This window comes from Lissotriton vulgaris, chromosome 5 (assembly GCF_964263255.1).
Source record: "Lissotriton vulgaris chromosome 5, aLisVul1.2, whole genome shotgun sequence".
Taxonomy (NCBI): domain Eukaryota; kingdom Metazoa; phylum Chordata; class Amphibia; order Caudata; family Salamandridae; genus Lissotriton; species Lissotriton vulgaris.
Window position 1 is genome coordinate 1,808,830,415 of NC_141693.1, and position 144,179 is coordinate 1,808,974,593.

General features: G+C 46.2%; 1 protein-coding gene across 1 annotated transcript; it reads left to right on the plus strand.

Moving 5' to 3' along the window:
- The first annotated feature begins 37,966 nt into the window (after nt 1-37,966).
- LOC147717253 (keratin, type I cytoskeletal 12-like) lies at nt 37,967-111,306 on the plus strand. The gene is given in 8 exon segments (XM_086920500.1): nt 37,967-38,381; nt 81,643-81,725; nt 83,284-83,440; nt 85,735-85,896; nt 87,541-87,666; nt 89,174-89,391; nt 103,379-103,437; nt 111,155-111,306. Coding segments are annotated over 8 exon segments (1,089 nt in total). The 5' UTR covers nt 37,967-38,195; the 3' UTR covers nt 111,253-111,306.
- The last annotated feature ends 32,873 nt before the right edge of the window (nt 111,307-144,179 follow it).

A 144,179-nucleotide genomic window follows, 5' to 3' on the forward strand; every position in this document is an offset into this window, starting at 1 on the left:
CCGGAATCCAAGGAGCGGCCCTGAAGTGGATCATCTCGTTCCTCGCCGGAAGAATCCAGGCAGTCCGCCTCCCCCCGTTCTGATCCACGGCCACGGAAGTCATCTTTGGCGTGCCGCAAGGATCCTCACTCAGCCCCACCCTCTTCAACATCTACATGAGCCCTCTCACAGCCATCGCACGCCAACACAACCTTAACATCATCTCCTACGCCGACGACACCCAGCTGATCCTCTCCCTCACCAACGACCCAGCCACCGCCAGAGCCAGCCTCCAGGAAGGAATGAAAGACATTGCGGAATGGATGAAGCGCAGTCGTCTGAAACTGAACTCAGACAAGACGGAAGTCCTCATCCTGGGACCATCCCCTTCTGCCTGGGACGACTCCTGGTGGCCCCCTGCCCTGGGCACCGCACCCAAATCAACGGACCATGCACGTAACCTGGGCTTCATCCTGGACTCCCCTCTCATGATGACCAAGCAAGTCAACGCTGTCTCGTTATCCTGCTTCAACACCCTGCGCATGCTCCAAAAGATCTTCCGATGGATCCCCACCGAAACCAGGAAGACGGTCACCCAGGCCCTCGTCACCAGCCGACTGGACTACGGGAACACCCTCTAAGCTGGAACCACAGCCAAACTCCAGAAAAGACTCCAGCGCGTACAGAACGCTACTGCACGACTCATCCTGGAAATCCCTCGTCGCAGCCACATCTCTGCCCATCTGAAAGACCTGCACTGGCTCCCCGTCAGCAAGAGGATCCCGTTCAGACTCCTCACCCACGCACACAAGGCTCTCCACGACATGGGCCCGAAATACCTCAACAGCCGCCTCGCCTTCTACACACCCACCCCCCAGCTCCGATCCGCCAGCCTCGCCCTCGCCTCCGTCCCACGAATTCGCAAATCCCCCGCCTGAGGAAGATCCTTCTTCTACCTGGCGGCCAAGACATGGAACTCCCTCCCCACCCACCTACGGCTGACCCAGGACCATCTCTCCTTCAGGAAACAACTCAAGACCTGGCTGTTCGAGCAGTAGCGGATCCCCTCCCCCCCCCCTCCCACCCCCCCAGCGCCTTGAGACCCTAGCGGGTGAGTAGCGCACCTTAGAAATTTCTTTGATTGATTGATTGAAAGGAATCGGTGGCCATAAATGAGAAATGGTAAGCATGAGCTTGAAAGTAGGTGTAGAGAAGGACTTATGCTCAAGGCATGACAGAATGCGAGTTGAAGATAGAAAGTGGGGAGACAATAGAGGTTAAGAAGATGACATGCATAACAGAAGGGCTCTTGGAGCGGAGTCTTAATGTTCAAGGTCGGCTTAGTATATGGTGCACACATATTCCACTAATCCAGACAACCCTTATGGTGATTTTAATGGTCTTTAATAACAATAGAAAGCTCAAAAAGTAGTAGCTGCGGAGCACAGCCTTCAGGCTTATCTTGAAGGAGTGTAAAGCAGTTTGTTTTACCAAATTTAATATAAGTTAAATGAAAAAGAACCACACAGTGTTTATATAAAAATAAGCCTATTTATTACACAACACAATCACTAACACATTGGTATATTTCTGACCAGGAGATATCAATTGCACACACAAGAATACTTGGAAACAGTCAGATAGATAGCACAGAATACAGTGGTCTCCAGCGGGAGACCAAACCAGATACTAATAAAGTGGAATGCAAACTGCAAAGGAGAGTGAGACTTGGAATAGAAGATTTAGAGGAGCTAGGGGCACAAGGAACCAGCCAAGATAAGTACCCAGGAACCGCATGCAGACTGTGTGCAGAGTGGAAACACAGCCTTGTGTCCAAGTAAGGTCAATGGGGACATTGTGGTTGCAGTTTTAAAGAAGAAGACACTTCCCAGAAGACCCCAATGGAAGCCTTTGGAGGACCAAAGATAGGAGAGGCACCCCACCCGTGGATGCCCCAGGAACCAGGTAACCTACACCTGGGAAGCTGGGTGCATAGAGGGTGAAGAGATGTTGGCACCTGCCACTGATGACAATAGGAGACGTAGAGAGAAATGCTTCTGGAGGAGTCCTTGAAGGAGTCCCGTGGAATCCAAGGATGGATTCTGGAAGTGAAGAACCTGCAAGCAGAGGTGACAGAGTCTACGCTATCCAAAGGTGACCGGGAGACACAGATTTACAATGCCCACCAATGTCGGGAGGTTTAGAAGCGTGGACGATGGCCATGTTGCTAGAGCTGTGAGGACCAGGCGATGCAAAGGAAGATCAGGTGCTGTGCACAAGCTGTCCCACCTTGGATGTCAGTGTCTAAGTGGTCGGTGTCCGGCGGGATCACCAACAAGCCTTGGTAGCCACAATTGGCGTGGAGAACAAAAAGAAGCAAGGTCCAAAGGACTCCCCAAGGGCAGGAGTCAGAGCAGGCCCGAGCAAGCAGTGGAGCCCATTGAAGCACAGGAAGACCTTTAAGAGGACCCACAAGCCGTAGGCACAGGAGTCGCAAGAGGACCTCAACCAGTTCACCAAAGTCGAAGGCCCACAATGCAGGGAGGACTCTTTTCTTCAGGAAGTGAGGTGCTGGAGGCTGGAGCTTCTTGTAGCCCGAAGATCTTTGGAGTGCAGAGCCAACAAGTCTTGGCAACGACAAGTTGATGCGGTGCACAGGGGTTCAGTCCCAGCAGCCCGACGAGGAATACTGTTCTCCAAATCGCAGGGAAGACAGGTCAGACCTCCACTCTCTTAGACGTATGGAGATATGTGGCACACCCCGCATCAAGCGGAAGAACACAACTGAGTCTTAATTACCTCCCGTTTCTGAGAACACCATGTAACATAGGGACACGTCCAATTAAGTTTCACAGCAGAACTTGCATCCCCAGGAGGCATGCACCACATCCTAGATGATGCAAAGCCTGTGAGTAAATGACAACACAGCAGGGATTGTGGGCACTCAACATCAGTTTGTTACTTGCCCCTAATAATCACAAATGCCTGGAAAACAATCTACACTTTCCATTTTTGCAACACTTTAAAAGTACTGCTCCACGCACATATGATTAGCAGGACCTACAATCCTGCTCCTTGCAATGTCAATGCTATATAGAACTCCCATATTGGGCAACGCTTTAGATACTGATACATGTTTGTTAACCCAGTATCTTTTATCATACACAGTTATAGGCCAAGTTGGCGAATATAACACTTTGTCAGCCCAGTAACCAATAAATTTGCTGACAAAGATAGGTGAGTGACTCTTCTTACCGGCATTCTAACCTATATGCTCACACAGCCTCCTCATAATATTAACGACTTTCCTTTGGTCCTGATGAAAGCCAATGATCTGTAAGAGCAAAACTAGTCTGAAACATGTCAAACTTTCACTAGGTGCAATGGACCAATAAAGCATTCATAAAAGTACCTACCTTTCAAGTTTTCAATCTAATTCCTCTCCTGCAACAATAAAGATACAACGAACAGGAGATAGATCATTTTATTCCACTAATTCATTCACAACTGTCGCAAACCAGATGGTGGATAACAAAGCACCTGGAGAACTGGATACTCAGGTGTTAAGACCCAATGATGATTCAATCCACCTAACCACACCAGCGGAGAATCAAGATATTCTGCCATTTTGCTAGTAGGGTTGAGGGTCTCTATCACAATTTTCTTTGAGACTCTCGAAAAACGACTTATGTGATTCATTCACTTTCATTATTTACAGGCCTCTAGGTAGCCACAGAACCACCATCTGTGTTGTTGAGCCTCGAGATGTCTGTGGGACATCAGGAGCAGCAGACTGGTCAGTTTTGCTGCGGTGCCTGCTCATGCAAGGGAGTGACTCTTTCACTCTAAGGGAGATTTCTTTGGGTGTCCTTGATGCCCACAGGTCTTTTGGAGAATCTGGATGAAGCACAGACACAGACGACGCAGAAGACTTGAAGAACAGAGACACCAGGAGCAGCAGGAGTCTTCATTGGTGCAGTCTCGGTTCCAGTCATAGTCCCACAAAGTCTATGGGCCTCATTTATGAGGTTTTGCCGTAGGGAAGCGCAGCAGGCCTTCCTGCTGCGCTTCCCTACGGCAAAAGAAAAGGGCAGGAATGCGCCATATCTATAAGATATGGCGCATTCCTGTCCTATTTCCCTGTGCTGGTGCACAATGGGCTGCGTGCGCCAACGCAAACACCTTTGCACAATGGTGCAAGGGTACCTGCGTTGCGGGGATGATTATTGTTGAACATGAAGGGAAACCCTTCTTTACAAAAATATTCACAAGAGGCGTTTCCTCTTTCTATGTGTGCTGCAGAATGCAACACACATAGAAAAAGGAAAAACAAGGAGAAATAAGGATATTTCTCCCCGTTGCGCCTCCCTTACGCCTCCTATGGGGAGGGTTAAGCATTTGGCACTGCCTCAGATTTACGATTTCTCATAAATCTGGGGCAGTGTCAAAAGGCAATGGATGTTGCTGGGAACGCCCCCAGCAACACCCATTGCACACCCCTTTAACGCAGAACACTGCGTTAAAGGAACTGTGATTTATCAGGAAGCATTAAGCTAAAAAAAGTGGCTTAGTGCTGCCTGATAATTATCACGCATGCTTCTGCGCCACGGAATGTCACAAAAAGTGCTGTTCCGATGGTGCAACGGGCCTCATAAATGAGGCCCTCTGTGTCCAGACGTTTGAAGAGCGACGTAGTTTCAGGGTTGAGTCTGGTCCCATGACGAATTTGAAAAGCCACCCACAGAGGAGCCCTTAAATATGCTAAGGTAAGGATGGGTGGGTCCCTCACAGAGGAAGGGCTGAACAGATGAGAGGATACTACCCTGTCCTTTCTCCAGTTTTGCACCAGAGTGGGACACAACGCTTCCTGAACTGGCTCAAACTGGAGAATGCAAGAAGGGCACCATCTATACCCTTCAAAACAGTCTGATGACGCAGGTATGCGCACTCACCACAGCCCAAAACACCAAGTCCTGTCTGGGAGGGGGTTACACCCTGTGACAGGAAATCTATCATGCAGCTATTATATCGTTAGACATCTCGTAATGACCAATGTTCACTATATGTCTTAAAATGACTGACTGCACCAACAAAGCCTGGAGAATCAACTGAGGGGTCTGTAGGAGTGTCCTGCTCTTACAGGGGAACCCTCACACGTATAACCAAGCACCCATGTGACTTATTGGTGACTTATAGGTTTTAAGTGCAGTCACCTCAGATAGAAGGAAACGTATATCTGCCATAAGAGGTGCATGCAGCAACTCACACAGGGTGCAATCGCCGGCCCGTAGTCACAGGTTAAGTGGACTCCCATGGGTGGTACAATACATGCTGCAACCCATGGGGGACCCCTGGTGTACCTATGCCCTGTAGACCTCAGTACCACATACTAGGGACTTACAAGGGTGCACCAGTAGCTAATTGTGGAGGTATAAAAGTATGTATCAGAACCAATCTAGGGGAGAGAGCACAGTTTCTGGTGTCCTGATTAGTAGGATCCCAGCTGACTAGGTAAAAAATACATTGACACGAGGTAAAAAGTGTGGGTGATCATGGAAGCAGATCCTACTTTCCTAAACATCAGGATTACGCTTGGGTGAAATTTAAGTAATTTGCATACATGCCCATACAATTATGTGAAATTACGCGTTATTACACAAAAAGCTATTCTGGCATTACACACTATTTTAAGAGCAAATGCATTCTCCTGCTTTTGGTGCAAGGATGCATTCCATGCAAAAAAGCTCAATAAGTGTAAAAGCTCAAATAATACATCAGTAGCTGGCCTTCAGTTTGATTAAAAAAAGGGAAGGATGGATGTAGGATGCTGGCTAGGTATATGGTCCACACTTATCTAAGTAAAGCACCTTGCACTAGTCCAGACAACCCTTACCGTAATTTTAGTGGTCTTAGGTAGCCATAGAAAGATCTCAGAGTGGTAGCAGGGTAGAGAAGCCTTCTGGCTTATCTTGAAGGAGTGTTGTTAAGCAGCTCGTTTTACTAGATCTAAGTTGTAGTGTAGGTTAAGTGATAAAGAACCACAAAGTGCATTTATAAAAATAGTTATATTTATTACACAACACTCACTAACACATTGGTATATCTCCTACCCGTAGATTTAGACACAAATACACAATAATACTTCGATTGCAATGGATAAGCAAGAACAAAATACATTGATCTCCAGTGGAGACCAAACCATATACTAAACAAGCATTGGCATAGCCAATAGGCCTCGCATTTGGGACTTTATAAGTGTTTAGTTATCCAACACAAAATTCTAGGTGCAACATCAACTGTTGCATGGCTAAACCCTTATAAGGTCCCAAAAGCGAAAACTATTGGCTATGTGTTAGACCTGTCTGGCTTTTTGCGTAGTCCCTCCAATTTATTATTTATTTTGCCCCCTTTTTGCCCCTCATACCCTTAATCATTTTTGTGTCCACTAACTTTTTCTAGGTGTTGGTTAAGGGGATAGGTGTTCTTTCCCCCCTCATAATTTTTCACCTCAGGCCTAGAGGCCTGTTCTGACAGGAAAATAGTTGGAACCACAAAATGGTGGCTACCAACTGCCCTAACTGCCAAACCCAGGACTTGCCCCATAGAGTAGTATAGGGCGTTCCAGAACCTTCTGGACTCCTGAGGGTCAGCCTATAAAAGGCGGAATGCTGGACAGCCATTTTGTCTTGCCAGAGAGAGTCAGCTGGAGGACAGGCTATCTTGGAAGGTGGGGGGAGGCTAGTGAAAGGGTTGACCTCCTGGACTGGGAAGCAGCCTAATTAATACACTTCTCAACCCCTCCTTTGGGATCCTTGTCTTGTCCCCGTTGTGTATGGTTAAGGGAGACCCTGGGCGCCTGACTAATCCCTAGACTGGAAGAATAGGGAGGCGAACAGGAGAAGGAGACTACAGCACTGTGGGGTGCAGTCCTCTGCCCAGTGAAAAGACTATTGCTGAGAATCCCTCAAACTGAGGAGGGCTAATCCTTGTGGCCCCCCCTTTTATTCAGTCATCAGTGAAATCCTGCCCTGGTTACAGCGACTGTCCCCTAGTTTCATAATCCTACAGAGTGTCATCTCTCACCTGCTGTGGAGTGAAGCCACCGCCTGGTGAGCTGCGCCGGATCAGTGGTTGAGCGCCACTGAGGAGAGCAGCGGGCGCTGAGGGAGCAGAGGCCAGGAGAAATCGGGCTGTTCCGCCCCTGTACCAGCGTGGGGATCGGCGCCGAGTTGTAGCTGAGGAAGCGAGTTCGAGGTGAGGAGCGGACCTAGAGGAATCGCTACGGACTTCCTGGAGTGGGCGGAGTACTGGAGAGAGCACCGGTAGGCGAGCGCGGGCTTCAGCGGGGAGACGCTTCCCCTTCGCGCATGCCCTGTTGTGCGCTCGGCTCTCTGAGGCGGAGCCAACTGAGAGGAGCAGTGTTCCCCTTCGATCGGTGCAAGGGAGAGTTGGAGAGTAACGCCGGGAGTCCCACGGCGGCTGAGGAGAGTGGCAACTTCTCTCCCCTGCTCGAGCGCCGCTCGGTGTGGCTGGCGTGAGCGGGAGGGGAGGACTGTGAATCCCAAAAGCGGCTTGGGGAATACGGGAGACTGCTTCCTTCAAGTTGACGCCATGCAGAGGAGTAGGCTCAAGGGGGGAAGGAGCGCTGAGGGGCCCCAAGGGCTGATTAACCTTGTCAGCGCTTGGCTCTTGTGTCCAGCCGAGTGATTTCCCCCCGCCCTTTGGTGTAGCCAGACTTCAACCGCCAGATCTCCTACAAGTAAAGAGGTGTTCTGCAGGGGGAAAGTGGCGCTAGAGCCTACAACGGAATAACTCAGACACTGGTCATTTTCTTTCCACAGCTGTGTAGTGCAAAGTGGGTAGTAGTTGAGGAAACCAAGTGGAAAGGGGGAGTGCTGAAGGTGCCTGCTGGCTAAGTAAAGGCATAAGGTTCCTCATATAGATGGCTAGTGTCTAAGTAAACTTCGGGTTTAACTGAAAACCCTCCTTGCATGTGTACCTGGTTGGTGAGGTAGTGGTGTTGATGAGAAGAGTTTAGGGCGCCTCATTGAAGTCAAATCTGGTCAATGTTGGTGTCTGATTAAATGTGTTATTGATGATAATTACTGAAAAGAGTTAGCATCTCTGAAAGTAGAACTACTGATTTCATGACATCTGAATGTAATGAGCTGTAATTTTTCCACAGACAGAAAAGTGACATTATTGGTCCTGATCGAATGTATAACTTTCAATTGTGAATACTAAGAGCTAAAGCAAAGAGAATATTATTTTTATAAATCAGCTCATATTTTTCCATACTTTGGTGTAGCGTCATTTTTGTGTGTTATTGCGTGGATTTACTGCTGGGTGGTTTGCAACCTTCACACTTATGCCTCTAGGTTTGTGACTTGCCCCTAGGCCAGGCTACCCTAGGTGACCTGACATCCCAGGTTCCAACACTATGCCAATGCTTGTTTAATCTCAGTGTGTGCACTGATGGAAAGACCAAATTAGCAGAATAACAAAGATTGTGTATTAGACTCTGGAGAGCTGTAAAAGAGATTTTATAGTGTAACCTATATTATCCTACATTTTCAATGCAACTTTCAAGCTTGAGGTTTGTTTGGAACTTATATGGTATCTAACTGCACCATGGTTTTCCATGTTAATGTTGTATTGGTTTTCAGTGGCATTTGTTAACAGTGTGGGTTTTTATAGGGAGTATGTGTTTGATACCTGGAAGAGAGGCGTTATTTGCAAAAGCGGGCTAATGCAGTAAGAGTTAGTTCACAACGTATATGGATCTCTGTGTCCTGGGAAAGGTCTCTTGATACCGGTCTTAAACCTGCTGCTGGACAAGGCATTGACGAGCTAGGTAGCCAGTGAGATCCTGTCCTTAATCAATGAATCGACCATAGCATTTACATAGCACCCTGAGGAACCCAGCTGCTTGCTTATCGAAAAGTCAGGTTCATATCAAAACAGGTGCATTTGTATCTCCTTTTGAGGTTTGAGTTGTTTTCTTTAAATTGATGGTGGGACATCGGAGCAGTGTTTCAGAAGAATTGTGACTGATCATGGTAAGGATGATCAGTGCTGGATATGGAAAACTTTTACTCTGGAGCCCCTTATATTAGGATTCAAGGTATGACAACAGAAAGGGGTGGAGTCATGAGGGGCATAGTCATGCAACGCGAAGTCCGACAGCTTATTCATTTGTTTTGTAAAAACTCTGCCACAAAGACATTGACAGCAAGGACAAATGTAAAAGTAAAACTGTTCTGGCTTACTAATTGACCACAAACTGTTTTATTGTAATATGTCTTTAGGTGTCAGGGCACATGTTGCAGAGATGTTTGGGTGCCAAGCAATTTTTAGGGGATAATAACGGTAAGATAACTCTGATGGTTTTGTACTGGAGAGATCTGTGTTTTGTCTAGTTAGTTTGAATCCTAAATTAGCCTGAAGTGTTAATGTACATGCTGTAAAACATTCCTGCATGTTGTAAACCTAATTGTCTTATGTAACGTTTTCTGTCTCTTGATCTTTGCACTTGCATGATGCCTTGTGTCTGTATTGTATCTGTGTGATGGGAAATACTCAGACATCCTACGTTGGGATGACTAGTGCTGTAAAAGACATTAAATAAAAAAATAGTGCTATTTAAAACTGTTATTTGTTTAGTTATTCATACTGATAGATGCAGCTTACATCCCTACAGTGCATGCATATCGGTTAAGTACATGGGGTATAACGAAGTCAAAAACTTGCCACCAAAGCCGTTTCTTCTAAGCATTTGTGAAGGGATAACAAGTACCTTTCTTTCCCTCCATTGCATTAGCATCTAAGTGCTCAGGCTCCAGACAGCTCCCATCCAGGATGAGACTACAACAAAAGGTGGCCCTTTGAGTGAGGCATTTGTGTTGCTTACAACCTCTACTGCCGTTTCCTATACTGCTGACAAATCGTTGTTTGATATGTAGTGCTTTCAATAGCAGTTTAGTATTTTTTTTGTTGCAAAGACAACGCTGCGATTCCCTAAATAAATACTAGCTCATTTATCAACTGTTGAAGGATAGAAGACTGAGCCTGCCTTATGGTGATTAAAACTGCAACTGCGAACTGCGCGCAGTGTTTCTCTCTGATCACGTGGGTTGAGAGAAAGACGTACGGCTTAAGGTTAATTTTGTTGTGCATGACAGCAGTAAATGCAGCACAGACAGAACGCAACCTTATCAGCGAGAAGTCTGTGTCGCCACGCCTCAGCTGGGGGCAAGGCCCGTTTCTTTCCACCTTGCATTTGTCTCTTTTCACCAACGAGACAAATAGAAGTACAGAAACAAAGAAATACATCCGGAAACAAAGAGGAGCGGAAAGAACAATTGTTACTTACCTGTAAACAGGTGGTTCTCCAGTATTGGTGTCTTTCATAGATTCACATGCTTGAATATTCCCCGTCGTCGGAGTGGGAGTCCCACGGTAAATAAAATAGCAATAAGTACTAAATATATAATAATATATAATAAATAGTGTGGCTCACTGGTTAGAGGCGGCAGACCCGAGAGCAGAGGACGGCCCGGGACCAGGGTTCGATTCCCGGTGCGGCAGGTTTCTGGACCAGGGTCAGCGGACTCGATAATTCTCTCGCCTCGGTGCCCACTCTGATCAGTGATCACACTCGGCAACTCTGGGCATTAGCTTGCCTCATCTTCACTAACGGCCCCACCAGACCGCCGGGGATGCCTGGTCTCACCCTGGAGATACCCATTAAGGGACCATCTCTCAGGGAAGCCAGGAAGGGTTTCGCAGCGGTCGAAGCGCCTTGGGACCCTACGGGTAAGTAGTGCGCTATATAAATGCCAATACATTTACATTTACAAATATATATATACATAATAAGGAAAAACCCAAAAAATGCATACAAGAAGCATAGGGTACCTAACTAAAAAGTCCTCCATAGGAATGCATGGGAATAAAACAGTTCCAATGCAGCCTATCCTTGTCATTATGTTAGTCCAAACTGCAGCCAATCAGGCGCCAGCAGCCCTCTAGAACCTTCTCCTCAGAGCTCAAGCCCTCAGATTTTCGTAGCACAAGAGTGACCACAGAGTCTATGAGGAGAAGTGAGCCTCTGAGGGGAGGATGGGAGGGTCGCATGTGAATCTATGAAAGACACCAATACTGGAGAACCACCTGTTTACAGGTAAGTAACAATTGTTCTTCTCCAGCATTGGGGTGTCTTTCATAGATTCACATGCTTGAATATAGAATAGTTAGCAGTCCGTATTCCAACACAAAGTTTCCAGAATGCAATGTATAAACAAAAGGCTGGAATTAACAGGTATAAAAACCCATGCCATAGAAGTTATACAATCATATGTATACATAGAGAAGACATGCATTAGACTGGAAACTATTAGGAGGAGGGTAGAACAGAGGCTCACCTTATTGAAAGAGATTACGGAGCACAGCTTGTCCCACTGCGGTATCTCCTTCAGCCATGGCACCCAGATTGTAGTGCTTTGTGAACGTGTGCCTGCTGGACCACGTGGCTGCTCTGCAAATCTGAAGCAAAGGAACTCCGGCAAAGAGTGCAGTCGAAGAGGCCATAGACCTGGTGGAGTGGGCCCGTACTGCAGTCTGTAAAGGCTTTCCCGCTTTCTGATGGCAGAAAGCAATCGCCGAAGCCACCCAGCGAGCTACTGTAGGTTTGGTGACTTGCCGCCCTTTTTGAAAGCGGCCATAGGCTACAAAGAGTTGATCTGATTTTCGGAACTGGGCTGTTCTGCTGATGTAAAATTTTAAACATCTTTTAATGTCCAAGGAGTGCAATCGTTGCTCTGCAGGAGTTTGCGGGTTAGCAAAGAAAGACTTCAATATAACAGGCTCATTAATATGGAAGTCTGAAGGCACTTTTGGAAGGAAAGTAGGGTTAGTGCGTAAAAGCACAGAATCCGGTTTAAACTGTAGAAATGGTGGTTTGATCGTGAATGCGTGCAAATCACTCACTCGACGTGAAGACGTCAAGGCAAGTAAAAGCGCGACCTTCCAGGTGACATACTTGAGGTCTGCTTTATGGATTGGTTCAAAAGGTGCAGTCATTAATTGTGATAGGACAATGTTGAGGCGCCACTCGGGAGGGGGACGCCGAACTGGAGGAAAAGTCCGAAGAAGTCCCTTGAAAAATTGGCGTATCAATCTGGATGAGCATAGGGAGGCGGAGCCATCATGGCGGAAGCGTGATATTGCCGCCAGAAAAACCCTTAAAGTAGCATGTGACAAACCCGACTGAGCCAGATGGAGAAAGAAAGGGAGGAGCTCAGCGGGCGTGGCATGCAAAGGATGTACTCCGGCGTCTGCACACCAGTGGCAAAAACGTTTCCATTTTAACTTGTAGGTTTTTATAGTTGATGGAGCCCTGGCCTGTGCAAGGATGTTACGACACTCCTGAGGGATGGTCAGATGTGCAAATTCACAGTGCTCAGGTTCCAGGCTGACAAGCTCAGGGAAGAGGGGTCCGGATGGTAGATTTGACCCCTGTTCATGGAGAGAAGATCCATTCGAGGATGAAGAAGAATGGGTTTGCATTGAGACAGGAGTAGCAGCTCCGAGAACCACACCTGCCGTGGCCACCTGGGAGCAATCAGAAGGATGTGGCAGGGTTCTCTCCGCATCTTCCAAAGTACTCGAGGCACTAGAGGGATCGGAGGAAAAGCGTAGGCGAAGAGATTCGACCAATCCATCAAAAGGGCATTGCCTTGGGATCCTTTGTGGGGATGCCAGCTTGCGTAAGCGGGGCATTTGCGGTTCTCTGGAGTCGCAAATAGGTCGATTTCCGGAAATCCCCAACGGTGGAAGACCATATCGAGTGTTGGCTGGTGGAGTTCCCACTCGTGGTTGGATGATCGGGACCTGCTTAGGGAATCCGCCAGAAGGTTGGACAACCCCGGAAGATGAACTGCGGTGATTTGGATTTGATGATTGATGGACCAGTCCCAAATCGCCTCTGCCAGACGGGATAACACCGGAGACTTTGTTCCGCCCTGTTTGTTTATATAATGCATGCAGGTCGTGTTGTCCGTCTGTATGAGAACTGACTCTCCCTGCAGCACTGGTTGAAATGATTTCAGGGCCAAAAAGATAGCCATAAGCTCCAACTTGTTTATGTGCCAAGTCTTTTGATGCAAAGTCCATTTCCCTTTGACGGAGAGGTCTTGGAGGTGAGCTCCCCAGCCCTCCAGGGAGGCATCCGTCGTTAGAGTCAGATCTGGGGTGTTGAACAGAAAGGACGTGCCTGCCGCTAGCTGGTGTGGTTGTGCCCACCATTTGAGCGCTTTCTTCATGGGAATGGTGATGGAAACCTGATCGTTGAAGGAACCGGTGACTTGACGCCACTGTTTGTCCAGAGCCTGTTGGATAGGTCGTGCTCGTAGTCGGCAATGAGGGACAAGAGCGATGCACGACGAAGCCATCCCTAGAAAGGACTTCAACAATCGGACTGAAACGCACTTCTTTGACAGAAGAAGCGAAACTAGTCGGAGAATCCTTTGCTGACGTTCCCGGGAGTCAAATGCGTTGGCTAGTTTGGTGTCCAGCGTTGCTCCTATGAAATCCTTGCAAGTTGTTGGCTGCAATTGAGATTTCTCCAGATTGATGGACAGACCCAAGGAACGGAATACTGTCTGACAAACTGCAGTATGGTGTTGAAGTTGTGAGCGGGATTGTGATTTCAGGAGGCAGTCGTTGAGATATGGGAATATCTGTATGCCTTGGAGACGAAGAAAAGCCATGACCGGAGCCAACATTTTTGTAAAGACTTTGGGGGCCGACCGGAGGCCAAATGGAAGGACCTTGAATTGGAAATGAAGGTGCCCCACCTTGAAACGCAGGAACTTGCGATGACCCGCGAGAATAGGGACATGGAAGTAAGCGTCTCGGATATCGATGGTTGTCATGAAATCTCCGACTGAGAGCAAACGCAAGATCTCTGTAAGCGTTAACATACGGAAGGTCTGATCCTTGAGATAGTGATTGAGTGCTCTCAAGTCCAGTATGGGTCTCCATTCTCCGTTCTTTTTGACGTCAAGGAAAAAACGGGAATAAAACCCCTTCCCTCTCTGAGACTTTGGTACTACTTCCACCGCACCCTTTTGAATGAGAAGGCGAACTTGATGAAACAGTTCTTTGAGGTGCGGAGGTGGCGGTCCGGAAGGTGGTGTTGGAGGAGGTACCTCGACAAATTCCAATGCATGGCCTCTTTTCACAATGTCGAGTGCCCAACGGTCCGTAGTAATGGAGGACCATTGAGAACCAAACAGAGAGATTTGACCTCCAATTCTCCGTTCGACAGACAAGTCCTAGGATTCCCTGGTCCGATCATTCATTATTACTTTTCTCCCTGACCCCTGAGAAACAGCAGGAACCGGCTAGTGTTTCCAAACGGACAACTCGAGTCTGGTCCAAACTTCCAATAGACAGCTGGAACAAGAGTTTGAAAGAAACATTACCCGCTATAACGAATGATCCATTGGAGGCCGATGCTCGGTTTAACCAATGGCTGGAGGCATCTTTAGACCGCACCCATCCCAAAAGCAATTTATCCCACAGAAGTGGTGGAAATAAAAAATCTTGGTACACCCCAGAGCTAAAAGCCCTTAAAGTACTGTGTAAACAACAAGAAAGAAGCTGGAGGAAAGATTATACGGCAACCAGCAAGGAGAGCTATAGATTAGCTCTAAGGAAGTATAAACAGGAAATAAAAAATACACAATCTAACTACTACCAGACAAAAATCAGTGCTGCAGCTAATGCGCCCAGAGAAATTTTTACAATTTTTAACTCTCTTGTTGCTTCTCCTGTTCCCACAGCTGACCCTGGCCAAGCAACTACACGCTGCAATGAACTTGCTAACTTCTTTTCTACAAAGGTGGCCAATATATTCTCTTCTTTTCAACACCCTCCCACTGAATCCACTGGCCCCTCTCACGCAGGTTTAAATGAACTTGAGCATTTTGATTTGTTGGATTGCTCGACTACCAAAACGCTTCTAAAAAATCTTAAATCTGGTTCTCCTCTAGACCCCGCACCTCCAACTATATTGAATCTGGTGTCTGATACTGTGACCCCAGTGATCAAGGAGGTGATTAACTCTTCTCTTATAGCAGGCGTAGTACCCCCTTCCTGGAAACAGGTAAGAGTGAAGGCCTTGTTAAAAAAACCTAACCTTAATCCGGATGATTGGGCAAACTACCGCCCAATATCCCTTTTACCAACTGTTAGTAAGCTTGCTGAGAAGCATGTAAATTCCGTGCTCTCCTCCTTTTTGGAGAACAGTAACTCTCTGCACCCTACACAGACAGGCTTTAGAAGCAATTTGGGTACAGAAATAGCCTTGGTTACAGTGGTGGAGGAAACAAGGAAGATCATGGACAGTGGAAGTTGTGCGGCTATACTACTTCTAGATCTGAGCGCGGCCTTTGACACCATGAATCATTCTATTCTGATTCAGAGGTTAAGAGAAGTAGGTGTCACGGGCCAGGCGCTCAATTGGCTGTGCTCCTTCCTGTCCGATAGATCGTTTGCTGTGGTCGAGGATAATGTATCCTCCCCCCAAATGGGTCTACAGTGTGGTGTTCCCCAGGGCTCCTCCCTCAGCCCTACCTTATTTAATATATACATGAGGCCATTGGCTGAGGTGGTACTGCCCTGGGGGGTTCAACTGGTGACATACGCAGACGATACCCAGCTCATCATCTCCCTGACCACCCAAGCCGCCCCGTTTGCAAATCTTACCACCTGTCTGGATAAGATCTATGACTGGATGGACAAATCCTTCCTAAAGCTAAATGGCGCAAAAACGGAGGTGATGATGCTGGGATACAACCCACCCACCACTGTGGAAAGTTGGTGGCCTTCTAGACTTGGCCAGCCTCCTCTACCAAAAGAAAAAATTAAAAGCTTGGGGGTCTGGCTAGACCCTGCTCTTAACTTTGCGGTACAGGCACGGAGGGTTGCAGGTGCCTGCCTTGCCTACATCAGGCTACTGAGGAAAATTATTAGGCTTCTTCCTTTCGAAGCTAGGAAGATCCTGGTGCAAGCGTTGATCCTGACACGATTGGATTATGCTAACGCACTATATCTCGGTGCCCCACTAGGGACAATCAAAACTTTACAGACAGTACAAAACTGTGCAGCACGATTGTTGCTGAATGTCCCGCGCAGATCATCCGCTAAGCCTGGTCTGCGCCAGCTTCACTGGTTACCAGTGAAACAGAGAGTGGAATTTAAAGCTCTGACTATGGTACATAAGGCAGTTAATAAAACTGGACCTGTGCTTATCCAATCCATGCTCTGCCCATATGCTCCCAAGCGGACCCTGAGATCCACCAACAAAAATCTGTTAGCGGTCCCCAAGACAAGGAGAGTGCGTACTGGAGGGAGACGTTTTTCCCTACATGCCACAAATCTTTGGAATTCGCTTCCCGAAGCAATCAGAATGGAAACAAATCATTTAAGATTCAGAAAATTGTTAAAGACCTTTCTGTTTGTCTGAATCTCGGAGTCTGGAAGAGTTGGAAGCGCTGGGATGCCCTCGGGTAGCCATGCGCTATACAAGTGCGTAATTCATTCATTCATTCAAGTCATTGACGTTTGGTAGATTGTCCTCTGAAATTAGACTTTCCTCTGTAAGTTCTGGCAGGTTGCTGGCGGGAAGACTGTTGGCGGTTACCAGTGAAGCGTTGGTTACCTTGGTTGAAGGACCGATATTGACTGCTTCCTCCACGAAAAGTGGACGTAGTGCCACGTCCTCGAGCACCCCGAAAGGGCTGCTTCTTAAACTGAAGGGTACCCAAAGCACGTGCAGTGTCCGTGTCCTTTTTTTATGGATTGTAGCGCTTCATCAATATGCGCTCCAAATAATGACTCGCCGTCGTATGGCATATCCAGGATTCTTGCCTGAACTTCCTGTCTAAATGAAGTTGAGCGTAGCCAACCCTGTCGTCGCAGGACGGCCGCTCCCGCGAGTTGGCGAAAACCAGTGCAGGCCACATCCACTGCACAATCAATAAGTTCTTCTGCCGTCCTTTCTCCTTCTTGCAGAATTTTCTGTGCTTCTGCCTTGGAAGCATCCGGGAGTAATGCCACATAGGCGGACATGTCAGCCCAAGCCTGACGGTCATAACGACCTAATATAGCCATAGCGTTAGCTACTCGAACCGTTGTAGAGGACATGGAGGAAAATTTACGCCCAATAGCATCTAGGCGACGGCCCTCACGGTCTGGAGGAGCGGTGATTGTAGACGCCGGATTCTTTGAACCTCTCTGAGCTGCCTGCGTGACGACAGAGTCGGGCTTAGGTTGACCTGTAAGGCATGCTGGAGAGCCCACAGGAGCCTTGTATTTCTTTTCCAACCTCGGCAGTTGTGCCGGTAGAGAGTTAGGCGTCTTCATTATCTTTTCCCCTTCAGACCAGATGAAGTCTATAATCGGGACTGTGTGTATCTGTTTCAAGGGCTGGTTCTTGAAATCGTATAGGAAGCAATCTTCCTCTCTGTGTGCTCGTGGCAATTTGAATCGTTGCGCCGCCCTGTCCATTAACTGGTGGAATCCTGCTATATCTACTGGAGGAGAATCCCCCGTTGGCACCTGAGAAGGGGATGGTGTTTGAGCACGATAGTCATCCCACTCCGCTAAATGTTCCTCACCATCCTCATCTACTTCAGAAACTTCTCCATCCTCACGTTCTGGAGGATTCTCGTCATCATCATCCTCTGGATAAATTGTTGTGTGCACCCGAACTGATGTAGTTCTGTGGACAGTAACAGGCGACGCTGGTTGAGGAGGATCTAGGGCCGGCTCCGAAACTGGATTCAACACCGATGGAACAGCCGTAACCTGTGGAGTTGGTGGGAAACGTCGATTGTAATCCTCCAACATACTTTGGAGGTTCGAAATCATTGATATAGGCAACATCGCAGTTGGAACTTGAGGGTGAGTTGCTTGATGTTGGCCATAGAGATCTTCTTCATCGTTACTGAATTCTTGGCACTTAATGTTCAAATCTGAAAGACTTTGAGCTTGGTTATCAGACTCTTGCTCAGAATCAGTAGCAAACAGCGGAGATGGAGGATTCATCATCTCTCTTTCTGTAAAAGTCTCGAACTGAGGCTTGCTGGACTTTAAAGGCAATAAAGGCATTGATGCAAAAGAAGAGGCTGGCGTGGAACCTGTGCCTTGCGTACGCGTCGACGGTATGACATCAGTTGTCTTCTGCGATGGAATTGTCTTGGATGCCATCGCCGACGAGGAGACCGTCGACGGAGCAATCTTCATTGGTATCGTCGTCGGAGCCATTGTCGACGGAACCTTTACTTTTAATGTCTTCGTCGACGGAGCCGTCGTCGTCGACGGGGTGGTCGTCGACGGGGCGGTCGTCGACGGAGCGGTCGTCGACGGAGCGGTCGTCGACGGAGCAGATAGAAGAGGCCCTCTCGTCGACGGGACAGACGTCGGCGGTGCGCTCACCGTCGAGGGCGTCGACGAATCCAGAGTCTTTGAACTTCTAGTCGACGACGACCGGGTCGTCGACGAGTGAACTTTCTTCGTCGACGAAGATGAAATTGGAATCAAAGAAGACACGGTCTTAAAACTGAGAACCACTCTCATCGACGACGATGACGTCGACGCCAAAGCTGACGACGATCCAGAGGCCAGCGTCGTCGTGACCGTCGTCGTCGATTTTGAACCAGAGACAGCCATTCTCGTCGACGGAGCTGAAACTACCGTCGTCGACGACAAATCCGTTTTCTTCACAGAAAAACTGGAAATTGAAGCAGAAGGAGCCTGAGAGCTTTGTCTCGTGGGCCCAGACGTGGCAGGTAATGGTGAAGACACCGCAGGGGCCAAAGTGAGGGCAAGTTTCCTCTTTTTAGGAAATGGTGAAGGCACCTCCTGCACACTACCACGTTTAGAAGCTGCTTTAGAACGGCCTGACACAAGACTTTCAGCATCAGAAAGTGTATTGTCCTTGTCCTTTAGCCTTTGAAGCCAAACAAGTAAACGGCCTTCTCTGTCCTTCAGAGTTTTCTCTGAGAATTTTCTACAGAGCTTACAGGTGCCTACCTCATGGTCCGGGTAAAGGCAGTAAATACACTTACTGTGTGGGTCATCATGAAATAATCTTAGCTTTCCACAGGAGGAACAAGCTCTGAAGAGAGACTTCTTACTTGAAGACATTGTGGAGAGACTGGAAACACTTGAAGAGAAGAAAAAACTGAGCAGAGCTCAGGGAGACTCCCTTACACACGACGTGCGGTAGGAAATCTGAGGGCTTGAGCTCTGAGGAGAAGGTTCTAGAGGGCTGCTGGCGCCTGATTGGCTGCAGTTTGGACTAACATAATGACAAGGATAGGCTGCATTGGAACTGTTTTATTCCCATGCATTCCTATGGAGGACTTTTTAGTTAGGTACCCTATGCTTCTTGTATGCATTTTTTGGGTTTTTCCTTATTATGTATATATATATTTATTATATATTATTATATATTTAGTACTTATTGCTATTTTATTTACCGTGGGACTCCCACTCCGACGACGGGGAATATTCAAGCATGTGAATCTATGAAAGACACCCCAATACTGGAGAAAGAGGCTTTGACGAGCCCGCCGGAATGTTTACATTCTTCAGAGAGAAGCACAGTAGTATACTGTGACGGAGCTTGAGCCACACTTTCCCAGGTGCCACTATAATAGCAGCACCTGTGTGACGTGCCTTAATAGCCATCGACTGTGAGCGTTCAGCGCGAGAGGAGCTTAAGCTCAACTTTCTCCTTGTCTGGTGTGTCGGGAGTTGGTACGCTTTATCCACTTGATATTCTTTGTGTTAGGAAACAAACACTGGCGCAGTCTCTGCACCTGCGAGGGCATGTAGGACATTGCGTCAGAACTGTATTGGAACGGTCAACGTTGTTATCATGACGCATGTTCCTAGTGCTGCCAAAAGGCTGTAAAAAACATGCGTGTGCGCCTCGTGCTGAAAAGAGGCAGCAGGGGAAGGGAGAGAGGAGGGGGCCTGCACCGGGTTCCCTTGCGGGAGCGAGCAGGAACCATCTGTTAATTACTAACTTCTCCTTGTCTGGTGTGCCGGAGTTGGTACCCTTCATCCACTTGATATTCTTTGTGTTAGGATACAAATACTAGCGCAGTCTCTGCACCTGCGAGGTTATGTAGGACATCGCATCACTGTATTGGAACGGTCAACATTGTTCTAATGACGCATGTTCCTAGTGCTGCCAAAAGGCAGTAAAAAACAAGCGTGCGTGCCTCGTGCTGAAAAGAGGCAGCAGCTGGAGGGGAGAGAGGAGGGGGGCTGCGTCAGGTTCCCTTGCGGGAGTGAGCAGGAACCATCTGTTAATTACTAACAGATGGTTTCAAAGCTCGCTCCCGCAAGGGAATCGCGAAACGTGCACGCGTTGCCATTCAAAGCAATGCAACGCGTGCACGTTTGTGACTGCAAAACTGAATCGCCGGGACGCGCTGGTGGCCGCCATCTTGGGTGAGGAGGGTGTGTGGGTGGGCGGTGCAGCGCTCGGACCAGCACCGCAACTGCCCTATAAAATGGCGCCCATTCACAGGGAGCGCAGCGGACGGGCGCAGCGGGCACGCCGTCAGCGCGCCGAAGTCGCGCCTAAGTCCAGCCCGTCTGCGCCCGTCCGCGGCCGGACGGGCCCAGGGGCCAGTAGTGCTGCCACTTCTCTATCTTATTCGGCCTCTTCCCTTAGGCGCTTAAACGCCTCGGCTTGTCCTCTCTCCCCCGTCATCTGGGCCCGCATTACCTCACTCGGCATTGCAGGCATTTTAACCCCTAATCTTGCGCCGACACCATCACTTACCGCTTCGGCTCCCCCTGAGTCGTCCATCCGGGTCCTGTATTTAAACACCCGCTCTATGGTTAAGCACCAAGTCGATATCCTGCATCTTCTCATGTCTGAAAGCTCTGATGTCTTACTACTATCAGAGACTTGGCTTACCGACGATTCCCTCCCAGACATCTTGGCTACGCTTCCCCCTGACTATTTTCTGCTGAACAACAACCGTTCAGGGGGCCGTACCGGGGGAGGGGTGGCGGCGGTAATACGCAAGGATCTTAACATCATTACTTCTGCGGCCATGACTTTACCGGATGTAGACACCCTGGTCCTCAGCTTAGGGACCGAGGCAGGTGCAGTTACTCTTGTGCTATTATACCGCCCTCCCCATCCCATGCCGTCTTTCCCCTCATCCTTTATCGACCAGCTAACCAATATTGCTACCTGCTCCCCCCGTATTATCATCATTGGGGACTTCAACTACTGGTTTCAACATGAGGACGCTGGCCCACATGCTTCCGAACTGTTCGAGGGTCTCTCAAGCCTGAACTTCACCCAACTAGTCAGGTCTGCCACCCATAAGGGTGGCTACATCCTCGACCATGTTTGGACCCATGGAGTCACGTCCTCCTGCCCACTAATAACACCTTGTGTGTGGTCGGACCACTGTCTGATCGACACCACCTTTTCAGCGGTCGGCCACATCAAGGTCCCCCCACGGGAGGGTGGCATGGCTCGCAAGTGGAAGGCTGTCGACCCCTCCAAATTTCTAGCTCATCTGTCCCAAACCTATCCTCTGTTACTTAACGACACTGGTACCGACGAGCTCCATGGTTCCGTGGCAGACTGGCTTACTACAGCCAGTGACATCTTTGCTCCCCTCACTAAATTTCCTCAATCCCGGCACAGTAACTCCCACAAATGGTTTACCCCCCACCTAAAAGCTCTCCACTTGGAACTCCGCCAGCTCGAGCGCAGGTGGAGGAGAGACTACAGTCCCGTAAGCAGAGACGCATATGTGGCCGCCCGTAATGGGTACAAATTCGCCATTCGGGCTGCCAAAAAAACCTATGCCTCTGGAAAAATTGTATCTGCTCCTTACCAGTCTAAGGAAATTTTTAAAGTCCTTAATGATTTTACCTCCGACCCCAGGACGCTTCCTACTCAGGCCCCTACACAGGAAGCATGCAATGCCCTCAGCACCTTCTTTATTGAAAAGATCGTATCGATCAAGGACACCATTCCTGTCACCCTTCCTGGCGCTGGACCGGTTCCCCCCCCCCATAATACTTCTTCTTTCACACAATTCCCTCTTCTAGATTCCACCTCTCTGGCTACTCTTGCAACCCGCGTTAAGTCGGGATCCCCAGATGACTGTTGCCCCCCCTCCATTCTTAGGGACATCTGCCACACCCTACCTGACTGTATCCTCCCCCTGCTAAATTCTTCTCTTTCCTCTGGGACGGTGCCGGGCCCCCTCAAGGAGGCCGTGTTGGTGCCTCTTCTGAAGAAGCCGGGGGCCGTCCCGGCTGTTCCGGCAAACTACCGCCCCATCTCTCTCTTACCTTTCTTCTCAAAAATCCTGGAAGCCCACGTCACCACCTGTCTCTCACAGTTTATCGAGAGCTCCGACTTCCTCGAGGGCAACCAAGCTGGCTTCAGACCCGGACACTCTACGGAGACAGTCATCCTGGCCGTGCTGGACGCCCTGAGAGACGGTGTTGACAAGGGTACCCCCCAGGCCCTGGTACTACTAGACCTGTCAGCTGCCTTCGACACGGTGGATCATAACATCCTTCTCCACCGTGTCGAGCAGGCTGGCATCCAGGGCCTGGCTTTGGCCTGGGTCAGATCCTTCCTGACGGGCAGGTCTCAGACCCTAAGCCTGGGTGCCTTTAGGGCTCCTAGAGAGCACTCGCTCTGTGGGGTTCCCCAGGGTTCCTCTCTGTCCCCTCTCCTCTTCAATCTTTATCTTCGCCCCCTTCTACTTTCTCTGAGGCTGTGGGACGTCACCGTGTTTAATTACGCGGACGACCTGCAGCTCATCTTCCCTCTTAATTCCCCCTCTGCTATTCCTAACTTTCAGTCAGCCATGTCCCATATTCTCCAGTGGATGGGCCACAACCAGTTAAAGCTGAACCCCGGTAAGACGGAGCTCCTCCTTCCTGGTAAGAGCCCCACCTTCTGGGGGCCTCAATTCTGGCCGGTGGAACTGGGCCCCTCTCCCACCCCCGTGGCTTCGGTGAAGAGCTTAGGGGTCACTATCGACTCCGCTCTATCCCTAGGGCCGCAGGTGGGGACCGTGGTCTCGTCCTGTATTTACCAACTGCGCAGGATCAGGAAAGTGGCATATCTCTTTACACCTGATGCCCTCCTGCAGGTCATCATGGCCCTCGTCCTCTCCCGCCTAGATTTCTCCAACTCGATCTACCATGGTCTGCCTAAAACATCGATGGGCAGACTACAGGTGGTCCAAAATCAGGCGGCGAGATTGGCCTTAGGGATTCCGAAGTGGCAATCTGCCAGGCCCCTCCTCGTCAAACTCCACTGGCTTCCTGTCGCCTCTAGGGCAGCCTTCAAGATCGGCTGCCTTATCTTCAAATCTTTGGCTGGTTCTTGTCCCATCTTTGTAAAATCTCTCATCCGTCCCTACTGCCCGTCCCTTAACTTGAGATCCTCCCATCTTCACCTCTTGACTGTCCCCTCTTACAAGCTCTGCAGATCTGGAGGCCGGAGATTTGCATACCTGGCCCCCAAGTTCTGGAATTCTCTCCCCCTCTCTCTTAAAATTTCTAACTCTCTGATCCTCTTTCGTAAATCTTTAAAGACTTGGCTTTTCCCCCAAACTGGTTAGTCTCTCTGTCTCCTCTACTTCCAACCAGCGCCAGGAAACCCATGGTGTCAGTGCGCTATATAAGCACCCCTTACGATACGATACGATCGATAGCTAAAGGTCTTTTTCCTATGCAGCGCATGCGTGCTGCCTAGGCGAGACCTAAAAAGTGGAATGCGAACTTCGACCGAAGTACCCTAAGAAAGGGTTGGAATGACTCTTGGGTCCCTCCAAGAGGAGGGGCTGGACAGAGGGGAGGATACTCCCATGTCCTTTGTCTAGTTTTGCGCCAGAGAGAGAGTCAAGTGCCTCCTGAAGTGGCTCAAACCAAAGTATACAAGGAGGGCACCAAAATGTGCCCTTCAAAGCAGTCTATATAGTTGGCCATTGCGTAATGATGGATGGCCTCTATATGTGTACAAATGGCTGGCAGCACTTACAAAGCCTGGAGAATTGACTCTGGGGTTTGTAGGATTGTCTTGCTCCTACATGGAAACCCACACACCTGTAACCCAGCACGCTGCCTTCAGAATTGAAAGGCCTGCCTTAGGGGGGGCTTATGGGTTTTAAGTGAAGTGACCTCAGACATAAGAAAACGTACATCTGTTGTGAGTGGTGCTAGCTAGCTTACCCAAGCTGAAATGGCAGGCCTGAAAACCCTGTGGACCCAGCTATATGCAAATCAGTCTAAACCATGTTCCATTGGAATTACGCACCTCTGGTTGCCACTGAAAGGAACTCAGGCGTTCCCACCCCATCTCCTAGCATGTTGATGAATCCTGGCCATCCCTCGCTGAAACCACATCTCCAGTCACCTGAGAGACCACCACTCGCTCCTGATTAACAAAAGAATCACCCTCAAGCTCCTCACACACACCAACAAAGCCCTACACAACACTGCACCTGAATACCTCAACCACTGCCTCTCCTTCTACACTCAGACCTGACACCTCCGCTCCTCCCACTATCCCACAGATGCACAGGACATCGGCTGGAGGAAGATCCTTATCCTACCTCACTGCAAAGTCCTGAAACTCCCTACCTCTGAACCTTTGCTGCCTGAATTCAGGAAGGACTTCAAGACCTGGCTATGCGACTAAACTGAAGAATACCCCCTGCTCTTTGAGACCCTCATGATGAGTAGTTGCGCTCTATAGGAACCCTGAATGGTTGATTAATTGATTGGTAGGTGGAGGCATCGTGAACCGGAGTGGAGAACCATTTCCCTCGACTGGGAGAGAAGGTTGGCGCAGGAGGTCAGCATACCTCACCCTTCTTGGACAATGCGAGGAGATGAAAATTACTCAGGCTCGGTCTTGGCGAATCTTCCTTAGAACTCTAGGTATCAGGGGTAAGGAGAAACTCGTAACACAGTTGAAATATCCGCCTAAAGTAAAACGGCCCGGACTGCCCTGACCGCCGCTGCGCATCGTGTCCTGTTCCTTGGTGTCTTCCTCCATGTATTTGTTGTTTTTTTCCCTGATCTCTGCCCCCTCGCCGCCCCGCTCCCGCCTCCCTCCCTCCCTGCCTTAAATGACGACCGAAGGCGCGCCAAAGGCAAGCCCGCCTGCGCCCGTCCGTGCCTGGACTGCGCCCAGCGCCAGGACCCCTGGACCCCGCGAACGCCATGACATCAGAACTCACTACGACACCAGCAGCCTCCAAGCACTCAACGCTGGCCGAAACCTCACCTGCTTCCAGGCATTCCCGAAACGGACCCACAAACCCTTCTCCTGCCGCACCTGCAGCTTCACCTGCGACAGAACCACAAAACCTCCCAGGACTGGACCCAACCACCTCCGCTGCATACTCCTCAACACCTGCTCCGCACGCAAACACGCCGTCAAGCTCTGGGATCTGCTCGACAACTCCGCCCCAGATGTGGCCTTCCTGACCGAGACCTGGTGGAACGACTCCTCGGCGCCCAACATCGCCATAGCCATCCCGGACGGCTACACGATCACCCGCAGGTACCGCGCCAATGGAATCGGAGGAGGAATAGCCATCGCACACAAATCCACCCTCAAGGTCTCCACCCACGCAGATGACACCCTCAACGCTGCCGAACACCTGCACTTCCGGATTCAAACTGGCCCCAACACCACCCTCAGAGGAACACTCATCTACAGACCCCCCGGACCACGGGCCCAGTTCAGCAACACTATCGCCGACCTCGCCAGTACCCACACACTCGACTCAACGGACTACATCCTCCTCAGGGACCTCAACTTCCACCTCGAGAACAACAACGACGCAAATTCCTCAACCCTCATCGACAACCTAGCCAACCTCGGCCTCAGACAACTCGTCACCGCACCCACCCATGCGGCCTGCCACACGCTGGACCCTATCTTCTCCACAGGCTCCCACGTCACCTTCGACCACACCACAGAACTCCACTGGACCGACCACTGCAGCATTCATTTCACCTTCAAGAAACCGACCACACATCACCGCACCCAAAAGCCACCTCGCCGCTGCTGGAGTAAAGTCACCGACGACCAGCTGAATACCACCCTCGCCCAGAACCCACCCACCGACCCTACCAGCGCAGACGCCGCAGCTCGCAACCTCAGCAGTGGATTCAAGACTGCACCAACACCCTCGCCCCGTTCAAGAAACCACCCAACAATCACACCAGCAAAAGAGCCACGTGGTTCACCGACGAGTTCCAGAACTCCAAACGCGCATGCGGGAAACTGGAGAAGACCTGGCTCCACGATTGCACACCGGACAACAACGAAGCCCACAAGGATGCCACCCGCAGACATCACCACCTCTTCAGACTAGTAAAGAGATACTCCTTCAGAAACCGCCTAGACAACAACGTACACGACAGCAAAGAACTCTTCAGCATCGTAAAGAAACTCTCCAACCCCAGCGCCAACAACAACGACATCCCGCCCTCACAAGCACTGTGCGACTCACTAGCCCTCTTCTTCCACCGCAAGATCGCTGACATCCACGAAAGCTTCAACACCACGACTGCCCCCACCACGTCAGTCGCCACCTCCCCTGCGAACACCACCAGCGCCAACCGTCTGATCTCCTGGGCCATCGACAATGACGACGAGACACGCAAGGTCATGAACTCCACTCAGGATCCCCGTCGGACCCTTGCCCACACCACGTATTCAACAAAGCAGACGCAGCCATCGCACCCCAACTACGGAAGGTCATCAACATCCGTCGAAACAGCGACATTCCCGGAAAGCTGGAAGCACGCCAAACTGAACGCCCTCCTCAAGAAGCTCAAAGCGGACCCCAAGGACCTCAAGAACTTCCGGCCCATCTCCTTGCTCCCGTTTCCGGCAAAGGTCGTCGAGAAAATCATCAACATGCAACTGACCCGCCATCTGGAAGACAACAACATCCTAGACCCATACCAATCCGGATTCAGAAGCAACCACAGCACCGAGACAGCCCTCACCGCCACCACAGACGACATCAGATGACAACTAGACAAAGGCGAAACATCAGCCCTCATCCTCCTGGACCTGTTGGCCGCCTTCAACACGGTCTGCCATTGCACTCTAAGAACATGCCTCCTAGAAGCCGGATTCCAAGAGAAAGCCCTAGAATGGACAACGTCCTTCCTCACCGGCAGGACCCAGAGAGTCCGCCTCCCACCCTTCCGTTCCGACCAACATCATCTGCGGCGTCCCCCAGGGCTCATCCCTCAGCCCGATGCTGTTCAACATCTACATGGCCCCCCTCGCACAAGTGGCCCGCCATCACAACCTCAACATCATCTCCTACGCCGACGACACCCAACTCATCCTATCCCTCACCAAGGACCCACTCACTGCCAAAACCAACCTCCTCAATGGAATGAAGGCCGTCGCCGACTGGATGAGGGACAGCCGGCTGAAGCTGAACTCGGACAAGACGGAGGTCCTCATCCTCGGACCACCCCCTCAGCCTGGGACGACTCCTGGTGGCCGACCACAATGGGAACAGCACCAACACCCACCGACCATGCACGCAACCTAGGCTTCATCCTCGACTCCTCCCTCTCCATGTCGAAACAGGTCAACGCCATCTCCTCCTCCTTCTACAACACCCTCCGCATGCTCCGCAGGATCTACAAGTGGATCCCGACCGAAACAAGAAGAACGGTTACACATGCCTTCGTCAGCATAGGACTGGACTAAGGCAACGCACTCTACGCAGGAATCCCAGCCAAACATCTACGCCGACTACAACGCATCCGAAACGCCTCCGCCTGACTGATCGTCAATGTCCGCTGCCGCAGCCACATCACCCCCCACCTGAGAAACCTACACTTGCTCCCCGTCGACAAGAAGATCACCTTCAAGCTCCTCACATACGCACACAAAGCACTCCACAACGCCGGACCAGCCTACCTGAACAGCAGAATCAGCTTCCACAACCCCACCCACCAGCTCCGATCCTCCAGCCTCGCCCTCGCCGCCGTCCCCCGCATCCATCGCACTACCTCAGGAGGCAGATACTTCTCCTACCTCGCCGCAAAGACCTGGAACACCTTCCCTACCCACATACGACAGACCCAAGACCTACTCGCATTCAGATGACTCCTCAACACCTGGCTCTTCGAACAGTAGCAGCTCTACCCCCCCACCCCCCAACCCCACCCCCCAGCGCCTTGAGACCCTCCCGGGGAAGTAGCGCGCTTTACAAGTGCTCTGATTGATCAATTGTATATGGTGCGACATGGCCTCTGGTGAGCCAGTTTTGATCAGCCAGTTTTCCAGTTACAGGAATATTAGGATTCCGCATCTTCTGGGATCAGCTGCCAACATTGCAATTACCTTTGTGAAGACTCAAGGTGCCAATGTCATGCAAAAGGGAAGAAATGCAAATTGAAAGTGTGTAGAACCCACTGCAAATCATTAGTACTTCTGATGCGACCACAGGTTAGGGATGTGAAAGTAGGCATCCTGCAGGTCAAATGACGCCATCCACTCTCCAAGTTCTAACACAGGTAAGACCTGAGCTAGGGACATCATATGAACTTTTCTTTATGAGGAATAATTTCATGTCCAGGAAATGTAGGATCTGGCATAAACTGCTGTCCTTCTTGAACACCAGAAAGTGAAGTGTATAACATCCGTGGCCCCTTTCCTGCTCTATCGCTGCAAAATGATACCTCCCAGACCTGAGATTGTGTTTATTTCTATGCCTGGGTAGTGAACTTCGCTCGGTTCGCTGAGTTTTCTGCACTCTACGGAGCTCGCGGAGTGCTGAAAACTCCAGTTTGCAATGTGCAGCGGAGTTTTTTCCCCACTCGCGATCGGTAAGTTTGTGAGCTCGAGCTGCCACTCGGGTAGAATTTCTACCTGAGTGGCAGAAACCCCATTACAAATTGCAGTTCGCACTGCACTCCGCCACTCGCGGAACTTCGCAGATTTTTTTTGTAACTTCGCGGAGTTCCACGTATCGAAACTCCGTGAACTACGCCCAGGCCTGTTTCGATGGAGAGCTAAAGAAGTCTCTCTATCATTGTTCAACCAATGAACGGTGCTTACTTTGAAATACTTTTTTGAAAAAAACAGAGTTTCTCGTATGTTATTTTAATGTGAAACCCAACTGCTTTTGTCAAATGAAAATTCATGTGCCAGGTTATTAACTAAGGTAGATAGTTATCTTTTTCTGTTTTGTAGATTTCATCTCATCTTTTTACACTTAAATCTAACAGTAACTTAAATGTTTACACATGACTCAATGAGGAAAAATTGCAAATACAGAAATGAATTAAATAATGATTAAAACATGAAGTGACAATACATTTTTCATATAGACATTTTGTGTACAATGAGACGTGACTTACTACATTGCACACATTCAGAGCTTAAATGTGTGGATTCCTGTCTAGGCGACCTTAATTGCGCTTTAGTATATGGGGCCTTTTGTGCTCTAATCAGTAGTTCAAGGTTGACGCTTGGCCTCAGGTTGAAATATGGCGACGCGTTTCGACCTTCTGATTGGGACCTAGATGTGAATTGGGTGGAAGGTCTTCTTCAGGGCAGTGTGTGTTCTTGTGGGACACGTCGTTTGTCTTTTGGAAACCTATGGGTTTCCTAAGTTTTGTTCATTGCGCTGCAGGGAAGGGGAACTTCCATGGAGGGTGGTGTAGGCGTGGTGCCTTAAAACACTTTTCAACCTTTTGGGTTGGACCTAGATATGAATTGGGTGGAAGGTCTTCTTCAGGGCAGTGTGTGGTCTTGTGGGACACTGGGGGTATATGAAGGGACACGGTAGAATTAGTTGTTGTCACTGGTAAGCAATTCTAAATGGGTACTGTTACTTTTCCAATGTTTTTTAAATACTGTAGTTTTTTTCATTGCCCTGTACGGAAGGGGATCTTCCATGGAGGGTAGTGTATGCGTGGTGCCTTAAGTTCCTTTGTTCTCATGCCTAAAGGTAGAAAAGGGAGGGAAACATTGGTGTTTTGTTAGCTGTTCTTTATTTTTTTAAACACAGGCAGAGTGCTCTGCATGCCTTAACTGATGTATTGTGCGATACCTGGTATGCAAGGTGGTCCTGTTCGGATTTGTTGTTTAAAGATCATTGCATTATTTGTATCTTTACTAAATGATGATGTTCATGTTGTTGAGCTGGCTGGATGAGTTGGCTATTCTTTATATTGGGTATTAAATGCTGTTAACCTGTTCGCGGAGATAGGTGTTTCTTAAGTTCCTCCTTTTGTGTTGGAGCCAGTTTGTGGAAAGCCTTAGTTACAGGTAGACCATTGTAAACATGCTGGGGGATAGACTCGCTTTTGTTTTATAAAAGTGGAGGTGAACATGCTTTAGCGGTGCCAAATCTGTGTAGCATGCTCCTGTCATTGTGACGATGTATGGCTGTTGCTGTGATGGCAGTTGTGGCAGCGGAATGGTCTCATTCCTGGCGTCCCCCATGCTTGCTGCCTCACGGTGGTTCCTCCCCTCAGATCAAGCCAGAGCCTAACTTGAAATCGGTTATTAGGCCTACAGAGGGGGCGTCCGTGTTCCTTCTCTCCAGGTTACCTGTGATTTTTGGCGGCTGTTTTCCGATAACAGTGTAGATCTTCTTTACAGTTTTCTTCAGTCGGCGGTGTCTGCCTTGCGTTCCGACCTTCTCTGTGAAACTGGGTGCCTTTTTGTGTTAAATGTTATGTTAAATGTTTTTCTAAAGAGCACAGCTGCTCCAGCCAAGGGGCGTTCCGGCGCTACCAGATCCAAGTGGCACAGTAACTGAAAACTTCACAGCTATGGTCAATCCCAACTATGGTAAAGGAAAGAGGAAGGTTTTAATGGCTTTTTGAAAGACAAGCAGGTCCTCCATTCCACGAATGTGAACTGGCAAGGAGTTCCACAGCTTAGCTGCCATGTACTGAAAGGAACGACCACCAACTTGGCAGAGTTTAATCCGCGGGACAATCACCAAATGTTGTCCCAGCGAACGCAGCTGTCTACGGGGCACGAACGGGACCAGAAGATTGCTCAGTAGCTCCGGACTCCCAGATTTTAGAACCTTAAACGATAAGCAAAGAGCTTTGAACTGTATCTGGGTGTCGATCGGAAGCCAGTGCAGCTTTCTGATCGTAGCCCCTACCGAACACCGATGGGGAAGTCCCACCAGAGTTCTAGCTGCCGAATTTTGAACTCATTGTAGTCGCTGTATCTCGGCTTTATTAGCCCCTAGAAGCAGCGCACTAGCATAGTCTAAGCGAGACAGTATGGTAGATTGTACAAGGAGCTGTCGTACTGCTGGATCAAAAAACTTCAAGAGAGGGTTGAGGTCCCTTAGTAAGCCCACACATGTGGCTGCAACTCTCTTAGTGTGGGTCTTGAAACTAAGTGAGGAGTCCATCCAGACTCCTAGATTCTTTACTAATGTCTTTGGCGTTGGCATAGACCCCAGAGACGCCGGCCACCAATGTTCATTCCAAAGGGCGGTGTTCTTGCCAACCAATAAAACCTCGGTTTTACTCGCATTAAGCTGTAGACAGTTGTCTGCCATCCATTTAGCCACTGCTGCCATCCCATCTCTGAACCTAGTGGCCGATATTGATGGCCCTTCCGCTAAGGTGATAACAAGCTGGGTATCATCAGCATAAGATACCATTGTTAGGTCCCATTCTTTTGCCACCGCTACCAGTGGCTGTACGTAGATATTAAACAGGGACGGGCTTAGTGCTGAGGCTTGGGGGACCCCATGACCAATGGTATGGGGTTGAGAAAGGAACGGCGGGGCCGACTCCGGAAAGATCTATCAGTCAAAAATGATCTGAACCACTCTAGGGCGGTTCCGGAGATCCCTGCTGCCTCTAGACGATAAAGAAGAATGTCATGTGACACCGTATCAAAGGCAGCGCTAAGATCCAACAGGATCAGCGCTGCACTTTGACCGGCATCCAAGATCGTCCGAAGATGTTCGGTCGTGGCTAACAGGTCCGATTCCGTACTGTGGCCCGGCCAAAAACCGTTTTGTGACGGGTCCAGAATGTTATGAAGGCTCAGTTATTGAGATAGAACATTGTTGACATGGGCCTCTGCGATCTTGGCAACCCACGGGAGAAGGGAGATAGGTCTAAAATTCTTCACAGGGACACTGGCCATGGAAAAGGACAGATTGAGTATTTGACCTTACGACTGCTGGAAGAGCGTCAGGGACTCAACAAATTGGGCTGGTCTCATGGGATCCAAAGGAGACCCGGATTTGATTCTACCACAAAGTCTGGTGAGCTCCTCGTTGGAGATCTCCGGAATCGCTGTTAGAATGAGATAGTCCTCATATCTGATCGCTAGGACGGTGGAGCCAGGGGATCGCTGTGGAAACGAATTATACATTTTTCGTACCTTTTCCACGAAAAAGGTCGCGAGTTCCTCACACTGCTGTACAGATGTGAAGTTAGGTAGAGCGGTTTTATTACTCTTAAGCTCATTAACAATCTTGAATATACATTTTGTGGGATTAGAGCTAGATTTTATTTCATTAGCGTAAAACTCAGCGCGCGCAGAACAGATGGCTTTATGATAGCGCTTTATCTTAGCCAGGTAGATTAATTTATCCCCACTTTTGTATTCTCTTCTCCACACTTTCCGCTTTCTTACATTCCTTCCTTAGGGCTCTCAGAGACTCGCTATACGCTATGTGTTCCTCGCTTACGTTGCTGAGATAGTCACGATGACGTGTTGGGCGGGAAAACACACGCATATGTGACATATTTCCGCCACATCTTACCCACGCCCAACCCTGCAAAAAATGCCCAATCACTCAGGCAATCGAACTTCTTCTTTTTCAAGAAGAGGTTGAGAAGGTGCAGATCCACAGGGTTTGAAGACCTCTGCCCTCATTTGGCACCAGAAATTAGCTGAAATAAAAACCACAACCTACTTCTGATGCAGGCACCCTCTCTGTGGTTCCCTTGACCAAGAGAACCTGCACGTGTTGATGAGCAAGGAGAGATGGCCTTCAGTCAGCCGATCGTAAGTGGGTGTCATGGGTGGGGGGATGTCTTAAAGTGGAGGGAGTAGCCCCTTTGGACTATATTGAGTACCCAACGGTCTGATGTCACTGACTATCAGTTGGAGAGGAGATGGCATATCCTGTCTCCCACTGGATGTCTTTGATGGTTTGAGGGCGGACTAAAGATGCCTGGCGGTAGCGGCGGCTAAGGGTGTGGTGGACTGACCCGACCGCTGGCTGCCTATCCCATGTGATCTAAGGGGGCCACGCCCTCAACCACAGAAAGCCTGGGAAGTCTGCTAGCCAGGGTGGCTGGGGGGGGGGGGGAGGATTGGGTGCAGTTGGAGACCCCTTTCATGACAACAAAATGGGCGGAAGGCATTGATGAGCCCAAGAACCTGGCCATAGCCCTGTGTCCTGAAAGAGATCCAGCACTGCATCAGCCATGTCTCAAGAAAGGCAAGAGTTATTAAAGGGCATATCCATGAGGAAAGTCTGGACATCCTCTGAAAAGCCAGATTTTCTCAGTCAGGTGTGGTGCCGCAAGGCCACAGACGATGAAATTGCTCTGTCCAGCGAGTCAGTCGTGTTAAGTCCACATCAGATGATGAACTTAGCTGCATCCCTCCCTCTGGCAACAGCCTGAGAGACTATGGCCCGGGCCTCCTTCGGAACCATAGGCAGCACTTGTTTAACTGAATCCCATAGTCTATGGGAATAACAGCGTAAGAGGCATAAACTGTTCACAGACCGCAGTGCCAGGCTGGTGGAAGAGAACATTCAGTTACCGTAGGTGTCCAGCCTCTCTGATTCCATATCTGTTGGAGTGGTAGGGAATGTGCCAAGGTGGATACGGGACGAGGAGGCTTGGACCACCAAGCTCTCCAGGGTGATGTCCTAGGTAAGGAAACTGGGATTTCCAGGAGCACGGCAATGGTGGTGGGCTATTGTCCAATTCACAGGAGCCCCTGTGAAGAGCATGGACCAGGCCCAAAGTAGGATATCTGTAAGGGCTTCATTAAATGGGAGTAAGGGTTCTGAGGGGTGACTCCCGGCTGAAGCATCTCCACCATGACATTAGTCTTGATTGCAACTCAGGGTAGGTTAAGATCCAGAATCTCACCAGCCCTGGCTCCGCTACGGGAAGAATCTCCTCGGTCGATGCCAGATGCCAGTTATGTGTCATAGTCCGGAATAAGGATGGAGATGATGCTGCCTAGGGGTCTCACCGGCACCAGGGTCGTCAGAACTAGAGTAAATGCCGATGAAGGTCTCACTGGTGGCTCTGCGCTGGATCCAGCAAAGGATCCCTAGGGCCCGACTGGTGCTGAGGGCGAACCTGCTCCTGTGGTCCCAGTAGGTGCTTCACCAGCGGCTGTGGAGCCCAAAGATGCTCCAGAGGGGCCTGGACACACATGGATGAGGTGTGTGGCCTCATGAAATTATTTTAATTGGGTGGGAGTTGCTCTAGGACAATTAGAAAAGGGCAGAGCGGACTCAGGAAAAGGCCCTGCCGAGTCGCGGGCCCTGGAGTGTTGATGCTTTCTCGTCGGATGATTTCGACGGATGTAATGAAGTCAAAGAACATTAGGACTTCTTCAACTTCTTGTGTTTGTGGACTTCCTCGATGACTTCAAAAGCAATGATGAACTTTGGGATGGGCTCCGCAAATGGTCCCAGGACCTCCCACACAAACCGGACCTCGAGCGTTGCAGAGTTGACCGATGTCAGGCGGTAAGGAGCTTGAGGGATCGCTCCTTCAGCTTCTTGGGGTGCATGGCAAGGCAGTCCTCACACACCTTGGAGTTGTGTCCTGGCTCCAGGAACCACAAACCTACCAAGTAACGGCCTGTCACAGACATTTGCTTATGACAGGCCCCACATGATTTGAAACCAGCCAGTTTCTTTGGTGACATCCCCACACAAAGCGATGAAAAATCTCAAAAAGAGTCAACAAGAAGTTGAAAAAGACCAGTCAAAAAATGACTGAGCGGTAGCTCAGACTGGATCAGTGCTACCTGGCACAGAAAGGAAAGAACTGACATCAGTGCACAATGGTGTCACCTATAGAGGTACCAGGCATGTCATTTCCTGTGCTGATAATGCTGACGGAGAGCGTAATGTTACCACCTACTTGTGTGCAGGGCTACTGCTCGAAAATCTTCCGGATCCAGTTTGACACCTGGGGATATTCCAAGATAAGGAATTTGCGGCTAGAAGTCTCTATCAGATAAAGTTGTATTTCAAACACAACTGTTGTGAAGAACAGTTGCTCAAATTATTTTTTTCCCTCGCACCCTTGCATTGTAGCACAACTGCTGTGAACAATAGTTGTTCATATTTTTGTTGTTTGTCCTTTTTTTCTCGTACTCTTGCATTTATATTGTGCTGCAAATGGCAATATAATCATGCAACGGGGCATAAGAGTGTAATTTTGGAAATTAGAGTCTCCGAACGTTTCTTCACTGATATCTAGTGGAGGTCAGAATCCAGTTCAAATGCATTTCCCCAATTCGAAGTAACATACAAAGGCTAGCCACTAGTTACCTCTGTAAGCAAATCCACCCTGTTGGTTTTCAGTCTGCTGACCAAAATCTTCTCTTACCACTTTCTTTACAGAAAAAGTTAGTTTTTTGTAGGAAGGGTTTCAGCCTCTTGAAGGTACTACCATCTAACATTCAGCTCAACCCTGATATTCTTTATCTCAAGCAGAAACTAAATACCTTCGTCCTTTAATCTTCACTAACCTACACTAAGCTGGCCACGTGCAGAGTTACGATTGTGGGACGGGAAAACATTCTGGAGGTAAATAAAAACACTGAAATAAGGGCAGTGGATTTTAATTACACGGAACAGAGAAATTAGTGAAATCTTATAAAATTGACTTTTCCATGTCTCGAGGTAATTCAGACAGACAGGGAATGAGGTGCTGCATACAGACAGGTGTAACCTACAGAATACAAATATTGTTTTATGACCATCACGAAATCCAACAGGACAATCTCATCACCAGTTTGACACACTGGTTCAGAACCCCTTCTATAAACTCGGTGTAAATGGATCACTGGCAGTCCAGATGACGCACACATTCTATGCACAGAGAGGCACTGATGGATTGTCTAAAAGTCATTAGAGGAGTGGCATGAAAGAAGAATTTAAATACCTCCGTTAAATATATACAGGAGAGGAAGTGGGCATATTGCAGATGAGGTTGTGATTCGGTAACAGAGATGAAATGAGAATATATATTTTTGAGTTGGGCAACAGAAAAGAGGGTAAGTGCATAGAACACACTTAAAACTGGATTAAGTAGTGTTAACATCTCGTATGAGATGCTAAGGTTTGGCCAGCCAATCAGAATGCTAAGCTCCCTGTTGTAACTACTCTCCGTTTGCCTGAATGTTACTTTCAGTAAGAGGGACATGTAGCCTCAAGGCATTTTGGGTGTCTTCTTGCCTCTGTTAAGCCCGAATAGCCTTATCACTGACACACCCAAATTCTCCTCGGTATCTCAAGATTTGGTAAAACTTCATTGGCTACCCATCCGTAAAAGAATCATTTTCAAGGCGGTATGCATGGTTTTCAAAGCCCTCCACGATACAGGCCCCAGGCACCTGAAATCTCTTTTCCACTGGCACAAACCAGCTAGAACTCTGAGGTCAGGACAACTGGCCCTGGCCACAGTCCCCAGAACAAAAAAAGCTCGCTGGGGCGGTAGGAGCTTCTCTCTGGGAGCGGCAGAGGCCTGGAACAAACTCCCACTTGGGCTCAGACAGACTCAGAACCTGATGGTCTTTAGAAGAGGACTTAAAACTTGGCTCTTCACTCTGTAAGCACGCTCCTTCACACCAGCCTATCCTTCCAGCGCCAGGACACCTCCGGGTAACAGAGCGCTCTACAAATGTGTAAAATAAATAAATAAATAAATAAATAGAGAAATAGGTGCTTAACAGTTTTACAGCACACATTCTCCCAACTGTAGGAGCTTGTCAAATTTCAACCGTCGTGAACCCTCACATTGTCTCTAAACAATAATTACTGTGCATGAAAATAAGAATGGATAAAAAACTCGGCTATAACAGTGAGCAGAAGTCAACATTGCTTGGATAGGAACATATTTAAACGCGGAAAAGTCAAAAGGCACAATTGCACTGTAGAGGATGAAGACTAGGGAGGCTTTACACTGTTCAACGGGGAAGACATGGGGAAACTTTAAAGTCCTAGAAGGCTCTGTCTGCCATCTTTCCTTGCGGACAAGTCACACCTACTTCCATACAGTACGAAGAACTGGCTCAGGAGAAAGGCCTCAGCATGCCACCTTAATTCTGTTGACATGCACAGAGTATCAATATACCCCACATAGCACTGCAGACTGTGTAGCTGCCAGGGGGCAAGGTGGGTGGATGGCAGTGAGAAATATATAATGGCAGGAGAACTGAAGATAAAATAAGACAAAACAGATGAGTCATCGTCAAAAGCATTGCTTAGAATCAAAGTATGCTGTCTGGGTGCGCTCCACCCAATTACGCAGCGGCGCATAAAGCGTCCCTGGGGATTGAGAGCCCCAAAGAGATGGTTAAAGACAATAGACGCGAGAGTCTGAGACGAAATCTAATTACACCGTGGCCCAACAGACCATACGCTGGCAAACAGTGTTTTATTTACAATCGAGGAAATGGCCAAGGGGTATATATAAAAGCTCTCGTAAAGTACTGCCTCAGATTCCTGGCTCAGCTTCGCTCAAGCATTATGTCTATCTACGTTGCGAGAAGCAGGTCCATCAAAACATCTGTAAAAGGTGGTGGTGTTGCAAGTATTGGTGGTGGTATGGGTGGCTCAGGGGGAGGCTTGGTTGGTGGCTGGAACAAGCGCTCTGGTTCTGGTGGCAGGGTAGGAGAAGGGTTCCATGGCAGCTTAGGTGGAGGGGTTGGATCTGGAGGTGGTTCTGGTGGTGGAAGAAGAGTGGGTGGTGGTGCAGCAGGACTTAATGAATTTGGAGGTGGGGAATTTGGTAGTGGTCGTCAAGGTGCTGAATCCTGGGGCACTGGAGGAAGTAGCTTTGATGCGACTGACATCCTACAATTCGGTGGGGAAAAGGCGACTATGCAGAATCTCAATGACCGCCTGTCCTCCTACCTGGACAAGGTGCATGCCCTGGAGGCTGCCAATACTGAGCTGGAAAACAAAATCAAGGCTTGGTATGAGAAACATCGCTCTCGGGGCACTTCTGGTTCGTCTGGTCGTGATTACAGCAAATATTTCATGATAATTGAGGACCTGACAAAACAGGTAAGACATCTTCCTGGCACTTAAAATGCAATACCCAAAACGGTTCTGAGTGGCAATCCCATATTTAACACTGTCACGGTATAGGAGTTAATGATATTTTTAAATATAATAAGAAAAATGTCTGAAGTTTACAATCAAAGGTGTCACGTTTATCAACGTCACAAAACATCAGCAGTGCAATTTATTTTCGATTTTTTTTGTAGAAGAATATTTCCCGTCACAACATTTTGCAAGAGATTTCTTTTAAAGATTGCTTTTAATTGTATTTTTTTCCAAATAAAATCTACCTCTGCTGGATTTTTTTCTTTAAGAATACACAGCCTTTACAAATATTTTGTGAAGAATGAGTAGTTGTGTTTTTACTATTGACGTTGTTAACTACTCGTGGTTCTGTATGAAGGTATCATGCAGAACAGAGAAAAACACCTGTTCTTTTTACCCAGTCCTGCAACCTTAAAAATTACCAACAAGTAGGTAATCTAGGATGTTGGTTTGTTTGATGAAGTCTGCTTGGCTTTTTTGATGTATTGTTGCGACATCACTCCCCAGGTGGAGACTTTAAGATTACATTTCTGTGATTCCGCCCAAAATAAGTTTTAGTTGCTGAGGTCAGCAACAGCAAGACAAGTTGTTCTTCGACTAGTTTCATTTATTCTTCCTGGTCAGATAGCTCAAATGGTTTGGTGACTTCTGTCGAGATGTGTGTGCTGCTTGTGAAAAACAGGCTCGAGTCTCAGAAGGGATTCGGAGGTTTATGAAATGAGCACGATTTACTCGGGCAATACAAATTAATACCGTTGTAGTGCAAAAAATATAGTAGTTGTCATTGCTATCAGTATAGACTGTGCTTTTTCTAGATCAAAAAGCGCAAATTAGCAATAATTTATGTTGGTTTGGAGGGGCTCACAAAACACATTCCCCCCGTAAAAAGTCAGTGGATAAGAAGAATACTGAATAGAAGAAAATGTGATCCACTTAAAAATGGCTCCAAAATAAAATTCAGCAATGGATCGCCGTTTGTAACAAAGTAAAGTGCTAAGAGTGGAATACAATGATTGATGAATGTTGGGAACGGCCCCTTTCGCAGGGTTAACCCAAGCATTGCCTTTTTATTCATAATTGGCATATTTCATTTACTTACAAGTCCCTAGTAAAGTGCACTATATGTGCCCAGTGCCCTAAAATTAATTGCTACTAGTGGGTCTGCAGCACAGCTTGTGCCACCCATTCAGTAGTCCTTCAAACATGATGCAGGCCTGCCAATGCAGATCCTGTGTGAGCAGATTTAAACTGACATTGCGACGTGGTTACCCTACATGCCAGGCACCAACATTCCTTTTTATCCAATGTAAGCAACGCTTAAGGTAGGCCTTAGGCAGCCTCAGGGGCAGTGTATTTAAAAATTAGGACATGTACTTAAAAATTTTACATGGCCTGGTAGTGAAATACTCTTAAATTCGTTTTTCACTACTGAAAGGCCTATCTCTTCCCAAGTTTAACATTGGGATTGCCTTAAACAGCCTTTATGTTTAATTTCCAATTGGGCAAAGATAGAGATTTGGAGTTTGGTGTTTCTTAATTAAAGAAATAAAATCACAACTTATGGTGAAGTCGGATTTTAAATTGCAAGTCTGAAAATGGCACTTTTAGAAAGGTTACATTGTCTGTGCCTCTGCCTGTCTCTAAATACATGTCTAGGTTGGTTGGCAGCTGGGCTGTGAGCATTTCCTCTAGAAAGCGCACACACAAAGGGAGCTGAGGTGTGCCATGCATATTCTGATGGCCCATCACCAGGCTGATGTGGCTCACCGAGCTAGATTGAGAGGGAAGGGCTGACACATGCACCTGAAACTCATTATTGAATAACACAAGGCCAAACGACAAAAATTCAATAAGTTATGCATGTATAAAAGTATAAAGGTCAACACAGTGCTGAAAGATACAAGTGCTGAGAGAACACTCACACCTGGGAGGTTATTTACGGCCTCGCTGAATGGGCTACATTGTGTAAGATCAAAGCAGTGTATTGCCGGGTATGCGTTGCAAGATATCTGAAAAGCAGGCCCCATAGTCACTAGTACGGAAGTCTCCAACCGGTCAAGTAATACCGTTGCACTGAGGCAAGTTCAGCTAGCTGTGAGAAAGTGCAGTACAATCACAGGGACCTCACAGATCTCATCATACACAGTATCTTGCGAACAAGGGCCGCCGATGTTAGGGAAACCAAGGTACGATGTATCGATGCAAGAGCTGAGCTGTGGGGGTGTCGGCGGGCCTCAGAAGCGGGACTCACGTCGTCATGCTTTGTAGCTTCCTGGAAATAATTTGTGGACGTAGAGCACGCTGCACTAATCTTGTGGGCAAAGCTGTACTGACGCGGGAGCCTTGCATTTCTTGCCCGCTTTATCCTTCGGCAAAGGAAGCAAAAATTGAGTTGGCGATCAGAACAGGCTAATCTTTGTCAGGTCCCACTGATGGACTCATGGAGTGGAGTCCCACGGCAGGGAGGAAGAAGTCTTTGATGGTCCTGAGACTTTCTGAACAGGGGGCAAGCCAGCAAGACCTTGGAGTTACTTAGGATTCAAAACGTGGTTGAGAGTAGGTTCAGTCCGCCTCACTGGCAGGCAAGAGGCAGCAGGCCAACACAGCAGAGCAAGTTGAAAAGTGGCAGTCCCTCCTGGCAGCACAGCAATCAGCAGGCCAACACAACAAAACAGTTAGCAAAGTGGCAGTACCTCCTACTGTGCAGCTCCTCTTGATAGAGTCTCCTGAGGGGACAAAAAGTGAACTGCGTACATGGTGTCAGAGGCCCAGTACTTGTGCCCATTGTAGTCTTTGAATTAGGCAAACTTCAAAGAGACCTTTGAACCTCACAAGATCCCTGGCCTTCTATCTCTGGCTCCTGATGCACTACATGAAAGTATGCAGCTTTTTGTGTGGGGACAGGAACAGCCCTATTACTAATCTTCTAAAACAGTTTCGTGGTGTTTTCACTGGCTTGCTATGTTTTAAGTGTGCACAACTACTTTACACATTGCTTCTCAAGTTATGCCTTACTGCTCTGTGCCAAGGTGCCAGGTTAAACAGGTTAATTTTGGTTATGTATCTGACTTACCCTGATTAGGATTGTGGCTCCCACTTGGAAGAATGTAAACTCTGCCAATCAAAATCCTCAATTCCTATCAATAATGCTTAGGAAAACAAAATGGCAATTAATATTACAAGGATAAACGTAAAGTGGACATAGTTTTATCAACCTATTGTTCTAAATGTTTTTTTACCCGCAATAAAATATCCGGATAATGCTGTCTTCTCACCGTCATAGAGATAAACAAGTGTAGCTAAAGAACCCTCATTACTGGGTGGGCGAATATATTACAGGGTCACAGGGTGCTAAAAAAGAGAAGACCCGTCCAACTTTTGCATTTAGTTGATCGTTGTTCTTGAGAGCCAGAGCACAGTGATAGAAACATTCTCTGGGTTTTGGTTGTGTTGCATAGCCAGGTTATGTTTATTGAATACTACAAAACCTAACATTTGCTGTCTCATTGTTTTGGTCGCTTGGTCAGTCTGACTATCAATATGCACTGAAGCTCTCTAGTTTTTTACCATCTCTCCAGGCATTAGTCCAGCTACATATCCGTGGATACCTCATCCATCCACCAAAACCTCTGTCTCAAGATACTGTATTCAGAGTCATCACCTGTGTAGGAAAGTGCCCCTTTTTGGATGGTTACCCACCACTTTTTGCCTGACATCTGATGCAACCTGACTTGATGTACCCTGGGTCCCTGCCAATCAGGTTCCCAGAGCCTGTCTTCTTTCCCAAGACTGTACCTTTGTTTCCACAATTGGGATCTCCTTGACCACAGGTAAGCCCATTGTAAAATGTGTCATGGGTAACAAGGATACTGTGACCAGGGAAGGGCTCCAAATGCTGCAGCACCTATTGTACCAGCCTTAGGGACCCTGCACCTTGATACACACACCCACACTGTCACTGCAGGCTGCATGATTTGGTGCAGAGAAAAGTGAAGAGTTGACATGGCACAGATCCCTGACCAAGTTACTTACCTTCGGCAACGATATATCTGTAAGAAACATTAGTTAGTTATAGATTGAGTTACCTTAGAATTACCCCCAGGTGTCAGACTGGATCCAGAAAGTTTTTTGTCAGCAGTACCTCTGCGCATCGGAAGGTGGCGTCGGTCGGCTCCGAGTTTGTCGATGGCGTCGTGTTGCCGGGATGTCGTTGCGGCAGCTAGTTAGATGCCACCCGCGCACTCTGACGTCAGGTCTGTACAAGACGTTCCGTGCCGGAAACGCAGAGCTATGCAAGACACTGACCACAGGTGCACAAAACTAGGGCCATGAAAGGATAATCTTAACCCTAGAAATCAGTTCGCAGAACGGGGAGGATGAGTGGGGCGGTAAAAAATCTATAACAAACTAATGTTTTTTACACATATATCATTACCGAAGGTAAGTAACTTGTTCATCTGAAAGAAGTACGTTAGCCAAGAGTCTTCTTAACTCCTTTCTCCATGACAGAGAACAGAGAGTCATGCTTGGAGATTTCCTCTCCCCTGCCAAGTCATTGCAATGTGGGGTGCCACAGGGGTCGGCTCCTAGTCCGACCCTATTTAACATTTATGTGGCCCCCCTTGCCAGACTGGTAAGATCGCAGGGGATGGAGGTGGTGTCTTACGCCGACGACACCCAGATCATGGTGTCACTGGCCCACTCTGTCAGTACATCCGTATTCAGCTTTAGGTCATGCATGCAGTGTGTGGCGGAGTGGATGATTCTTAACTCCCTAAAGCTGAATGTCGACAAGACAGAGGTCTTGGTCTATGGTAAAGACCAACACATGTGGTCGAGCGAGTGGTGGCCTTCGTCTCTTGGCATCTGCCCCACTCCCTCCCAATCGGCCAGAAATCTCGGCGTCATCTTTGACACCTCACTTTCCATGACGCTCCAAGTGAATAGGACCGTGGCCACTTGCTGGGGTGTTATCAGGATCTTAAAGAGAATCCTTCATTATCTCTCCTTTCAGGCGCGCAAACAGATTGCAATTGCTCTTGTTGACTCCAGGCTCGATTATTGTAACTCTCTGTATGTGGAGTCCAACAAGGGCCTTATCCATCGATTGCAAGTTGTACAGAACGCCACAGCGCGCTTCGTTCTGGCCCTTCCCATAGCATCATCTGCCACTACCGCTAGGAGAGATCTCCACTGGTTACCTGTCCAGTTTAGAATTTCCTTTAAGCTCCTATGTCTCACTTATAGAGCTCTTGCGGCTGGCTCTGTAGACGCACTTGGTACCCTGCTCACCCGTTATGTACCCACAAGATGCCTGCGTTCGGCCGGGTTACATCAATTGGTAGTGCCTCATGCTAGATTGACCAGATGGGGAGCAAGAGCTTTTTCTGTCGTCGCTCCTCAGCTCTGGAACTCTCTTCCGATGGAACTAAAAATTTTACCCACTATTGATTTGTTTAAAAAAGCCCTGAAAACCTTGTATTTCACCAGAGCTTATCAATGAGATACTGCTGTCTGACCTGGCTTGTTTCTTTATTTGATCTAGGCGCCTTGACGCCCATTGGGCTAAGTTAGCGCGATATAAGTGATAATTCATTCATTCATTCATTCATTATAGATTCCTTACCTTAGAATAGATACCCCAGCAATACCAACCCCGAAGGTGGGAGTGCGAACCAAGATCACACCAGGAAGTCCTGGAGAACAGAATGGCCAAAGAAACTGTCTCTCCGAACTTGACTGTCCAGGCAGTAGTGCTTGGTGGACGTGTGCAGCGATGCCCACGTAGCAGCCTGACAGATGTGATTCAGAGGATCGCAAGAGCAGTAGCGGCTACCGTCGCCCTGGTGGATTGGGCGCGCAGCCCAATTGGAGGCTCCTCCTTTGCCAGAGAATAGCAGGCTTTGATACACAAAACAACCCATCGGGAGATAGTTCGCTTGTGTACGGCCCAACCTTTCTTGGCGCCCATGTACTCCACAAAGAGCTGAGCATCCACCTGAAACTGATTAGTGCGATCCAGATAAAAGGGGAGCGCACGTTTTGGGTCCAGGCGGTGGAGCCTCTCTTCCTCCATCGAAGGATGCGAAGGTGGAAAGAAGGTGGGCAAAGTGACGGTATGCGCGATGTGAAAGGCAGTGACAACCTTGGGCAGGAAGGATGGACGGGTCCTAAGGACAACTTTGTCCGGATGCACAGATAGAAAAGGAGGCTTTGAAGAAAGCGCCTGGAGCTCACTTTCTCATCTGGCAGACGTGATGGCTACCAGGAATGCAGTTTTGAGAGTTAAAAGCCTCAAAGGACCGTTGTTAAGCAGCTCAAGGGGAGCACACATTAAATAAGTTAAAACCAGGTTTAAGTCCCATTGAGGCATAACAAAGGGAATAGGAGGAAAGAGATGATTTATGCCTTTCAAGAAACTATTTGCTACCAGGTACTTGAAAAGAGAAGACTGATCTGGAAGCCGAAGAAAGGTAGAGATGGCTGAGAGATAACCCTTGATAGTGCCCAGAGCAGAGCCCTGCTGGGCCAAAGAAAGGCAGAACAAGAGAACCTCAGAAAGAGAGGCAGAGGGGGGATCTACAGCCTTTGCTGTGCACCATACCAGAAATTAGTTCCACCGGCAGGTGTATACCGTTTTAGTGGAGGGACGCCTGGCTGAAAAGATTACATCGCGGACTTCGGGAGGCAGGTCAAATGATGTCAACTGCCGTCGCTCAATCTCCTCGCAAGGAGGTGGAGGCTGGACAGGTTCGATGGAGGACCGTTCAATGTTGCTGCGACAGAAGATCCTCCCGAAGAGGCAGACGGGTCGGAGGATCGATGACCATGTTGAGCAGGTCGGGATACCCGACTCTTCGTGCCCAATCCGGAGCCACAAAGATGACTTGGGCCCGGTTGCGCCTGCTCTTCTTCAGCACTCTGGGCAGAAGTGGTATAGGAGAAAAGGCGTACAACTGACCGCAACTCCACTCGCGATGAAAAGTGCCGCCAAGCGAGTGCCGCCTTGGAAATTTCAACGCACAAAATTACTGACATTACGCGTTCTCGTCGGTGGCGAATAGATCTAACCATGTTTCTCCCCACTGTCGAAATAGACCTTGCACCACCTCCGAGTGAAGACGCCATTTGTGATCCATCATGCACCTGCGGCTGAGTTTGTCAGCCCTGGCGTACAGGGAAACCACCAGGTGTTGAACCACCAGGGATATGACCTGATGTTTCAGCCATGTCCAGAGGCGGAGGGCCTTCTGACATAGGGTCCATGACCCTACCCCGTCCTGTTTGTTGCAATACCACATGGCGGTGGTGTTGTCCGTGAACACCTGCTGTGCAGGGATTCTGCTCATGCACAGAACTATGCACAGGAAACCAGGACCTCAGTGAATTATGGTGTACCAAAGAACTCTTCTAAGTACCCAGAACCCCTATCCGACTAGCATCAGTGTCTCATTAGCTCTCCGTACTACAGCGAAGCTACCAATGATTAGACAACCCAGAACAAGCGTCTTAGGGTACTCTCAGGAATGGTGGGAATCAAGAACACTCGTTCGTTTTTATTCTCATACCAGGCCACAACGTGAGTAATCAGAGACACGGAAAAGTTTAAAATATTTATTTTTAACTACATGCTCTAAGATGCAGTATTTTGGCTAACATAAGCAGGCATATGATTACAAATAAAACTATCAGCATTGTTACAGTTCCATAAAACACAAAGGGAGAAATCATGTTACAATGATAGTGGAAACAGGTTGTGTAGCACTTTGTGAACCACCCTCCCCTGCTAGGAACTAGGTTTTATAAGAATAGAAGGTCTCTTAGGCTTAAATGGGGAGCCCCATACCTCCAAGATCAGCAGAGGTGAATAACATCTCAGGATCAGCAAAGCTTTCTGTCCCTGGAAAGGTTTTTTCTCCACGTGCCCAAATCATGCATGCAGTGCAATATTAAAGGCACTAGAATTTCAGTTGGTTGCAGCTGTGTGCGTGTTGTGTCTAGAGCGTGGGCCGATCAACTTGAATCACGGCATACATTGTTATTATGACCATCAAGACTTCTGCACGTAGTGTAAAGACTAAGGTCGCGGTGTAAGTCTAGGATGTGAAAAACAGACCGTTCTCATGTGAAGAAAATCAAGCAGTTTAACACCTTAGATGCGCGCAAACATCCCTCCCCAGTGCTGCGCTGTCCATTGGAACTAGTGCTGAATGGACGTCCAATGGTCGTGCGCAGCACTGGGGAGGTAGTGCTGCCGTCGGCCAACGCACCGACGCAGCACTTAAGGGGTTAACTTACAACAACAGTTACATGTAGTGTTGTGTGCAAAAGCTGCAAAGTGGCAAAATGGCATTTAAACTTCTAATACTCTTATGCAAACATAGCAATGTGTGCAAGCAGAACCCTGTCTTCACTACACCCTCTCCTGATCGGACCACAAACAAGAAAGGAAGCAATTTAGGAATCGAAGAGTTCAAGTTCGATTGGGACAGAACCAAGTTCATTATTTGCCAAACAGGATAATTGGAAGTGATAAGTTCGAAGTTGTAAGGAAAAAAGAAAAAAAACAGGAAGGGGCGGTATACTACCCATCATGGAAAGAAAAAAAAAAGATATTTTTCTTTTATCGAGTTCTGTACGTGTTGACGATGGACGAGTGCCAATTTAATCCAACAGCGTCTAGACACAGTATGTTGCAACAGCCTCCAAGAGGAAGTCATTATTATCATCAGAAAAAAATTGAGCCATCCAATTTAATAAATTAAAGGAACATACATGTTCTTCGATAGCTGGAGCCTCTAGCACCATCAGAGGACAACTTGCGTGTTCTTCGGGATAACTGCGTGCCAGGAAGTCATGTGCAGCCGCACATATATTCCAATTCCCTAGAACTCCATGCGCCGCTGCGCAGGCCATAATCCCGATACCAGAAAAGTCCAACACATGAGCCACTTAGGGACTCATCAGTCGATCATAATCCGGGGCAGGAGACACCATATTACAGAGACACAGATTCAAAGCCCATTCAAAACAGCAATGCAGGCAATGGAAAACAGGTTGCACACAAGTAAAGTACGAGAACCGGAAGGATAATCCATAAGCCGCACTCAAGGTAGCCAGAGGTCGCGTTTCATAGTATTCAAGCATCCGGTTGCGTAGCTGGAACAGCCGGGGCAGGCTGTCTTGTGACACAGATTGTGCAGCCATTCCTAAGCAAACAAATCAACAGCAGCACACCGGCAGCAAAGGCAAGAATCAATGGAAACCCGCCGAAGATGCTGGAAAAAAAAGAATGAAAAAATGCCGGTATCACATCAAATATTGTTTGGAACAAAGTCACAAAACCGGAGCTCACAACTTTGAAAAAATGCGCCAAGCCAGTTGTTGACGAGACATTGAATATAGTGTGAATCAAAGCACCAAAATGAAGTGGGAGATTAGTATTTAAAAGCGCATCCACCTCAGTGCGGGTGTTAGCCACGTGAAGGACAAATGTTTCACAAGAAGAAGTAATGGCAACTTCTTTTTGGGACAATAGAGACGTTATTCTGCTCATCTTGTTGAACTCTGCTTTCAAGGTCGGAATGGAAGGCCAGATGGATACCTCGAGTCTCCCATGCGGGGGTGGGAAAAGCACATTTTTACAGCAAACTACACGTTGGGAGACGGTCACAGTGTATGGAATCCCTGCCAGCATACCGCAGCAAGCTTCATTATTTAAAAGTAAATAGTTACCGTTAGCTAGTAACGTGAAAGTTGATGTTATAGCTGGTACTGGATTACCCTTTAAAATGCAAGCTGAATTTGGGGCTTGCATGTTACATGAGCCATGCAATTGTATGTTCTTGCAAACCAGTGAGTGATCAGGTGTAAAAGTGCACTCCTCGCCCTTCAAATAAACTTCTTTACCCTCTCTCAGGCACCTATATGTGAATGGGAGAGTCCAAACTTCATGGAGATAGGCGCTTTCCAATGGTTCATATCTACCTATGGCATAGTGTTTCATAAATGAACTGAATTTATTAACCCATGAATGAGCCATACAGTTTAATTTAATTCAGCAACAGAAAAAGGTAAAGGTTCTAATTTTTCAATATGTAAAAGTGAATATGTTGCATCCTTCATGGACATAAACTGTTGTTTTTCAGTCAGATTGAATGGTAAAAAACAGAGATGAGGTATTCATGTAGACCCAAGGCACTTTTCCAGACTTTAAAGTTTGTAAAGTCCAAGCAAACTGCATTATAGATCGTAATTGATTTTGACCATGGTACAAAACAGACACTTCATCCTGTACAATATCCCCAACAGATGACACAATATTATCCAAGGTGTAAATTCTGGAAGAAAGAGTGTTAATGCTAATGTGAACGACAGCAGGCACTTTTTCTAAATTAGCTTGATCAATAGCCCTTAATCTAGAAGCAGCTTCAACTTGAGCCAATTTCCAAACTTCGTTGTAAATAGCATATACCCATCTTTTGGACCTGCCTCCTACAGGGCCTTTAACAGAGTCATTCACATCAACATCGTCAGTCAATTGGGACAAATGAAGTTTAACTGACGCCAAAGTGGAATGTTTAAGCCAGTTCTGACATAATTTGCCTAATGAAAAGGTTGTAACAGAATGGGCGTTTTCAAAACGGGGGTCCACCCTAACCTGAGCATAGCCTGGGGCCAGGCCCAGAAACCAATGCTGGCATGAATCTGAACTTTTCTGTCATAATAACCAACCGTGAGGATCCAAGCTGGAAATATTAATGGGGGAATTGTTATTAGGGACTGCAATTTACATCAAGGGACCTATCGGTGTGATTGTACCATGTAGGGTATTCCCCCAAATCAGGAATGGAAGGGGCATTCAATTTTTTAGAAGTAGCCAATCCAAAGCAAGTAGTTTGTGAAAGCTTAGAGCTCAGAAACAACATGTGGTTAGAGATGAGACATGCACGATGCAAAGCTTCAGTGCCTTGCACTTGCCAGCTTTTAGAACTCCAAACACGTTTAAGCTCAATTGTATCTTTCCACAACTCATAGCCCCCTATAGCTAACTGATCGATAAAGGGCTTTGAATACAGTAATTTAGTGTGGGTGAGTCTAACTTTGGAAGAGGACTTTGCATTGTCCAGCCTTCAGAGCTGGGCAATGTTACCATTGTGTATAATTAGCCACATTTCTAAACGTGTTTGCTTTATGCAGGAAATGATTGCCATAGTGCTGGTAACAAAATAAGTCTGCATAATTTGCAGAGTCAAAGTAAAAATCTTCAGCATCAAATGCAGCATAATATTTCAAATCAGAAAAAAGAGCCTCTACGGCCTAAACATCCCAATCATCAGAACGTATGTTTCAAAACATCCCCCACAGAAACACGAAGTACATTGGGCACATTAATAACCTCTGTAGGGCCATGAATTTGAAATTTTACAGCATCTCACACAATCCCGTCTAAAACAGGCCAAGCAGTGATGTTGACAAAGGTCTGGTCCCTCTTCATGATGTCGGACGAGGAGTGGGGTGCTAAAGTTTAATCAATTAAATTAATTGTAGATATTTCTATAACATAATTTCCATTCACTAGACGAACAAATACAAATACAAATACAATTGACATGAATAAAAAAATTGAGAAAGCACCAGCTAAATGTAAGTCCAAGGGGGTATCAAAAAATTTCTTTTAAACCAAACAGCAAAAATAGAAATTTTCGATGGGGAACTCGATGTTGTAGAGTTAGTGTTAAATGAAATATGGGACTGGTCAACTATACTTGTTTGCACACCAGACAACAACACATCTGTGAGATAGGTATACTCAGTATCTTCATGGGGATCACCAGGCAGTGGATTCAATAATGGATTAGTAACAGTAATAATAATCCACATTTGTAAAGCGCACAATCACCTGTAAGGGTCTCCAGGCGCTGGGGGCTGTCGGGAAGATTAAGCAAGCTATTGCCCAGAGTCACATGGTGCTGGGCTAATCTGCGGCCAGTGCCAGGGATCGAACGTGATCCCCAGATTCCGGAGTCAGTCGCCCTAGCCGAGGCGCCACACCTCTTCCTGTATGAATCTGAATGGCAATGTCAGGCCTGATGGTGTTTGCCGAGGCCAAAACAGAATTTCTCAGCATTGCTGGACAAGAGACCGCTGGAGACATACTAAGAAGAATCGGCCACTCTTTGTAATTTGACATTGTCAATGGAGATGTACCTATTATCCTTGCGACCAGGAAATGGAGATAAAATGACTGTTCTTGTACCCTGCACGCAAAGTACAGGAACTGGTGCTCGATATGAGGGGCTGAACTCCTTCTTGTTCTCCACCTTCTCACAGACCAGGTCACCGACTCGAGGTAGCCAGCCAACTACCGGAATTGGAAGTGCAGCATCTGTTGTGGAGGGCAAGTGTTCCTTTGCAACATTGTCTTGAGTCTCTTGTACGTTCTGTAATACAGCAGAATGATCACCTACATCAAAGGATGCGGCAGACACAGCCATGTCTAGACCCTCAAGGTCCGGGACAAACATTTTTATGCCAAAGAGCATCTCGTATGGGGTCCGCCCACCCAAAGACCTTCTAGGGAGATTATTAAGTGCACGTCGAAGGCTATACAGATAGGCCAACCAGTTTCTGCCAGTACCTAAAATCCTAACTGTCAAGGATTGCTTTAAGTCACGGTTCATTCGCTCCACAACAGAATTGTCCTCAGGCCGGTATGGAGACAAAAATTTGACCTGCACCCCAAAGACCTCATGTCTTCTTTGTACGCCTTAAGAGGCGAATGCCGGACCCTGATCCAAATGGAGGGTGCCACATGCAAAAATTCCCACAAAGACACGCAAATCCCTGATGACAGTTTGAGCATCAGCACTGCGTTGTGGCCAGAGTCATAGAAAGCTAGTGCATGAACCCACTGCAACTAAGGTGATTTTATACAGAGTATCTGAGGAGAAAGAACTGCAGTGATCTAAATAAACACACCAAAGTGGTTTATTAGATATGTACAGCTGTGTTTGTGGTGGACGCGCAGCAGTTGAAGGTTTAATCGGCTGGTAAATGTCACAAGTAAGGCTATAATCACAAGCCTGTTTGTACAATCCGCGCCACCAGTAACGTTGCTGCAAGATAGTGATAGTAGCTGAGACGTCTGCATGGGCAGAGGCCATGCCTTCATGAGCGGTTGTTATCAAGGAGAGCCTGCCGTACGCGTTGGGAATCAATCTGTCACCAAAGTCGTTAATTCTCAGATAGGGAACTTTATCAGGACTTAAATGATAAGAGTATTTAGAAGGGAAACCTCTTGGGTAATCACTTCCCTTCGCTGTTGCAGCTATGGCTGCCAAGAAGTCATCATCAATCTTACTTTTGGATCTTGTACCTGCTGATACTAAATATGTCACCACTGCTGTCTTTGCTGCTTCGTCAGCAAGACTGTCACCAACAGCGTGTACTCTTAAGCGCTGGTGACCAAGAGTAAGAATTACATTCACGAGAGGCAAACGTTCTTTAAGTTCTGCGACTCGAACCCAAAGCATTTTGTGTTTGATTGTGTTACCTTTGGAATCACAATATTTGTTCTGAGTCCTGTGGTAAATAGAATTACCAGACTATTTTTCTATGCATTAAATGATAATAAGGATAGCTCAATCAAATGAGAGGCAGAGTCCGTGGTATCTGAGTCATAAGGGCTTTAATGAAATGCCTCGAGGCATGGGACATCGGGTTCCATCACCACTAAGGTTCAGGAAGGGACATTCAACATTTTATTAACATCACACATTATATATAGTAAAACAGTATAATTGAAATGAATACAGTAGGCGTAACAGGTGAAAAGAGAGATAAGAACACATGTGCGTAACAGGAGGCGTGTAAGAAGGCGTACACGTGGGCGGGCACTTGACATGTCAGAGAAACGTCACAAGAAACGTCACATGTGGGTGGATGCTTAAAGAAAGTTTGCAGAATCAGCAGAAACCTTTGGCATACATGCGCGCGCAACTGAGCATGACGTGTAACTGGGGAGAGCTGGGGGCTTTGACTTTAGCACTAGTAGAGGAGACTAATGTCTGGGATGTCAGAACGACCTGCACCTATAGCATATCTGGTATCTTGTGTTCAGAGGATGTAGCGTCTGAAGTAAAAGGTCTCTCGGGGAGAGGCCGTTCATCACTGAATGCTAGTACGTGCATATGGATCTTCATGCAAAGTGCGGGGGCCATGGGCCTACCATGGTAACGGGGGCAGTAAATTACTTGCATGGAGACAGGAAGGCAGGGCCCTTTGCTCTGCAGCCGGGAATATGTTTACCTATTTCACTAGACTGGAATGTGTTTTCGAGGAGGCTGAGCAGATAACTTGTAGGTAAAACACTATTTTGGCAGGCAGGCCAGGCCGAGCCGGGCACCGCTCGTCTGAGCAGGATGTAAGGTAGAGGTCAGGGATGCATACCTAAACTGCAACTTTCAGAGACAGAAAAGAACTCGGAGCCTCGATTAAGGGTCTGGCTCGGCTGGGCCAGAAAACATGGAGAAAACGTGTGCTTTATTCAAAAGTGTACCATGTAAAGACGTTGGCACCATAGGCCTAGAAGCCTAATTAACGTGATTTTCTTGGAGAACTGTATAACTGACATGTTAAAGTTGGACGCAAATGCATATGCGTCTTTCTAGCAGGCACGGAAAAGGAATTACATGACATACATGGGACACGTGTGTTTGGATAGGGTGCGAGTGGGGGACACATAGGTTTACCTAAAAATGTATATTTCCTCATTCCCTCCTTGGCCCCTACTTCACCCTTTAGGATATGTCTATTCTCATGAGACCATCTATCTGTTCATATAACATCATTTGTTCTTCTTTCTTCATTCGGGAACGAGAACGTGAACTTGGACGGGGAATACAAGCTGTGGCGCATAAGCCGCAAATCGCTGGCCCACATTGCAGACAGAGACAACAACTGAATAGGATAAGCAGTATTATTCCTAGGAATGATAACAATTTCCATCCCCAGGCGGACATCACACTCCAGAGCCAACCGGACCAAGTCCAGGTGCCTGGATTCTGGTGTATCAGATGAGCAATTTCGTGGAGCCGTGTTATGGCCTTATACACGGATGGCGCGTTATTAGGAATAAACACGCAACAACTGGATCCGATCACTCTACAAGCCCCGCCCCTATCGGCCAGGATGACGTCAAGGACAAGGCGATTTTGAAGAACAACAAGTCTCATAGCAGACTGCTCTTCAGTCAAGTTACCTAAAGCAAAAGTAGTTTCGTTCACTACTACTTCAAGGGTTCTTGTTAACCTGCGTATTATTTTACTGTTCTGGACAGGACCTATGAACCAGAAGTATCCTTTAACATAATCCTTATACTGGTCCCATGCTGATTCGGAATAATCAATAACAGGAGGGAGGTCTCTTCTGTGTCTGACATGCATAAGGCGTGTATTTCGATGATAATCAGGTGGGGCTAGAAAAACAGGTGGTAATAGGAACGCAATATAACACGTCCCATCCCAATCAGGGGGCAGATGTACATAAGCTGTCTGACCACAAATAAAATAAGAATGGCGAGAAGCTTTGAAAGTAGACTTTCCTTTATCGCTGAATTCGACCACAGTATTACAATCACTGTGTCCTAGATGTACTGAACCATTCTTTCTAACGCATAATTCGCCTTTCACTGCTAAAACTGTTATAAACGGCAAGTCCGAATTAGTCTCGGACTGGACGTTCAGGATCATGAGATTGAGGGAAAAGTTACCTAATTCATACACTTCATTTTCTAGATCGGTCCCTCTCCTTTGGGGAAGACCGTCTGCGTCTGGGAAACATGCTTTATTCATGACTGTATTCAGGTTCCCCCATATCCAATTGCCTTGGGAAGCTTTGGACTTACTGTCTAAAGAAGACATTAAAGCAAACCATGCTCCACATGAACCATTATGTGTAAACGGGTAGGGAAAGAGGGGCAGAGCTCCCTTGTACTTCTGATAAGGTGGGAGTCGGCCACATACCCAGCAATTGGTGGCATTGCTGGTCTGGTGAGTGTGGTGTAACATACGAATGAATGTATTGTTGTGCATTGCTAATCGATAGGACAGCTCATGAGGGGGCAGGTCGCTGAAAGTGTGCTCTACAGAGTCATTAGAAAAAGTATGTGCATGTGAACCAAAAGGAGGAAAGAAAACATGTAACATGAAGCTTATACATATAATCGAAATGCTCAGAATAAACATGAAAATTAACGTTATGATGCATCTGCTATGCAAGTGTTTGCAATATTGTTCTCTCTTTTCGATTCGCCTATCTCTCTGACTACTTGGGTCTATCTTATTCATGTCAGAAACCTGTCTAACCGCTTCACCCGAGGGGGACTTAAACAATTGGACGCTGACTGACTTACTAGACCTCAGCTTAGCTCGGTACTCCTGCTGCGGAGTTTTTTCTAGCAGGGGGAGTTTAGAGTCTTTAGCGGGGCAGTCCTTGATTACAGTCTCTGGACACAGTCCATAAAATCTCTTCACGTGGCTAGAGTGGAGCCACCCCTTACGGCCTTCCAGTTTCACCGCGGTCCTCGTGGTCATCAACACCAGCTTTGGCTGCTTCCACCTTGGCTCCAGAGGGCTTGTGCGATCGAAGTTGCGGACGTAGACGAAATCTCCTGGAACAATTTCATGCGGTTTTACTTGGGTGTTGTCCGGGAAGGCAGCCGCGACCTGTGAACGACAAGATAGTAGTGCAGACATCAAGGAAGCTAGGTAATCTGTCAGCATGTTACTGTCGACATCCGTTATTTTACGAGGCATAGGCGTACCCCACATATTGGGAGGTCTGCCGAAGACTACCTCATAGGGAGATAGTCCGGTTCTGGAATGAGCTACCATGCGCATATAGAAGAGGGCAACTGGCAGGGCTACTATCCAATCTACACCTTTTTCTGCACAGACCTTCGCTAATCGTGTTTTCAGAGTCTGGTTGTGTCGCTCGACTAAACCAGCTGCTTCAGGGTGTCGTACACAGTGAAATTTCCACTGGTAACCTAACAGGAGTGATACCTGTTTCATAAGCTCGGACGAGAATGGCTGTCCATTATCTGAGTACACGACACGGGGCAAACCATATCGCGGGAAAAATTCATCTGGAAAGGGCACATACAACTACGAGGACATATTTGAATCCTCTACATCGGTCCATCTGGATATAATCCATCTGGAGGACTTCAAAAGGATGGTCAGGAGGATGGAATCAACCTTGTTCCACGGGAATGCCTTTGCCTGGATTGAACTGACAACAGATCATGCAGGTACGCACTTTCTGTTTTGCTGCTGCACGTAAATGCTTGTTGAACCAGAGGTTCTGAATGCTGTCTAACATGGCTTTTTCTCCTAAGTGTGCTGGACTATGTGCTGTATTAATGATAACTTGAACCACAGAGTCGGGGAGGAACCATGTGGCTCTTCCCTTCGTCATCCATCCCTGATCTGTCTGGATCCCTCCTTGTTCAGTCCATTTCTTGATTTCGTCTGGAGTGGCATGTGTCTGTATGTCGAGTACATCTAGAGTGGGATCCTTCACTGTCATACAATGTGTCTGTGACGATACTTCAGTCTTTGTCGGATCTGTCGGTATGTCTGTTTGAATCTGAGCTGTGAGCTTAGCTGTTCGATCTGCCAGGTCGTTACCCTGGGAAATGGTGTCAGTGACTTTCGTATGTGCCTTGCACTTCATGATAGCAATGGATGCAGATAAGTGTATAGCTTCTAATAGAGCTTGAATGAGGGAACTATGCTGTATCTTGGCGCCATGAGAAGTTAAAAAACCTCTTTCTTGCCAGAGGATACCAAAGTCGTGAACAACTCCGAATGCGTACTGTGAATCTGTATATATGTTTACTTTCAGGTTCTTGGCTCGGATGCAGGCTTGGGTCAGAGCAATGAGCTCTGCTGCTTGAGCAGACAATGTGTCAATACGATGTGTTTCTATGACTTCAGTTTCAGTGGTCACTGCATAGGCGGCCACTAACTCTCCTGTGCTTGTTCTCATACATGAACCATCCACATAAAGTGTCAGGTCTGGGTCGGGTAATGCAATGTCTGTCAAGTCTTGTCTGGGTTTCGTTACAGTATTGATGACTTCCACGCAGTCATGTGGTGTCGGGTCAATTGTGCTCGAGGGTAACAATGTGGCAGGGTTTAAGGTATTACAACGTCTGATCTCTATGTGTGGCTGAAACAATGTCAATTCATATCCTTTCAGTCTTGCTATGGTCAAGTGTTGTGTCTGGGTTTGGTTCAGAAGAACTTCCACGGAGTGTGGGACTTGTACTGTCAGGGGATGTCCTAACACTATAGAGTCGCTTTGTCTGATTGCTAGAGCTGTTGCTGCAACTGATTTGAGGCACGCAGGCAGGGCCTGGGCCACTGGATCTAATGTACTAGAAAAATAAGCGCAAGGCTTGTGTTTTCCTGCTTGATCTTGTGTAGGCACGGATAATGCTGTGCCATCGCGTTCAGAGACAAAAAGTGTAAAAGGTTTGCTGTAACATGGTGTCGCTAAAACAGGTGCTTGACATAAAGCTTTCTTCAATTCGTCAAAAGCTTGTGTGTGTTCCTGAGTCCAAGGGAGGACAGTCGAAGTCGCTGCCTCCTGTGTTGTCAACTGTATGAGTGGCTTGGCTAGATATGCATACTGAGGGATCCATTGTCTGCAGTAAGAAGTGAGGCCAATGAAGGCCCGTACCTCCTTTTGTGTCTTGGGTTGTGGCAGATGTGCAATTAACTGGATGCGGTCTGGTGTCAACTGTCTCCCCCACTTGGACAGCAAGTGCCCAAGGTATACCACTTGCTGAGCACAGAATTGTAGCTTCGAAGGGGACACTTTAAGCCCCTTTTCAGCCAAGAAATACAAGACTGTCAGTGACGCGCGCTCGCAGTCACGTTCGGTCCATGCTGTTACTAACAGGTCATCAACGTATTGCAGCAGGGCAGTGTCAGTAGGCATGTGAATACCGTCTAGTTGTCGTTTCAGGGCTTGACTGTAAATACTAGGACTTTCTGTGAACCCTTGAGGTGCACGTGCAAATTTGAAGCTTCGGCCATTTAAAGAGAATCCGAAAAGATACTGGCTTTCCGGGTGAATGGGGACACTAAAGAAGGCGTTCTTAAGATCAATTACAGTAAAGAACGCTGCTTCGGACTCAATAGCAGTCAATAAGGAAGAGATGTCTGGCACTACTGGGTACTGAGGAATGATGCATTTATTTAATTCTCGAAGGTCAATCACCAATCGGTAGACTGGTGGTGCATTTGGGTCGGTTCGTTTAAGAATCGGAATGATTGGAGAATTACATACATTGGAGTCAGTTTCTATAACTACCCCTTGGGCAATCAGTTCATCAATAATTTTCAGTAAGGCTGCTACAGCCTCGGGTGGCAATTTGTATTGTCGGATTCGGGGTAGTACAACTCCTTGCTTGAGTGTAACAGATAAGGTGTAATGTGCATACAACCTACATCAGTTGGACCTTGTGCCCATAAATGCTGTGGTACATTTTGCAATCTTGGATCAAAATCTCTCAACACATAATGACCTTTGAAATCACGTAAAAACAATCTCACTCCTTCCGGAGAACAACATATTACTGCTCCTAGTGCTTTCAACGTTTTAATACCAAGCAGATTTTCAGGACATGCTTTTGTAAGTAACAAGTCTGTAGTACGGGACAATGGACCAACTTCTAGGGAAACTGGCTTTGACACTTCGTTAACAATAGGCTTTCCTGAAAAACCCAGGGAAACATTCTGTGAGCCTGAGAGGGGTGCCCCTGGAACTTCGTCATGACTGATGGTAGTTCTGCTCGCCCCTGTGTCAATCAAAAATTTTCTGTCTTTCCCTAATACCTGACTATGTACATAGGGACCCTCTTGATCTACAGGAACCTCAATAAGAGGCAAGCCAACCTCCCTCTCTAGGCTGTTTCATGAGTACTGCTGGTAATCGGGGTAATCTGACTGTGCATACTGGTACATTTGTTGTGTGACATGTTGCGTGGCAGCAATAGGTTGGGGTTGGGGTACAGCTACTGTCTGTTGTGTATGCTGTGGAGGTTGCGTGTTCTGCGGAATATTCTGGGGAACATTTTCTTGTCTAGGAGGACGCGGTCTTTCTTTCGTCCTGCCAGTAGCAATATTGTATTTCAGAACGGCACATTCGTTTATATAGTGACCTGGCTGTTTACAATAATTGCAATTCCCTTTAACGGGAGCTGCAGAATGGCCTGGCGGTGCTGTACCCTTTTTCTGACCGTCTGTTGGAACAGACTGAGCAACTAGTACTTTCATTTTCGTGTCTTTCATACGTCTCTGTTCGTGATCGTGTTCCTCTCTAATTCGGTTCTGGTGGTACTGTAGCATTTGTAACATTTGAGAAGGGGTATTTGCTTGCCATGTACTCTCGACTTTCAGTACTCTATTTTTAACTTGTGGTAAGGAATTCGACTAATTTGGTCACAAAAAGATGTGGATATGATTCACTACTTGTTTTCAGGCCGCTATTAATAATGAAACATTTCTCAAATCTGGAATAAAAATCACTAGTGTCTTCATCTTGTTTCTGTTTGCAGGCTGAGATTGCATCCCAGACTTCCTTTTTTATTGCCAATAACCTCGGCAAGACCTGTACTAATAATCCTGGTAATGCTTTAGCTTTGTCCCCGAGACCAGTACCTGGGACTCGTCCATTTTCTTCTGTTTCTAATTCAGTCCAAATAATCTTTGTATCTCCCACCTCCGATTCTTTTTCTTTAAGTTTTTCGTAAATGCCGGCGGGCAACAATACTTTTAACATTTTAAGAATATCAGGATACGTATAATCCCCCATGAGGAGCCTGTCTTTTAATTCACGGTGGAACCCTGCTGGGTCTTTATCATGACAGGGCACTAATTTCTTCATTTCCAATAGTTCCATTTTAGTCAAGGGCGTGTATACGAATACTCGTTGAAGCTCACCCCCTGCGGTCTGGACGGGATGAACTTCTCGTAAGGCCTCTCCATCTTTTTAGGAGTAACTCTTCCAATATATTATATAGGGGACCTGGATCAGAATGCTGATTCTCATATAGTGTAATGAGATGCACATACCAGCCAATCGCTGTTCGTCTAGGGAAAGATTCAAAAATGTTTGCGCTACTGAATCATCTTTATATACGCTGTTATTTCCAGCCCATTGTACTGCTGATCGTGCTAGTTCTTGTTCAGGCATAGTACTAAGTTCACTGTAACCTATTCATTGTTTTAGTACTTTATCAGTGGCTTGAAATAAATGTTCAAGAGAACATTGTTCTGGTATGGGAGAATCAATCAATCAATCAATCATTGGCACTTATAAAGCGCGCTACATACCCGTAGGGTCTCAAGGCGCTGGGGGTGGGGGGGGGGGGGGGGTGGGGGGGGGCCGCTACTGCTCGAACAGCCAGGTCTTCAGCTTCTTCCTGAAGGAGAGGTGGTCTTGGGTCAGGCGCAGGTCGGGAGGGAGGGAGTTCCAGGTCTTGGCGGCCAGGTAGGAGAAGGACCTTCCTCCTGTAGTCGCTCTTCGGATGCGGGGGACGGCGGCGAGGGCGTGGTTGGCTGATTGGAGGTGGCGTTTGGGAGCGTAGAAGTTGACTCGGCTGTTGAGGTAGCTCGGGCCTTGGTCGTGTAGGGCTTTGTGTGCGTGGGTGAGGAGGCGGAAGGTGATTCTTTTGTTGACGGGGAGCCAGTGAAGGTCTCTCAGATGTCCGGAGATGTGGCTGGTTCGTGGGATGTCGAGGATGAGTCTGGCTGAGGCGTTCTGGATCCGCTGGAGTCTCTTCTGGAGCTTGGCGGTGGTACCGGCGTAGAGGGCGTTGCCGTAGTCCAGTCGGCTGGTGACGAGGGCCTGGGTGACGGTCTTCCTGGTCTCGGTGGGGATCCACCAGAAGATCTTCCGTAGCATGCGTAGGATGTTGAAGCACGCCGAGGAGACGTTGTTGACTTGCCTGGTCATGGAGAGGGAGGAGTCCAGGATGAAGCCCAGGTTGCGTGCATGGTCTGTCGGTTTGGGTGCGGTGACCAGGGCGGGAGGCCACCAGGAGTCGTCCCAGGCGGAGGGTGAGGAGCCCAGGATGAGGACCTCCGTCTTGTCCGAGTTCAGTTTCAGGCGGCTGGTCGTCATCCACTCGGCTACCTCTTTCAACCCTTCGTGCAGGTTGGCTCTGGCGGCGGCGGGGTCGTTGGTCAGGGAGAGGATCAGCTGGGTGTCGTCGGCGTAGGAGATTATGCTGAGGTTGTGTTTGCGTACGATGGCCGCGAGGGGGCTCATGTAGACGTTGAAGAGGGTGGGGCTCAGTGATGATCCTTGAGGGACGCCGCAGATGACTTCGGAGGCCTCTGACTTGTACGGTGGTAGGCGGACTCTCTGTGTTCTTCCGTCGAGGAAGGAGATGATCCATTCCAGCGCCTTGTCCTGAATGCCGATGTTGCTGAGGCGCCGTGCTAGGGTGCGGTGGCAGACCGCGTCGAATGCCGCGGAGAGGTCTAGGAGGATGAGGGCCGCTGTTTCTCCATTGTCCATCAGGGCTCGGATGTCATCGGTGGCGGCGATGAGGGCGGTCTCGGTGCTGTGATTGGCTCGGAAGCCGGACTGTGAGGGGTCGAGGGATCCGTTCGTCTCGAGGAAGGCGGCCATCTGCTTGTTGACGGTCTTCTCGATGACTTTGGCTGGAAGCGGGAGGAGCGAGATGGGGCGGTAGTTCTTGAGGTCGGTGGGGTCCGCTGTTGGTTTCTTGAGTAGAGCGCTGAGTTCGGCGTGTTTCCAGCTCTCAGGGAAGATGGTGGTGTCGAAGGATGTGTTGATGATGTCTCGCAGGTGGGGTGCGATGACAGCGTCGGCCTTGTTGAAGACGTGGTGAGGGCAGGGGTCGGTCGGTGATCCGGAGTGGATGGAGTTCATCGTGCGGATGGTGTCTTCGGTGCTGATCGGGGTCCAGGCGTGGAGGGTGGTGGTGGGGGGTGGTTGTTCGGTCATGGTGTGCGTTGGTTGGTTGTTGAAGCTGTTGTGTATGTCCGCGATCTTGTTGTGGAAGTATGAAGCGAGGGAGTTGCAGAGGTCTTGCGATGGGGTGATGTCGTTGTTTCCTGCGCTGGGGTTGGAAAGCTCTTTAACGATGTTGAAGAGTTCCTTGCAGTTGTGTGCGTTGTTGTCTAACCGGTCCTTGAATGCTGTTTTCTTGGCGGCGCGGATCAGCTGGTGGTGTTTCCGGGTGGCAAGTTTGAAGGAGGTCCTGTTGTCCGGTGTCGGTTCCCTTCTCCAGACTTTCTCGAGGGCTTGGCAGTTCTTCTTGGAGAAAGAAAACGTTTCTTGCTTTCTAGGCGAATGGGTCTGTCAAAAGGTCTTGCTCTACCTACGTACGCTATTCTATCTGGGTCTTCTTCTATATCATCTATATCTTCATCCTCTGTAGTTTCATTCTCCTCTTTCTCGGCTTCCCTAGCTGCTTTTTCTTTTTCGTGTATTACTACAGTTTCTTTATGGATCTTTCTGTACATGGATTCTATACAACTTTGTTTATTATGTTTACCATCAGCTATATTGTTACTCCAATTTATCAGGATATTCATATCTTCTTCGCTTGTACCTGGCCGATCTCGTTCCCTTATCAAACAATTTATCAAAAACTGTAAGATCATTCTTTGTGTCTCAACCTTGTTGTGTGCCATGGCCTCGTGAATGCATTCTGGTCTCCCCTGTTCTAATGAAATTATATATGTTATCTAAATGTTGTTTCATATGTGGTAGAATAGACAGATAGTTTGTGACTCGTCGTAAACGTATTGAGAATAGTATCATCTCGTCTTCGCCTGGTACTGGATCATATCTGCAATCTGTAAGGTACTGTTTAAGGGCTGCGAATGTCGCCGCTTTGGGTGTACGTTGTAATGCTACTTCTCTAAGCGTCATTCGTTTTACTTGAGGCGGGGTGATAGGGAGACCTCCTACTGCGCCTCCTGAAGCGGAAGCGGAACCATCAACTAGCTGTGCTGTCCGTGGTAGTAACGGAACTGGTCGAGTAGGTGTAGTAGTAATAGGTGCAGGTAATGTAAGTTGGCCATGTGTTGCTGTCGAAAAAGGATTGCTAGGACCAGTGGCAGCAGGAACAGTAGCAGGTGAGTCAGTGGGAGGGGTCGTGTCATCCTGAACAGGATGTTGAGGAACATTATTAGCAGGTGGTACGCGTACATTGGTATATTCTGGAGCTACATCATCTAAATAGGAAGAAAGGAAAATGTCCGCTGCGGTCTGTTTATGACGGAGTTTAGTCGGGACCAATGGTGGTGGCAAGTTACGGGGTACTTCCGGGGTCGCCTTGGGCAGGCCCTCGGCGAGAACAGGATACATGCCTGTAATAAGGGCATTTCTTTGTCTGTCTTGTTGTTCTATTCTGACTCGTTCGCCTTCTTCTAGTAACTCTTTTTCTCTAGCTTTTTCAGATTCTTCTCTACTTCTCTCTGCTTTCCTGAGTTCTTTCTCTGTTCTTCTATGCGCTTCCTTACGCCATAATTCTATGGCATCTTTCTGGGATTGTCTGGCTTTCTTTTTCCATAATGCTTCTTCTACTCTCATGATGCAATCAGCATCCCATGTCCCTGAGACAGGCCATCTATATTTCTCTTCCAGATCTTTTGTGTACTCCACCCACAAGTCTAGGTACAGTATGGCATCTAAGCCATGTTTATGGTACATAAAATGTCCGGGAGTGTCCCTAGGCGGGACGGGAACTGCTTCTTCGAGTATCCCTTTCCTAGTTCCTATCTGACGTAATTTCGAGAACAGCAGCATTTTTTAACTGACTTGAACGTGAACACAATAAACACAGTAATGAAGAGCAAACAATCATTCATACCACGACATTAAACACATTAAAATATTTCAGACTGATATATACCTGGTACATAGAAAAACATGAATACTGAAATCTCGAGATACAATACTAGAATACTGAATCACTAGATGCACTGCTAAACAGTACAGACAATACCGGTCCCATAAAGAGACACGTCATTACCGTATTCACCTAAGTGAACACGTCTGGACTGGACCGGATCTGTGTACCCAGACCCGTCTTGACCGGGCACAAATTAATGAACCCGTCTAGATGCGTTCCCAACAACGGTACTCACCGGGAAGCAAAAACTGAAGGCCTCGGAAACTGGACTGGACTGGACTGCTACGACGTCTGGCTGCTACTACGCATGCGCTTTGGAACAGGTGGGCCTCCGATACCTCGGACCTTGCTCTCTCGACTTGGGGCTCTGGTCGGGATCCTCCGCATTCCTCACTGCCTCGTCTGGATGCCGGACCGCAGTCTCCGTCACCTCCGTGGGCCTGAGGGAGATAGCAGGAAAACCCGCAGGTGTGCACTGGATCCGTCACGGCTGTAGAAGGGGTCAGGGGCCTGCGTTACATCGCCGGCGAGTGGGGAAGGGGGGGTCCCTATTCGGGAGCCAGATTATGTGGTAAATAGAATTACCAGACTATTTTTCTATGCATTAAATGATAATAAGGATAGCTCAATCAAATGAGAGGCAGAGTCCGTGGTATCTGAGTCATAAGGGCTTTAATGAAATGCCTCGAGGCATGGGACATCGGGTTTCATCACCACTAAGGTTCAGGAAGGGACATTCAACATTTTATTAACATCACACATTATATATAGTAAAACAGTATAATTGAAATGAATACAGTAGGCGTAACAGGTGAAAAGAGAGAGATAAGAACACATGTGCGTAACAGGAGGCGTGTAAGAAGGCGTACACGTGGGTGTGCACTTGACATGTCAGAGAAACGTCACAAGAAACGTCACATGTGGGTGGATGCTTAAAGAAAGTTTGCAGAATCAGCAGAAACCTTTGGCATACATGCGCGCGCAACTGAGCATGACGTGTAACTGGGGAGAGCTGGGGGCTTTGACTTTAGCACTAGTAGAGGAGACTAATGTCTGGGATGTCAGAACGACCTGCACCTATAGCATATCTGGTATCTTGTGTTCAGAGGATGTAGTGTCTGAAGTAAAAGGTCTCTCGGGGAGAGGCCGTTCATCACTGAATGCTCGTACGTGCATATGGATCTTCATGCAAAGTGCGGGGGCCATGGGCCTACCATGGTAACGGGGGCAGTAAATTACTTGCATGGAGACAGGAAGGCAGGGCCCTTTGCTCTGCAGCCGGGAATATGTTTACCTATTTCACTAGACTGGAATGTGTTTTCGAGGAGGCTGAGCAGATAACTTGTAGGTAAAACACTATTTTGGCAGGCAGGCCAGGCCGAGCCGGGCACCGCTCGTCTGAGCAGGATGTAAGGTAGAGGTCAGGGATGCATACCTAAACTGCAACTTTCAGAGACAGAAAAGAACTCGGAGCCTCGATTAAGGGTCTGGCTCGGCTGGGCCAGAAAACATGGAGAAAACGTGTGCTTTAGTCAAAAGTGTACCATGTAAAGACGTTGGCACCATAGGCCTAGAAGCCTAATTAACGTGATTTTCTTGGAGAACTGTATAACTGTCATGTTAACGTTGGACGCAAATGCATATGCGTCTTTCTAGCAGGCACGGAAAAGGAATTACATGACATACATGGGACACGTGTGTTTGGATAGGGTGCGAGTGGGGGACACATAGGTTTACCTAAAAATTTCTATTTCCTCAGTCCAAAAAAAAAATTGTTGTTGAAAGACCAAACACAGTAGTAAGAGTCACTTACAACAAGAGTAGTCACACGAGGATCAGCAAACTCCAGTGCAAGCACCAGAGCATGTAGCTCTGTCAACTGGGCGGTACAATCCCCTAATGTCTGCGTGTGCACGACATCGGACTTCAACTCGCCATCCACCATGGTACCCACCAGTATTGCGCAGGCGGCTCAATAAGCATGCTTAGATCCAGTTGCGCTGAACCGTCAGTGTAAATGATACAATGGTAATCCTCAAGTCGGCGCAAGGACAAAGGAGCAGGATGAACAAATTCATACTTTAAATACTTCTGAGTTTGCAATAAGGAATCAAAAATAAACGTGAAATCCGGAGATGTCAAGGAAGTGGCCCATTGTATCCCAAGTGGATGCAAAGCTTTTGAATTTGGTACTCTGGCTCTAGTCACTGCCTCAAGGGCAGGAAACGGTGTAACAACCAACATGCGTTTCCCCTGCGACATCGCTCTCTAGAATCGCCATCTGCACTGCAGTCAAAACTTTTTCGACAGTAGAAAAGCGCATTTTAGTCAAAGTGTACAAGCGTGACTTGTAAGCAATAGGGACTGTGTTTCCTCAATTAAACGTCAAGTACGTGAAACCTACTGCTCCTGGCACAATTCTTATTACCAGGTTTGTGTGGTTGTCACATGTCAGTAAGTATTTAGATTCAAGAAGATCAGACTTCAAAGATTGCAGTATAGCTGTATATTCTGGAAGCCAGCATGAGTTGATAAAAGTAGGTTGTATTAGGTCATATAGCTACGCTGGGCATAATCGGGAATGTAAGTACACCTGAAATTTTAAAAAAACAGCAAAGATTGTTGTTGTTTCAGAGTTAGTAGAGCGCGCAACTGTGCGCACTTCTTCAGGAAGTGAGGTGCTAAACCTCGTCCTTCGTTGTTGAACTCATAGCCCAGAAACAACACTATGTACTCTCCAATGTGTGATTTTGCGACGTTAAAATTTGTAACCTTAGTCCGCAAACATAACAATGATGCAGTCAACGCGACACAGATGCGGCCATAATTCGTCGTCAGTGAGATAAATATCATCAACATACGAGTACGCATCAGGGTCGATGCTCTCTAACAGAGAGACTACAGGGGCGGCAAAGATCCCTGGGATGTTTTTATAGCCCATGGCTAATCTTTTGAACTGTTTTTGTTTTCAGCCAGAAGTAAATGCCGTCCATTGACTACTAATAAAGTACAGGTTATGACAGAAAAAGCCATTGGATTTGTCAAGTGTGGTCTTAAACCTTTTTATCAAGAGACTATCAACCAGGGCAGAACTGTGAGTATTCTGTACCGCGCACATCCGACAATGAGAGTTCAAATGCGATAATCCAATACTAGGCGGTACGATCCATCAGGTTTGGTCACAGTGAAAAGAGGATTATTCATGGGAGACACACATGTTTCAATTACACCTTGATATTCCAATTGTTCCAGGATTTCTGCAACAGGAGCTTTCGGCTTTCGTTGCATGGGACATTGGGGTTGAGGCTGTGGCATAGACCCCAATGGAATCTCATGTCTGGGCGAAAGTTTATCCCATCCGACTTGAGCACTGTACAAAGCCGGTGCAAGCACCTGAGCCCACTCTTCTGCAAAATTGTTTCCGAAACTAGAGAGGACCACCTCCTCCCCTCTCGGAGCGGCCAAAACGAAAGGTGAGGGCCAGTCCCCCTCCGCCAACAAAATGTCATATGTAGAGGTCAGATTTATCCCAAAAAATCCCTTTTATAACACATTGTATGTCACCTTCAATTAAAAGGACTATTTCATATAGTCTGTCAGGCGGAGCCACTCTAGTGTCAGCAGTTACTACTGTGATGAACGTGTCGGTTGCTATCGCCTTCAGATACGGACGCAGTGCTTGCCGCACTACTGTAATCTCAGCTGCGCTGTCTAGCAGCGTTAGCGCCCATGCCAGGTTCCGGACCTGTGTTCTCACTATCCGCAGCAACCTTCTTTTTCTGAAACTGAGGGCGTTGACGTGGAAAGTCACCACTGCAGTTGTTGCAGAGTGCCCTTCGAGAACTGAACGCAATCGGACAGATTCCCCTGTAGCCACGGTAGGAGCAGACAACATGCCAAGTCAGGGGAGGTATCCAGACCACTGGCATCCCCCACTTCCTCTCTATAGTCCTTTTCACTGTCCAACTGGTCAGTCAGAGGGTCACCTGACCCCTCGAGTCCTCCTCCTCATCCGCTGGGTGTCAATCAGGTCGAAGAGGGACCCAAGAAGTGACCTGGGGCACAAAAATACCTCTCTGCACCAGGTCTGGCGTTGGGTGACGCTGGTCTGGGTCCACGTCAGGATGGAGGCCGGGGACGACAGCGCAGATGGCTGACCGGCGTCGAATGCGGTAATGGGGCCGGAGGAAGCGGCACCGGTGGAGGTGTAATCAGGTCAACCGACGCTGATCTGGTTCCAGGCCTGGATCCAAGGGGGGCCTGCGGCACCGGAGCCATCGGCGGAGAAGGCCTAGGCCCCCCCAACCAAGTGCGTGGGGCCCAAAGGCACGCTGGCGGGTTCGGGCCGACCAAAGGGGGCATGCATCGCCTCATAGAACGTATGACGCTGGGAGGGAGTCGTTCCGGGTCCCGGGAAGGGAGGGAAACGCGGAGTCGACTCTTCGGGCTCCACATGCGGAGACGCAGGAGGGGCACCATCCGCATCCCTCGTCGGACTGACGAGGAGAAGTCGAAGAGTGACAATGCTTCTTCGACTTCTTCTTATGATTTGACTTACCAGACCCAGAGGGTGAAGACTTTGATGACTTGGACGAATGGTGGTGGCTCCGCGACCAGTGTCTTTACCGCTCTTGTGACCGGGACCTCGAACGGCACGGAGCCGACTGCAGGCGCTAAAGCAGCTTTCGGGACCACTACCGCAAAGCCTTTGGCGCCATCGACCGGCAGTCGGAGCATGACTTGGGATCGTGGTCGCGCTCCAGGCAAAAGAGGCACACGCTGTGCAGATTCTTCACCGACATCAGTCGGTTACAGGAACCGCATGCCTTGTGCATCAGGAGTCGATGGACAAAAAAAAAAAAGTCAACAATAGTCGAGAAAAAGTCAGTGAAAAAAAGTGACTGGATGTACCGCTCTTCCCGAATCTGCAGTGGCTGGCGCGGAAAAGGAAAGAACAGATGTCAGTGCGTGAGGGCGGCGTCTAAGTAGCTGCTGTGACGTAAGTAACCGTGGGCGGCCAGCTACGCTCCGTCTGCGGAGTGTGCGTAGTTCCGCCTACTCCGCATTTTGCGGAGCTGGCGGAGCCAGGCGGCACTACGCACGCTCCGCAGACGGAGCGTAGCTGGCCGCCACCCGCCTCCCTCCCGCCCTCCCTAAATACTTTAAAATAAAAGAACGCAATAATTTTAAAAGCACTTACCTTGCCGCCGCTGGCCGCCGCGTTCCCCGGGGCTCGTTCTCTTCCGTCTTCCGTATTTTGCAGTAATGCGCATGCGCGGACGGCCGCGCATGCGCATTTTCACGAGAAAATGCGCATGCGCGGCCGCCCGCGCATGCGCATTACTGCAAAATACGGAAGACGGAAGAGAACGAGCCCCGGGGAACGCGGCGGCCAGCGGCGGCAAGGTAAGTGCTTTTAAAATTATTGCGTTCTTTTATTTTAAAGTATTTAGGGAGGGCGGGAGGGAGGCGGGTTGCGGGGCTGCCGGCCAGTGGTTTTGCGGAGTGGGGCTACGCGGAGTGCGGAGGTGGGCGTAGTTTCTCGCCCACTTCGCGTAGCTCCGCGAAGCCCCACTCCGCGAACTCCGCCCAGGGTTAGACGTAAGTCAAGTCAGAGAGAATTTATATAGCGCACTACCTACCCAGAGGGTCTCAAGGCGCTTAGAAAGGGGAGGAGGATTACTTGTCAAATATCAGGCAATTATAGTCGGCAGATGCACAGGCAAAGCAGCGCTACGATACCAAGACCAGCAGGGGACGCTGGGAGCGACCACTCGGCTCGAGGAGAGGAGTGAGTCACGTAATCCTAGCGACACGACGCCAACGACGAACGCAGATCCGACCGACGCCACCTTCCGACGCGCAGAGGAACTGTTGATGAAAAACTTTCTGGATCCAGTCTGGCGCCTTGGGGTAATTCTAAGGTAAGGAATCTATAACTTACGTGTGACGTCATCCTAGCGACACGACGCCAACGACGAACGCAGATCCGACCGACGCCACCTTCCGACGCGCAGAGGAACTGTTAATGAAAAACTTTCTGGATCCAGTCTGGCGCCTTGGGGTAATTCTAAGGTAAGGAATCTATAACTTACGTGTTTCTTTCAGATAAGTCACCCCTCTAGCAGGGTGCACTAGCCCTAAGGTGAGGATACAGAGGCATGAGCCCTGTACCCCTACAATGTCTGAGTCTATTCTTAGACATTGTAAGTGTACAAAATCCATAAAGAGTATATTGACTGGAAGTTGGTCAATACAAACACCACAGCTCCATAATGGCTTTACAAAGAATTTGGAGGTTTTCTAGCAAACTTATCAGCACATTAAAAGCCACACTGATGCAAGTGTGGGATTTAATATAAAAAGCACTCAGAGGGAATCTTGACCAGCCTTGGGGTAGTTGCTGAATGGTTGCCCATTGTTTGCCACCACCGGACAGGTTTCTGTGCCTGTGGGTAGAGAGACTCCGCTCTCTGAGTCCAGAAACAAAGTCCATTCTGGGCAAAGGTGTCATGCCTCTTCCCCCAGGATGGGCTGTGTCCACAAAAGGGTAAGCTTCAAAGGTCTACCAATTTGAACGCTGTCCCTGCCTTTTGCTGACCCCAGCAACTGGTGCCTACCGGTTCTGACCCTCACTTTGGGTGGGAGAATCAGCGGGAAATCCAAGCTAGGAGTACAGGTGTGCCCTCCTATGCCAACCCCACCCCTCAGGTGGGGAGGTGAGGTGAAGCACACATCTCAGTCCACTCCATCATAAAGATGAAGGGACTAAGCCAATTAGGAGGAGGCTTCCACCTCCTCCCACTGGAGTTTGGTATAATAGGGGGTGTACCCACCAGAAGGAAGGGACCTATTGGTCCTGACCTGCACACCCCTTTAACACCCCTCAAACTATTATTTAGGGGTGACCCTGAACCTTGCCTCCTCAGATTCTAGGAAGAAAGAAGAAGGACCGAAGAGCTGTGCTGACCCAGGACAAAGAAGAGCAAACCACCTGCCTTTGCCCCAGCCCTACCGAACTGTCCCATTTACAGTTTGACTACAGCAAGAACCCCTGCGAGTCCAGCAGCCAGCAGCCCCCAGAGCCATGAAAACCTGCCCTGCGACCTTCCCACAGATGTGTCTCCTGTGAGCACCGGATTTGCTCAACCAAAGACTCACCTCCAGAACCCAAATTCCATCGACTTTGTGATTCTGCACCACTCTGCACCCGACGCCAACGGTTCGAGTTCGAGTGACCCAACACCCCAAGGAGGTCTCCCCAGCGATCCTGACCCAGGATCTGGTGATCCCTGATCTCCCTCAAGACTGCCGACGACGCCTGCAGCCTCAACCTGAAGGGCCCCCCGACAGCTATCAGAACTGGTAAGAAAAACAACCCTGCACCCAGCACTCCACAGCCTTGGTTGGCCCAACTGACTGTGTCCAGGCATCCCCCAAGATCCCAACTTACCTCTCCAACCAGTGGTTGCCTTCTTTGAAGCCTCCCTGCCCGAGACTGCAGCAAGTTTCCGTAACCGACAGTCTCCTTTAGAAACAGCAGGCTTCCCGATTTGCACCCTGCACCCGGCCGCCCCAGTGCCGCTGGTAGTGCAGCTCCTGTGCTGGTCGTTGGTCCCTGCAGTGCTGACCTTTACTCCAGGAGCTTGGCTCCCACAACCGAGTGGCCTGCTCGTCAGCAGACCCTAACTGAAGGGCTCCATAGCCCCATTGGCTAACACTGGGCCCCGGCACTCTGCACCCAGATGACCCAGTGCTTCTGATAGTGCAACATGAGTACCATCCTAGACGTTAGGGAACCTTGGCTCTAACCCCCAAATCTCACCCTCGTGAGTCAAGTACTTACCTTCAAAACGGATAACCATTTTCCTTTCATAGGAACCCTTGTTATAAGATTTCGGGCCTAAAATTCGATTGGCAAGTATAACAAGTTGCACTTACCTTGTATGTAGAACTCTTTGGGTGTAGTATATAGGCATACCACCCCCAGTACTCAAAGTAACCTAAAGAAACTCAAAACTAATCTAAAAGTTTTTACTGGATGATACAAACTGCATTTAAAAGTGATACAAACCTGTTAGAATTGTTATTCCAATCACAACTGCATTTCTTTGAACAGTCTTGCATTTGGAAGAATATTTTACTCACCTGTGCCAAGTCCTGCGTGGTTCTAGAATAAAACCTAAGTATTTTTTTTTATACTTACCTAATTGGTCTGGATTTTGTCTCTGAGTGTATGTTTCATTCCTTGATTGAGCGAATACAATACATTCTTAGCTCAACCTCTGGATAAGCCTAACTGCTCGCCCACACTACCACAAAGAGAACTGTTAGTACTTACCTAATTTAGCTTCTGCTAAACCTCTATTGACTCCCTGGACTCTGTGCACACTATACCTTATTTTGGTATGGTATATACAAAGCCAGCTTCCTACAACTATTGTACCACATTTGGAAGAACGCTCAAAACTCCACCCTTCTCAATCCGAAGTTCCCTCCATCTCCCACCACCCCAAATATCTACTCCATTTAGTGTCTATGGCATGCAGAAACAGTTTTTAAAGCTTCACTTACAGTATTCAGCTGCTCTCTCTTCAGGTTATATCAACATAGCATGCTCACTCTACGCGCACTCCTACGCAGGCCCTTGCAGCCCACACCTAAAGCACAAGGGGAGGGGCAGCCCTTCAGTGGGTCCGCAACCCTTCAAGGGCCCCTTATTCAGACAAACGCTGATGAATATCTCCAAGATGTAAGATTCTCAGGGAACCCACATCACATTCTTTAAAAAGGCCCCCTCATTTTGTGCGCTTGATGTTAGTGGAGCTCAATTTTCCACTGCTTCTGCCTGGCTTGCTTTCATGATGAGCTACCTCACAGCGCTAATCACTTGACTTTAAAGTGTTTTCATTTGAAGAGGCGATAAGCTAGGAGAGACTACATCATCACCAGGCAGAGGTGCTTGGTTCTCGGCTTTCATAACATACTCAGGGTGTAATTTTGTATTTGTAGTCTGGCATTCATGCATTGAACGGGGATCACGGAAACAAATCCTTACTGGGAACGAAAGGGAAGAATTGGGGAGCATTCCTTGTGCTCAGACTTTTTTCTTCCTCCTGCCTATATTATTTCATCCCTTTTTTTTTTTTTTTTTTTTATTGTATAGAGCAAAAGGTGAGCCAAAGGTACAAAACATGACAAACTTTAGAATTCAATAATCACAAATTTCCAATAAATTTCTCAAATAACAAACAAGAGATAAAAAAGTTAAAAAGTTAGAAACGATATGCGAAGATAAAAGGAAGGTTCATCGAGATAGAAAAAGTCAGCCTACTACAGAGTTAAAAATGTTTTCCCCCCAGGACATTTAGTGCAAAATATGCCATTTATAAAGTGCATCAGCGAAAACGTGCAAAGCTGCAATAAAGTGCAAATGCAAAAGTGCCAAAAGTACAAAAGAGTACTATCTTTAGAAGTGCAAAGTGCAATCTGATATGGAAAAAGGTGCTAGTAAATGTAAATGTCCTGGAAATCAGATAGAAGGCTGTAAATGAGGAAACATCTCCTCACAATTCTCTTCACGAATAATCCTCCCTTGATTGCTTCTAGAGCCTCAAAATATTTCCAGTTCCTCTCAAATCTCCCAACAGCTCCCACTCTACCCGCATAAGCCTTTTCAAAATAACATGTTCTCCTCATTTTGTTGAACCATTTTAAGTGTAACGGAATCTCGCTGGACTTCCAGTTTTGAAGAATTAAGGAACGAGCAACTGCGCAAGAAATAAATATAAATACCTCTTCTGCTTTATTAAACCTACTCCTATCTTTGCATACACCGAACAAGGCTACCTCTGCTGTTGGTAGAAGAGATTTCCCAATAGCATGTTCGATATCAGCAAATATTCCCTTCCAGAAAGTTTCTAACTGGTGGCAAGAAAAAAATGTGATGCCATCCTCCCTGGCTACTAGCCATACATCTGAAGCATTTATTCTCAGCTCCGGGAAACATCCTTTCCAAAGCCTCCGGTGTATAATATGCTAACCAACGAGACAGAAAGCACATCCTTTTATAGTTGGCAGCTCGCAATGATCTATTCCCCAACTCACAAATGACCTCCCAATCCTTTATGGAAAAGTTACAATGTGTAGCGAGATTTATTTTCTCAAGATGACTGTCTACTAAAACATTTTGATTTGAGCAATGAAGCATCTTATACCAGTATCCGATACCTACACTCATTCTATCATACAAGACTGTTAGTATGATATTAGGGGGATTAAACAGGCCTCTTATCTCTTTTCTAATAAAATTAACAATCTGCATATATTCCAAAAAAGTCGGATGTAATGAACCATTTATTCTAGCGGCTACCTCCTGCCAACTAATTACCCTGTTCTGGATTACAAAATGTCTTAGCTCTCGGAAGCCACAAAGTTCCCAAGATTTAATACGATTCAGGCTTAGTGGGAGGCCTATTTGAATACATTCTTTCAAGCTTAGATAATGAGAGCTATTAGTGCCATGTTTTCTGAAAAGGAGCGACATTCTTGAGGCATATTCTCTTAAAGTTTTATATCTGGACCTCTTTGGGAGCCTTGCGATTTTTAAAAAAACTGGAATTTGAGAGTCTACCTCTTGTAGCATTCTTGTAAGAAAAAAATTATCTCTTGTTTGATTATTCCTCAATAATCCTGCCAATATATCAAAAAATGTGGCTTCATAGTAGGTCCTTAAATGGGGTAGAGCTAAGCCTCCTTGTTCAGCTGGAAGTTGTAATACTGGAAGTTTAACTCTTGAAGCTTTGTTTCCCCATATAAAGCCTCTCAGCATTGTTTCGAGTTCTTTAAAAAATGTTAAATTAATTTTAATGGTCACGTTACTGAACAAAAAGATAAGTAAAGGCAACACCGACATCTTGATCAAAGAGACCCTACCTATAATTGATAATGGGAGAAGAAGCCAGTGATCTAAAAGGCTCTGAATTTTGTTCTTCATCCTGATATAATTCATAGAATAGAGCATATCATATTCGGTGGTGACATATATGCCCAGACATCTAATGGGGTCATTTCTTACAGCTTGGGCCTGCAGATCATCAGGGAGAAAATGAGGATCAGTGTTTAATGCAAGAACCTCAGTTTTTTTTGGATTTACTTTATACCCCCCTATCTTTTCATATTTATTGAACTCTCTCATCAAATTTTCAATATTTCTTTTATGGGTGATAGATATAAAATAATATCGTCAGCAAACAACTTTAATTTGGACATACCAACTAATGGGGGCTGAATAGCCACGTTGTCCCTAATCTTAATTACTAAAGGTTCGATAAAGAAAGCAAAAAGCAACGGGGACAACGGGCAGCCCTGCCTAGTGCCCCTGTTTACCTTGATCTTACCAGCCTGTTTCATATTGATTATTACTTGGGCCGATGCTCCCTTGTAGATGTTATAAAGCATCTTAATAATTGAGGCTGGAAAACCAAATTGACCGAGAGAGTAGAATAATGCAGCCCAATTCACTAAGTCAAACGCTTTTTCCGCGTCCATCATCAATATACAGGCTGGGATCAAATTAATATTAAAGTAGTCCAATGCCTGGATTAGGAACTCGGTGTTGCTGCCATATAACGACCTGCAATAAACCCAGACTGGTCCTGATGAATGACCTCCTGAGCAGCAAAGACAAATCTCTCAGCCCATATTTTCATAAGGATTTTGTAATCCGAATTTAGTAGGCTAATCGGTCTGTATGAATTAACATCATACTGATTTTTATCTTTTTTAGGAAAACATATAATTGTAGATTCCTTAAACTCAGCAGGGACGTACCCGCCTAGCCTAACATAATTATATAACTTTTTCAAGGGAGTTGCTAATTCTCTAAAAAAGACCTTATAAAATTCTATTGGAAATCCGTCCTGGCCGGAAGCTTTTCCCCCTGAGGTAGCCTTTATACAATTTTGTATTTCAGTGGTATTTATTTCCAGACTAATTTGATTTACCCGACTTTCGGAGATTTTGGGGATTTGTATATCTGCAAAATAGTCCTGGATCATTACATCCTCTACCTGGTACTCCGTAGAGTAGATTTTTTCAAAATGATCCAGGAAGATTTTTGAGATCTTGTCTCTATCCTCCTCCTCCAGCCCACTCTGAGGATCGCGAATTTTCACTATCAGTGATGACTCCTGCTTTTTTCTGGTAGAGTTAGCTAATAGTTTCCCTACCAACTGGCTGTCTTCATAGACCTTTTGTTGAAAGGCTTTCGAGCTGTTAATCTCTTCCGCGACAAAATAATCCTGAAGAAGAGTTTTAGCCTGCTCTAGCTTGCTTGAATGATGTTGAAGCTGCAATGCATATTCCCTCTCTACGTCTGATTGAAGCATAGCTATTTTTAACTTTCTTTCGTTTGCCTTAGCGCTAGTATATGCAATAATCTGAGCGCGTGCTGAAGCTTTGAATCCGCCCCAAAAAGAGAAGGGTTCAGCTGTATTATCATTTATTACAAAGTATTGTGTAATCCAATCTCTGAATTGTGAAACCCAGTCCTGGTTCTGTAAGAGGGTGCGATCCAGCTGCCACCTGGGGCGCATCTCATCCACTCCTCCCAATTCTAGTTCTAATTCAATTCTAGCGTGGTCTGAAAATGGATTGCATCCAATCACAGCTCTTAGGATCAAAAAAGATCTAGATATTAAAAAAAAATCTATTCTGGATGCAGTCCGGAACCGGTTGGAATAGCATGTGAAAGATTCAATTTCAGCATTTCTATAACACCACGGATCCCTTAATTGATATTCATGTAAGAGTGCTTCAAAAAAACATTTTGTTTTGGGTTTTAGCTGTTTCTTTTTCTTGTTAGAAGTATCTCTTGACAGGTCTTGAATAAAATTAAAATCTCCTCCTAGAATTATCTGTCCTGGAACGCCCCTCAAAGATTAATAAATTTCTGACAGACCGGTAATATCGTCGTGGATGGGGCCATATTAGTTGACAAAATTTATAATTTTATTTTGCAGTTTGGCAACCACCCAAATCCACCTGCCCTTAACGTCTCTATGAACCTGGAGAATTTCTCAGGCAAGATCTCTTGAGAAGTAGCAAGCAACCCCTCTCTGGGCCACCCCTGCTGATGAGAAAAATACCTTAAAGAAGTAATTAGGAATAAACAACTTCGGACTATTAGACTTCAAATGAGTCTCCTGAAAGAAGACCAACTGAGGTCTAATAAAAATTATCCATTTCAGCAACGCCCCATACTTCAGTTTGTTTAACATTCCGTTTACATTGATTGACAGGATATTACAAGTGTTACTTTTCATCTGAAAGAATATTTTATCACAGCTGCGTACCTATTAGAAAAACTAAGACTAGAGAAGTAACCATTTCTCATATTCTTTTTTACTGCATTTACTCCCCCCCTCCCAAGGAATGTGGAAGTCCTCCTCCCTTCCCCGCTAGCCACATTCCTCCCACTCCTTCTGATCTGGGTGTCCTTTTGTTACACCCTGAGTAACCCATGGATCTGTTACCGCCCCATGCAGATATTGTACATTATTCATGCTAGGGAAGAAAAAAAAAAAGCGAGATCAGGCCCAAGTTAGATTTTCCCCTTTTCCGACCTAGCTCCTGAAGAAATCTCTTCCAGAAAAGAGTGAGCTTCTTCTATGTCCGTAAACAAATAGAATTTTCCTTTAACCAGGACCTTCAATTTTGACTGCTGCGCGATTGAGGCTTGAGCGCCATTTGCCTTGAATAAGTGTAAGATTTTCACAAATTCTTTTCTTCTTTTTGCCGCTGCTGCAGTCATATCAGAGAAGATCCTACATTTTACAGTTTCTGATACTGCAAATTGAGGATGTTGGAAAGCTTTTGATAGGATCTTCTCCTTGATCCTATAATCAGCAAAGTTCAAAAGAATAGTTCTTGGAAACTGAGAATTAGGGAAGCGCTGAGCCGGGACCCGATGGGCTCTTGTTATTGTCAGATCTCCCTCGAATTCAGGTAGGACTGTCTGGTGAATAAAAGAATCAACCCACTGAATGGGATCGGAGCCCTCTGATCCTTCCGGAACCCCTACGATCCTTAGATTAGACCTTCTAGAATGATTTTCGAGCTCCTCTAGCTTGTTTTCAAGGGCATTCTTCTTCTTAGCTGCCTCCTTTGCCTCTCCGGCAACCAGGTTCATTTGATCTTCGAGTGTAGAGATCCTCGTCTCTGCCTCCTGAAGTCTCTTTGGGATTCCCAGCATGGATTCCTAAAATGTATCCATTCTTAGTTGAAGGGCAGCTATCTCCACTTGCTGGTTATGTTTGATTTCTCGAATTTCATCTAGAATCAAGTTCAACATTTCGCGGATGCCCAGCTGATATCTTGCCTCTGAACTCTCTTCCAGACCCACAAAATTATCTTCCCGTACTTAAGGATTTATTGTAGCACCTGAATTGTTTTCGCCAGAGCACAACTGTACTTCATTCCCCTCTGCATTTGGGGCTCCCAATACCTCGCTTTGTTTAGCTGAAGACGAGGAACAGATTTGCGTGTGACCCGCCCCATTCAGAGTCTCTAGTGTGTTTCTAGAAGGTTGTAAAGCACTTAAAAGAAGAGGCGCAGACATCTTGTCATGACAAATTGCTTTGGACGGTTTTATTGGGCCAGAGTCATTAGATAGTTCATTAGATCGTGCTATGTTGGCTGATGAGGCTGATAAAGGTGTTGTGGTTGGTGAGGTGGCTGGAGCTAAGGCAACGGGGGATTGCGCAGAAAGAGACTTTGGAGTGGTTTTTTTTGCAAAAAGCGGATAGTCTTTAACCTCCTTTCCTCCTTTACCATTTTTATTTTTTACCTCTCTTACTTGAGGCGACATTTCCGGAACTGATTCTAAAGTGCCGGCCAGTAATTCTACTTCCAGCTCTGGCTCTGGCTCTAGCTCAAGTTCTGGATCTGACTGTACCGCTAAGTCATTGCTCTCTTGAGAGTCTATCCCAGCCTTTTTTATCTCTTTGGGGTTAGGAGGAGTAGGCAATTCATCCTCCGAAGATTCCGGTAGCGTATCCCCGGCTGAGCTTTCCCCTCCAGCTTTACCTTTGCCTCTATCATTCCCCTTAGCTGCCTTGCAAGAGGACTTTTTAGCTTGGGCTAAGCGCGTTCTCTCTTTCTGAAGCACAGCCAGTTCGACTTTGCTGGTCTTCACAGCCTCCTCACCTTCCCTTTGAGGTTTGCCCATTTTCACGTATTTTTTTTTCTTTTCTGTCAGTGTTTGTCCAAAAAAGCAAGAAAACTCCTTGTGCAGTCTTCTTTCCCCACCACACCCGTTGTTACTCCCGGTGCTGCGGGTTCGATCCTCTTGACCAGCCACTTAACAAGCCAGTGCTACAGGAAAAGATTTTCTTTAGAATCCTTTATTTCGAGGGGGTGTTTTTTTTTTTTTTTAGAAGGCTCAGAAGGCTCACAATGTTAGATTCAGGGATACTGCCAGCACTGACCCAGTAGCTGTAGCTGCAGACCCGTTTTTCAGCCAGCAGGGCAGTGCAGAGCAGTGATACAGTACATTACTCGGCAGGCATCAGTCTGTAGAAAAACCCCCGATGAAAATTAAAGAAATCTGCCCCGGATTCTAGAGGCTTGAAGCTAGAAATACCTGGAGCCGTGAGCCGTGAGCCGTCAGCCTCGAGCAAGCAACCTCGAGCAGGTGAGCAAAGAGAGGAAGGAGGCAGTGTCCCAGGCAGGCAGGCAGGCTGGAGCAAGCTGAGGGAGGCTGCAATGCCCGAGCGGCAACTTGCAAAAAAAAAAAAAAAAAAACGCGACTTTCCCAGCGGTTTGCAGCAGACGTCCCACACCGCACAAACGATATGCTGTGATCTTTCACGGCTAAAACGATAGACGCCAGAGCAACAGCATTGCCCCGTCGTGGCCGCGGCGTTTCAACCAGCGATCTTGCATTCCGCTATTCAAAGGGTCGGGTCACAGTCCACGGGTCACAGGAGGCTACGCGGAGGCGTGGAACTCCGCAGCCATCCCCCCTATATTATTTCATCTCTGTCCAGTCGCAGTGTTCATACACTGACTTAGCTGCCAAGTTCCCCAAATGCATGCCTGGCTAGTTAGGCCAGTCCCTGTTTTTAGGTGGAGCCTGGGCAGCGCATGCGGGTGGCGATGTTGGGGTCGGTGGGGTCAGTGGGTGGGCTCTGTGTGAGGGTGGTGGTTAGCTGGTCTTCTATGACTTTGCTCCAGCGGCGGCGAGGCATCTGTTAGGTGTGTGGTGCGTGGTGGGCTTCTTGAAGGTGAAGTGGATGCAGCAATGGTTGGTCCAGTGGAGTTCGGTGGTGTGGTTGAAGGAGACGTGGGGGCTTGCAGAGAAGATGCAGTCAAGTGTGTGGCCGGCGGAGTGCGTGGGTGTTGTGATGAGTTGTCTGAGTCTGAGGTTGGCTAGGATGTCGATCAGGGTGGTGGAGTTGGTGTCGTTATTGTGCTCGAGGTGGAAGTTCAGGTCCCAGAGGAGGATGTAGTCCGTGGAGGCGAGGGCGTGTGTGCTGACGAAGTCGGCGATGGAGTCGCTGAACTGTGGTCAGGGTATGGGGGGGTCTGTAGATGAGGGTTCCTCTGAGGGTAGTATTGGGGTCGGTATGGACCAGGAAGTGCAGGTGTTTGGAAGGGCTGAGGGTGTCGTCGGTGTTGATCGAGACTCAGAGTGTTCCTGTGGACAATGGCGATTCCTCCTCCTATTCCGTTGGTGCGGTCCCTGCGGAAGATTTTGTAGCCTTCCGGGATGGCTATATTGATGTCGGGTGACGAGGGGCGGTTCAGCCAGGTCTCCTTCAGGAAGGTGACGTCTCGGGAGGTCGAGTCGAGTAGGTCTCACAGTTCAACGGCATGTTTGCAGACAGAGCGGGTGTTGAGGAGGATGTATCTGAGGTAGTTCGGTTCTTTCCTGGTCCGCGGCTTGGCGGGGCGGATGCTGGAGAAGCTGCATTTCCGGCAGGTGAAGGGTCCGTGGGTGCGCTTCGGGGCGACCAGGAAGCAGGTGTGTGATCGTCCGGTGTTGAGTGCGTGGAGGGTGCTGGTATCGTAGTGGTGTTGGGCGTTGTGGCGTCCGCGAGAGCCAGGGGGTACGGCGCTGGGTGCGTTCCAGTCACGGACGGGAGCAGACGGGCTTGCCTTAGGCGTGCCTTTGGTACGCCAGCGGCTCGCCCGCTGTGCGGCCTCCATTTGAGGGGAGGTGGGAGGGAGGAGTAGCTGGGAGCGGGTGGTGAATGGGAGAGCAGGGGAGCGGGCCGCAGGGACCAGCGGTGAGAAAAATGGGTGAGGGACGGCGGGGGTGCAAAGGGAGAACCAGGCACAGAAGGAAAAACAGAATTAGGCAAGCAAGCAAGTGTAATGTAATGTAAAAATTACTTATAAAGCGCGGCATTCACCGGACGGTTTCTTGGCGCTGTCAGGCAAAACAAATAAAAATCAAGGCAAGGCAAAGTCTTGCGTGGGGAGCGACCTGCCTGCGAGCAGGGTCAGAGGTCGCTCTTGCTGGGCTATCCTTTTGTCCTGATAAAGGCCAGGTAAGACACCATTCTAACGCATCATAAGGATCGAAACGTCGACAATAAGACATGGTTCAGTATTAACAAATCTCTTGGTGTATAGTATTGAGCTTCTCTGCCACAACCAGAGATATTTTCTTTGGTGCGGTTCTGACCATTCATCATCTTGTATATACTTGTATATAGATTCTCTCTTGTATATATGCACTGCACTACCAGCACTGAGCACCTGTGTCACTTTAAAACACTGGTCACTTCACAATTGCGCCTCACTTTGACAGCCCTTAAACAAATAGTTTTTAGAAATGGTTTGTGAAAACTTGAAAAAAACGTAATATTAATAATTTTTGGGAAGCAATTTGGAGTTTCTTGTTGTATCGTTGTGTTCCAATATTCAAGTTGTTGCGTGCTGTGATTTAGTCCACTTGTACTCCCTGGTATATTGATTACGCAGAGAGTTTTATAAACTAATCGCAACAAGATTCGTCTTTATCAGCAATATAATTGTTGTCTTCCCAACAGAACCTTTGTAGCTCTACTCATTCATAAACTGCAGCAATAATCATACAGAACCCCTGACTAAGTCAATGAAAACCACATTACCAGACAGCATGACTCTTATTTCAAGATAAAATATTCAAGACTAAACTCAGTCACACCATAGACCGTCAACCATAATCTAGTATTGAAAAAGGGCCGTTGTGTCTTTCAGATCATTGCTACTACTGTCGGAAATGGCAACATCGTACTACAGAATGACATTGCCAGGGTTGCTGCTCATGACTTCAGACTCAAGTGAGTTCACAATGCCTCCTTGACTTGATCTTTAAGTGATTATTTAGATAGTATGAGGGGATCAGTGATTGAACACATGACATTGAGAATATTGAATTGTTTGCTTTGCTGTTTCAGTTATTCAAAAGTATTGGCATGATTACTAGGTTTTCCACTTCCTTTTTGTGAATGGAAAGGAATTTTGTGAACTAGCATATATACAAAGAGGTTGGTTTACAAAATTCCAAATCGTGGGTCACAGGTCCACCTACTTCATCAATATCCTTGAGGTAGGGCAAAAATTGCAGCCCACTACGATTCACTTCCATCAGAGGGTCAGCAGACTTGTGTCAACAGCCTGTGTTTTCTTTCAAATAAAGAAAAAAAATTTTATGCACCTCGTTTTCCTTAGAGGAAAACAGGATGTGTCTAAAATAAAATTAAAAGTTTCACAAACTTTTTTTAAAGTAAGCAGTGGTCCATGAGATCACATCCTATTCCTAAAATCCGTTTTTTACAGCATTCACAAAGCAAATGGGTTACCAACTCCTTCGAGGTGTCGATAATCTATCAATGGTTTGCAACCACAAGTCCAGTTGCAAACCATTAATAAATACCTGTAGGTAGCAGCAATGGGAAGAGATACCCTAAACACACCCCTTCCTCCAGTTTGCAATTCGAAAAACCTATTTTGGGATTCCGTTATATGTCACTGAATTTCAATTTGGATCTTGTAGATACCCAAAAGCTATTCTGCTGTCACAAAGGTTTGCAAATCAAAGTATTTGCGACTGCAAAATATATTTTTATACCGGACCATTAATTCTGTGATTATGTAATTCCCAAGAATCATGGGAAGTCACTTAATTACAAGAAACACTGATGAGTGGATCCACTCTGAATTTTGCAATACCAATGTATATGTAAAATATTACAGACTGGCACCACAACTTAAACCATCCTCTTAGTCCTGCTTCTATTCTGGTGGATTAGATGCCTGAAACCAGTCAACTCCTTCCTTTTTGCTACCCTCTTCCTAAGATAAGCCTTCTTGCAGAAACATAACAGGTGAACAACAATAAGTCATCCAGACCACCTTGTATCTTTAGTTGACACTTTAGCTTCCTTCTCTTCTACTTTGAAGTGGCTACTAATAACATGTTGAAGGGAAAGGTAGTGTAGGGTATGGGAGGACAAGGGAGGGGAAAGAGAAAAATGAAAGGGAAAGTTAAAGAGAAAATGAAAGGGGCAAATGAATGGGACAAGACAACATTTATCTGCATTTATTGAGTTTTACAGAGCTCCTCCTGGTATACTCCAGCTCATAAATGCCGACTAGCATTACAATTAATGCTGTGCAAGTTATAACTGAATCAATGTGGTAAATATTTTTAACCATCTGGCAGGTCCGCTACTTTTATTTTACTGTATTTCATATTATTTGGAGGTTTTATAAAAAGCTGCATACTACTGTGGTAGCCTCAGAGAAAATGTTTTTAAAAATCTGTCACAAATTTACAAATGAGAGACAAAATATGTAGATATCACCCTCTACTGATGAGATCTATTTTTCCTTCAGATTTGAGAATGAGCAGATTGTTCGCCAAAGCATGGAGGCTGACATCTATGGGTTACGTCGGGTCTTGGATGAGCTAACACTGTCCAGGTCAGACTTGGAGGCCCAGTTTGAGATCCTCACCGAGGAGCTAACCTTGCTCAAGAAGAACCACGAGGAGGTACCCATTCCCTTTCTTATCTATATGGTTTGTCTTGATTTTGCACTAGATGGTATCTTAGGTCTAGGAAAGGATTGAGTAAGAACAAACATATTTTGGGTGAACCTTACTAATGTACTTGCAATAAGACAGAGAACAGCTCATGTTTGTTTATGATTCTGGATTCTAATGCAGGTGTAATAGGAAGGTTAGTAATCTGTTTCAAATGAGGTTCTCTTTTCAGAGATGCATGGTCAATCCTTCCTGATGCAAAGAAGGAGGGTCATGCCAAATAGGTGGGAAACATCGCAGACAGTACACCGCGATACCGTTACATCGCAGTCGTTACAACGACTGCGATGTTACCACGCTATGCAATACAACGCAAGTCTTTACATTGACTTGCGCTAGATGGCGTGCTAACATTACGAATAGTGTAGTTTACTACCCCAACACCTTCCCAACTGTTAAGTGGACTGGAGTTGGAATAGTAAATTACACTTTTCTAATGTTAGCACGCCATCTAGCGCAAGTCGATGTAAAGACTTGCGTTGTAATGGCATAGCGTGGTAACATCGCAGTCGTTGTAATGACTGCGATGTAATGGCACGCGTTGTACTGCCTTGCGTGGTAACGTCATACATTCCAAATAGGTACATTATATACATACCGAAAAAACATAAATTGAAGACACATATTTAATATGTATAGAGGTATAGATGTGATTCTACCCAAGTAGCCAATAGTCTAGTTATTCTCAATTGTTGTGGGTGATTGATTGATTCGGTATTTATATAACGCAAACTGTCACCCTACGGGTATCCTGGCGTTTGATCATTAACACTTGATAGTGTACGTCATCATTTCGATCCCTGGTGCACAATAGTGCACTAATGTTATCGTCTGTAGGGGGGACTTCTTCAGGACTTTACAGAGTCTGTGTGTAGGTGGTGGCTTCATGAGAGGCTAATTTCTAGCAAGTGCAAGATCAGGTGGATTTTTGCCTGACTATGAGACCTCTTCATATCTAGTGTACATGACTGCTGAGCTAACTACTGCTGAGTTTGGCTAAGAGGAAGTTGTGAATATGAGTAGAGGTAAAGCTAAGCTTTTCTCTGTGGTTAAAATCTCATCTACCTTGCAATGCACTAATGCTGAGTTCTTAGCTCCTGCTAAGATGTACTTAAATAAAAAAATAAAAAATTGATACAAAACAGTTATAACTGGTAATTCATGTTATTCATCATTCAAATGGAAAGCACTTCCATTCTTTCAAGATAGAAGAAATGGGTTCCTGTGCAGGCTCTATGTTATTCCATTCAGGCTCATTGCTGGGCTAGGATTTCTTCAGAAGCTGGTGATGGTTTTTTTTGTGTGGAAGTTGTCACTTAGACTATCTTGCAGCTATGTAGGCCATGGTCCTGATTCTTGGTTGATTGTTTTTCCATATTTTTCCTGGTGTTCTTCGATTTGGGCAAGCACATCCTTGTACTTAACACCATTCTTTTTGTGAACATTTTATACTTTTTATGGCAGTGGAGATGTGCGCAGATGGCAGTGAAGATATTCTGAGAAATTATTCCTGCAACATGAAGATTTATGTGTGTGTATTTATGGCCAGGGGCCCTAAAAGTACATTTTATTTTTCAATTATAACACCTATTATTTATGAACTATAAAGAGTCTGGCGGTCTTTGACCACCAGACTCGCGGTGGCACAGCAGTGGCGGTCCTACAGCCACCCTATTCCGAGGCGGCCATTTGGACTGCCACCGCTGTGCCAGGGAACCGCCATTCCCTGGCGGTAGTGCAGCAGACAGGGGTAACCAATATGCAAGGAGGGACAGCCGTGGTCCTACAAGCATATTTAGAGTTTCCGCACCATCAGCCTTTTCATGGCAGTAAGCCTGTCATAAATAGGTTGGTGGTGAGGAAACAAAGGTTTCCCCACCGCAATGGGAATGCTGTTTGCATGCTCCCCAAGTTCCAGCAAGGCGTGGACTTCTTAGTCCATGTCGTTCTTGAATTTCTTGTGCGTTCCCATTGCAGTGCCCATTTTCAGTACACCGCCATGGGAACAGCAAAACAAAAGCCTGCCAGACACTCATAATCTGGCGGGTGGGCCGTGCACGTCTTTGGCGGTGCTGTGCCTGTGCCAAACTCGTAAATGGCCATTTAGTCTGTGGTGTGAGCTGCAAGCATCATACATAGAGTCAGAAAATGTAATCAGTTGACTTTGCAGTGGAAAACACGTGTGATAGATAAATGTTCCCAATGCTGCCAGTGAAAGCTTTGTCATTCTCCTGTATGTGCAGGATATAAAGAGCTCGTCGTATGTCGCTGCTGGAGAAGTAAGTGTGGAAATGGATGCTGCGCCAGGTTTCAACTTGCTGAAGCTTCTCAATGACATGAGAGGACAGTACGAACTCCTTGCTGACAACTATCGCAAGGATGCTGAGGAGCAGTATAATCAAAAGGTCAGTTCAGCCGTATCACAGCTCTCGTACTCTGATCACTAATTGCCATTATCTTTCTCATCTCACAGTCAAAAAAAATACTTTTGCCTAAGTCTTACAATCTGGGAAAAGGGCCTTATTACGCTTTTTTGCGGGGCGGGAGCGGGACCGGGCAATACGCTACCACCATGCTCCCACATCGTTTAAACTCACTGTCTCCCGCCTGCCAGATTACAAGTATTTTCATGACCTGGCAGGCGGCGGCGTAGCGGTCCCGTGGCAGTGCAGTTTAAAGGCTCATATGTGAGCCATAAACTGCATCACCACAGGACTGCCAGTGTGCAGTCCATGCCATGCAGGCATGGGGTAAATGCACACGGGGGCACACCATGTGCCCCCCTGCATGCACCCCAGTGCACATTGGTACTCTTGGGCCTCCTTTCTTTCCTCACAGCCAGCCTTTTCATGGATAAATAATCTGCATGAGACCACTGGCTGTGAGGAAAGTCATAATATGCTTAGCGGTGCCGGAAGGTACCATCAAGCATTTTGCGTCCCTCAGACCACTGTGCCACCGCCAGGAATCTCTGATCCCTGGCTGTTGCGCCGTGCAATGACGGTCTGACCACACTTGCTGTAATCTGGCGGTTGGACCGCCTGTGCAGAGGTGGCGGACCGCCACCACAGCGGCACAGTGAGTTTGGCAGTCCTCGGACCAACAAACTCATAATGTGGCCCTAAATGTCACTATTTCAGCACTCACTTACTGGAAACAATCAGTGCCCCTTCCACTGTCCTCACTCACTGGGTGCAATGCAGTGCAATTCCCACTTCTAGAAGTGTATCAAGGAACCCTGTGGCCTAACTGGACATTGCATGGAAGTTTGTGCAAGCCTACTACTAGTGAGTGTCTCAACTTAACTTGTCACATATACTTTAATGAATCATTACTAATGAGCAGGAGCAGTGACTCTTTAGTCTTTGATGATGCTTTGAGCCTTATCCAGCATCAATTCCCTATGTAATTCAGAAAGTGTTGCTCATCACAGGCCATGTGGATGTATTCAACTATTGAGTCATCACCAGCATAATTCCATCATAGACTTTAATGGAGTTTTGATCATTAAACAGTTTGTTTAGTCAAACAGAATTTTATGGAATCTCACTCATATACAGCTGTGATGGCTCACTGATTCTGAAGGAATTTTACAGAATTATCCACTGATTTTAATGGAGTCCCACCCAAGCCAACATGGAGCTGGTACTTGCCCGTAACCATACACTCACCTACATTCACTCTGACTGGCCACCCTCAATAAATGATTAACTTTAATGACCTCATACTGCTGGCCAGATTTAGAAGGCTGCATCCTTTTATTGGTTTTCTTGTCCTGCAAGTCTCAATGGTATATATATTGTGACTGATCCCCACTCATTTGCAATCTCTAATAGCCTTCCAGATGTTAAAAAAGTATTCATTTTTGCAGTCTATGGATTTCTGATAAACCTGGACTATTGTGTCCAAAATATTCCGATCAGTATATATTGGTATGTGTGTGGCGTATGTGTGTGGCGTATGTGTGTGGCATATCTGTGCTATATGTTTCTGCAGATCAAAAAACAAGAAGGCTTGAATCCTTACAATCCATTTTTTTTTCTATTCAGACCCAAGAACTGAGAAAGGAGATTTCACAGCACATCCAGCAAGGCTAGACAAGCAAGAGCAAGATCACAGGCCTGCAGCGCACTTTTCAAGGCTTGGAGATAGAGCTGCAAGCACAACTTGCCATGGTAAAAGCCATCCTCATGGCCAATCAACTACAATTAGGAGTATTCACAATTTGAATTATGCCGAGGTAGGCAGCAAAATTTCAAAAATGTGACCTTTGTGAATAAACCGGTCATTATTCTAATAAGGTAAATGGTGGACGTTCAACTGCAACTAAAGCTAACAGGACGGGTCTCTGCTGGTTTAGGTTACATCCCTGTATTTGCTTTCTAACCTCCCTTCACGCCGTGGTATGGTTTATTAGCATGACTAAAAGTGTACGTATTTAAAGCACTGAGGTGTGCGTGACGCACAGTGTGTCACTACTGGCATCTCACATTCACCGATGTAAAAATATCAATGGGCGGATGTGGAGCACGTTGAGCGGAATATTGTATAGTTTAGAATCTAGGTTTCAACTGTATCCTGGAACTACCTTTAAACTGTGCCCTGAGTGGATTAATGTTAGCATCAGATGTTCCCCAACCAATCCATTCAGTGAACTGGCTTCAATTTCTAAAACAAGGAGTGAGATCGGAAGAGAGAAAGTGCAATCTGAAGATCAATTAGAACGACAAAGGCTCTAAGTAAAGTGGTGCTTTGTCTCACTGCACAAAAGTAAAACAAGGTAGATTTAATTTGAAACTTTACTTCTGTTCAGTATCTCCGGGCTGCATTTCCTTTTCTTCTCTGAAGTTGCTCTTTTTAAGATTGATGAGAGTTTGTGTATGCAAATCAGCCACAACCTAAAATATGGATACTAGACAAACAACCTATTTTATTTTTTAGAAAATTTCCAGTAGCCATATTAGTAAGGTTGGGCAGAGTATGCGTAGTGGAGCTCCGCGTAGCTCCACGTAGTAAAATAAAACCTCTGTGGAACAACGCGGGACTCCGCTCCGCCCCGCCCCGGGGCCATTCACCATATTATTTAAAAAAAAATTAAAACCCACTTACCTTGTCTTCTGCCTTCCCTGCTCCTCGCCGCGGTGTCTCCCTTTTTCCCGTGTCCTCCTCCTCGCGTCCCTGTAGGTATTATGTCTTCCGTGAACTGCGCACAGTTCACGCATGAGGAGGATGCGGGAAGAAGGGAGACAACGCAGCGAGGAGGAGGGAAGGCAGAAGATAGGTAAGTGGTGTTTTTTACATTTTTATATGGGGGGGCAAGCCTCGTACTCCGCCACGGAGGCGGAGATTTGCCCAACTTCGTGTTCCTAGCGGAATATGGAGTTGGTAAATCTCCGCAAACTGCGCTGGCGAAGCAGAGTACGACGCCCAGGGTTACACATTAGCCAAATTTGAAGAGACTAAATGGGTGAATCAGCAGAGCAATTCAACCATACACAAAATTTCAGGCAACACATACAATAACAGTACATTTCACAACGTATTTTGAGGGATTTTACAAGTATTTGATTTAGTAGGTATGCTTGCCAACATCACCTCTAGATAAAAGGTAACCTAGTGATAGAAATGTAGCTGTTATCAATTATTTGCTTAATTATTGTTTTATTTGAAATGACCCAATAGAAAAAATCATTAGAGGACACACTGGTCGAGGCGGAGGGGAGCTACTGCTTGCAGCTCTCACATATTCAAGGTATGATTGGTGGGTTGGAGCAGGAGTTGGCTCAGATCCGGTTGGACATGGAGTACCAGACAATAGAATATGGAGAGCTCTTGGACGTCAAGACCCGGCTGGAGATGGAGATTGAGACCTACCGACGTCTGCTGGATGGCGAGGGCGAGTATGTATATGTGTGCATATCTGTGTGTTCTGTATGTGTGACTTGTGTGTGAGTAGATATGTATATATATAAAATATAATGGTACTGCATAGACAAGGCTGCAGAGAATTATGGGACCGAGCCATCACTGCTTTACTAACTCTGCCCTATTGGTGCAGGTAGTTAAACAGGAGATGCGTTGGTATGGGTGCTTGGTTGACAGTCTCAATGCTTATGCACTCTAGCTTACTTCACCTAGTCTGCATAGAGTGTAGCGAGGTAGCAATGGCATAGTCTTTTCCATAGCACAGACTACGATTACAGTGACTCGAACTGTGAAACATGCTGCACATGTGGAGAGCCTTGCATATGGTACACTATAGCTCAGGATACCAGACTTTCCATACCCAGTCTGGAGCCACAAGGATGACTTCGGACTGGTCATTACTGATCTTCTTTAGAACTCTGGGCAGGGGTGGTATGGGCTAGAAGGCATTCAGGAGGGCTGAGACCCACTTGAGACGAGAAGCGTCTCCGAGCGAGAGCTGCCTCAGAAACTCCAGAGTGCAAAACTGATTATCTTGTGCATTCTCGGCAGAGGCAAACAGATCTAACCAAGGCTCTCCCCACTGCTGAAAAAGACCTTGCCCCACCACCAGATGTAGACGCTACTTGTGATTCGCTAGGTATCAATGGCTGAGCTTGCCACCAGGTGTTGAACAACCAAGAATATGCTCTGTTTTTCCAGCATTGTCCAGAGACACACGGACTCTCGACAAAGAGTCCATGACCCCACTCCACTTTGCTTGTTGTAGTATCACATGGCGGTGGTGTTTTCTGTGAACACTTACACTAGCCTTTCTGCGATGCAGGGTAGAAAGGCTTTCAAATCCAATCTCATCAGTCAGAGTTATCTGATCTCCACCTCTCCAAGATGGCCGGCTCATCCTAGAAGTGATGCATCTCTCACTACTGTGAGATCTGGTTGGAGAAGAGAGAGGGGTATGCCACTGACCCAATCGCGGTTCGTCCGCCACTTCTGCAGGTCTTGTACCGTTCTGGACCATGTCAGAGAGATTACCCTGATGCTGCACCCACTGGAACTTCAGGTCTCACTGCAGAGCCTGCATATGCCATCTGCCATGTGTCACTAGCAGTATGCATAAGGCCATGAGGCCCAGCAGTCTGAGTCATCCTCACCGAAATCTAGGATAGAGGATGAAACATCGGTATCATAGCCTGAATATACTGGACTCGCTCGGGAGGATAAGCCCAAAACCGAATTGTGTCCAGAACGGCTCAGATGAAAGGGAGCGTCTGAGAGTGAGTCGGTGTGACTTCGACACATTGATAGCGAACCCCAGCATATGCAGGAGGTTCACCATAGTCTGGGGGTGGGAGGCGACAGTCTGGGAAGAGCCTGCCTTCAGCAGCCAGTCATCGAGATAGGGGAAGCCTGGCAACCCTGATCTGCACAAATGAGCTGTAAAGACCACCATCACCTTAGTGAACTCCTGAGGGGCACTGGTAAGGTCAAAAGGGATCACAATGAACTAAAAATGCTTTCGGCCTATTGTAAACCGCAGGTAGCGCCAGTGGGCAGGTAGGGCAGGAATATGAAAATAGGTGTCCTGCAAGTCCAACGCTATCATCCAGTCTCCAGGGTCCAGAGCAGACAGGACTTGAGCTAATGTGAGCATCTTGAATTTTTCCCTTTTGAGGAAGAAGTTGAGGTGCCCGTAAGTCTAGGGTAGGAAGATGGCCCATGTCCTTTTTAGGTACCAGAAAGTTGCGAGATTAACAACAAGAGTCTACTTCTGGCACTGGAAGTCTTTCTACGGCTCCTTTGGCCAAAAGAGTTGTGGATCAAATCAAATGATTCTCCATCAGCCGGTCATAGGATGGAGGCATGGAGGGAAGGGCGATCTGGAAGGGAGTAGCCCCTTCGGACCATCTGGAGAACCCAACTGTTCTATGTGACAGATTGCCAGTGGTAACGGTGATGGTTGATCCTGGCACTTAAAGGATGCCCATGATCTGGAAGTGCGAGACTAGGAGGATTTAGAGGCTGAAATTGCCAGGGGGTGGTGGCTGACCGGACCATTGGCCGCCCAACCCTCATGATAGGAAGGAACTGCACCCTTGGCCGTGCAGGGATTGTGGAACATGCATGGCTCGGTGGCTGGGATATGGCTGGCATGGCTGAGAACCCCTTCCATAGCCACAAAAGAGACGAAAGGCAGACTGGGGACGTGTGGCCACTGAAAGGCCCAAGGATTTGGCTGTATCCTTTGAGTCTTTAAAGTGCTCCAGAGCCATATCTGCCTTGACTCAGAAGAGCTGGTTGCCTTCAAAGGGCATGTCCATGAGCAAGGCCCGGACATCCCCTGAAATGCCAGATGTTTTCAGCTTTGTGTGACATCAAATAGCCACCGCCAATTAAATTCCTCTGCACAGCGAGTCGGTCGTGTCTAAACCACACCTAATGGTGAACTTTGCTGCATCTTTCTTACCTTTCTCTGTCTGGGAAAGGACGGCCCGGGCCTGGTCCGGAAATTGTGGCAGCACTTGCACAACCATTTCCTACAGAGTGTGGGAATAACAGCTCAATAAGCATGGGGTGTTCAATGACAGCAATGCAAGGCTGGTGAAAAAGAAAACTTCTTACCCTAACAGTCCAGCCTCTTGGATTCCCTGTCCAGGGGAGTGGAAAGGAATGGGTCGTGGGATGTAGTGGCTTGGACTACCAAGCTCTCCGGGGTTGAATGGGTAGTGAGGATGTTTGAGTCGCCCGGGGCAGGGTGGAGGCAGCTGGCTATTGTCCTATTCACAGGAGCCCTGTGCTGGGCTTGGACCATGTTCCCAGTAGGACGTCCGTGAGGGCATCATTAAATGGAAGAAAAGGTTCCAAGGAGGACACTTCCAGCTGTGGCACCATCAGCGTCGGGGCTAACATCGCAATGAAACAACCGGTGCAGGGCTGGATCCATGTCCGGGAGCCATCGGAGCCAGAGCCAAAGCTGCAGGTGCGGAACCAGATGGGCCACCCACCAAACCCACCGGGCCCAAAGGCGACCCGAGCGTTCGGACCATTCAAAAATGAGACGCATGGCCTCATAAAATTCTTTAATTTGAGCTGGGGTCCCTTTGGCTCCTAGAAAAGTGAGGAGGCGCTGAGTCAATCTAGGCTTCGGTTCTGGAGAACGAGCCTTTGAACGTCGATGCTCCTCTGCCGTGTCGGTCAACAGATGGGGAAAAGTTGAAGCACACTTCTAGCGTTTTTTATTACGCTTACCTGAATATCCCATCTATTTTAAATGGGGCAAAGAGGACTAGAGACCTGGAGCCATGTCAGGACCTTTCTCTCGACCGTGACCTCTGAGAGAAGCACGACATGGTATTGACTGCCAGGCCGCAAGCAGCTGCTTTAAGGAATGCTCCCTCAAAAACTTCGGAGCCATGGCCCGCCAGTCAGAATAAAACATGGAGTTGAAGTCGAGCTCCAGACACCACAAACAAACCAAATGCGGGTCCACCCCCTAGCGTGGTGACAGGCGCTGCACGGCTTGAAACCTGAAGTCTTCCTCGACATGACTTCCTACACACCAAAAAGAGGCAGCAAAAAGTCTAAAAAATCCTGTCAAAAGGTGAAAGAGTGTAGCTCTCTTCACAGATCAGCGCTTCAATGAAACACAGAAAGAAAAGAACTGACCTCAGCTCACCGAGGTGGCGCCTAAATAAGTAATGCAGATATCAATTTTGGCACGGATGACGCCGCTGATGTCACACTGAGCCGATTGACACCACCTTCCGCATGCAGGGGTATTGCTCAAAGAAAAACCTTCCAGATCCAGTCTGACACCTGGAACAGTCAAAGGTAAGGAATCTGGGCTAGATGTCTCAGTCAGATACAGTTGTATGAAAGAAGGCGATGCCTAAAGGAATGGGAGGAGGTTTGGGTCCCCTGACAAAAATATAGGGTTATTAGCATAATTTCATGAATAGCAACAGAAAGGGGAAAAAGAGTGAGCTTGGAGGGCGGGTGGGGATGCGAAGGGGGGACAAATGGGCTAAAGAGGGGGCAACAAAACAATTCTGCCAGCGTGGTGTACTATATTTTGACAATACTGGTTGTAATAGAGGCTGTTTATGTTTTCTCTTGTTGTAAATTCAATACAAATATTTCAAAAATAATAAATAAAAATACAGTGCATCTAGTGGTGATCTCCATGTCCTAAAATCAACTCCAATGCTGCCCATGAATGGAGACTTCTACATGTTATTTTATGTTATTATATTTTATAGCACAAGATTACCAAAGAGGCGTCTTGCCACTAGTGTCATTTAAAACCAAAGGAATGAAATAAGCAAAGGGTTTTGCCAGCAGCTAAAAGAACTATTAGACTATGGTATACTAAACAAAAATGTTTTCAGTTCCTTCCTCAACGTTAATAGATTAGGCTGATTCTAAGATGAGTGGGTAAATAATTCCACCATTTAGCGGTGGAATAGGAGAAGCTTCTTCTTTTTATTCTGAGCACACATACCTGTCTGGCATTGCTAGACCACAGAGTACGAGAAGGGACGTACCATTTAAAATAATCCTGAAGAAAGCGAGGCCCAACTTGATACAGTGCCTTATGGGCCCAGCATAGAGCTTTAAATGTGATCCTTGTCCTAGTGGGCAGCCAATGAAGAACTTTAGAGGCTGAGCAGAATTTGGGAAGATTATTCAGCACTCTTGCTGCCACGTTTGCAACTTTTTGAGTAGGCGTGATTGGGAGCCCACATCAAAAGCATTACAGTAATCTATTTTAGATATAACACAAGCTAGCGTACAATACTGTCCACCTTAAAAGGTAGTAAGTAACGGTATGCATAGCTACTTTTTTTACACTCTCTGCAGCACCCATGGTTATGTATACTGACACACAGCATAGTGTGCACCCACCACCTCATGGAACCTTATCTGGAAGACGATGCAAATGGAAAAGATCAACAACTTCACCAGTATTATGCAGCATGATGTGAATATATATATATATATATATAAGCAAGATCCTGGCTCACCACATATTCTTGTTGAGACCACACAGGTACGGACAACAAGGCGTTCTCGTCGAGTTATAACAGTACTTTATTTCAGGACAAAGAAAGCACATAGTCTACTTCAGGCCACAGCCTAGCATGAAATGTTTCGATATATATAGATATATATATATATATATATATATATATATATATCGTAGAATCCTGAAAGACTAGCGCATACGCCTCAATCGCGCATTGACCAGAAAGCAGGACACAGACCCAAATTCCTTCTTCACAATGTTTTATTCACCCAAAGTCAGAGAAGCGTTTCGCGGCTCCCGCCGCTTGTTCACCCGACAATGAATGACCAATGGAAGGCATTTTTAAAGTGATAGTGCACAATTCAATTCCCTCACGTGACATATACCTCAATGGATATAGAAGACATACTATTACATATGGTATCGCCAATGCATACATTTTTTGGTTTTTTGTCCATTTTGTATATATGTGCAAATGTGCAAATAATCAGTGAAGTCAAAATAATATCAGCATAATTATCGGTAAAATACCCGATCTGAGATTAAATATACACAATATAAAACCCCGTTCATCTGCTACAAATAGCATCTGCAAGTACAGATCAAATTTAATTTATGTTATCTCTGGGCAAAACATTATCGTATGCCTGAGACATCATGTACTTCGGAATTCATATCCTAACTGTGCAAATATTTGCATAGAAAGTTTGATAATATACAATACAGGTAAAATACTATTATTTATTATCGAGCTTGACTTCACCTGTGTGCAAATTCGCAAAAAATCAATTACGGTAAAATACCTTTGTATATCTATATATTTCCTGAGGTAATTCAAAAAGTAAAATAAAATAAAATAGAAATATCCCCTAAAGTACTAGTGTCTGAATCATAAAATTCTTCTTGTGGTTAAAAAAGTAAATTAAAATTGATATATTTATACAGTACATTATTTCATCATAATTCTGTCTATTACTGTATATATGTACGGTCAATAAATGCATGGGATCCTTACTCCGAATTCCATTTATATTCTCTATTCTCTATTTACCACACATATCATATCTACCAGTCACTAGATTTCCTCTTTTTATCACAGATCAATTATGTACAAAAGATTTATAATGAGAATTAATATGTCCAATAAAATCGATATAATAAATAAATACTATATACAGATAAAAGGTCATAAATACATCCCATTTTAAATTAAGCACATAATAAATACTGTTATGTAACAAAAGTTTCTTTTAGTTCTATATTACCATGTTAATCTCATTATTGGTATTATTTCATCTTTTTCTTATGTCATCATTTGTACACTTCAAGGATTATTCATTCTAAACATGTGTATAATTCTTCCGTGTTGTTGAGACCCTAGGGTTGTTTAGAGTCTAATAGTAGAATATATCTTGTTTCAAGTTTACGCAATCGACTTTCTCTATCACCCCCCCCCGTCTCTTTGGGGGTACTGAATCAATTAAATAATAGGATAAACCTTTATTGTTGGATCCGTGGACCTCCTTAAAATGCCTGGCCACCGGATAGGTGTTATCCATATTGGTTATTGCGCGTAAATGTTGGAGTATTCTTATGTTAGCCTGTAATTTAGTACTCCCAACATATATTCTACCACACGGACACGTTAGAAAATAAACCAGATATTCTGATTTGCAAGACAGCATTTTGGTTATTTTATAAGGTTTAGTTCTAAAAGGACTTACATATGTGGTTGTGTTGATACCATGTGTGCATGCTTTGCATGTTATGCATCGCTTAAAGCCTTTCAGATTTTGATACCAAATGGGATTAGCTAAAATTTCCGGATTTGATATTACTAGGTTGTCCCGCATAGAAGGAGCCCTACTGTAGGTGATGGACACCCTCTGCGGGAGCAGGGGTCCTAACACCTGATCACTTAAAAGAATAGGCCAGCTTTCTTGAATTATATTTCTTAATTCTTTATGCTGCCTGCTGTAACCTATAATTAAGCGAAAAGTATTCACATTATCTTTAGTAGAATTTTCCTCAATGGTTGTGTCCAGATTTTTCTTGTTGCTTTTAGACAGTAGGTCCTCTCGGACTAATGTCCCTGTTTTGGCCATTGCTTGGTTTATCACCTGTTCTGAATAGCCTCTTGCTAAAAATCTTTTCTTACTTTCATGTTGTGCCTTTTGTAATTCATCTGCCGTGCTGCAAACCCTCTTAATTCTAAGCATCTCGCCATAGGGAATGCTATTTATTAAGTGGCGTGGATGCGAACTTGTGGCATGTAAGACCGAATTTCCGGATGTTCTTTTTCTAAATAAGGTAGTCTCAAGTTTGTTGTCCTGTATGTATACCTTTGTATCTAGGAAATTTACATTGTTCGCACTGATTTCTGCTGTAAATTTAAGGTTTAGTTTGTTGATATTTATTTGTGCTACAAACTCCAGTACTTCTGTCCTAGTGCCATGCCATATAATAAAAAGGTCATCTATAAACCTAAACCACACCTTAATCTTGGTAGTTATGATCTCCGTGAATTCTGTCATGAGGACTAGCTTCTCCCACATGCCCATATGAAGGCAAGCGTAGCTCGGGGAGAAGCTAGCCCCCATTGCTACCCCCTGCACTTGGCAATATAACAAATGGTTAAACATGAAATAATTGTTGTATAGGCAAAATTCTATCATTGATGTTATCATTTCGCTGTGATGCTTCTAGATAGGGTCTCTAGTTGATAAATAATATTTTATCGCATTAATTCCATCTTCATGGGAGATGCTTGTGTATAGTGAGAACACATCTAATGCCAATAATAAGTATTCTTCATTCCATGTAAAGGCCTTGATTTTGTTTATAAAATCACTTTTATCCCTGATGTATGAGGGTAAAGACTTTACATAGTCCTGTAAAAAATAATCAACATACACTGATGTCTTTTCTAGAATGCTATTCATCGCACTTATGATGGGACGTCCCGGAGGCTTTTTTTCATCCTTGTGGATTTTCGGGATGAAATACATCGTGGGTACAACTGGATTTTTATTTGTTAGATATTTCTGTTCATCCTCACTGATTAGTTTTTTGCTTCGCCATCCTGAGAGTTTTTTGTAATAGATTTGATACATTTCCTTTAATGATTTTATATCATTCAGTTGACTCATGGCTTCGATTTTGTAGTCCTCCTGTCCCCAAAGCACAACATTCCCTCCCTTATCGCTGTTTCTTATGATGACATCTCTGTGATTTTTTTAATTGTTCATTAGTTGGAAGTATTTGTGATCTTGGTTTCGATATTTTTGTGTGGTCAGTCCAATTTTTTTATCAAGTTTTTTAATTTTTAGTAGTGATAATTTCATGATAAGTGTCAATGGCGTCATGAGTTGTGATAGGACAAAAGGTTGATTTCTGTTTAAATTTTGTCAGTCCTGCTCCCTTAGTGCCACTTTCTCTGATCTGTGTGTTGAGCAGAGTTTGCTCCTGATTCCACATCTCATATAATTCTGCTTAAGTGTTTGATCCTGGAGGTGTGGACTCCACTTGTAGGTAACCCTGAATAGCGCCTTCGATTTGTTTATTTTTTATTGCAAACATTTTTTTCAACTTGAGTTTTCTTATTCCTTTATACATGTCCGTCCGGACTCTTGGATAATCAAAATTTACGGGCGGGCAGTATGATAATCCCAAACCTAATGTTGTTACTTCGTCCTTTGTCAATGTAACTTTGGACAGGTTTACCACGGTTTTGTTCATTTCATTTATTTGTTTCTCCAATATGTTTTTTTCTTTTTTTGTACATTTTGATTTCCGGTTTGCTGCTTTACGCCTTTGTTTGCGCTTGTTGTTTGCGCATTTGCGTTTGTCTGCGGCGGATTCCTTGATCTTAATGATGCCAATCTTTGGGCTGCTAAAATGTTCACCTCTTCCCCCGGCGATGGTTTTGTTCCATTGGTTTCTCCTGAGGGATTTCTCAGCTCAGATTCTTCTTCACTGTTGGATGACAGTTGTTCGTTTGAGCTGCTGGTGGCAACTTCCTCTCCCACCTTTCTCTGACAAGCATTGACTCTCTTGGCTGCCGGTCCTGGTCTTTGTTGTGATTGTCTTGCAGCATCATACTTTTTGGCAAAAGTAAATATCTGCCCTACCTCATAGTCCATTTTATCGCGTTGAAATTTCTGCGTTTTTCTTTCTTTAATCTTTTCCTCTTCTTTTTTTATACGTGTTTCCATCTCCTTACGTAGTTTCTTTATCTCCTCTTCTTGCCCCATCTTTCCCAACTCTTCATTTAGGGCATCAATCTCATTCAACAGCCGAGTTCGATCTATATCGGCATATTTGATCAATAACAAAGTAAGTCTTTTGGAGGAGTCTAGGTTACATTCTGCCCACTCGCGCACGAGTTCCAAATTTGGTTCTTCATACGTGGGGGCGGTAAGGATTCTCAGGCCACGGGGGATTCTTCCTACTTCAATGTAACTTTGGAGGGACCTCGATTCCCACCATTTACTCATTTCCATCCTCATTTTTTCTCTAGTTGTTTCATTTTGAATTGTATGGAATCCGGTTTTGCATAATTGCCGTTTCATTAAGTCGAACATTCCGACTTACTTCCGGGGTATCTTTGAACATGCCAGTGGCCGCTGCCTCCCTTTCCTGGACAGTGTCGCTCGACATTTTGGGCGGTTTTAATTTATAAATTGTTAGATAGTTATGTTGCAAGGAAAAACGTAGACTTTTAATTCAGCCGATCCTTTTCCCGCTCAAACTTAATTACTCCTCCTCCCCGCAATGTCAATCTTCCGGTACCTGGTAGTCCGAAGTCTCCGAGGTCGTTCAACTCCGTGGGCTCGCTCGTCCACTCGGTCGTTCACCTCACGTCGCTGCCAGTACGTTATTTCACCTTCCTTGGTGGGGGGGCTCGGCTGTTTTCCGTCTTGGAATTGTGTTTAGTCCTCTTCGGTTACCCTGGAGGAGGTTCCGTTTGTTGCCTTTCCCAAAATGGAGGAGGGGTCCGTGAATGACCGGTCGGAACACCAGTCAATTATATCGTGGAATCCTGAAAGACTAGCGCATATGCCTCAGGACAAAGAAGGCACATAGTCTACTTCAGGCCACAGCCTAGCATGAAATGTTTCGAAATAAATATATATATATATATATATATATATATATATATATATATATATATATATATATATATATATATATATATATATATATATATATAATGAAATTAGACCACCCAGGGAAAGACTTTAGGGTATGAAACGCGTTATATAAATTTCAATACAACCCAATTTGATATGCACCACAGCAAAGATGCGTGAATTCTATAATAAAACTAGTCAGTTTTTATATCACAAATTATGAAATTGCAACTGAGCTACAAAGATGTATAAGTGCCCCGCTGTTTAAGAAGCAGTAAATCAAATTAAATGTTTACGCTTTGCTTGACAGTATCTTTCCACATACGACCAAAAATCCCTTCTTGCCTAGTTCAAACTGAATTAAGTGCTAGATAGGCATTCTGCCACCGCGGATGGGGAATAAAATGGTGATCGGGCGCCCTCTACAGGTCAATTGTTATAGTTATTACGGGAGCCTGGGCAAGGAAGTGATTGAGGTCTTGCTGCGGGATCTCCCACCATCCTGAAAGTGCGAATTAAGAGGCCAGGGGAAATACATTGGACCGTGAAAAAGGGAGTTGGCAGCCGTAGCTAGAGGAAAAATTACACGAGTCTGGGCTACAGTCGATTATGCGACGCCTGAATGAACATCTTAAAGTAGTGCTGAGAAATATACGAGTGAGAAAATATAAAAGTAAAAGGGAGAACGGTACGGGAGAGGAGTTTGAATACGCTGCGAGAAGGAGAAGGACGAAAGAGCGTGGGAGGGTGTGAAACAGAGAAAGAGAGCAACACACTCTGAGAAGAAGAGATTGAGAAGAAGAGATTAAGAAGTAGAGCTCATCTACAGCGTTCACCGCCCTAGATGAGTACACGTAAATTGATACTCCAAGAAGATGCCCAGCAGCAGGGCTTAAAGTGGGCTGGGTCCTGTCGGTGCCCAGTACCGGCAGTTCTTAAAAGCAGGTGACGAAACGGGACCCTATCGGGCTCTCCATTTTTACCCTCAGGGTGAAAAAAAACAAAGGAAAGTGTAACTCTGCAAATGCAATAGTATCGTCAGTCACTCCTTTTGATCCAACTTCAAAGAGACTAATTTTTCAGTTGTATATAGGCAAACTTGGAGCGCTTACCTGAGCACCAGTTACATTACATTACACAAGGACAAATCAATGCTTGGATTGGAATCACAGGATGTAGAGCCGACGTAAGGCTTGAATCTGGTTTTTCAGCTTGAAGGTCGGCAGATCTAGCCGTTAGGCCACGTCCTCTCCAGTAAGAACGGAAGCATATTCAATATAATATACGGCGAATTCATAGTAGTTGCATATGTATCTTATGCAATTTACAATCATTGACAAAGCCAATAGTGATGGCTTGTTGAAGGTGTATTGTTATGTGTGGTATATATCTGGATGCAGAGACAGAAGCAGCAACATTCCAGTTGGGCAGCACACTATCCTAAGTACAGATTTTTAGTTTGTGTTTTAGGCCACGCCCTTAATTACATTGGCCACGTCCCTGTGAGAGACCCCCTAGTTAGGTCTGGTCCTGATCTAGCACATGCACTCTACTCGGCCGAGACATTTAGAAGCCGCTTTTGGAAGTGCTTCCAAAGCGGCGATCAGCTCACCCTCACGTGCACAAGCACGCGCGCGACGTGCATAGCACTTTTTTCCGTCGCACGCGTGCGCACAACTCGTGTTTAAAAAAAATGTTTTTAATTATTTGATTTCGCTGCCCGGCGCGGCCAATCCTTGTTACTATCATGGGTAAAGGTTTGGAGCTCACCGTTAGAACATTTCCAACTACGTTCTTTCGGATTGCATCACTTTAGACCATGTATTTAACATTCCCTGGTTGGCCTACATTAAAAAAATGTTTACCGACTTGGGCGTGCCGCAGTTTTTTCACTCACCTACTGTGTAAAACAGTAATTCGAAGGCTCTGTTTCGGTCGCTTTTTCTAAGTAAATGTACTTTAATCCAGTCAAATAAATGCTCGGAGATGGGTACAGTGGGCTAGCATATGGAGATTGTCACCTCGGCCTGTCCCGAAGTTTACATAGACTGGATCGCAAATACAGGGCTTTGTTTTTACTGAACACGTTTGAGGATGAATCTTGTTTAATTATTTGGTTGCTTACCCTTTACAGGGCAGCTGGTTTCCGTTTCTTCCCTGCTGTTGGTGGATTGGCACTAGCCAGCAATCCGGTCTCCATTTCTTGCTTCTGTGTAGTTTTTATTCTGCTCCTAGGAGCAAATTTGTATGCCCCATTTTACGTGCCCATAACAGTAGTTCTGCTAGAGAGTCTGACATTTTTGCAGCGTCTACCATCTGTCTTTGTATGTCATGCAGTCATTCGTTTTATACGTTCTTCTAGTAGGATTAGGCAATATATGTGTCTTTGACATGTTTTTCTGAATGTTTTATGTATTGTAATTTAGCACAGTTTTTTAATCGTTGTGTAGATTTTATGGATTTATGGCAGAATAAAGTTACCTGAATAGTGCTCCTCATAAAATCCCCATGTTTGGTTTCTCTGCAAATATGATATTTCTGTCTACATACTGATTTTGAAATAGTGGTATATCATTTAATTTCAAACGTTGCATATCGTTGATAATCAAGATCCAAGTAAAAAAGAAAAAATACAAACAAAAAGAATATGTCAAAGCCTGACATTGCCCGTTTCGTTAAAACACGAAAAAAAAGTTGAAACAAATACTAAAAATAGGAGTTCCCAATTTGGCTTAACAGTAGGGATCCTAACAAGTCATGTTACATATTTCCCAGCAAAGCATAGGTCGTGCAGAAACACCTGCGTTTATCAATTTTAAACAATAGTTGAATAGCAGCATGAGAAACTCGAATTCTGTTTTTAGTTCCCTGCACACTCGTCTCAAATTGTGGAATTATTCAGCTTAATTCAGTGGGTAAGTACATTTAAACATATTATTCGTGTTTGAAGTGCTGGATTATCTAGATTATTTGCATGTGAATCCTATTTTCTTACAGCTGTACCAAATATCATGGATATTTGCAAAGTAGCTGGACCTGTGGCTATTAAAGAATACCAAGTTCCTGTCAATGTTCTCTTATGATTCTGCTATTATCTATAATCAACAAGCATTGGCATGGCCAATAGGTCTCGCAATTGCGACCTTATAAGTATTTAGTTATGCAGCACAATATCCTTGATGCAACAACATCAACTGTTGCGTCGCTAAACACATATAAGGTCTCAAAGGCTATTGGCTATGCCAATGCTTGTTTTTTCATTCCACTTAAAGCCCTGCCAAGTAGGATACCTTATTCCAGAGAGATGAACACAGGACAAAATTTTGCTGAATAAAAAAAACTGAGCTGGGAGAAAAATCAGCACAATATCTGTCAGACAGAAACACCCTCAGAGACTGAAAGGACCCAGGTAATGCAATAAAGCAGTCTTGAAGATAGAGCATATAACAGAGAAAGAGCTAGAGAGAGATAGAGAGGGGGTGTGTGCGTGTGTGTGTGTGTGTGTGTGTGTGTGCGCGTGTCAGAGAGAGAGCGTCTGTGTGTGCGTGTGTGAGAGAGAAAAAGGGGGTAGAGGGGAAGGCAGAGATCGGAAAGATACGGAGAGAAATCACTGGAGCAGTCATATGAGAGAGTGGGGGGTATTGCATTAAAATTACAGCAGAGCCCTTACCTGTGCTATGCACCTTTTTGCTATAATGATTATTCTTTACATTCAGCGGACCAAGTATCTCATTTCTTTCCAAAGTCCTTATTTCTCTGACTTCCATAAATGTATTTGATTTTCTTTCTGTTTTTTCATGACAGTGGTTCAAAGTATGATGTATCATCATTGTCAATATCATCCATGGAACGTTCCATCAGAGGTACTTCCTTTTTTTTTTACATATCTCATCAATACTAGGAATGTTTGATGATTACGTTCCCCCAAACAATGTACGTGTAGCTTACAACGTCAGAATATGGCAAAATTCGTTGACTTTCCATAACTAATGCTGTATGCAAAATTCCTCAAAAATAAGAATATTTTGCAGCACAGCAAATTTTTTGAATGTTTCATAGAATAAGGATTTTAGGGCAAAATGAAGCTTTTACCCGAAAATAGGAGCTTTTTTTAAAAAATGCCTTTTTTTTTTAAAGAACTTTGTCTCCTGAGGTCATTTGGCAATCGATTAAAAAGCCTTACAGACTTCATTTACACAATACCACCAAACATATGTTTTTCTGTTCCAAAGGACAATGGTATATAAGGAACAATAGAAAGTGTCATTCTAAATATATAACATTCAAATATGTCAAATGTATTATAATAGTGGACAATTGAAGAGAATGTGTCCCCATGATTAATATTACTGCCCACAAGCTACTAAAGCCCAGATAGTGAGTTGCAGTGTGCTGGTGGCATGCACACCCCACACAAGTAATTACTAGCACTCTGATGTAACACCTGTTGCAAGGTGGAAGGAATCTTGTGGGGTGGGTGCCTAGGAGGAAGTCAAGCTGTAGGCAGAAAGGGTGTGTAATGCACCCCCCCCCCTTTTATGCCGTAGCAAGAGGTTGAACTCAGTTGGATTTTTGTCCACATCCCCGGTCTTATACTTAAGGGATTTTAGCAGTCAGATTTTCCATTCAGTAAAATCAGATGTGGTCTTCTCACGAACCAAAAATCTAGATTACAGTAATATCACCCAAAGGTGATCAGCTGTAGCTCCAACTAACTTGTAATTAAGTCTCAATTTTTACTGATTTTTACACACAAACAGACATAAAACAATTTTTTTCTTGTCTGTATTTATTTTTAAATGTGGATAAAAAACAGAAATTGGGTGCTTTTTGAGTGATTCTAAATACACTTTGCCATGACTGCCAGGCCAATAACTGTATGGATTGATAGGTAAGAGATTTAAAAACAAAAAAAAGAATTTTAGTAAAGAGGCTTTAACAACAGTAGATATGCACATGGTTGATGCTGAAATGTCTGTATTTTCATATAAGTGCATTGATTTGCGGGTGTTCATATAACTGAACAGGCATTCAAGCATGACTACATATTTATTTGTTAAATAAATGTGGAAATATACCAGTTTCAAAACCCCATAATAAAGATGGATAAATACAGATAAAGTTGACAAAAAATAAATATGGATAAATACAGACGGAAATGTAAAAAAAGAACTACCATAAAACTGGGAGCCCTACTTGTAATTCACCTACCACTCAGGCTCTATGCCATCTAGAGCACAGTACCCACGTATGGATGTCATTGTCCTTAAGCAAGAAAGGCAAACATGTGTCTTAACCTTTAGTTGGGTATTAAAAGACAAGAGTTAATGCAGGGCAGTAATACTGAAGCTGCTGCATCAATCATAGCTACGCCCTTTCTTAACACAAAGCTACACTTGTGGTAAATAGCAATAATAGCACCTGTCCAAATAAGCATTGTTCACTGTTTCACACACATCATATCATGGCTTAGCACTGTCACTAATCTTTGAATTCATGCAGTACCTGCTTTCGAAGTCTTCTGATTAGCTGGGTCAAGCTGCGCAATCTGTGCACACCACTAATATCTTCATGGAGTTTTCAAATGATTCACCTTTTCCTATAAGTAATATAACACATAAATGAAATATAGTAACATGATTTGCTATCGGTAGAGTTTGAAAGACAAACAAATGTACAAACACAATAAAACAATTAACTTAAAGCAGCAAATTAAACATATAAAATTGGCAGACAAGACTAAAATAAAAATCAATACATAATTTTTAAGAAACAATAAATAGCTGTTGCATTCTCCACTTAGTATACTGTACGCCTAGTAAACCTACTGAAGCATTTGCTTGTTTCACAATACCATACTTAACAAGCATAGACATCATATTCCCAATTCAAGTACTACAAAACACTAGAAAAAAAGACAAACAAATGACACAGCTTACTATGAGTGTTGAAAACACAACTGCAGTTTTATAGGATTTCAATATTAACATTCACTAATGCATTAAACCGGTGCGGAACCCCTTCAGGCCATCAACATTATGCGGAGCATTATCTTATAAGGCACCGTTAAGTACCCTTCAGAACACGATTGTGCCTTAGATAGTTTAAGCCATTGTAAATATCTCGTTTTTCTACACAACTAAATCTACTTATGAAAGAGAAGTCGTCAATATAATAGTAATGTGTTGTTTACCAAGATTGAGGCATGAAGGACACAAAAGAGGACACATTTACAGCTTACCTCTTCTTTGCAGTAGCCACATTGCTTCCAAAAATTGCTCAATACACAGGGCAGCAATTGAAGGCAAATCCTCTCCAATCAATCTTCCTGAAAGCCTGTTTTGGAACAAAACCAGATTTGTGTATTTTCACAAAATCACCTACAGCAAAAGAAGGTACTCTAACATTCCATTTAGCATCATGATATGATTTCATTTTATCCTGGTACTGTTTAAATTTTAGAGAAGTACTGTGACAATCGTTAGAAACAACCTTACTTAACTTTTTCTTAATCCACCACGGACACAACTTAGAAACAGGATCTCTACCTCTCAGAAGACGAAAAGGGCTAAGATCAGTAGCTGAATGAGGAGTAATTCTATACATCCACAATCTTTCTCTCAGAACTGCTTTCCACTCACTACCAGATTTTCTGGTTCATTCCATAAACTCCTTAAGGACACAATTGAATCTTTCCACTTGACCATTACCTTGTGGTTAGTAAAGCGGCTACCAATATGCTTAACAGCACACAAGCAAAGAAATTCTTCCATATCATGAGAGATCAACTGCACACTAATGTCTGTAGTAAGGGTTAAGGGAGTACCTTCACGAGAAAAAACGTCCCTAAGAAATTCAGTAATAGTCTGAGAAGTCGCTTGGGAGACAAATCCTACTTCCGACCATTTTGAGTGATAATCAATCAACACAAGGGCAAAACGAGCATCTTTTGGTAAAAAATTAAACGGACCAGAAATGTCAAAAGCTAACTTTTGCCAAGGGTTCTTTGGCCAAGGAACAGGAATCAAAGGAGCGGAATGAGTTCTCAAAATCTTGTCACTGGAAATGCACCTAGAACACTCTCTCACAACTCTATCAATCATTTTATCCATGCCACCAGAAACTAGATCTTACCAACCTCTTCATTGAAGACATACCAAGATGACCTTCATGGGCAAGCCTAAGGATTTCATCTTGCATAAGCTCAGGTGAAACACATTTACCGTCATTGAAAATGAAATCACCTTCTACATCAAGATCATTAGACACTTGTAGAAAAGGTCTTAACTCCACAGGCACATCACTTGCCTTTGGCCAGCCATCCAAAATATATTTTTTCAACTGATTCCAATATTTGTCTTCCTAAATTCTGTTCTTCCATGAATCCTCAGACAAAGCAGAAAATTATTTCACATCATGGTCTTCAAAAGAGGTTACAAACTCAACTTCATCACCAACAGGTTTCTCATCAGCAGGGCAAGGTAAACGAAAAAAACAGTCAGCAGTTAATTACTCTTGCCAGGAAGATACTCTACAGCAAAATTGTACTCTTGTGACTTGGACATGAGTCTCCCAATACGTTCAGTGACATTCTTTCCACCTCCAGGAGATAGAATGGAAACTAACAGTTTGTGATCTGTTCTCAAAAGAAATCTATTACTCCACAAAAAGTTACGAAAATGTTCAATTCCCCATACACATCCAAGGAGCTCTCTTTCAATAACCGAATATTTTCTCTCAGTGTCACTAAGGGTGCGAGAGGCAAGTGCAACACACCACTTACCTTACCGCATTTTGAGAAAGTACTCCACCTACACCATACAAACTGGCATCAACAGTAACAATGCACAATTTGTTTACAAAAAAAGGCCTTAAAGTGGGTGCCTTTAAAATCTCATCCTTGATCAACTCAAAAGCATTCTGTTGTTTGTCTCCCCAAAGGAATTCAATATTTTGTGTAGTAAGTTCCCTAACGGGTTCCATTTTTGTAGCAAATCCCTTAATGAATTTATTGTAGTATTCACATAAGCCTGCGAACGACAGAAGTTTATCTTTGTTGTATGGAGCAAGAGCTTTGACAATAGAGTCAACAAGTGATTTTTTGGGCACAACTCCATCTCCAGAAAGAGTGTGACCCGAATAATCAACAGAACTACAAAACATCTTACATGTATTATCCTTAAGAGTCAAACCATTCAACTCTAGACACTTGCAAACTTCTATAACATGTTCTCTATGAATGTCATTGGTAGGAGAAAACACAAGAATATCATCTTGGAAGCATTTCTCAAAGGAATCTAGATCTTTGAAAATGTGATGCATGGCACGTTGAAAAACGGACGCCGCTGAGGCTAATACAAAATGCATCCTCCTATATTGGAAAAATCCCTCAGGCGTAAGAAAAGCAGTAAGTTCTTTAGAGTCATTGGTTAAGGCATTCTGATGGTACGCTGATCGCAGGTCAAATGTGGAAAATACTTTCGCTCCCTCTAGCATACACACAACTTCATTTATTTTCGGAAGAGGATGACAATCTATTACAAGGTTAGCATTTAATGCTCTCAAATCCACACAAAGTCTCAAACTTTTATCAGTCTTTCTTGCCAAAACAATGGGAGAAACCTACTCAGAAGATTCTAACTCCTCAATAATGTCATGCTCAATTAATTTCTGCAACACATTTTTCAGCTCTCCTCACATTAATTGGTACATTCCTAAATTTTTGTTTACCTGGAACTGCACCTTCCTTCAATCTAATCCTATGACTAAAATTATTTAGCATACCTAAAGTTTTAGAAAACACCTTAGGAAAAGAACAAATAATATCATTAACAACATTTTCATCTTGAAATTCATTTGTTATTATCATCACAGAATCAGATTTCCTAGTATTAATGATTATTATTATTATTATTATTATTTAGCATTTGTAGAGGGCATGGCTACCCTTAGGCATACCCGCGCTATTTGACTACAAGTAAGGACCAAGCCCATGATCAACCTTATTGAGGAAGATTCTGGAAGAGCCATGTTTTGAACTGTGTCCGGAAGGATAGGTGGTTGACAGTTGCACGCAATTGCCCTGGGAGGGATTTTCATAACCTAGCTGCCTTGAAAGAGAACATCTGACCCCCTCATCGGGCTCTAATTATTTTTGGTATTGAAGCCAGAAGCTGGATGGCTGATCGGAGGCATCTTGAAGGCTGGTAGAATTTTATAAGAGGCTGATTTATCTTGGGGCCTGTCTCCCAAAGGGTTTTGTGTGCTATACATAAATCTTTAAACTTAATACGTTCTGCGAGAACCTACCCCCATCAATGGCTTTGAGATACGTTAAAAATTCTTCTCTCCACCTGGTCCAGGGTATGGGGGGTTCTCCTTTTTCTTGGAGAAACTTTGAAGGAGGATCAAATTGCATCATCCCAAGCAAAAATCCAGAATTAGCAAGAACTGAAGTGTCACTTATTTATAATGGAAAGTTATTGAGTTTCATGGAATGTTCATAAAACAAAGCAAAGTGAAAATAGAAAAAAAAAAACGTTTTCACTTACCACTAGAAATAGAACACAAATTGCTGCATCACCGTCCACATACTTGAATACATTTAGTTTCCATCGAAAATTGCAGGAAGAACTGTGAAATTGCTCCTGTGCTGGAACGTACCAGTCCAGTATAATCGTCACCAAAATTGTAAGAAAAAGATATTCAGGCAAAGGTATAAAAATATTTAAATGTTGGCTTATTTAAAGACAGCACAGTACGTCTGCCCAGGAGAAAATACTCGGGTAGTCTGTTCATTGGAACATGGAATCCCATGCACCATAGCAACAGGATACAGTAAGCATTAATGCAATACAGAAATTAAAGAAACATGTGGATGAGAGTATAACAGCCTGTCAGGCCTAGCCGCTATCTCACACATTTACTACTACCCAACATCGGCAAGTGTAATGCTTTCTGTAGACATTTCCCTTGTTGTTTAATAAAACTAGGACTGCAGTCCAAGATGAGAGCTGCACCACCATGCAGAGCAATTGGGGTACATTACGGCTTGTCCACCTTAATGAGTAATGTATGAAATAGCCACCAAAGAAAAGATGAAGGGGCAGATTTACAAGGAACTGATGCATCTGCATAGATGCATCAGTTTCCTTGCGCCAGCGACAAATGTCCTTGCACCACCATAGATGCGCTGTATTTACAAAACAGTGCTCCGTGGCACAAGGATTAACAGATGTGTCAGAAAATTCTGACGCATCTGTTGGCACAAAAGTGAAGCATCGCTGTAGTGGCTCATGAAAGTGACGCAACTGCAGCAATGCGCCACAACAGATAGGTGAGTCCCATACAAAAAGCCATGCGACATTCCTTGTGCCTGGTCAGAGCAGATGTAGGAATTTTGACGCAGTGAAGGCGTAGAGTGATGCAGGGAAATGTTGTAAATCTCACTGCATCAGTTCTACGTGGCTTTTTGAGTGGGGGCACCTAGACTGCATACATTATACCTGGTGCAGGTATAATGTGACGCATCTCCCTAGATAAGTCACTTTATCTACCCACATTGTTGCACCGCCGTTCCGTCAAAAAGAGTGATGCAATGTTGGCGCAAGGGGCTGGTAAATCTGTCCCGAAGTCTCCTCCGATCGCTCACTGCTTGAAGAAAGGTTTTTTGCTGTGAATTCCCAATGGGGTCACTTCTAACTACTTGTACAGCTTAACCATCCAAATGTATAACTTTTAATCCCAAAAACTACAATGGGATAGCCAAAAGTCGTTGCAGTAAAGTCCCCTTAAAATACTATATTTGTCTGACAAAACCGTAAACATATTTGCTGAAAGGCATACTTTAATACAGAACAAATGTAAAAGATACACCCTGCTTTGCTCGGCAAATCAAGGAATGGTATCCATGCCAAGAATTTGTAAAGAAAGATTTGGGGGCAGAGGTTCCTCCTTCCGGGCGGCCAAAAAGTGGAATTCCTTGCCGGAAGGGTTGAGACTTGATTTGGAGCAGGCGTTCATATCAGGATTGAAAGCTCATCTTCTTAGAGGGACTTTCTTCTAAATACTATGTTCTGCTGCCTGGTTGTATGACGTTACAACGCGGGCTTTTACCTCGCATGCCATTACAATGCCGGAATTACAACGAAAGTCGTTACAACAACTTTCGCTGGAGGGCGCTGGATAGTGGAATAGTTTAATTTTCTATTCCAACTCCAGCCCACGTTGACAGTAGGGAAGGTGTTGGATAGAAAATTAAACTATTCCCTATCCAACAGCGCAATCCAGCGAAAGTCGTTGTAACGACTTTCATTGTAACCCCTGCGTTGTAATGGCATTGCGGGGTAATCCCCGCGTTGACATGGCTGTTCCCCCTGCTGCCTAGTGGCTAGAGCGACGTGACTGTAACTATGAAAAAGCTGCAGAGTTTACAAATGCTTTTTCATTAATTCATACTTGGAACTCTTTATTGAGCATAAAGGGGGGTCTCTTGGCTCAAAATAAATATTCCCAAAAACATGCTATAAATTCAAGTTCAGACTTGAGAATAGTTAACAAATGTCACAATTCGCTTTACAGATCCAACCAAAACCCGCAAGATTAAGACTATCATCGAAGAAATGGAGGATGGGAGAGTCGTCTCTCACAAAGTTCAAGAGAAAATTGAGAGACTCTAGGGGAGTCGCAGTTTGGAGCAGGATGACACACTACAGAGGCAACGACAAAGGAGAAACGAACTTCAACTTCATTTGTGAAACAAAGAAGGATAAAAACAATTATAGGTCCAAATAAAGCTTTTTGGAGCGTTCTTTACATTTCAATAAAGTTCATTTTAATTATAAACACTATAAAACTAAGGGTGGAAAACTTTGAAACTTTACCCTGTTGGGGAGGGGGGGGGGGCATAATGGCAACGCTTACACTTTGCAATATTTAGGGGGCTTCCTCCAAACTTGAGTTGTGAGACACATTTTCTGCTAAGTTTTCTTTAGACTGAATAATCTCCCCATTTTCAACATGTTCTTCCAGATTTTCTACCATATACGTAATTATAGAGGAGGTTTTGTCAATCTAATTACTTGTTCAAACTTCACATGCCCCAAAAGAGTGCATTATCTGCTGCTATAAACAGTTTTCTAAGAGACACAGGGTCGAGTGGTTTCTCTTGAAGGATTTTTTGTAAGAGTTAAAACTTAGGCCCTAATCATAAACTTTCCCACAAGTACGAATGGAAAGATGCGTGTAGTGCAGATTTCTTCATATATCTAGAAATGTCTTGTAATATCCCCACAGGGATCCTCGTCCCCTCTGTAATTTATACCATGTTAGAAATGGGGTTTCTGGTTCACTAAGGTATGCACCTAAGCCAGGCAGAACCCACCACTCTAGTCAGGGCAAGGGAGTTACATGCTGAAGATAACCCCTGCTCACCCCCCTGGTAGCTTGGCAGAGCAGTCAGGCCTATCCCAGAGGCAATCTGTAAAGCGTTTACGCAACACACTCACACAGCAGTGCACACCACAAAAGACACTCCACATAAGGTTGTACAAAAATAGCCTTTCTATTGTGCATAAAAATACATGAGATCACAATCGCACAAGTTACTACTTGTGTAACGATATATCTGTAAGAGACATTAGTTAGTGATAGATTCCTTACCTTAAAATATCCCCAGGCGTCAGACTGGATCCGGAAACGTTTTGCGTAGCAATACCCCTGCGCGTCGGTAGGCGTCGTCTGCGGCTCTGCGCCCGTCGTCGGCGTTGTGAGCGCCGGAATGACGTCGTCTGAGTACTTAGACGCCGCCCATGCGCGCTGACGTCAGTTCTGATACACAGCTTTTCCGCGCCAGATACGCAGAGCCATGGTAGAACCAACACTGGTGCCATGAAACTAGGGCCCTGAAAGGGGATGACCTTAACCCTAGATATCGGTTCGCAGAACGGGGAGGATGGGTGGGTCGGTAAGGAATCTATCACTAACTAATGCCTCTTACAGATATATCGTTACACAAGTAGGAACTTGTGCATCTGAAAGAGACACGTTAGTGATAGATTCCTTACCTTAGAATAGATACCCCAGCAATACCAACCCCGGTGGTGGGTCTGCGAACCAATGTCACACCAGAAAGTCCTGGAGGACGAAACGGCCAAAGAAGCCATCCCTCCGGACTTGACTGTCCAGGCAGTAGTGTCTTGCGAACGTGTGCAGCGAGGCCCACGTCGCTGCCTGGCAAATGTCCTGTAAGGGGACTCCTAGGCCCAGGGCAGTTGTTGTTGCCGTGGCACGAGTGGAATGAGCCCGCAATCCAGCAGGGGGCTCCTTTTTCGCCATGGAGTAACATGCCTGAATACACAAGATGATCCACTGCGAAATGGTCCTCTTGTGTACCGCCTTTCCCTTCTTCGCGCCCACGTAACCAACAAAGAGTTGGTCATCCACCCGGAATTGGCGTGTGCGATCTAGGTAATAGGAGAGCGCACGGTTTGGATCCAGACGGTGGAGCCTCTCTTCCTCTTTCGAGGGATGCGGAGGCGGAAAGAAGGTGGGCAAAGTAATGGACTGCCCAATGTGGAAGGCCGTGACAACCTTGGGCAGAAAGGAAGGTTGTGTACGCAACACCACCTTGTCAAGATGAACAGATAGCAAAGGTGGAGTACAAGAAAGAGCCTGGAGCTCACTCACCCTCCTGGCAGAGGTGATGGCGACCAGGAAAGCAGTCTTCAATGTGAGAAGACGGAGAGGACAGTTATGGAGCGGCTCAAAGGGAGCACACATTAGATAAGTGAGTACAAGATTCAAGTCCCACTGGGGCATCACAAAGGGAACAGGAGGAAACATGTGTGTGATGCCCTTCAGAAATCTATTTACAATGGGGGACTTGAATAAGGAAGGCTGATCAGGTAGCCTCAAGAAGGCGGAAAGAGCAGAAAGGTTCCCTTTAACCCCTTTAGTGCTAAGGCAATATTATTATTCTCCTTTGATTTCCATTGAAATGGATGGGAAGTCCATGACGAGTTACCCTTGTCATTAGCATCCAAGAGGTTAAGAGTGCCCAGAGCAGAGCCCTGCTGGGCAAGAGAAAGAAGGAAGAGAAGAACCTCGGAAAGAGGGGCAGAGAGAGGATCCACAGCCTTTGCTGTGCACCATGCCACAAATCTGTTCCACCTGCAGGCGTATACCGACTTTGTGGAGGGACGCCTGGCTGCCATAATGATATCACAGACTTCAGGAGGCAAGTCAAATGGCCTCAACTGTCGCCACTCAATCTCCAAGCTTGTAGGTGGAGACTGGACAGGTTCGGGTGCAGCACCGTCCCCTGCTGCTGCGACAGAAGGTCCTCCCGAAGAGGCAGGCGAATCGGGGGATCGACTGACATGCTGAGTAGCTCGGGATACCAGTATCTTCGTGCCCAGTCCGGAGCCACAAGGATAACCTGGGCCAGTGGTATAGGCGGAAAGGCGTACAACAGACCGCAACCCCACTCGCGACGAAAAGCGTCTCCGAGCGAGTGCCGCCTTGGAAATTCCAACGCGCAGAACTGATGACATTGCGCGTTCTCTTCTGTGGCGAATAGATCTAACCAAGGCTCTTCCCATTGCTGAAAGAGACCTTGCGCCACGTCCGAGTTCAGACGCCATTCGTGATCCATCATGCACCGTCGGCTGAGTTCGTCCGCCCTGGCATTCAGAGAGCCTGTCAGGTGTTGAACCACCAAGGTCACACCCTGACGTTCCAGCCATTGCCATAGGCGCAGAGCCTCCTGGCATAGGGTCCACGACCCCACTCCGCCTTGTTTGTTGCAGTACCACATGGCGGTGGTGTTGTCAGTGAACACTTGCACTACACTCCCCCGAACAGAGGGGAGGAATGCCTTCAGTGCTAGACGAATCGCCCGCAGCTCCAACATGTTGATATGGAGCCGGGACTCCGCCGGAGACCAGAGGCCTCTGATCTCCGCCTCTCCCATATGGCCTCCCCAGCCCTGGAGGACACGTCCGTCACAACCACGTGCTCCGGGTGGGGTAGGGAGAGGGATCTGCCACTGACCCAGTCGCGGTCCGTGAGCCACCACTGCAGTTGTCGCTCAGTGCCCTCCGAGATCAAGACATGATCGGACAGGTTGCCCTGATGCTGGGCCCACTGAAACTTCAGGTCCCACTGCAGAGCCCGCATCCGCCACCTGGCGTGATGCACCAGAAGAATGCAGGAGGCCATCAGCCCCAGAAGCTGCAGCGTCAACCTGACGAGACTCGGGATAACGGCTGGAAGATGGGAATCAGAGCCTGAATATCCCGAACCCGCTGTTCGGGTGGGTAAACCCGAGAACCACTCCAATGAAGAGGAGCTTCTGAGAGGGACACAGGTGCGACTTCGGCACATTGATGGAGAACCCTAGCAAGTGCAGGAGGTCGGCCGTAGTCTGGAGGTGGGTGACGACGACCTGGGGCGAGCCCGCCTTCAACAACCAGTCGTCGAGGTAGGGGAAGACTGACACCCCCTGCCTGCGCAGATGAGCTGCGACCACCGCCATCACCTTTGTGAACACCCGTGGGGCGCTGGTAAGGCCGAAGGGGAGCACGGTAAACTGAAAGTGCTCTTGGCCTACCGTGAACCGCAGGTAACGCCGGTGGGCCGGCAGGACGGGGATGTGGAAATAAGCGTCCTGCAGGTCCAACGCTACCATCCAGTCTTCCGGGTCCAGGGCAGCCAGGACCTGAGCCAAAGTCAGCATCTTGAACTTCTCCTTCCGAAAGAAGCCGTTGACGTTCCGCAGGTCCAAGATCGGGCGTAGGCCCCCTTTGCCCTTCTTGGGCACCAGAAAGTAGTGGGAGTAACATCCACACCCTACTTCTGGCCCAGGAATGCGCTCGATGGCCCTCTTGGCCAAGAGGGCCATGACTTCCTCTTGCAGAAGTTGCAAGTGATCCCCGAACACGCGGTGGCATTGCGGTGGCATGGATGGAGGGGATGCCTCGAAGGGGAGGGAGTAGCCCCTTCGGACAATCTGCAGCACCCACCTGTCCGAAGTGACTGTGCGCCAGTGGGAGAGGTGATGGCGAACCCTGCCTCCCACAGGCGTCACATGGGCCTGAAAACTCGGACTAGGAAGGTTTAGAGGCGGGCGCTGCTGCAGGGGGTGTGGACTGGCCTCGCCGTGGTCCCCGACCGCCGCCACGGCGGTTTCCACGTCCGCCACCGCGCTGTTGGACATTCTGCGGCACGTGGCTGGCAGTACGTGTGGGGACGCCCCTTCCGTGGCCACGAAAGGAGCGAAAGGCACCCGATTGCTGGTGTGGGGCCGTGAGGCCCAAGGACTTGGCCGTAGCCCTGGAGTCCTTGAAACGTTCCAGGGCATGGTCTGCCTTGTCGCCGAAGAGCGACGGCCATCAAACGGCATGTCCAGGAGTGTGGCCTGGACATCGGCCGAGAAGTTGGCGGACCTCAACCAGGCGTGGCGTCGAACCGCCACTGTCGTTGCCATCGCCCTGCCCAGTGAGTCTGTGGTATCCAGCCCACACCGGATAGAAAAGCGTGCTGCATCTCGGCCCTCCGCAAGGGCTTGGCCGAGTTTAGCCTGGACCTCCTCCGGGCATTGTGGCAGCACCTCCGCAACCGTGTCCCACAGAGTGTGGGTGTAGCGGCCCAAGAGACAGGTGGTATTCACAGACCGCAGCCCTAATCTAACAGACAAGAAAACCTTCTTACCGTACTGTTCGTATCTCTTGGATTCCCTGTCGGGCGGGGCCGACGGGAATGCGGTCTGGGAGTTTGAGGCCTGGATGGCCAGACTCTCGGGGGTGGGGTGGGTGGACAAAAAGCATGGGTCGCCCAGGGCCGGGCGGTAGCGTCTGGCCATGTTCCTATCCACAGGCGGACCCGTGGCGGGCTTGGACCAAGTGCCCACAAGAATGTAACACAAGGCCTCATTGAACGGGAGCAGGGGCTCACTGGAGCTTGACTGCGGTTTGAGGACCTCTGTGAGGAGATTAGTCCTCACGGCCGCGACGGGGAGCTTAAGGTTTAAGGCCTTAGCTGCCTTCGTCAACACTACACTATATGTAGAGCCCCCCTCCGAAGCCACAGTCGGAGGTGAGCTAAATCCAGTGTCTGGCGAAGTGTCAAGACCACTGGCCTCCCCAAGCTCATATGTTCAGTCCTGTTGAGACTGGCAATCTAGTGCCAGAGGGTCCCCGGACCCCTCCCAATCTTCCTCGTCACCTGTGTCCTGTAAACCAGGATTAGCAGACAGGGCCTCCTTGTGGAGATAAAAATCCCCAAAGGCCGACGGAATCGGCGCCCAGCGGCGCCCTTCCGGCACCTGAGTCGGACCGTAGGAAACATTGGGGGCGGCAACCACAGTGGGCGACACCCTTGGGGATGGCGCCGGTGAGGTCGTAAGGTCGACCGGCAGCGTCCCGGATCCGGAGCCGGATCCGGCGAGGTCCTGCGGCGCCGAGACCGAAGTCGCCGGCGGCGCCTGGGCCGAAGCACCCGACAGCGTCGAGGCCGAAGTGCCCAACCCGTTTGAACCTCCAGACGGAACCGTTGGGCCCGAAGGCGCCACGGGAACCGACTGAGGAGGGAGGGCCCTCATGGCCATGAGGTACCTCTCGACCTCCTCCGGCGTCGAGCCGTGCCCAGGGACCTGAAGGTGTGGGGCAGGCGGCGACGCTAGCGACTCCCGCGGAGCCGCGTGGGCGGTGTCGCCCGAGCCCCCGGCCGCATCGTGCGAGCGTCGGGGCGGGTCGGAGGATCGATGACGTCGCTCCGACCTCTCATGCCTCTTACCTGAGGACGTGGAACCAGACGATCGGTGTCCACTCCCGGAGCTCCGATGACTCCGACCTCGCGACCTGTCCCTCGACCTCCCGTGGGACCGGGACCGGGACCGGGACCTGGAGCGGCGCGGGGCCGACTGCCTCAGCTCGAGTCGCTTGCAGACCGCTCCCGCCTAGCCTTCGACGTTAGGGCCCGGCAGTCGGAGCAGGTTCAATCATCATGGTCGAGGCCTAAGCACTTCAGGCACCGGCGATGGGGGTCCGTGACCGACATGAGTCGGTCGCACTTCGAGCAAGGCTTGAACCGGGCATCCCTGGCACCGATGGAGTCGAAGACTCGACAAGAAAGAGCGATCAAAAAGTTCAGTCAAAAATTGACTTGGGGTAGAGCTTCTTCCGGATCTGCGCTAGCTGGCGCGGAAAAAAGAAGAACTGACATCAGCGCGCATGGGCGGCGTCTAAGTACTCCGACGACGTCATTCCGGCGCTCACGACGCCGACGACGGACGCGGAGCCGCAGACGACGCCTACCGACGCGCAGGGGTATTGTTACGCAAAAAGTTTCCGGATCCAGTCTGACGCCTGGGGATATTCTAAGGTAAGGAATCTAAGCACTCATTACACTGTTCTTTCCCGTATACACTGATTACTACCTCATATTTTAGTTGCTCATTGGTGTCACCCCTGCTCCATGTAACTTACAGTCCTCATCAGTATTCTGCTCCCATATATCATTATTGTGCACCCTACACTTGTGCAACCTGCACCCATCTCAAGTGTTAGTCTTGTATGCACCGATTACTACCTCAAATACCTTGGCAGCTCACTAGTGTCACTTCTGATTATCTCACTATTATTGTCTGCATCTGTACTCTGCGTATAGCATTATTGTGCACCCTACATTTGTGCAACCTGCACACATTTCAAGCCTTATTCCTGTAAGCACCGATTACTACCTCATATACTGGGCTGCTCACTAGTGTCACTTTTGGCCCATGCAACTGGTTATGACTGTGCACCCTCCTACACCTACCTAGACTGTCCTCCCATCATGGAACCCATCGGCAAGCACACATATAGAATCAACTACCCACCCTCACTCACTAAAAAAGCCGCTAAACGCTTTAAACACAACTTCCTGAGGTCCCACCCTGAAACTCCCTTTGCAGACACCTACTTCTCCAGTCAATGGTTCACTGAACATTGATATCATCTTCCACACCACACGCAGAGCCCAATGGAGAAAATCGTTCCTCACCTTACTCACCGTCTCCACCTCCAGGAATTTCGCGCATGGCCTAAAACTCTCCATCACACCATCCCAACTCTTCCCGGGCAGAACCACCATCACTATCTACAATAACGGGATTATCCTAATTCAATCCACAGACAGGAACCTGGAACTACTAGACAACCTGTTCCCCACGTTCAAACAACACCTCTCCAATCATTGGACCCCCACTCATAGCACCTTCAGGCCTATCACCCTTGAATTCACAGCCCCCAACCACAACCCTTCTAACCTAGCTCAACCCCAAAACGACACGCACCTTCCCTCCACCCCCGGCACCTTAGACATTCACCCACCTAATGTAGCTACCTCGCACTCCTCAATTACAGACATAGATCCCTCGCCCACATATTCCAGCAGCACCCCCTCCCCCCACCAACCTCACCTTGACCTCCATTCATACCACTCCCATTCCTGTCACCCCTGACACCACAGCCTCAAACCACAAACATTCGAACCTAGCCCAGCCCCAAAACGACATGCACCTCTCCTTTACTCCCGGCACCTTAGTCATTCACCCACCTACCGTAGCTACCCCACACCCCTCAAGCACAGACATAGATCTCTCCCCCTCATACACCAACCTCCTCACCCCTTCCCCCCATACACCAGCCCTCATCCCCATTCCTCTCACCCCTGATACCACAGCTCCCACCCGCAACCCGCCTAACCTAGATCAGCACCAGACCGACACGCACAAAGACAAACTCCACCCTTTATCCCCCCCCATTCTCAGCCCCCACTTCCACCCATTAACTAATCACACAGAACACACCACCTCCATCAACTCAACTCCACCCCTCAAAAAAGAACCATCTACAATCCCACTTCCCCCCCAGTCTCACCCCCCACTATCCAACCTCCACCCCTGTCACCACTAACAAACGCCCATCCTCCACCCTGCACTCTCCACCTACCACCAATACGCTCATCCATACCACCAACCTCCCCCCTATGTCATCCACGCCCAACCCTCCCATCCCCACCTCCAACACATTTCCCACACTGGACTACATTACGGCCTCCCTCCTCCAGCTCAAAGAAGACATGCACATCATCAAACAACAACTACTCTGCACACACTCCAGTCACCCCTCACCCAACACCCTCCACCAGATCAAACAAGACATTCACATCATCAAACAATTACTCAGCACACACCCCAGACACCCCTCACGCGCCTCCACCATCACCACCCCTCCCAACTGGTCCTCCACCCGGGCGGCGAACTCTCGCACTCGACTCCCACCGCACTGGACCTCAATCCCTGTTCACAGCCGCGAAAACCGCCCCCATCGCTCCTGCAACCCTCTCTCGGACCTCGACACAATCACCCTCCTCCGCTCCTACGACCCAGCTCCCCATAGCAACACACCCGACACTCTCACCGCCATTCCTACGATTCACTCCAATCCCCTTAGACCCCCCACACTGAACAACAGAATCAATATCCATAGTTACCTGAGCAAAGTCCCCCTCGCTCTAGAACCCCCTTCTACCCTCGACACACCCCGTCTCAAATGCACTCTCCTCAACTGCAGATCAGCCGCTAGACACTCCTCCTTAATTGCTGATCTCATCTTAACATTGGATCTTGACTTAATCATCATGACTGAAACGTGGCTAACAGAATCTTCTACACCTATAATGGACATTCTGGTTCCCCCCAACTACCACATCACTAGACTTGACAGGTCTGGCAAAAAAAAAAAAAAAAGGTGGCGGAATCGCATGTATATACAGGAGCAACCTCTCTGTCTTGAAAGTAACCTCCCCTTCCCTACCCTCCCCAACCTCCTGTGAATACATCTGCCTCGATATTATCAATGAGGGCAAACCGATATGCTCTCTTCACTGCATTTACCACCCACCCGGCGACAACCTTACCTTCTCCCAACAAATCATGGATATGATCTCAACCAACTCCGGGCGACAACTCACACAAATATACCTTGGTGACTTCAACCTCCACTGGAACGATCATAATGATGCGGTGGTAAAAGGTCTGAAGAATTTCCTTAACGCCCTTGACCTCACTCAAATATGCAACAGTCCGACTCACGAGAAAGGCTCTATCCTCGACCTTATCATCTCCAAAGAGGCCTCTATCCAACTCGAATCTATCCAACCCTGTGACTGGTCAGATCATCATATTATCACATTCTTCATCAATGAAAAAGTTAAATTTAACCCTGTTCAATCCTCCAGGCCCAAAGTCTGGAAAAGAGACATGAAAAAACTAAACTCAAACTCTCTACCCCCCAACATCTGCAACTTACTACTTCCTCCTACTGGCATTACGGACGTCCAATCCTTGACTGATCACTATCTCAACACTATGACCTCAATAATTAATGAAGCCGCACCCTTGCAGATAAAAAAAGCCTCCGCAAAAATTTCCAATCCCTGGTACGACGGGAGTCTCAATGACGATAGGCGTGCCATGCGAATGGCAGAACGCACCTGGAGATCAGCTCCCTCTGCACTGAACCTAAAAACCCTGAAGAAAAAGAGAAATGCCTACTTCAGGAAAATAAAACGCTCAAAATCAGACTTCTTCAGCCTTCAGCTCGACCAAGCCAAAAATCGTCCGAGAAAGCTGTTTGAGCTTATCAGAACACAATCCAAGGAACAACCCCAACCTCTCAGCACTATGTGCGAAGCTCCCTCCTGCGAAGATTTCGCCTCTTTCTTTATCCAAAAAACCGACAACATAAAGAATGATCTCCTCATTGACGCAAGCCTCTATTCCAAACCCCACTGCATAGCACCCACTAAACCAAAAAACAATGCCACATGGTCATCCTTTGTCACCTACACAGAAGAAGAAATTGGCAGACTGCTCAGCACTCTGAAACCATCCAATCACCTCACGGACCCCCTTCCTGCTAACGCTGTCAAAGACCTTACCCCTTCGCTCCTTCCACTCTGGACTAAAATCATTAACAGTTCACTTCAACAAGGGACCATCCCCGACTCCCTCAAAGTTGGACAAGTCACACCTTTACTAAAGAAACCTACAGCCGACCCCTGTGACCTAAACAACTACCGTCCCATTACTAATATTCCGACTCTTGCCAAACTGTTGGAAAAATGCGCACAAATACAATTTTCTAAGCACATTAATCAGTTTGATCTCCTCAACTCTCATCAATCAGGCTTCCGAGCAAATCACAGTACTGAAACTGCTATGACTCACATAATTGACGACGCCCTTCAAATCCTAGATCAAAACGATACCTGCCTCCTCATCCTCCTTGATCTCTCCTCTGCATTTGACACCGTCAAGCATGAGAATTTACTCGAACTATTAAACACAAGAATGGGTATCTGGAACTGTGCTCAAGTGGTTCACGTCCTTTCTACACAACAGGTCGCAGAAATTCAAGAGCAACAACTTGATGTCCTCGCCAATACCTGTATCGCTAGGTGTACCACAAGGGTCCTCCCTATCCCCAACTTTGTTCAACCTAGTTATGGAACCTCTCACCACCTTGCTACAAGAATCCAATGTACACTTCCACATGTATGCCGATGATACCCAACTTTATCTCAAATTACAATCACCCAAAGGCATCATGCTCTTGAATTCAACGATCAGAAGCACCCAATCCTGGCTGGCCGCTAATCATCTCAAACTCAATGCCCTTAAAACAGAGTTCCTTCTGATCTCACCTCCCGCGAAGATCATTACCGCACAAATGTGGCTTAAACACCTAACGGCACTCAATGTTCAACCCACCATCGTGGACTCAGCAAAATCTTTGGGAATAACACTTGACACCAATCTCAGCATGCAGGAACAAAGCAATTAAGGGAGCGAACTACCAAATCAACACCCTAAGGAAACTTAAACCCTTCCTTCCAGACAAAGACTTCCAAACTGTGGTACAATCACTAGTCATACCTCGAATAGAATACGGCAGCATCGCCCTCTGCGGTCTCCCCCTAGCTACTACGGCACCCATAAGAGCCTCTCTAAACTCCGCAGCGAGACTCATCACTGGATCAAAAAAACACTCACACATTTCCCCTGACTTCAAATCCCTGAACTGGCTGCCTTTTGAAGCCAGAATACATCTGAAAATCGCTTGCTTGACGCACAAGGCTTTCCACCTGAGCTCACCTAGATACCTCGCTCAGAAGCGGACGATTTCTGGAGACTCCAGAAACACTAGAGGCACAAACAATCTTTTGCTAAAGCCTAAAAGATTCGGCAAGGAAAAAACCCATAAACGCTCCTTCTCAGGGATGGCACCCAGGATTTGGAACTCACTCCCTCCTGAAACCAGGCTCATCTCCTCTACCATACTTATCACTATTGATGTATCTGTTTATATATGCTCCTCTCCTCTGTAAAGCGCTCTGATATCTGGGAAGATCTTGTTCGCGCTATATAAAACGTTCAAAATAAATAAATAAATCACTAACGTGTCTCTTTCAGATACATATATTACACTGTGCCATCAGGCAATTGTCATGACTTCACAGGGATTAAATACGTCACTAGGCCAATCGGGCCAATGTCATAAACCTCACAATTAGGCTGACCAGTAACCACTGGTAGTATTGCACTCAGCACAACATGTTATGCATGCACATTATTAGCAGTGCACCATTGTAAACACTGGTAAATTGCACACATTAGAAATGCATTCCCATTGGGAATATCCCTTCCATAGGCAACATTACATCAGGTCATACAACCTACAACACCTAGGAAATTTACTGATGTCACTAAAACAACTAGTCAAGTCAGGGACATTTGTATAGCGCACAAATCACATCCTGGGAGTCTCATGGCAGCTGCACTCCTACAACCGATTTACCAGTAAATTAGGCAACAGGTGCAGAGCATAACCCCACCTGCTTGCCTATTAGTTCCACTACGGTAACTTTACCATTCCTCTGAATAGGTGTGGTTCCTGGTGAGGAAGGGGCCTAAGGATTCACCCTGCAGGACCACCACAAAGAGTCTGGTGCCCCAAAAGTACATCTCACAGGGAAAATGGGGATACACACCCACACTGTCCAATCCAGTGGGGACTCTCTGGGACAAATGAGGCAGGTCTTGGCTCTTCAGGACGGGGAAGCCAGGCGGGAAGATGTAGAGCGGAAAATTAGGCTAGCGAAGGTCCCTTGAGCCAGCTGTCAAGCAATCTTGGACTGTTCCTATGAGGAACAGGGTCAGAGCCGATTTAACCCAGATCAATTGACTGGGAGCGAGTGCTTGCATTGTTTAACACTCCGTCCATCATCCCCTTTGGTTTGGCTTTGTTCGCCCTAAGTTGGCAGTGTATGCTCAGACGTGGGTCCCTTGCTCACTTTGCCACTGGATTCAAGCTAGCCTGGCTGATGACGGATGATTAGCCAGAAACCAGTCCCAGGATGCTTGTTTCCAGTCCAGGGAAGACATGGCTTGGCAGTTCAGGCTGGACTGTTCCCATGAGGCACAGGGTCAGACTGATTTGCATATGGCCATGTCTGAACTGGGGTGGCGGAGTGAGCTAAAGAATGATGATGGATTTAACCCAGATCAATTGACTGGAGGTGAGTGCTTGCATTGTTCAACTCTCTGCCCATCATCCCCTTTGGTGTTGCTTTGTTCGCCATAAGTTGGCAGGGTACGCCCAGACGTGGGCCCCTTGCTCACTTTGCCACTGGATTCAAGCTAGCCTGGCTAATAACAGCTGATCAGCCAGAAACCGGTCCCGGGACACTTGTTTCCAGTCCAGGGAAGTCATGGCTTGGCAGTTCGGGCTGGACTGTTCCCATGAGGCACAGGGTCACACTGGTTTGCATATGGCCATGTCTGAACTGGGGTGGCGGAGTGAGCTAAAGAATGATGATGGATTTAACTCAGATCAATTGACTGGGAGTGAGTGCTTGAATTGTTCAACAGTCCGTCCATCATCCCATTTGGGTTTACAACGGATGGGGAGGCACACACACTGCAAGCTCAGCGGGGACCTCGCTAGGTCACCCGCATTCAGAAATATTTGAATGTCACTGCCCGCAGTCGTGTGGGGCACCCGCTTTCCCTGGCAGGCTTGCTCCCCTGAGCAGGGAGGCAGGGCTGCAAAGCTCAGGTTCGCTCTGTAGAGTGCCCAGGGCCCTCCGGTGCCTTGTGGACAGCCGAATAGCCCTGCCGGCATGGACCGCTGGGCAGTCGTGGGAAGGCCTAACCGAGTTTTTCTCTGGAGAATTCTGGACAGCAGCTGCCCGTGGAGGAGAGCAGGACTGCTGAGTGATCCCCCTAGGGGGAAACAGCCATCACAACGCAACTTTTACAACGCACTACCATTATAACGCAACTTTTACAACGCAGGATCCATTACAACGCATGCCTTTACAACGCATGACATTACTTAGCAGGTGCTTTTACAACGCATGCCATTACAACATAAGTATAGGTAAGTATATAATTTTATTTTTTCTTTTATTTAATTCATAACATTATTTAATTAATTTAATTAATATTAAAAATAAATAAAAATATAAATTTATGTATTTTATAAAGTAAATTAAATATATTAATTCAAGAAATTTTTAAAAATATGTATGAGTATAGGAGTATATTTTTTGGGGTACTGAGGTATATGTTTTGGGGTGTTTGGGTATTTTTAGGGTTCAGGGCTAGGTTTGCGTTATGGGGTACAGGGGTATTTTTAGGGTTCAGGGCTTGGTTTGGGTTATGGGGTACAGGGGTATTTTTAGGGTTCAGGGCTAGGTTTGGGTTATGGGGTACAGGGGTATTTTTAGAGTTCAGGGCTAGGTTTGGGTTATGGGGTACAGGGGTATTTTTAGGGCTCAGGGCTAGGTTTGGGTTATGGGGTACAGGGGTATTTTTAGGGTTCAGAGCTAGGTTTGGGTTATGGGGTACAGGGGTATTTTTAGGGTTCAGGGCTAGGTTTGGGTTATGGGATACAGGGGTATTTTTAGGGTTTAGGGCTAGGTTTGGTTATGGGGTACAGGGGTATATTTAGGATTCAGGGCTAGGTTTGGGTTATGGGGTACAGGGGTATTGTTAGGGTTCAGGGCTAGGTTTGGGTTATGGGGTACAGGGGTATTTTTAGGGTTCAGGGCTAGGTTTGGGTTATGGGATACAGGGGTATTTTTAGGGTTCAGGGCTAGGTTTGGGTTATAGGATTCAGGGGTATTTTTAGGGTTTAGGGCTAGGTTTGGGTTATGGGGTACAGGGGTATTTTTAGGGTTCAAGGCTAGGTTTGGGTTATGGTGTACAGGGGTATATTTTGGGTTCAGGGCTAGGTTTGTGTTATAGGATTTAGGGGTATTTTTAGGGTTTAGGGCTAGGTTTGGGTTATGGGGTACAGGGGTATTTTTAGGGTTCAAGGCTAGGTTTGGGTTATGGTGTACAGGGGTATATTTTGGGTTCAGGGCTAGGTTTGGGTTTTGGGGTACAGGAGTATTTTTAGGGTTCAGGGCTAGGTTTGGGTTATGGGGTACAGGGGTATTTTTAGGGTTTAGGGCTAGGTTTGGGTTTTGGGGTACAGAGGTATTTTAAGGGTTTCGTTTTTAAAATAGTACTTTATATAATATGAATAAATTACTTTAAGTTATTGTAATATTAATAAAAAAAATTCACTTAAAAATTAATTAATAAAAAATAAGTAAATATTTATTAATTACATTTCAAAACTTATATATATATAATTACCTATACTTACGTTGTAATGGCTTGCGTTGTAATAGCATCTGCTATGTAATGTCATGCGTTGTAAAGGCATGCGTTGTAATGGATCCTGCGTTGTAAAAGTTGCTTTGTAATGGTATGCGTTGTGAAAGTATGCGCTGTAACGTCACACATCCCCCCTAGGCTTCCTCCTTTAGCCTCCAGAGTAACTGCACTCTGCCTCACAGGATGAGGGGGAGGGGGGGAGGGGGATACAGCGTTGACCTCAGTGTGCCTTTAAGACTCTACCCTTCCTCGCCAGTCAAAACTCATGGGAGGAGGGGTTAGGCAACGCTGGACTCCTGGCGCCATCAGGAAAGAGGGACACAGCCACAAAATGAAGGCAGACTGGCTGCCCAGCTCCTCTGGGGCACCAACACCCACCACGCAAATTCCTGCAAGGCAGCGTTCACTAAGAGGAGCAATTGACAGAGCTCCGACAACTTTTTCCACAACACCCACCATGTGCTTCACAATTAGAGGCCCAAAGTGCTCAAAGGCACACCGTTTGGAGGCAGAAATCACTGCTGCCAGGTTTCCTTCTTTTTGGGAAACAAAATGAAGCACCAACCGCAGGGATAAACAGCCAGGAGCAGTCCACAGCGCTCACCTCGCGTTGCGCTCCTTTGAGAGTACTAGTGAGTAAGCAGATGATGAAGGCAGGACGCAGGCCAGCACACAGCATGTTTGGAACAGAGTTGCAGTCCTTCGAGCAGGTCAGCAAAACAAGGCAATTCACAGTGGCGGTTTCCTGCCAGCACAGCAATCCTCTGGTCATCAGTCCCATGGGGTCTCTCTTTTTCCATGGGGTCTCAGCCCTTTACTTATAGTTCAATTGTCTTTGATCTAGGGGCACTTAAAATACAACTGCAAGTGCACAACAACCCCCATTCACAGTGTAAGCCTTGGCCCCAGACACACTACAGGGGGGCGGAGCCAGCATTGTAGAAGGCAGGCACAGCCCTACTCAGGTGCAGGTGCTACTCCTCCCATCACTCCAAATGGAGAATAAGCCTATTCAGGTGCAAGAGAAAACTCCTACCGCTACTCTAAATTCAGCCAATCTTTTCAGCCGAGCGCTGAGTCACCAAGTCAGGGCAGGACACACCTTAACCCCCCAGGGACTGGGTAGAGTGAATGCACGTCCCCTCACTCCTGTCAGTCAGAACCAGACAGTCAATACACATCCAGGACAGGTTTCGGGGTAACACTCCTCATCAGAAAGGCTTGCTTGAATCCAGTGGCTTGCCCTAAGTGCACCAGGCATGCCCAGACATGGTTTCCGGGCTCACTGTGCCACTGGATTCGAGCTATCCTGGCTGATGAGGGGTGAACCCCCTAAACCTATCCTAGGATGCTTGTTTCCGGTCCAGGGAGGACCTGGCTTGGCAGTTAGGGCTGGACTGTTCCCATGAGGCACAGAGTTAAGACTGATTTGCATATGGCCAGGTCAAAACGGGGATGGCATTGTGAGCAAAAGAATGGATTTGACCCAGATTTCTTGACTGGGGGTGAATGTTTTGATTTGTTCTGCATTTCATCCATCAATTGTGTGTCTTTCACTTCTAAAAGTAGTATTTCTAAAATAGAAATAATAAATCTGCTTTCACCAATAAGAAGAATTTATCGCTACTCTTCCGAACATACCAAAATTGATCATGCTACCGCTCTCAGACCAGGAATTGTCACTGAAGCACATCAGGGAATCCCCAATACATCCCTACAAAAGGGCAGCCTCACAGCACTACCAGGACATGCCACACAGTTAAGGCACATGTCCTACCTTTTACCTACGTCGCACCTTGCCCATAGGGCTAGCTAGAGCCTACCTTAGGGGTGACTGATATGTAGTAAAAGGGTAGTAACGGACATGGCAACCATGTGCCATGTCACGGCAGCAGCAAACTGCACACGCAGGCCCTGCAGTGGCAGAGGCCTGGGACAGGTTTGCAAGGCTACTTTAGTGGGTGGCACAAGCAGTGCTGCAATCCCACTAGTAGCATTTAATTTACTGCCCCTGGGTATATGGGATACCACTGTACACTGGGCTGGTAGGAAAATTAAATATGCCAAACAGGTGTAGACCAATCTTACCAAGTTTACAATAGAGAACACATGCACTTTAGCACTCATCAGCAGTAATAAAGTACCCAGAGTCATACAACCAACAACCAACAATAGATCAGAAAAAATATAGGAGAAAGGCAAAAACCTCTGGGATGACCCTGCAAAAAGGGCCAAGTCCAGCACAGCACCCTTCCAGCCTAAAGCCAGTGTAAACCAATCAATTCCTTGATGGGCTTCCCTGATTGGGGCTATAGTACATGGACGCAGGCCCACAACTGCAGGGGCACACTCCAGTTCTATGCCAATCTGAACCCATGTGGGTCCCTCTGTCTAAGCTCTCAGGATCAACTAAGCTACCCTACTGGGACTAACTGTCCACTTTCAGGACCAGGCCCCAGGCCATCCAGAAGTTTCTGGTCCTTGCCATCTCACAGAGTGGGAGACGGTAGCCCCAACTACATAGTATCCATACCTCTCATCAGTGCAGTTCTACTCTGTCACTGTTCTCTCAACCCAGGGTCTGCACCCACAGGCTGACCAAGGGTCATGGGTGAGACAATCCTCCATATGCCCCGCCCTCTGAGGTTCCTCAATCTACTCCTAGGAGAGGCACCTTCAGAATATAAAACTGACAGGGCGCTGGTATCAGCACTCCTACACAATTCTCCCTCCAGTTCAGAATTTGTACCCTGCAATTGGTCTCCCAACCCAGGGACCAAGCTCTCAAGATAAACCGGAGCCAGGGGCAAGTACTCCCTCCCTCTGTACCCCCTTCCAAAGTTCTGCACCCTCACACATGGGAGTGGTACACGCAGAAGAAAAAGGGTAGGGACACTGCTAGCAGATGTTCTTCTCTCTAGGTCAGGCATTACCTCCTGAACCTGGCCTCCCAACCCAGAGACTAAACCCTGCGGTTGAGCATTTGCCTGGCAAGCCGGGACTTCCTGGGAAGCATGCATGCCCCCCAAAGGGTAATACATATCATGTGTTGCATGACAGTCTGCCTAGGGCTGATTTCCAGACCCCTGACCATCTGACAGTGCAGGAAGACCAGCCTTAACAGAAGGGGTGTCACCATGGTCATTCCTAGGAAGCTCAGCCCTTGGAGCTAGCCCCTGACCCACCAGTTCTTCCACTGGGGACTGCCTCCCTTTCTCACCCCTCCAGCTGGGCTTCTGCACCCTCCACTCAAGAGTGCCACCAGAACTGGAGGAATGCTGCTTACAGACGCCCTTTCAAGTTCTCCGGACACTAGGAGATAGCCCTCAATGCATGACCTTCCAGTACAGCGTAGGCTCCCCACCTGGTGTTCTCTAAGGGAACCCCCTCCCCCCAGGCCCTTGGACTGGGTTTCAGGCACCTTGGGACGCATCCCATTCCCTCTCCGTGGAGACAGCATGTGGGTCCCTACACCCCTCCCAATATACTGGGACTTATCTGGGCTCCTATGAACCTATCCCAGCACCCGCGGTTGAGAAATACCTGAGCCACTCCCTTTAGGATCACTCCCTATTGCCTTTCCAGACCCTTTGGCACTCACCCAGAGGTCTGCCTCCCCTGCAAGTTACTTGGGATCAGAGAACTCACACTCCCAACAGGGTTTGGCGAAGCCCTGGAAAACAACAACAGAACATGTGCTCTCTGACAATCAGATTGAACAGCCCTTCAAAATTGTTTGCTGTGCTACCCGTCACCCAACCTTCCAGGGCATCAGAACATTCACCTATAAACTCCCCCCAAGAATTGTGAGACAGTTTCCTACTGCCCCTAAAATTCAACCTATACCTTTCAGGTGTGACACCCTCTTCCTGGGAACTAGGTACCATGCTCCGGGATCTGGGAGTGGAACTTACTACACTGGACATAGCATTGCTCTCACCACTGGACTCCACCCTCACTGGTGAGTCCCAACCACTGAAACTACACTCAGGGGACAATCTATCCTCAATAGCTAGTTTCTCTCTGGTGAAATCCCTCTCTGTCTCTGCCATCCTCTCCTGCGCTAGGACCCTTTCAGTTTCTAACTTTTGCTTCTCCACCGCTAGCTGCGTTAACTCTGCACCCATCTGGGCATGCTCTAATTTGAGCTTCTCTAACTCCAACTGGTGCTCCCTTTCCTTCTGCCTGTCCACCAACTGGGGACCAAGAAAGGAATAGGGCACTACCCCTGGCACTAGACCCAGCAAGGGACTCCCTCTCTACGGGGTCCTCACTACCTACTGGCGTCCCTGGCCCGTCATTTCCATCCTCCCCTTCAGACACTTCAGGATCTCCCTCAAAACCACCACTTCTCCCCTACGGCCAACTTAAAAAAGGAACAGTTTTCTGCAGAAATTGCCTTCTAGTGGTATCCCCCTTTCTCTGCAGAAATCATTTAACTCCTCCTCAGTGTACTGCCATAGGTCATCCTCATTATAGATTAACCCCAGGAGTACACAATTAACAGTGACAATTTTAGGAAACAAAAAAAGATCAGGAGATATCCGAAACACATGATTTGTCTAAATGCAGAGTTTGTAGTGCAACCGTGCGTCACTTTGGTACTGCGCAAATGCATGTCCTATCCTCACCGCTGACAACCAATGTTAGGAATTGGGTTTCTGGTTGGCTAGGGTATGCACCTAAGCCAGGCAGAACCCACCACTCTAGTCAGGGCAAGGGAGTTACACACTGAAGATAACCCCTGCTCCCCCCGTTGATAGCTTGGCAGACCAGTCAGACCTATCCCGAAGGCAATGTGTAAAGGGTTTGTGCAACACACTCACACAGCAGTGACAAACTCGGCACATCACAAAAGGAACTCCACGTAAGGTTATATAAAAATAGCCTTTGTATTATCCATAAAAAACACGAGATCACAATCACATATAATACACTGTGCCATCAGGCAATTGTCATGACTTCACAGGGATTAAATAAATGACTAGGCCAATCGGGCCATTGTCATATTCATCACAATTAGTCTGACCAGTAACCACTGGTAAGATTGAACTTAGCACAACACGTTATGCATACATATTATCCACAGTGCACCATGGTAAACAATGGTAAGTTGCACACATTATAAACGTATCCCCACAGGGAATACCCCTTCCATAGGCAACATTACATGAGGGCATATGACATGTGAAACATAGGAGTTTTTCAGATGTCACTAAAACACCTAGGAGGCAGTGCAGCTGCACTCCTACTACTGGTTAGGCGGCAATTTAGTCACCAAGCGCAAAGGATAACCCCACCTGCTTGCCTATTACTGCCACAACGGTAACTTTACTCCTCCCCTGAATACGGGTGGTTCTTTGTGAGGGAGGGGCCTGAGGTTTCACCCCGCAGGACCACCACAAAGAGCCCGGTGCCCCAAAAGTACATCTCCCTGAGAAAATTTGGGCAACCACCCACACCATCTAATCCAGCAGGGCAACTTTAGGCGAAAACTAGGCAGGTCTCTGCCCCTAAGGACAGGAGAGCCAGGCGGGAAGATACAGAGTAGAAAATGAGGCCAGCGATGGTCCCGTGTGTCAGCCACCAACAAACTACTGTGCCCCTTCCAAGGTATGTCACAATGGGTGAGGGGAGGGGGCACACGCGCAGCAGGCTCAGCGGGGACCTCGCTAGGTCACCTGAATTCAGAAACATTTTAAAGCCACTGCCCATGCACCTGCAGGCAGCCGTTTTTACTGGTAGGCTCGCAACCGGGGAACATCCATTACGACGCGGTTTTTACACCGCACTACCATTACAACGCTGCTTTTACAACGCAAATTGTTACCACGACTTGCGCTGGACGGCGCTCTAGGCTAAGGAATAGTAGATTTACTATTCCAACACCTTCCCTACTGTACGTAGGCTGGAGTTGGAATAGTAAATTATACTATTCCTAAGTCCAGCACCCTACAGCGCAAGTCGTGGTAACGACATGCGTTGTAAAACCAGCGTTGTAATGGTAGTGCAGTGTAAAGACCGCGTCGTAACGTCATACATCCCTCGCAACCCCCAGCAGGGAGGCAGGGCTGTAATTCTCAGGCCTGCTCTGCAGGACACCCAGGGCTCTCCGGGGCCTTGTGGACAGCCGACTAGCCCTGCCGCCATGGACCGCAGGGCAGTCAGTGGGAAGGCCTCACTAAGGGTTCCTCTGGAGAATTCTGGACAGCAGCTGCCCGCGGAGGAGAGCGGGACTACTGAGTCATCCCACTAGGCTTCCTCCTTTAGCATCCACAGCAACTGCACACCGCCTCATAGGCGGCGGGAAACACAGTGCTGACGTCAGTGCGCCTGAAGGGCTCTACCCTCCCTTGCTAGTCATTACTAATTGGGGAGGGGAAGGGGCAACACTGCACTCCTGGCGCCGTCAGGAAATAGGGACACAGCCACAAAATGAAGGCAGACAAGCTGCCCAGCTCTTCTGGGGCACTAACACCCACCACGCAAATTTCTGCAATGCAGCGTTCACTTAGAGGAGCAATTGGCAGTGCTCCCACTACTTTCTCCACGGCATCCACCACGTGCTTCAGCCCAAAGAGCTCTACGCACACCATTTGTAGGCAGAAATCGCTTCTGCCAGGTTTCCTTCTTTTTGGGCAACAAAATGAAGCACCAACCATAGGGAAAAACAGCTAGGAGCCGTCCACAGCGCTCAATCCACGCTGAGCTCCTTTTGAGAGTACTGGGTGACATGCAGATGAAGAAGGCAGGCTGCAGGCCAGCACACAGGATCCTTGGGGCAGAGATACAGTCCTTTCAGCAGGTCAGCACAACATGGCAATTCACAGTGGCGGTTTCCTGCTAGCACAGCCATCCTCTGGTCACCAGTTCCATGCAGGGTCTTCCTTTTTACATGGGGTCACAGCCCCTTACTTATAGTTCAAGTGTCTTTGTTCTGGGGGCACTTAAAGTACAATTGCAAGTGCACAACACCCACATTCACAGTGTAAGCCTTGGCCCCAGACACATCACAGGGGGGCGGAGCCAGCATTGTGGAAGGCAGGCACAGCCCTATTTAGGTGCAGGTGCTACTCCTCGTACCATTCCAAATGCAGACCAGGCCTAGTCAGGTGCAGGGGAAAACTGCTCCTGCTACTCTAAATTCAGCCTAGGTCTATTCAACCTAGCGCTGAGAAACCCAGGCAGGGCAGGACACACCTCAAACCCCCTCTCTACACCCTAGGACTGGCTGGAGTGAAAGCACGTTACCTCTCCCCTGTCAATCAGTACCAGATGGTCAATACACATCCAGACAGGCACAAAGACACATAGCACACATAAATGCCCACTTCTAAAAGTTTGTGAAACTTGGGAGATAGGTCCTGCGACGTAGGGTCAGCTGGACCATATAATACTGGAAAAAGGGGAAAGTGCTGGCCCCATCAAAAATCATTTACCTCCTTTATTGGCAATAAAGGAGGCAAATGATTTTTGATAGGAAAAAACAAGCCAAAGAAATGGACTGACTAGAAATTAGATTAAGTCGTGTAGTCTCAGTCGGATTGTTTTGATCAAACATTTTTCTAATTTATACTGTTTTCACCTCCTTTCCTAAGCGACTTTATCCTTTATGAGCATTGTGGAAATATGATTTGTTCTATCACAAATGCGAAGATTTGAATTTGCTGCACAGCATAGGTGCAATAATGGTGCAATGTGTATATAATGAATTGTTGTGTGAATTTTTTATGTTAATGTCTTAACTGTAAATGTCAATGTGGTATCTTTCTCAGACAATCGGATTTGTTTGATAAAATTGAAAAAAGAAGTATCCTTTATGAGCATTGTGGAAATATGATTTGTTCTATCACAAATGCGAAGATTTGAATTTGCTGCACAGCATAGGTGCAATAATGGTGCAATGTGTATATAATGAATTGTTGTGTGAATTTTTTATGTTAATGTCTTAACTGTAAATGTCAATGTGGTATCTTTCTCAGACAATCGGATTTGTTTGATAAAATTGAAAAAAGAAGTAAATGGTATAAATAAATGGTACTGTACAAATCTGAAATAAGTATTGATTTGTCGCTCGTATTCATGAGCTTGTAAAAACAACAGTGGGGCCAGCACTTTCCCCTTTTTCCACTTCTAAAAGTGGCATTTCTAAAATAGTAATAATAAACCTGCTTTCTCCAATAAGCAGGATTTATCACTACTATTCCAAATATACCAAACGTGATCACGCTACCCCTCTCAGATCAGTAAATACCACTGAAGCACATATCAGGGAATCCCCAAAGCATCTTTATGACAGGGCAGCCTCACAGCAGTGGGAAACCAAATAGGCTGTTTGTCACTACCAGGACATTCCACACAGTTAATGCACATGTCCTACATTTTACCTACACTGCATCCTGCCCATAGGGCTAGCTAGGGCCTACCTTACGGATGACAGATATGTAGTAACAGGGGAGTTACAGACGTGGCTACAACTTTATGTGCCATGTCACAGCGGCAGGAAACTGCGCGTACAGGCCCTGCAGTAGCAGAAGCCTGAGACAGGTTTGAAAGGCTGCTTTGGTGTGTGGAACAAGCAGTGCAGCAAGGCCAAAAGAAGCATTTAATTTACTGGCCCTGAGTATATGGGATACCACTGTACAAGGGACTGGTAGGTAAATTCAATATGCAAAACAGGTGTAGACCAATCTTATCAAGTTTACAATAGAGAACACCTTAGCACTGATTAGCAGTGATAAACTGCCCAGAGTCATAATACAACCAACAGCAGGTCAGAAAAAATAAAGGAAGAAGACAAAACGTTCTGGGATGACCCTGCAAAAAGAGCCAAGTCCAACATATCTTGCGTACAATTAGGCATGTAGAGAAGAAAGCCCTAAGTGCCAATGCACCTTTTTACTCTCTTTCCATCCTAGAAAGACGTTTTTGTCCTTGCAGAAATTCCTTCCCCCTACACCGCTACCAAATGTGGGGGCTGGTTTGTTCCCCTTTCCATCCTAGAAAGACAGTGGTCAGATCAGAGTTTGAGAATGCACACAAACAAATAAAATTGTGAGGATTCCCAAATTTACAAAGTAGAACAAATCTTGAAATGTCATTTAATATTAAGTGAGATAGCACGACATTGCATTAGTCACTTTGTTTTCCTTCTTAGGCCATGGACTTGTGAAGGCCATTTTTTTTCTCCAAAGAATGTAACCCGTGGAGGTGCAGAATATTGAGTAGAAAATATTGTATCAAAACAACAAAACAAATATATTTCAACAAAGTAAGTAAATATAAGCAACCATAAGTGTGTGTGTGTGTGTGTGTGTGTGTATTATATATATATATATATATATATATATATATATATATATATATATATATATATATATATATATATATATATATATATATAAATAAATATATATATATATATATATATATATATATATATATATATATATATATCATTCCAAAATGATCCTTCCGCCACGATGCACACAGCTGCGGGTGCTTTGCTAAGGGGCCGGATGGTGGCCCATTCAACTAATTCCTTCCAAAGATGCGGCACACAGGTAGGGTAATATCACGAATTCCTTTATTTACTTACCGTGAACAAAGCCTTTGCTAGGCTGAAACGCATTGGTCCGAGCATGGAGTAAATAAAGGAATTGGTGATATTACCCTACCTGTGTGCCGTATCTTTGGAAGGAATTTGTTGAATGGGCCACGATCCGGTCCCTTTGCAGAGCACCCGCAGCTGTGCGCATCGTGGCAGAAGGATCATTTTGGAATGAAGTGAATTACAAACCACAGTGCGCCCGCCATTGCTGAAACCACGAAGGATTCAAGCACAACAACTAAGCATCGAGTTCATCGCGGAAGCAGCGGTTCCCTGCTTGTAGGTGAGTGGCAATACCGGCGCTTTGAAAGGCGCAGCAATTGGCGATGTGTTTCCCCGAGAGTTTCAGAATATAACTGATATCGTGATTTAAAACGACGGTTAATGGAACTCACTTGGGGATTGGTACGGCAACAATTTAAGAATTATAAACTCCAGCAAGCTCGGTTAGAAGTGTCTTTATGCAAAAGGGGACGCTCTGTGTGAATTGAATCAATATGGAAGCGCGAGCTGCTAAACGCGCAGAAAAAGCTATCAAGATGTTTAAAAGTAACGAACATAAAGAAAAGGAAACATCCGGTGCAAGTAATGCTAATGGCACTAATACGCCAGTAATCAATGTGGCGAAACAACTTTTCAAACAAATTGAGAAACATTACCGATAGGAGATCAACAAAAGTTGGGAAATTATTGCATTAGAGAATTACATCAAAGTAAGGAGAATACCAAGAGGTCTTAGGATTTTTACGATGCCCACACACCCAGACACCAAAAAAGAACTCATCGAGGACTGGGTGGAAAATAATACAGAATGTTCGTTAAATATGATGAGGATATTAATTAAACATGCAACAATGGATATCTCAGAAATTAAAAATAAGATTGACGAACTGGAAGAAAAGATCAAACAAATAAATAAAGATGAAGCAACGAAATTGAGAAAAGAGATGGATGATAGACTTGAGAAATATGAAACAGAAATTGAAGAACGTAAAGAGCGCAAATGTCAAAGGGATGAAAAAGATTACGCATTTAGCAGAATATTAACATTTTCAAAACGATTCGATGATTTACAAAAAAACTTCCCTGCTAAACAAGCTCCGGAATCCACAACAAATATCAGTGGATCAGAACTGAGTGAAACCGGAGGGTCTGACAGTGGAGCAAGCAATACAAGCTGGGATTTTTTAGAGGAAGTGCGGCTCTGGAATCTAGACAAAACCTTGTCCAAGGGAAGGGGGCGCGGCAGAACAACATCACAAAATCAGAATCGAGGAAGAGGCTCCAATGTGGCATCCGGAAAACAAGGAAAAACAGAAGAGCCAAAAGGAGAAAAAAGAGCGTATTACCTAAGGAAAAGGAAATAGAAAATCTGACTATCAATCTATCAGATCATGTCCTTACAAAGGAAGAACAATCTCTCCTAAACAAAGGTTTATCGCTTTGTCCTGAAAAACATTTCAATCCTACAGAAGTAAGAATTGATCTGTATATAAATATACGCAAACTCAAACGGGCTAAAATCCATGCTCGACAAATCAAACCAGCTCCCATATTAACAAACAAGGAAGCATCTGGTAACAAATCAAACTGCCAAATTGAACAAATTCCAGATCTCCAAAACATATTCGGTTTACTGTATGAACCCATGGCAACAGAAATATCTGGTACTCAATTACTTGAAGATCTTGAAATTAGAACAGATCGAAGGGTTGACAGTGGGCTGAAAAGGAAATCTCGCTTCTTTCCTACTCTTTCTCCCGGTAACCACATTGAAATGTTCTCTGAAGCAGTAATTGAAGAAATGGAAAAGTTAACTAATGTTAAAACTAAAGATGGATACAGGGAAAACCTGACTAAAGGAGAACAAAATGCTATCAAACCTTTAAATGAAGACAATAAATTAACGTGGAGAAGTGTGGCTCAATGATTAGAGCGGCAGACCCTGATGCAGAGGTCTAGCCCGGGACCAGGGTTCAATTCCACGCCTCGGCGGGTCTTGGGCTCAAAATTCCACTGACCTGATAATTCTCGCCTCGGTGCCTATTCCAATCATGGAGTCCCACTCTGCAACTCTGGGCAATAGCTTGCTTAATCTCCACAACGGCCCCCACAATGCTAAGGATGCCTGGCCTCCACCTTGGGGGTGCCCAGGAGTGGACGCCTCACAGGGAAAGCCAGGATGGGTTCCACAGCGGTATTCGTACAAGCGCCTTGAGACCCTTGCGGGTGAGTAGTGCGCTATACAAGTATCAATTTAAATTTTTATTTTTTTTTAATTATAAAACCGGCGGACAAGGGCGGAAATATCATCCTAATGAACACGGACGACTATTTGAAAGAGGCAAATCGCCAATTGGAAAACATCATGAACTACAGTAAACTACAAACTAATCCCATCAACCAGATGACATTACAACTCAATCAATTGATCGATAATTGGCAAGCGGAGGGGCTATTGAGTGAGGAAGAGAAAAAAATTCTAAAAATGGAGTTCCCATTAATTCCCACCATTTATTTCATGCCTAAAATTCATAAGACACGTATTGATCCACCTTGGAGACCGATTGTCTCCTCTTGTGAAAGTCTATATGAAAATGTTTCTCTGTATGTAGACGTCTTTCTTGGTCCTATTGCCAAAAACATGAGTTCCTATATTCAAGACTCAGGAGATTTTTTGAGAATCCTGCAAAATATAACATGGGATAAGAACTATATATTGATAACCATTGATGTGGTGTCATTATACACCTCGATTAAACACCACATAGGACTCAATGCATGTACCTACTTTCTTAAACAACAGAATGTAGAGGATAAAAAACATACAGTAATGCTGATGCAAATGATTAATCTATGTTTGACAAACAATGTGTTTATTTTCAATCATCAGTTGTATAAGCAGGAGTGCGGTACTTCTATGGGCATGTCATTTTCACCAAATTATGCCAATATCACCATGGGCTGGTGGGAAAAAACAATAGCTTGGGATCCCACCAACCAAGAAGATCTGGACAAAATTATTTTATGGGTTTGTTACATCGAGGACTTGTTCGTAATTTGGAAGGGCTCAACATCAGAATTTAACTCCTACTTTACCAAACTCGATAACAATGAAGTGGGATTACAGTTCACACACTCCATTAGCAAAAAGAAAATTGATTTTTTTAGACCTTACTGTGTTCATTGGAAATGACCAAATACAAATACTCTCTACCTGAAAAAAAAGCTACAAACAACATCTTGCATGGGACTAGTTTTCATCCTCAACCCCTGATATCCAGTATACCGTACGGCGAGTTCATTCGCATGAAAAGGAACTGTACCAAAGAAAGTGATGCGGAAATAAAAATCAGAGAAACCTCAGTACGGTTAAAATCAAGAGGATATAGCGATAAAACACTGAAAAAATGCAAAAAGAGTAGATTCAAAAAGTCGAACAATGATACTTGCTCCACAAGTTAAAGAAGATGATAGTCAAGGACCACCTCGATTTGTGATGACATTCAGCAAAGAGAGCGGCATCATAACAAATAAAATTCAGAAGTACTGGCATCTTATATCAGGGGATCCCGATATAGGAAAAATGGCAGGAAAAGGACCATTAATCAGTTACAGAAAACCAACATCTCTAAAAGATCGACTTGTACAGAGCCATTTTATAGGAAAACATCAGAAGATGTAATCATTATATATATTTCTTTGTGGGTACTATACCCGGTTAACATAAGTGCAAATGGCGTTGGCATAGCCTCATGTGGTTATAATGTAACCTATGCATTTAATTGTTGCAACGTGAATTTAACGGTGATCAGATTCTGAAATAATTTGAAATAATCTGAAAACAGTTGATGAATGTAGCAGCAGCGTCCCCAATGCGCAAATTCTAAACACTGTATATAATAATGAACTACTAGTCCCAGAAAGCACTCTAATAGCTAACTGTGATAAATAGTAGACATAGAAACATGCCCACTTACCGTGAACTAAGCCTTTGCCAGGCTGAAACGCGTTGGTCCGAGCATGGAGTAAATAAAGGAATTGGTGACTACCTGTGTGCCGCATCTTTGGAAGGAATATATATATATATATATATATATATATATATATATAGGGAATGGTGTGACAATTTTCTGTTTTTGGTAATGGACATTGAGTCACTTTACACCTCGATTCATCACCAACAAGGAATGCATGCTTGCAATTATTATTTGGGCAAGAGAGACATTTGTTTTCGGGACCATAATGCAATGATAATGGAAATGATTAAAATCTGCCTTAACACTAACTTTTTCAGATTTCAGGGCCAGATATACCAACAGTTGCGTGGAGTGGCGATGGGCTCGTGTTTCTCCCCCAGTTACTCATATTTACATGTGGGCTGGTGGGAGGAACACGAGCTCAGGACCACGCACCAATGCTGGCTACCCAATATTGTACACTATTGGCGTTATATCGACGATGTCTGTATAATCTGGAAGGGGTCATCAGAGGAAGCAAATTCATTTGTTACTGACTTGAATGTTAAGGATTTCAATCTCAGATTTACTTCTACTATTACTACTGATGCAGCAGAATTTTGGGATGTACACATTTTCATTAAGAACAACAAAATTGAAACCGGTCTACATAGAAAGGCAACAGCGGGTAATGCAATTTTGCATGCCCGTAGTGCCCATCCTGCCCATACCATCAGCAGCATCCCCTATGGGGAGTTCATACGCATTTGCAGTGATAAAGATATCCCTTGACATGTGCCTCCGTGAGTCTAAACAACGCTTCACTAATAAGGGCTATTCCGATCATATTTTGGAAAGAGCCCTTCAAAAAGCTTGCTCATTTGAGCGCAAAACACTCCTAGCACCCAAGGTTCCTAATACTTCCACCTCTGAATGCAGTGTGAGGCTTATTACCAACAATAGCACACAGGAACGCAAGATCAGACGAATCATTTGCACTGAATGGCCCATAATACTAACTGATGTTATTCTCGGGCCACTGCTTTCCAACACACCTAACATAACATTCAGAAGGGCACCTTCGATGCGTGATGCACTTGACAGACCGATGCCAGAGGGACCTACTAAAAAAAGTCTTGTCAGCAAAACAGGCTTTTTTAAATGCACCTCCTGTCGTGCTTGTACCTTTGCCAAGAACAGTACCCATTATGTCACAGCATTCAGCACTACACCTATTCCCATTCGTGAATATCTCACATGTAGGTCCGAGTTCGTTGTGTTTAAATTGAAATGTACGTGCAATCTTGAGTACATTGGAAGTACAAAACTTCCTGTACACCAACGCATTCTGCAGCACATTCGTGCGATTGTAAATAGCGATAACAGTTACCCTGTTGCTAGACATTTCCGTTCAGTGCATGACAAAAATCTCAAAGACTTTGAATATACGGTTTTATGTTCGGTACCTCAACCCGGCCGGGGGGGGACCGCATGAAGCTACTAAGGTAGAAAGAATCACATCTGATACTGTCCTTAGATACTAAGGCCCCTAATGGGCTGAATTTAACAGAAGACCTGAGTAATTTTTTATGAACTGCTCGATTCATTACAATGTGCTTGGTCCCCATCAATTTCCATGATTTTCTCTAGTTCTGGATATCTTCTTGATCTGTTTTTTTTTCTTTTTATATGGTTTTCATCTCTCAGTTGGCCGAGTGGCTGCCGCATTTTCTTGATTTAGTCCTGTCTGGTGATGACACTTACTAATTACAATTAGATAATTAGTTGTTATGTACTGGTTTCCCCAGATTAGAGATGTATATTGTGCGATCATATTTATTCATTCTGTCATCTTTTCAGTTGTGGTCTTCAGATAGATATTCAACAATTCTTTATTGTTTCTCTTTTTTGCACTTTTCTTTCCAGTATTTTGACATCACAGTTTCTTCTCTAATCTTTGACTCTATTGTTTAGTGTGTAGACAGTATTTTTCACGGTTACCATCTATAATGTGTTCATTTTATTTGACTATTGATTTGAAATCAGAACTTGGATATGATGTTTTGATTCTATCATTGTGAACACTCATGTTTCTTTTCATTCTAAGGCACTATGTCGTTATTCTTTTGGATGATCAGTTTTGATAGTTCACAATGCAATAGGAGGTCAAATTACATTAATGTATACAAATTACAATTTGTTCATTTATGAATTTATCATTCTCTCTATATGCACTTTGTATCCAATGTTTGCTATTTTGGGAATTTCTTACGATCACATTCTCAAACAAATGAACTGTTATTTGAATTAGTAAATACTAGTCTGACATTTATGTTTCTGTGCACTTGCTTGTAAGTTAGTCCTTCCACCATGTTTATGATGAAATGTAAAGAAGGTGTTCACAATTTTTTTTGGTTTTTTTTTGTTTGCATTGTCCCATTTTTATTTTTACAATTTAAATGTTTCTGTGTCTTGGGCGCGCTATGTAAACAAGCTCCCTTGTGGAGCGAAACGCGTCATCTTTATTAAATATACAGTCTTCCCTGCTCACCCATTTGAGGATTCATTGTTCTTTTGGCTGTACTTCGTTGTTGTGCGCGTGGCTCAGGAGGTCCAGACCTACCAGGTTCCGCATCCATTGACGGGACTAGGACTGCTATATATATATATATATATATATATATATATATATATATATATATATATATATATCCATACAGTTACTCTCGGCAACAGCCGAGAACGTCATGTCCCTGCCGCTTTCGACGGCTGTTCGTGGTAAATGGGTCGAGCCTCAAAATAAATCCAAACAACGCTCACAGGCGAATCACATCGGAAAAAACAGCAACCACAAACTCTTGAGCTATAAAGCAGTTTTTTTAATTTTGCAAATCGCCAAATCCACTCAACGCGTTTTGGGACCCAGTCTCTTGGTCACGAGTGCCTTTAGTAGTATTATATTCATTGGTGCAGGTAGTCTGACACCCCCTTCACTCGAGATTTAAGATGTGAGTTATATGTGAGATTGGACATGCTTCATTTTATGGTTGTTTATTGGGCACAAAGAACATAAATGTGACTCATGTAAGGACAATGCATATATTTACTTTGATGAATTCACAGTTTACACCACATGTTTATTTAGACCAATGAGATGCCACTAACGGCCCTAGTAAGGAAATGGAAAGAATGGAAACTAGTCTCAGCAAAACTGAAGATGAGACCAAAGTTAAAAAGCAGAGGACATTTCAAAGAGATCTGGTAGATTACCAGAGAGAACAGATCATTACCTTTGCCAAGAAATATGACAAATTAAGAGGCTAGACAGCAACAATGGAGAACACATCAAAATCTGGAGCAAATACTGGTGAGACAGGCAACAAAACAGTGAAATTCAGGCAGAAGGTAGTTTGACAAGCGGTAGTGATTTTTCGAGCACATCGGAATTCTCTGGGGTAAAAACCAGTGTTTTAACAGAGTTCGACATGGTCATGAAGGGCAGACAAATAAACAACAGACAAGAAGGATTTCAAAATCAAAGAAGAGGAAACAAAGGCGGAACAAGAAGCAATACTTCTACTGTAGGAGAGTTGGGAAGCCCCGTAGGAAGACGGACAAGGGGCCAACTGAAGGCGAAATAATGGAGAGGAAGACAGTCATCAACCTCTCTGAAAGAGAACTCACTAAATTTGAGGTAGAACTTTTATCCATGGGCTTAACTTTCTGTCCTTCAAGTATGTTTAATTATACCCAGAGTTGCTCAGATTTATTTTTCTTTACGTAGAAGTTGCGCGTAAAAAAATGGTATGCAACTAAAGTTACAGAGAAAAAGAATGTAGTTGTAGAAAAACAAAGTGACATCTGTATTGCTGACGTTGAATTACTGCATTCATTCAATGTGCTAACCGAAAATGTTGATGAGATGCGTGATCCCTTGTGCAACCTGTTGAATGAGAATGTCCCATTAGATATGAGTGCAAAAAGTTATCTTAGACCAAAGTCAATTTTTCTTCCACAAAGTAAAAATGACGTAATTGATTCAAGAAAAGTGTAGGTAAAGAATTGCTTAGAATCTCTAATGATTAAAAACTACAAAGGTTGGAATAATGTAACACCGACACAAAGAAAAGCAATAGAGGACCTCAAAAATGACAATACAATAGTGATTACAAAATCTGATAAAGGCGGAAACGTTGTGGTTTTATCAAGAGCAAAGTATATTGAAGAAGGGTTAAGACAACTTGCAGACAATTCAAAATATAG